Source organism: Loxodonta africana, chromosome 2 (assembly GCF_030014295.1).
Source record: "Loxodonta africana isolate mLoxAfr1 chromosome 2, mLoxAfr1.hap2, whole genome shotgun sequence".
Classification (NCBI taxonomy): domain Eukaryota; kingdom Metazoa; phylum Chordata; class Mammalia; order Proboscidea; family Elephantidae; genus Loxodonta; species Loxodonta africana.
Genome location: NC_087343.1, coordinates 12,096,272 through 12,238,580, shown reverse-complemented (window position 1 = coordinate 12,238,580; position 142,309 = coordinate 12,096,272). Strand labels below are relative to the sequence as shown.

Sequence of the window (142,309 nt, the reverse complement as noted above, 5' to 3'; positions counted from 1 at the left end):
ACGCATTGGAAAACGATTTTCCCAGATGCGCGGGCCTGGTGTGCTCTGAAAGCCGCAGGCGGTCGATCCGTGGCTCTGATCTACATGGACCCAGAGTCTCCTTCTCAAAAATGTTCCCAGGCAAGATTTGACACTCAGTACTTGGGGGACTGGAGCCCTGGGTCCATTAAGGGAGGTCCAGGAGCCCAGGTGCAGAGAAGGCACGTTGGTGAGCAGCCCCGACCTGGCTGTGCACATCCTGTCCAGGATAACCCAAACCCCTGCACCAGCCTTGCTCCAGATGGTCTCTTTGCTGGGCACACTATACAGGCATACCTCGTTTCATTGCACTTTGAAGATAATGTGCTTTTTACAAATTGAAGGTTTGTGGCAACCTTGTGTTAAGCAAGTCTATCAGTGCCATTTTCCAACAGCGTGTGCTCACTTCACATCTCTGTCACGTTTTGGTAGTTTGTGAAGTATTTCAAAAATTTCATTATTATTATATCTGTTATGGTGATCTTTGATCAGTCATCTTTGATGTTACTATTGTCATTGTTTTGGGGTACCACAAACTGCACCCATATAAGACAGCAAACTTAATGGATAAGTGTTGTGTGTTTCTGACTACTCCACTGATTGGCTGTTCCCCACCTCTCCCCCTCTCCTCGGGCCTCCCTACTCCCTGAGACATGACAATATTGAAATTAGGCCAATTAATAACCCTACAGTGGCCTCTAAGTGTGCAAGTGAAGGGAAGAATTGCATGTCTACCACTTAAAACCAAAAGCTAAAAATGATTATGCTTGGTGAGGAAGGGATGTTGAAAGTTGAGACAGGCCAAAAGCTAGGCCTCTTGCACCAGTTAAGCATGTCGGGAAAGCAAAGGAAAAGTTCTTGAAGGAAATTAAAAGTGCCACTCCAGTGGACACACGAATGATAAGAAAGCAAAACAGCCTTATTGCTGATATGGAGAAAGTTTTAGGTCTGGATAGAAGATGGGACCAGCCACAACATTCCCTTAAACCAAAGCCTAATCCAGGGCAAGGCCCTAACTCTCCTCAATCTATGAAGGCTGAGAGAGGTGAGGTAGCTGCAGAAGAAAACTCTGAGGCTAGCAGAGGTTGGTTCATGAGGTTTAAGGAAAGAAGCTGCCTCTATAACATGGAAGTACACAGTGAAGCAGCAGATGCTGATGTAGGAGCTGCAGCAAGTTATTCAGAAGAGCCAGCTGAGATGATCGGTGAGGTGGCTACACTGAACCACAGACTTCAAGGCAGGCGAAACAGCCTTATACTGGAGGGAAACGCCATCCTGGACTTCCAGAGCTGCAGAGGAGTCCATGCCTGGCTTCAGAGCTTCAAGGGACAGGCTGACTCTCTAGTTAGGGACTAATGTAGAAGCCAATGCTCGATTACTGTTCTGAAAATCCTAGGGCCCTTAAGAATTACACTAAATCTATTCCGCTTGTGCTCCATAAATGGAACAACAAAACCTTGAAGACAGCACATCTGTTTACAACATGGCTTACTGAATATTTTAAGCCCACTGTTGAGATCAACTGCTCAGAAAAAAAAAAAAAAAAGATTCCTTTCAAATATTAATGCTCATTGAAAATGCACCTGGTCACCCAAGAGCTTTGATGGAGATGTGTAAGAAGATTAATGTTGTTTTCATCACTGCTAACACATCTGTTCCACAGCCCACGGATGAAGCAGTAATTTTGACTTTCAAGTCTTATTATTTAGGAACTACATTTCCTAAGGCTATTGCTGCTATAGATAGTGATTCCTCTGATGGATCTGGGCAAAGTAAATTGAAAACCTTCTGGAAAGGATTTACCATTTGTCTTAGTCATCTAGTGCTGCTATAACAGAAATACTACAGGTGGATGGCTTTAACAAAGAGAAGTTTATTTTGACACAGCCTAGTAGGCTACGAGTCCAAATTCAGGGCACCAGCTCCAGGAGAAAGCTTTCTCTCTCTTTTGGCTCCAGAGGAAGGTCCCTGTGATGCATCAGTCTTCCCTTGGTCTGGGAGCATCTCAGCGCAGGAACTTCAGGTCCAAAGGATGTGGCTCTGCTCCTGGCACTGCTTTCTTGGTGGTATGAGGTTTCCCTGTCTCTCTGCTTGCTTCTCTCCTTTATATCTCAAAAGAGATTGCCTTAAGACACTGCCTAATCTCATAGATCTCATCAATATAACTGCCACTAATCCATCCCGTTACATCGTAGGGTAAGATTTACAACACTTAGGGAAATTTCATCAAATGACAAAATAGTAGACAATCAATCATACAGTACTGGGAATCATGACCTAGCCAAGTTGACAGATATTTTTGGGGGACACAATTCAATCCATGATACCACTCTAAATGCCATTAAGAACATGCGTGATTCATGGGAGGAGGTCAAAATATGAACATTAACAGGAGTTTGGAAGAAGTTGATTCCAACCTTCATGGATGGCTTTGAGGGGTTCAAGACTTCCATGAAGGAAATAACTGCAGGTGTGGTGGAAATAGCAAGAAAACTGGAATTAGAAGTAGAGCCTGAAGGTGTGACTGAATTGCTGCAAACTCATAATAAAACTTTAATGGATCAAGAGTTCCTTCTTGTGGATAGGAAACCCTAGTGGTGTAGTGGTTAAGAGCTACAGCTGCTACCAAAAGGTCAGTAGTTCGAATCAATCAGGCAACTCTATGGGGCAGTTCTTCTCTGTCCTGTAGGGTCACTATGAGTTGGAATTGACTCGACAACAATGGGCTTCTTATGGATAAGCAAAGAAAATGGCTTCTTGGGATGGAATCTAGTCATGGTGAAGATGATGTGAACATCGTTGAAACAACAACAAAGGGTTTAGGATATTAAACACACTTAGTTGTAAAGCAACGGTGGGATTTGAGAGGATTGACTTCAATTTTGAGAGAAGTTCTACTGTGGGTAAAATGCTATCGAACAGCATCACATGCTACAGAGAAATCTTTCATGAAACGAAGAGTCAATTGATGCAGCAAACGTTGTTGTCTAATTTTAAGAAATTGTCATAGCCACCCCAACCTTCAGCAACCACCACCCTGATCAGTCAGCAGCCATCAACATTGAGGCAAGATCCTCCACCAGCAAAAAGATTATGACTTGCTGAAGGCTCAGATGATGGTTAGTATTTTTTAGCAAGAAAGTGTTTTTTAATTAAGGTATGTGTGTTGTTTTTTTAGACACGATACTATTGCACACTTAATAGACTGTAGTATAAACAAAACTTTTATATACCCTGAGAAACCAAAAAAAAAAAAAAAATTGTATGACTTGCTTTATTGCAATACTCACTTTATTGCACTGGTCTGGAACCAAATCCACGATCTCTCTGAGATATGCCTGTAATGGGGTGCCCACCCGAGTCCTAGGCTCACTATGCCTGTCTTGGCCACACATGCCCCTGCTCAGCAGTGTTCCCTCCCCTTGGTACACAGGACCTCAGAGCCCTGGCTCCCCACATACCCATTTCCTCCACTGTGGGGCCCCTCCGGCTCGGACCTAGAGGCTAATCTCCTCATTCTGCCCATCCCCACCGCTCCTGAGGACTGGACTGGTACAAAGCGAAGTCTGAGAAACCACTGAGAAAGCTCTCAGGAACAGTTCTTCTAAGCTTCATTAGAATCAGGGGAGAGGAATGGTGACCAGGAAAGTGATGGGGACCTCAGGGAGCCCCCTAGGATCTGATGTGCCAAGCACCATCACACAAGGCCTTTTTTTCCAAACATGTCTCAACAAAGCAGATTTCAAAAAAAAAAAAAAAAGTAACTAGATGATGCAGCCCTTATTAACAGACTCGGAAAACCAATGACTATCCAATGAAAGGATTCCACAAGTAAGTAAGGGGAGGGGCCATTTAAATAAATGAGTGCAGTCTGGAAGGATGAGTTCAGGTATATACATGTACACACATATATATGTAAATATTTCAAGATCTATCCTAAAGTACAATGCTGTCAGTGATAGGGTAATATCCATACACCTACAAGAAAGACCAGTTAATATCACTGTTATTCAAATTTACACACCAACCACTAATGCCAAAGACAAAGAAATGGAAGATTTTGACTAACTGAAGAGCGGATGGTGAGACTTCGTCCCCCGTACTTTGGACATGTTATCGGGAGGGACCAGTCCCTGAAGAGGGACATCATGTTTGATAAAATAGAGGCTCAGCAAAAAAGAGGAAGATCCCAACGAGATGAATTGACACAGTGGCTGCGACAGTGACATAGCAATGATTGTGAAGATGGTGCAGGATCAGGCAGTGTTTCGCTCTGTTGTCCACAGGGTCGCTATGAGTGGGAACAGATTGACAGCACCTATAGTTGTTGTTAGTTGCTGTCCCGTTGGCTCCAACTAATGGTGACCCCATGTACAATGAATGAAATATAGTGCATGGTCCTGTACCATCTTCACAATTGTTGGCTTGTTGGGTCCATTGTTGTGGCCACTGTGTATTTTGAGTGGCTTCCAGCCTAGGGGGCACATCTTCCAGCAATATGTTGGACAATCTTCTGTTGTGATCCATAAGGTTTTCATCGACTGATTTCTGGAAGTAGGTTGCCAGGCCTTTCTTCCTAGTTTGTCTTATTCTGGAAGCTCTGCTGAAACCTGTTCACCATGGGTGACCCAGCTGGTACTTAAATACTAGTGGCATAGCTTCCAGCACTATAGCAACATGTAAGCCACCACAGCTCAACAAACTGACAAACTGGTGGTGGAGCTACATATATCCTTGTCACCGTCAAGTCGATTCTGACTTATAGGGACCCTATGGGGTGGAGCAGAACTGTACCACAGGGTTTCCAAGGCTGTAATCTTTATGGGAGCAGGTCTCCTGAGGAGAGGCTGGTGAGTTCAAACCACTGACCCTTTGGTTACCAGCCAAGTGCTTAAGCATGGTGCCAGAAGGCTCCATATATACATAAGGAGCCCTGGGGCACAGTGGTTAAGAGCTATGGCTGCTAACCAAAAGGTCAGCAGTTCGAATCCACCAGCTGCTCCTTGGAAACCTGTAGGGCAGTTCTACTCTGTACTCTAGAGTTGCTATGAGTCAGAATCGACTTGACAGCAGCACAATGAGCAAAAAAACATCTGGGAAAAGATGGAAATCTTGTAGGGCTGCAGAACAGTGACAGGAGCCTAACAGAGTATAAGGAAGGAATGAGCAGTGACTAAAAAACACACACACACGGTGGAAGGGGACAAGCTCTTTTACTGAAGCATCACACACACACACTCAGAGGTACACAAATCATTAGTGCGCAGGCGAAAGAATCACCACAAAGCGATCACCCTCATGTAACCAGCACACGCAGGTCAAAAAAGAGAGTATTCTAGCTCCCAGGAGCATCCTGCCAGTCTCCACCCCCGCCTTGGTGGATGAGGAGAAAGGAACTTTGGAGAGATTTTCAGGGCAGAATCGCCACGGGGAAGCTGGGCCCTTGGCTGGGCTCTCAGATGACGGAGAAAGCAAAGAGCCTCGGCTCCTGCATGCTTCCTTCTTCCTGGCAGAGGGAATGCTCTCTGGACTCGCACAGGTAGCGCCAGTGCCGTTAGGAGCTGATTAAATCTGATTAAACAGCTGACCTTTGCATGCTTGGAACTTTGCCCTAAATGCCAAGTTAACTTCATCATGTTTGCTGCTAGGGCTGCTACTGTTGGCTCACAGACTTGGGGACCTTGGTGGAGCCACGGAGCATACATCACTTCCTGCTGACAGCCAGTGCCATCCCCCCGGCCTGCTGTGGACCAGCCAAAGCTGCACAGCCCAAGGGAAAGCCAGCGGCCCGGCTGCTGATTCCTGCCTCCCAAGCAACCAACCTGCCCTGCGGGTTGATGCCCTCTGGAAGGCCCTCAGCGCTGGATGCTGCTGGCGCCTATGGCAGCAGCACGCCCCATCCCTGATGTGGAAGGCCGTACGGATGCTTCTTCCTGCTGCCCAATCTGTGGAGGGCAGAGACAGTGCACTGGGGGTAAGGGCTGTGGTTGCAGGATTCCTTCCAGGCTGACACAGTAGTTGGATAAACACAGAATTCTGTCTGAGCACCGGAAAGCCACCTCAGGGTTAGCGTTGCATAGAGAGAGGGGAGCAAGCAGATCCTAATTTAAGAGTTGTTGTTAGCTACCATCGAGTCGGTTCCCAACCTTGGTGACCGCACATACAAGGAACAAAACACTGCCTGGTTCTGTGCCATCCTCCCGGTCGGTTGCAGTTTGGGCTGTTGTGATCCATATGGTTTCTATTGGCTAATTTTCAGAGGTAGACTGCCAGGCCTTTCTTCCTAGTCTGTCTTAGTCTGGAAGCGCCACTGAAACCTGTTCAGCATGCAAGCCTCCACCGACAGATGGGTGGTGGCTGTGCCCGAGATACATTGGTGGGGAATCAACCCTGGATCTCCAGCGTGGAAGTCGAGAATTCTGCCACTGAACCACCAATCCTCCCTAAAATAACAATAGTTCAAGGGGAACAAACAAAAATTTGGAGGTTTCAGTTCATTACAAGATCAATGTCAGCCAACAGGGCACTGTGGCTACAGAGAGGCACGTTCTGTAGCTCTGTGAAGAAAAGACCTTGAACTTTTGCATGTCTAACCATGCGGGGTGATGGGACCTTAACAAATCACTGCAGAGGAGGGCAGCTTGGAGCAAGGCGGAGCCTTAGAACCACACCCCAGGAGACAGCGTCATGGCAGCTCAGGGTGTTTAATCTGTGAAATAAGAATCTGCATGTATTAAGTTATGTAAAGACTTGGAAGGGGGAACAGAGAAGGGTGTGGGGTAGCTGACTCCAGGTATGGGATGGCTTTCAAGGGGAAAAGAGGTCCCTGAAGGACGTGTTCATGGGGGACAAGGAGAGTGCTGTGTGCAAGGGGGTGAGGGGGACCGAAGCCCAGTTCCATTGCTACCATTGACATGCCCTGGAGTGGCCATCTTTAGATGTAGGGGTCAATCGAATGAAAGGAGCCCTACATTCTTGGCTCCATCTTTGGGGTGAGGCAGTAGTGGCGATCACCCCTCCTTTGTAGGCATACTCCCAGCCATGTTGGTTGTGTTTCTTCTTGGCCCTTTGCTGGCCATCTTGGCTTCAATTGTCACCCATGGGAGCAAACGCCCTGTGGAAATGGCAGGGCTCCCAGGGTGTCAGGGTGGCAAGTGGCTGGACAAGGTCACTGTCACGCAACATTCACGAATTGTTCCGGCCACCAAATCGATTCTCTGCCCTCCCCCTTTATCTTGCCCACCACTCTGTACTGTGCTAATAGGGCTAAAAGAATCATCACCAACTGGTGCACCCAAGGGGCAGTGAACTGTCAGGGGCAGGATGTGGTTATTTAACTGGGCCATCTGTGTTTAAATCCCAGCACCCCTGCTGACCAGCTGAAGGCCCTTGGGTGAGCCCCGTGACCTCCGCCTGGCTCCTCGTCATCAGGGCATAGAAGGCTTTCTGGAAAGGTGGGTGTGCAGGTGAAATTTAAGTCCTGAGCAGGAGCTCCGAAAATGGGTGATTCCTAAGAATCGCACTCTCTCAGACGAATAGCAGCAAAATAGTGTCCTCTGCCTCCTGCCACCTGCAGCTTCATGCACTGAGGGCCTGTCTACCTTGTACCTGCAGAGCAGGCAATGCTGAGGGCAATCACTCAGACTGCCAGACACTGACTAGAAGGGCATCCGCGGGGCGGAGGGTGTAAGGTGGCCTTGCCTTGCCCCTTGTTGTCCCCTGGTCTCTGTTTACAGGAGTGTAGATTCGAGGGTCCTTTTGTCTGGCGTACAGGGAGTGTCGGGGGGGACAGACACAGGTCCATGTAGTCAGAGCCCAGACAGGGCGGTCAGGGATTCTGAGAATGAGAGTGGAGCTGGCTGTTTTGCTCCCGTTGTGTCCCTTGTATGGGGGCGGGCTCTGGGCGGTGCAAATGGTTAAGCGTTTAACTACTAACCAAAAGGTTGACAGTTCAAACCCACTCAGAGGCACCTCAGAAGAAAAGGCTGGTGATTTGCTTCCAAAAGGTCACAGCCTTGAAAACCCTATAGAGCACAGCTCTACCCTGCACTCATGGGGCCGCCCTGAGTTGGAATCGGTTTTCGGTATCCCCCTTGTCCCAACAGGAGGCGCTCATTCTATGCCCCTCAGTGTTGGAAATGGTGAGGAGGCGGGCTCCTCTGAGCAGCTGTTCTTTGGGGGTGGCTCCTCGGCTTGCAGCCTCCCCTCCATCCTGGCTGATTGACCGCCCCCACCCCTGCCCACTGAGTTATCACTGTGGGCTTTACGGGTCCTTGTCGATAAGAAACAGGAAGGCAGAGCTTGTCCACACCGCCAAGACCAAGGTCCCCAGGAGGATGAGCAAGCAGCTGAATTTCCCCTCTGCAGCTTCCTAATAGGCTCCCTGGAGAGGGTGCAGCTCCTATCTCTGGGATCCTGGGCAACATGTTTGGGTCCATCCTGCATCCATCCCAGGACATAAGGAACTGTGTTTACACCGTGTCCCCTGATGCCACGCTGACAGTGCAGAATCCCAACAGACATTTGCTGACAATACAAGTTAGGGGGCATAAGTTTCTTTACCGTCAGGTCATCTGGATCTTCCCAGGGGCACACCCTGCTCAGCGAGTAGACGAAAGTCTTAGGCCCCCTTAGCTGTGTAGGGCTGAAGAAAACAGCAGGGCCGGTTCTGAGGACTCAGGCGCGCCTGACCCAAGCCATGGTATTTTCAATCACCTCATATGCATGTGAAACCTGGACAATGAATAAGGAAGATGGAAGAAGAACTGATGCCTTTGAATTATGGTGTCAGCAGAGAATGCTGACCATATCATGGACTGCCAGAAGAATGAACAAATATGTCTTGGAAGAAGCACAGCCAGAACGCTCATTAGAAGCAAAGATGGCAAAGCTTTGTCTTACATACATTGGACATGCTATCAGGTGGGATCAGTCCCTGGAGAAGGACATGATGCTTGGTCAAGTAGAGGGTCAGTGAAAAAGAGGAAGAACCTCAACAAGACGGATTGACACAGTGGCTGCAACAATGGGCTCAAGCATAACAATGATTGTGAGCATGGTGCAGGACTGGGCAGTGTTTTGTTCTGTGTTACTCCTGGTCACTATGAGTCAGAACTGATTCGATGGCACCTAATAAACAATGACAGAGCTGAACTGCAGGTCATGTGTCAGCAAAACACAGACGCCCATGATGTTTAAGGAACAAAAGCAGCGAATGACCACTGAGGGACATCTGAAATATAGAAAAGCACAGAGCAGGAAATGATGATTGAAGACAATCACCCTACTAGATGGGGGGGTAGTATGGGGTGGTGGTGTTTCGGTGGTAGACTTCTCACCTTCTCTGCGGGAGACCCAGGTTCAATTCCTGGTCAATGCATCTCATTCAAAGCCACCACTTATCTGTCAGGGGAGGCTTTCATGTTGCTATGATGCTGAACAGGTTTCAGTGGAGCTTCCAGACTAAGATGGACCAGGAAGAAAAGCCCGGCAATCTAATTCTGAAAACCAGCCAATGAAAACCCCATGGATCAACCCCATAGTGCATGGGTCCCCATGAGTTGGGGGACAGTCAACAGCTGTCAACAACAACAACAACCCTACTGGAGAAGGCCATAATGTATTTCGTTCTAATGTTGTTCTCCACGAACATGATTGTGTTTTTAAATGGAGCTGCTTCTTAGCTGTCTTTGCCACAAGGTAGTAAACAATAGTCCTACACAACCCCACTTTTGATGGCCACAGAGTACTTGGTCTCCTGTGCAGACAGCCAGCTGATTTAACCAGGTCTCTGCTGGTGGATAGAGGAGTCCTGTTGGTGCAGTGCTCAAAGTGCATGGATGCTAACCGAAAGGTTGGTGGTTTGAATCCACCAGCCTCTGAGGGAGGAAGGTGGGCAGCCTGCGGCCATAAAGCTTACAGCTTTGGAAACCCAACGGGACAGTTCTACTCTGTCCTATAGGGTTGTTACGTATTGGAATCGATTCAGTGGCAACGGGGTCACTGCTGTTAGATACCAAGGCTATCCCCAATGATCAATCTGGTAGAGAAGCCGGTGTTTTGTTACTGTGATGGTTTCCTAGAAATGGAACTCCCAGGTCAACGTCAACATATTTTTAAATCTTCACTTTTACTCTTATCGAGATAAATGCCTATTGTTTAACAAGGCATGTTTCCACAAGGTTTATAATAAAGACCAGCAGCCTTTGCCCCACCTCTCCCTTAACCGTTTCCTGGTGGCAGCCACTTCCAATCCAGTTAGCTTTCCTTGCCCTAGTATTTACCTTCATGTTTTAAAGACAAGCAAGCGAACCTATGCTGCTATTTCCTGATGCTCCCTTTGTTAGCTCTTTTCTGGTATGGAAAGTAGGAACTCAGCTCTCTTGCACCCCCTTCTGCCTTCTTTCCCAATTCCCTTCTCCTGACCCTCCCAAAAGAGTTACAATGCAATTTTTTGATAAATCTGTTGTATTGTAAAACAAAATAAAAAAAAAAAAAAAAAGGGAAGAAAGAAGGGAGGAAGGAAGAAAGGAAGGAAACTAAATAAAAATGAAACACAAGCCTGGGCTAAAATTCCTTGGACCATGAGCCCTAAAATCACCCCAAACCCCAGACATGCCAGAGGGCAGGAGGCCAGGAATCCGTGTAGCCCCAGATGTGGCGGTGCAAAGGGAAATGAAGGCAGAGCCCCCTGGGGTGAGGTGGGGCAGAGATCACACAGAACACTGCAAGGACGCTCCTCTAGGGAGCTGGGCAGGGGCTCCCTACCCCGTCTCCTCTCCACCTCATTTCCTGACAGGGTAGCCTCACTGTGGGACCCTGTTTCTGCTTTGTTGTTGTGTGGTGGGCTGTGTGTGCTGGCTCACCCACCATTGGTGGCCCTGATAGGGAGGGTCAGTTTACCCAGAGGTCCTGGACTCAGGGTGGGGGAAGCCCCTGGAGGGACTTGGATGGGGGCTTGCAGAAAGGAGGACCGTCCCATCTTTGGTGCCTATTGGAGATGGATGACTGTGCACCAATATCTTGCTTGTCTTTCCATGACTTAAGAGTCCCCGGGTGGTGCAGTTAAGTGCTTAGCTGCTAACCTAAAGATTGGAGAGTCTAATCCACCCAGGGGAGCCTCAGAAGAAAGATCTCCCAATCTACTTCCAAAAACTCGGCCATTGAAAAATCTGTGGCGCACAGTTCTACTTGACACAGTGGGGTCACCATGAGTTGGAGTTGACTCAGTGGCAACTGGTTTGGTTTTTGTCTTTCATAACTTAGAAGTGTCTCTGGGAAACCGCACATCCTGAGGTGCCCACAGGCCTCATTCTCTGGAATCAACAGCATTGCTTCCAAGCCAAGACTTTAAAAAGCTCCCCCCATCCCACTGATGAAGATGTTCAAGGCCCTAGAAGTCAGGAAGGGGCATGATCTAGTGTACTTCCATCCCTGAGTCTCTGTGCAAAGAAACACCACCAACCAACCAGGAACAATCACTTGTGTTGTTCTGTGAGAAGTCAACTGTTGTCTTCGAGCCAAATTTGAAGTGTTCAGGTTGATTTGTGGCCTCTGAAAAATATGTTCAAGTTCTAAACCCAGGTACCTGTGGACGTGAACTTATTCGGAAATAAGTTCTTTGTAGGTGTGATCTGTTAAGATGAGGTCATACTGGAGCACAGGGCCTAATTCAACAGGAATGGTGTCCTTGTAAAAGGAGAAGACAGACACACAGACGCTGAGGGATGACGACCACGTGAAGACGGAGGCAGAGATAGGAGTGATGCTGCCACAAGCCAAAGAACACCTGGTGTGACCAGAAGCTGGAAAGTAGGTACCAGAGAGAGCACAGCCCTGCCGACACTGTAATTCTGGCCTCCAGACCTGCGAGGGCCTATTTCTGCTGTTTTAAGCCATCCAGTGTGGGACTTCATTACTGCAGCCCTAGGAAGCAGCTCAGAGTCCATTTGTTCCTGAAGTCGTATGTGGTCCTAAATACAATATCTCTCCTTTGTCTCACATCTTTATCCCTGGGCCAGATTGACTGTAGGCATCTACAGGCCCTCACGCCACCCCAGCACAGAGGCAAGGAGCCTGGAAACACACTTACCAGATGCAAAGATGTCACACTTGAGGACTAAGGTGCACCTGACTCCAGCCATTGGTGTTTTCAACTGCCTCACATGCTTGTGAAAGCTGGGCAATGAATAAGGAAGACCTAAGAAGAGTTGATCCCTTTGAATTTAGATCTTGGTGAAGAATATTGAATATACCACAGACTGCCAGAAGAAGGAACAAATCTGTCTTGGAAGAAATACAGCCAAAATGCTCATTAGAAGCAATGACGGGAAGTCTTCATCTCACATACTTTGGACATGTTATCAGGAGGGATCAGTCCCTGGAGAAGGAGCATGCTTGGTAAGGTAAGCAAAAAAGAGAAAGACCCTCTACGAGATGGGTTGGCACAGTGGCTGCAACAATGGGCTCAAGCATAACAACGATTGTGAGGATGGTGCAGGATTGGGCAGTGTTTCGTTCTGTTGCACACAGAGTGGCTATGAGTTGGAACCAACACGACGGCACCTGACAACAACAGATGCCCTTGCCAGCAGGGCTCAGGATCAGGTTGTACAATGGGAAGCACCTGCCTGAGATGGAAGGAGGAAGGAGGCAGAAGTTTATGTTCTGGCTGGGGTAGCAGTGTTTGGGGGAGGTGAGGGCCAGCACCTGTAGTGGCAGCACGAGGTGAGGAATCAGGAGCCTCCTGTAGGGTGGAGCAGCTTCCCGAACTTCCTCAACTCTGGGTCACACCTCGACACACAATTTTGTTCCTCCAAACATTTTTACCCTAATTCTCTGTATTAAATCCTTCTCTGTTTGCAATCTGTACAGTGGCTTCTGTTTTCTAGACTGAGATGTTTATATCATTAAAAAAAAATTTTTTTTTTTTAGTGCCCTGGTTGGGTATTGGCAAGTTTTACAGCCGCTAACCAAAATGTTGGCAGTTCAAATCCACCAGCTGCTCCTTGGAAACTCTACGGGGCAGTTCTACCCTGCGCTATAGGGTCACTATGAGTTAGAGTCACCTCAATGGCAATGGGATTTTTTTTTTATGTAGTGCTCTAGGATTTCATTTTCTTTCTTAGAATTTTTTTTCTTTTTTGCTTTCACTTGAGTTAGTAATTGCCTATTTTTTCATTGGTTAATTTTCCATACTCCTTTCATTAATTTGGAGGCCTGGTGGCACAGTGGTTAAGAGCTTGGCAGAAGGTTGGCACTCCTTGGAAACCCCATGGGGCAGTCCTACTCTTTCCTATAAGGTCGCTATGAGTCGGAATCAACTCAATGGCAACATTTTTTTTTGTTGTTTATCATTAATTCATCACCAAACTCTCCAACAGAAGTGTAAATCTCCTCTAGAACCCGTACCAGTTGCTGTCAGATCGGCTCTGACTCATGGTGACTCCATGTGTGTGAGTAGAACTGCGATCCATAGAGTTTTCAAGGTGTGACCTTCTGGAAGAAGAACACAAGGCCTTTCTTCCAAGGCACCTCTGGGTGGGTTTGAACTGCCAACCTTTCTGTTAGTAGTTGCGTGCTTAACTGTTTATACCATTCAGGACCCATAAATCTCCTCTAGGTCTATTAGGTAGGTTAGGTCTAATTAAACCACAGGAGGCAACATGTCAGTATTTTGTTGTTGTCATTATTATTATTATCATGTAGGTCCTCCTCCAGGAGCCTTCTGCTTCCTTGCTCCAACATGAACAGCTTATTCTCTAGGCCCCTGCTCAGCTCTGGTCACCGCATTTCCCATCATGACAATTATGAGCACTCTTTTAAGCACTCTCCTCTGATGTAGCCCCAGTTCCTAGGATCCCACACGCTGGATGATATTTTATCATTGCTTATCACCACCACCCACTCTTCGGGTTGCCCCTGCATCACAAAGGAGAAGCCAGGAATTTCATTTCCCAGGGTCCCTTTCCCTTTATGTTTCTAGGCTACAGTGTGCCAATGAGATCAGGGAGTTAAAGGACGAGTAGAAGCTATTCTTCTCAAGATGTGTTGCAGTTAGAGTGTTGGAAGACTTAGCGGCTTCTTGGTGAGCTTCTTAGAACAACCTGCTCTGCTTCTACAGCCTGAGATGGTTGGAGACACTCAGAAATTCTTGAGAATTTGGCTTCTCATCAAATTACTTATATTAAAACTATTCACACCTGGAATGCATACAGTGGCTTCTGTCTTGCTCAGGGCTTCAAACCGGTTTGTTCTGATATGAACCCCTGCTGAGAATTCACATTTCCATCCCAGATATACTGAAACAGAATCTACATTTTAACAAGACCCCCAGGTGGTTCTTACGCAAAATAAATTTTGAGAACCACTGCTCTACTAGTGGAAACCCTGGTGGCATAGTGGTTAAGTGCTATGGCTGCTAACCAAAAGGTTGGCAGTTCGAACCCACCAGGCACTACCTGGAAACTCTATGGGGCAGGTCTACTCTGTCCTATAGCGTTGCTATAGGCTGGCTATGAGTCGGAATTGACTTGACGGCAATGGGTGGGCTTTACTGGTAGTTCTCAGAATTGGTCCCTAACCAGCAGCATTAGCATGGCCTGGGAACTTGTCAGAGAAACAAATTGCCAGCAGGGGTTTGAACCTGAACGAATGGGTTCAAGCCCTGGTTTTGCTGACTGAACCCTGACTGATACAGTTCAGATACTAGGAGGGAGCTGGGGCTTCTGACTACACTGGAGGACTTAAAGAAAGAAAATGACAAGCTCAAAGCTTTGAATTCCCATATCAAGGCAGGGATAGACAACCAGAGAGCTTCTATGTCTGCCCTGAAAGAAACCATTATTTGATTTGTAACCAAAGGGCCAAGATTTCAAAAAGTCAAAACAAAAGACTGTTTTCAGAGGTGGTAGAATTGCAGTGTGTGTTGAAGTCACAGCTTTGCCAGGTCTCTTATGTAAAATGTAGGGCACTAGTCAGGAAAAAGTAGGATCCTGAGAATTGAAATGGGTACATTTGGGCAATTTCTAATAAATATGGGTACCATAAACCTCCTAATCCCACCAAGTATCTCTTGACAGTGGAAGCAACTTCTATTCCCCTTTTGTAGAAGACTAGCTTCTCCTTATGGTGTTGGCGAAGAATATTGAATATACCATGGTTTGCCAGAAGAACAAACGAATATGTCTTGGAAGAAGTACAGCCAGAATGCTCATGAGAAGCAAGGATGGTGAGACTTAGTCTCACATAGTTTAGACATGTTATCAGGAGGAATTAGTCCCTGGAGAAGGACATCATGTTTGGTAAATTAGACGGTCAGTGAAAAAGAGGAAGACCCTCAATGAGATGGGTTGGCACAGTGACTGAAGCAATGGGCTCAAGCGTAACAATGATTATGAGGATGGTGCAGGACTGGGAAGTGTGTTGCTCCGTTGTACATAGGGTCGCTATGAGTCAGAACCAAATCAACGGGACCTAACAACAACAAGAACAGATTCACCTTGTCTGGAGACTTTGCCATGGCCTCACCCAAGCCAGTTGTCTTACAGTGGGTTGCTGATTTTCTTCACGACCTACCCTTACTATGCTTCATTGCTTTCAGATCCATAACTAGCCTCAAATCCAGGCAGAACCCAGGGGGATAAGTAAAAACTCTGACCTGGAAAGAGGTGTCATACATACGAAATTATTATAAGAGTTTTCAATTTATATTGACATAAATTTGGGGAATATTCATAGGAATAGATTCTAAGGGTGCTGGACCAGGAAGAAAGGAATATTATGGTAGAAGAGCCCAAATTTGATTTGGACATAATTCTGGATTCAATTTTGTTAACCCCAATAGTTTTGCTTGGGTGACTGACTAAAATTTGGAATTTACAGGGCCCCACATTAAATGAGGAAACCCTGGTGGCATAGTGGTTAAGAGTTTGGCTGCTAACCAAAATGTTGACAGTTCAAATCCACCAGGCACTCCTTGGAAACCCCGTGGGGCATTCTACTTTGTCCCATAGAATCGCTATGAGTTGGAATCGACTCGACAGCAATGTTTTTTTTTCTTTACATTAAATGAAGTTGATATGCCAGACTTCCTTAGTTTACCAGAGAAAAAGGGATGTGAAGGCTCAGGGAAAATAGGAGTGCTGGAGTATATTTATTATGGCAACCATCTTGCCAATTACCTACCTATGGTTCTAGGAATGTCCAGAGAACACTGTCTTCTCTCAGGCACTGAGAAGAAAGTTGGGAAGGGGAGTGCAGGCCTTCTTGAAAAGCTATACAGAAGCTGTTTTGTGCAGGTCAAGGAAAACTGAGATGATGCCATTGAATTCAAGGTGAATGGTGGGATCTCAAAAGGGCAGAGGCTTGTGGTGTCACTTACGTGTCAGAGACAGGTGGGCAAAGTTACGATACTGAGCAGCAGGACCAGATGGATAATTATAGTGATTTTACCTACAGAGATCTTTGTTGGTGGCTCTTTAATCATGGCAACCCTACATCCCTACTTGAGCTATATGAATGAACAGATCTGGAGAACCCCTATTTTAAGTCAGCAGTAGAAACATGGTCCCTCCCCAGCCCACAGGCATGAGCCAGTTCATAATCCCAGAGCCCCAGGAAGGGTGGCTGTCATTGGGGAAGGAGGCTATCACATGGACAAAAATGTTTTATGGTAAATCTCTCCTCTCATTCCCCAAAGGGAACTAGTTTTTCACCAGGGTGACTATATTGGAGAAAGAGAAAAACCCAGGATTTGCAGAGAGCAGCAGACTTTGAAATGTGATTCGTAGCAATCCAACATGCTGTTTTGGTTCTTCCAAAGTAGGGGCTTATTTAATAAAGTGACAAATACGGTTTTGGTGCAGGTCCATTTTTCAGTGGGTCCTACAGGCCCCCAAATTTACTCATAGTTGTTCCTTAGTTCTGGGAAGCACAGTTGAACTAGACATACTAAAACAAACAAAAAAAACCCAAAAACCAATTGCCATTGAGTGCGTTCCAACTCACAGTGACCCTATAGGACAGAGTAGAACTGCCCCATAGGGTTTCCAAGGCTGTAGTCTTTACAGAGGCAGAGTGCTACATTTCTCTCTGGTAGAGTGGCTGGTGGGTTTGGACCACCGACCTTTCTGTTAGCCACTGAATGCTCAACCATTGCACCACCAGGGGTCCTTAGACATACTCAGTATTTGGCAAAATCCCCATATTTATTTCCTGATCCGTGATGGTAGGAAGAGCAAAGCAAAAACCATTAGTACTGGTTTTCCTGATCAAAACGTTCAACCGAAAGCATTGCTTCACCTCTATGTATTTGCCAAGATTGGTGCTGCCGTCAAAGGCTTGAAAAATACAGAGGTTGTGATTTCTAGCCCATCCCCATTCAACTTGGCTATTTGGTCCCAGCTCTTGGAGAATGGCAGAAGATTATCATAAACCTCATCAGATGGAGACTTCAGTTTTAGCTGTTTTTTTCAGGTTGGTCTCCTTACTGGAGTAAATTGGCACAAACCCTGGTCTACGCAGCTACTGATGTGGTGAATGCCACCGCTCCCCCACACTTGTTAGGACAGACTATAAGAAACTGTTTTCTTTTACTTGGCAGGGACAGCATTATTCCTTCACTGTGTTATCTTAGAGCTGTGTCCACTAACCAGCTTGCCAGCGTTTCTAGTACCTAGAGATGTTTATTAACTTGCCATTCCACAGGATATCACATTAGTCCACTACACTGATGACATCATACTGAATCAACTTGGTAAGCAAGAAATTAAAAAAAAAAAAAATACCAAGACTTGGTAAGACACATGCTTGCTAAAGATTGTTGTTGTTAGGTGCCATTGAGTCAGTTCTGACTCACAGCAACCTTATATATGACAGGATGAAACTCTGCCTGGTCCTGCACCATCCTCACAATCGTTATTGTGCTTGAGCCCATTGTTGCAGCCACTGTGTCAATTCATCTCGTTGAGGGTCTTCCTCTTTTTGCTGACTCTCTACTTTACCAAGCATGATGTCCTTCTCCAGGGACTCGTTCCTCCTGATAACTTGTCCAAAGCAGGTGAGACAAAATCTTGTCATCCTTGCGTCTAAGGACCATTCTGGTTGTACTTCTTCCAAGACAGATTTTTGTTCGTTCTTTTGGCAGTCCATGGTATAGTCAATATTCTTTGCCAACACCATAATTCAAAGGAGTCAATTCTTCTTATGTCTTCCTTATTCGTTGCCCAGCTTTCACATGCATATGAGGCAACTGAAAAATATTATGGCTTGGGTCAGGCACACCTTAGTCCTTAAAGTGACATCTTTGCTTTCTAACACATTGAAGAGGTCTTTTGCAGCAGATTTGCCCAGTGCTATGGGTTGTTTGATTTCTTGACTGCTGCTTCCATGGGCGTTGATTGTGGATCCAAGTAAAATGAAAATAAAATGCTAAAGATTAGAGAAAAGTAAATATAAAAGTTTCAAAGCTTGACACCTTGGCGAATTTCTATGGCCCATTGGTCTGGGAGATGTCAAGAGACATATCCATGCAGAAACATAACTTGCTGCATCTTGCAATCCTGACACTAAGAAACAAGTCCAGCACCTGGCAAGCCTCTTTGGATTTTGAGGCAATATTCTACACACTGAGGAGTGCCTCTCTGACCCATTTACGCAGTTAAAGCTTTCAATTTTGAGTAGGGCCAGAGAGAGAAAGACTTGCCAACAGTTCGGGATTCTTGAGCAATCAATCTCTTTTCCCAAGGGGGTGGTATAATCTAGTGCATTAGTTCTTCAACTTTAGAATGCATCAAAATCACCTAAACAAACTCCGGTGTGCATTAAAAACAGATTTCCGGGCCCCACACTCAGAGATTCTGATTCAGTAGGTCTGGAATTGTACCTGAGAACTTGCATTTCTAACAAGTCCCCAGATGAAGCTAATGCTGCTGGTTTAGGGACCCCACTTTGAGAACCTCTGATCCTGCAGAACTAACAGGGCTTGAGAGATTTTTGGTGATAGAGGTGTTGTATGAAGCCTTTGGCAATGCCCTATAGGTGATTCACAGTGCAGACACTTCAGAGTTTTGGATAATAGCAAAATGTACTTCTGAAGATAATTATTCTCCTTTTGCATAATATGCTGAGCCATACCCCAAAACCCACTGCTGTTGAATTGATTCCGACTTATAGTGACCCTATGGGACAGAGTAGAACTGCTCCATTGGGTGTCCAAGGAGAAGCTGGTGGATTTGAACTGTTGACCTTTCGGTTAGCAGCTGAATGGTTAACCACTGTGCCACCAGGGCTCCACTGAGCCACAGTAGAGACTCAATTTTTAACTGTGGAATGCCAAGCTGAGAAGCTTATTGTAAACTATTATCTGACCTGTACATCCATGAAGTTTGGTATAGACAGCAACTGGTCATCATCCAATGAAAGTAATGGGTAAGACATCGGGCTTGAGCAGGATCTGAAGACACAAATAAGTTGCATGAAGAAGTACACACTCTTGTGGCATTGATATTACTACCTTAACCCATACCTGTGGCTTCATGGGGAGTGTCTTATGACTTTTTGAGAAGTGAAAACAAAAATCAAGCCTGGCTTTTATATGGTTGTGCACAGTATACTGACCCCACCAGAAAGTGGAAGGCTGAAGCATTACCACACTCAAAGGGCATGAGGAAAGGGACTCTTCCCAATGGGCAGATATTCAAGCAGTGCATCAGGCTGTTCAGTTATCCAGGAAGGAGCGATGGCCAGAAGTACGAGTCTAAACTGATTCATGGGCATTGGCTAATGGTTTGGCTAGATAGGAAGAGACTTCAAAGAACATGGAAAAATTGATAACGATATCTTTATTGGCAGATTACACGATCATTTACGCATAAAATGTTAATAAATCTACAGAATAACTACTAGAACTAATAAGTAAATTTAGAAAGGTTATAGGACATAACAAAAATCTTTGTATTTCTGTATAATAGGAGCAAACAATAAGGTTTAATTTTATTTTATTCACAGTAGCATCCAAAACAAAATGCTTAGGCATAAAATATGTGAAAGACATGTATACTGAAAAACTCGATGACAATGCCGAGAGAAACTTTAAAGAGGCCTAAATAAGAGAAATACCATGCTTACATTGAAACGTTCAGTATTATTAAGACGTCCCCAAATTGATAAAGACATTCAACTCAGTCCCAACCAAAATCCTTTTTTTTTTTTTTTTTGGCAGAAATTGACAAGTTGATTCTAAATTATACATGAAATGCAAAGGATCTAGAGTAGCCAAAACAATCTTGATAACGATGAAAGAAATTGGAGGACAGAGAAAATATGTCATAGTCCCATCATGCTAACAGAAACCCTGGTGGAGTAGTGGTTAAGTGCTATGGCTGCTCACCAAGAGGTTGGCAGTTGAAATCCACCAGGTGCTCCTTGGAAACTCTATGGGGCAGTTCTACGCTGTCCTATAGGGTCGCTATGAGTCGGAATTGACTCAACGGCAGTGGGTTTTTTGGCAATTACCTTGTAATTCCTGCCCTCTTTTGAAAAACAGCATTCTTGAGGTATAACCGACATACAATAAACTGTTGTTGTTGTTAGGTGCCGTCAAGTTGGTTCTGACCCATAGTGACCCTGTGCACAACGGAACGAAACACTGCCTGGTCCTGAACCATCCTTACAATTGTTGTTATGCTTGAGCTCATTGTTGCAGCCACTGTGTCAATCCACCTCGTTGAGGGTCTTCCTCTTTTCCGCTGACCCTGTACTCTGCCAAGCATGACATCCTTCTCCAGGGACTGATCCCTCCTGACAATATGTCCAAAGTATGTAAGACACAGTCTCGCCATCCTTGCTTCTAAGGAGCATTCTGGTTGTACTTCATCCAAGACAGATTTGTAAATGAACAAATACAATAAACTGCACATACTTAAAGTGTACAGTTTCATAAATTATGACATGTATGTAGCCGTGGAAACATAACCACAATCTAGATAACAAACATCCTTCCAAAACTTCCCTCATGCCACTTGGTAACACTTCCCTACTCCCACCCCTGATCCTCAGGCAACCACTTCTTTGCTTTCTATGACCATAAATGAGTTTCCATTTCCTAGGATTTTATATAAAGGGAATCATACAGTACTGTTGATTGGTCTGTTTTCTTTCAGCAATTTGAAATTACCCCATTTTCATGGCATGTATCAATAGTTAATTCCTTTTCATTGCTGACTAATATTCCATTCTCAAAACCTTGGTGGCTTAGTGGTTAAGTGTTACAGCTGCTTAACCAAAAGCTTGGAAGTTTGAATCCTCCAGGCGCTCCTTGGAAACTCTATGGGGCAGTTCTACTATGTCCTACAGGGTCGCCATGAGTTGGAACAGACTCAATGGTAACGTGTAACATTCCATTCTACGGACATGCCATAATTTTTTCACTCACCTATTGGTGGACATTTGGCTACTGCAAATAAAGCTGCTATGAACATTTGTGTACAAGTCTGTACACGGACATGGGCTTTCATGAACACTTGTGTTGTTATGCTTTCTTGGTGAGCCTTCAGACCTGGTAACAGTCTCCACTGTGTAACTGACATTGCCTGATATTAAAACGGCCACTCCAGTTTTATTTTGATTAGTGTTAGCCTACTGTATCTTTTTCTAACCTTTTCGTGTCTTTATGTTTAAAGTTCCTTGTAGGAAGCATGTAGTTGGGTCTTGCTTTTATATCCAATCTGATAATTTCTGCTGTTTAATTGGAGTGTTTAGGCCATTTACATTTAATGAAAATATGGATACCAAAACCCACTGCTGTCGAGTTGATACCAACTTATAGCGACCTTATGGGACAGAGTAGAACTGCCCCATAGAGTTTCCAAGGAGCCCCTGGAGGATTTGAACTGCCGACCTCTTGGTTAGCAACTGTAGCACCTAACCACTATGCCACTAGGGTTTCCAATATGGATACGGGTGGGTTTAAATCTACCATCTTGCTGTTTGTTTTCTATTTTTTTAGTGTGTTACCTGTTCACTTTTTCCTCCTTTTCTGCTTTCTGTCGAGTATTTTTTATTCCATTTTTTTCTCCTCTGCTGGATTTTTAGCTTCAGCTGCTTGTTTTGTTGCTTTGATGGACGGTTTAGTGTTTATAGAATTCATCTTTAATTTACCTCAGTCTACCTTCTGGTGAGCTATACCACTTCACACATGGTGCAAAAAGTTTAGGACAGTATATGTTTTTACCGTCTTCCCTCCTCCAGATTTTGAGCTATAGTTCTCGTACATTTTACTGCTACAGATGTTATGGACTCCAGGATGCCTTGTCAATTTTGCTTTAAATAGTCAATTATCTTTGACAGAGATATAAATAATGAGAAGAAAAGGTGTTTATGTTTACACGTGTATTTAGCACTTCCAGGGCTCCACATTTCGATTTCCAAACGGTGTCATTTCCTTCTGCTTGAAGGAATTCTTTTAACATTTCTTGTAATGTGGGTCTGCTGGTGATGAATTCTTTTAGCTTTTCTGTTTCTGAAAAGTCTTTATATCTCTGTTTAAAAGATATGGGTAAAGAATGCTAGGCTAATGGTTTTTTTTTTTTTTCTTTCAGTGCCTGTTTACATAAATGCTGCTCCACTGTCTTCTAACTTGTATTATTACTAATGAGAAATCTGTTGTCATTCATATCTTTGTCCCTCTGTATGAAAAAAAAATCAACAATTAGCACCCATGGGAACAGCAGTCAAGAAATCAAACGATGTATTGTATTGGGGAAATCTGCTGCAAAAGACCTCTTTGGAGTGTTAAAAAGCAAAGATGTCACTTTGAGGACTAAAGTATGGCTGACCCAAGCCATGGTATTTTTAATTGCCTCATATGCATGTGGAAACCAGACAATGAACAAGGATGACTGAAGAGTTGATGCATTTGAATCATGATGGTGAAGAATATTGAATTATACCACGGACTGCCAGAAGAACGAACAAATATGGCGTGGAAGAAATACAGCCAGAAAGCCACTTAGGAGAAAAGACGGTGAGACTTAGTCTCATGTACTTTGGACATGGTACCAGGAGGGACCAGTCCCTTGAGAAGAACATCATGGTTGGTAAAGCAAAGGGTCAGTGAAAAAGAGGAAGACCTTCAACGAGATGGATTCACAGTGGCTGCAACAGTGGGCTCAAACATACCTACCATTGTGAGCATGGCACAGGACTGGGCAACATTTGGTTGTTATACAGTGGGGCGCTATGGATCAGAACCAATCAACAGAGCCTAACAACTGTATGAAATGTGTCTCTCTTGTTGCTTTTAAGGTTTTTTCTCTTTATCATTAGTTCTAAGCATTTGATTATGATGTGCCTTTTTTTTTTGGTGGAGCTTCCTTCATGGCTCTTATAGCTTGGGGGTTGTTGAGCTCCTTGGATCTCTGGATTTATAGTTAACATCAAATTTGGAAAATTTTCAGACATCATTTCTTCAAATTTTTTTTCTTTTTCCCCTTCTCCTTTGGGGACTCCAATGGCATGCATATCAGGCTGCTGTGTTTATTTTTTAGTCTTTTTTCTCTGTTTCATTTTGAATAATTTACACTGCCATCTTCAAGTTCAGTTACCTTTTCTTCTGCAATGTCAAATATACCCTTAATCCCAACTAGTATGCTTTTCATCTCACACATTGTAGTTTTTGTCTATAGAAGTTAGATTTATGTTCTTTTAAAAAAAATCTTTCATATCTCTATTAAACATGTTCAATCTTACCTCTAACTAAAAAAAAAAGAAAAAAAAACTAGCTTCCTGAAAACCACAATGTAATTATAAGAAGTGTCCCTATTGACTAATTTTATCATCTGTGGCATTTCTGGGTGTTTCTATTGATTATGGGTCATATCTGTCTACTTTTTTGCATCATGGTAATTTCTGATTGGGTGCCGGTCACTATAAATTTTACCCTGTTAGGTGCTAGATTATTTTATATCCCATGAGTATCCTAGAACATGATTTTGAGCATATAGTCTATTTTTATCAACTGCTTCATGTGCACTTGAAATGTCAATTAAGTAAACTTGGTAAAAACTAAAAAACCAAACCCATTGCTGTTGATTCCAAAGGGGAGGCTGGTGGATTAGAACTGCCGACCTTTTGTTTAGTAGCAAGCTCTTAACCTCTGTGCCACCAGGGCTCCAATTTGGTAAACAGGATTGTATAAATTTTCTACATAATTACATTTTTTCCCTGATGGCCCTTTTCACTGGGAGAAATGTGTTAAAATCTCAGGGCTCTGAACTGTTTTTTTTTTTTTTCTGGTTTGAACCCCTGCTGAGAACTTGCATTTCTAACAAGTTCCCAGGCAATGCTAACACTGCTGGTTAGAGACCAGTTCTGAGAACCACTAGCAGAGCAGTGGTTCTCAAAATTTATATACAGAAGAATCACCTGGGGATCTTGTTAAAATGGAGATTCTGATTCAGTGTATTTGGGATGGCAATGCAAATTCTCAGCAGGGGGTCAAACTGGAACTAACCAGTTCGAATCCCCGTAAAATCTCCGAATGTTTATTGATTTGCTTATTTCTTCTTTTAACTCTGTGAATGTTTGCTTCATATATTTTAAACTATGCCATTAGGTATGCAGAGCCCTGGTGGTGCAGTCAGTGCTTAAGAGCTTGGCAGCTAACCAAAATGTGGGCACTTCAGATCCACCAGCCACTGCCTGGAAACTCTCTGGGGCAATTCTACTCTATGAGTCACTATGAGTTGGACTGGATGGCAATGGTTTTTTGGGGGGAGAGCGTGTATCAGGTATGCAGAGCTTTAGAATTATTGTGTTTTCCAGTTGAACTGAACCCTTCTTCATTCTGAAATGTCCCTCTAACTCTGGTAATCCTCCTTGTCTTCAAGAATCACTTAGTTGATGTTAATATTGCCATTTCAACTTTCTTATGCTTATGTTTGCGTGTTATATATCTTCCCATTCTTTTACTTTTAACAGTGTTTAAACAACATAGAGTTGGGTTTTTGTTTTTTTTTAATTCAGCCTAGCAACCCTGTTGTTTAGGATTTTTAGTCTGTATTTAATGTAATTACTGGTACAGTTGTATATGTTAGTTATTATGTGCCATCGAGTCAGTTCTGACTCATAGCAACCCTCTGTAGGACAGAATGAAATGCTGCCTGGTCCTGGGCCATCCTCACAGCCATTGTTATGCTTAATCCCATTGTTATAGCCACTGTGTCAGTCCATCTCATGGAGGGTCTTTGTCTTTCACTGACCCTCTACTTTACCAGGCATGATGTCTTTCTCCAGGGACTGGTCCTTCCTGACAATATGTCCAAAGTATGTGAGACAATTCTCACCACCCTCGATTCCAAGCAACATTCTGGTCACACTTCTTCCAAGACAGATTTGTTCATTCTTTTGGCAGTCTATAGTATATTCAATATTCTTCTCCAGCACAATTCAAAGGCATCAATTCTTTTTTTTTTTTCTTTATCATCATCCAGCTTTCACATGCATATGAGGCATCTGGTCGGATATAGGTTTGTCATTTTAACTGTTTGTTTTCTATCTGTATCACTCATTCTTTGTTCTTTTCTAATTTCCAGTTTATTTTGGATTAATATTTTAAAAATATCCCATTTCATCTCCACTATTGGATTATTAGATTATTAGCTATACTTCTGTTTTTTGGATTTGTTTTCTTTGGGGAGACTTACAATATACATATTTAATTATCATAGTCTACCTTCAAATATTTATCCTTTATGTAGAAATCAAATTTCCATATGGAATCTTTTTCTTTTTGCCCAAAGAACTTCCGTTAACATGAATTTATAATGCTGGTATGCTGAAATGAATTATCTTTTCTGTTTATTAAAATATTTTGCTTTGGTTTTTGAAAATTTTTTTTTTCTGGTATAAAATTCTAAGTTGACCATTTCGGTGTTTTATCTTCAAAGGTGTCACCACGCAGTTTCTGGATTGCATAATTTCTCCTGGTAAGTCTGCTGTCATTCTTTGTTTCTTGAGTGTTCTTTCTTTTTGGCTACTTTCATGATTTTTTATTCATCAGTCATTTTCAGCAATTTGCTATAATAAACCTTATTGTATTTTTTGTTCTATTTATTGCTTGAGGTTATTGAGCTTCCTGGATGTCTGGGTTTATAGTTTTCAGGCTATTATTTCTTTGAATAATTTTTTGTCCCAACCCTCCTTTCCTGGGACTCAAATTACATGTGTTAGATCACTGGATAGTGTCCCACAGGCCAGTGACATACACACGTGGGTTTCCCTAATTTTACAAAGCTCCATCTCCTAGAAGTGGCTGGCCTGACAGAATGACTTACTGAAGCTTCAGTTAAGATGCAAGTGGGAGACTGCACCCTAGCCTTGCAGAGTGTTAACAGATGTAACTTGTGCTTGTCCCATGGACCGATATGTGGTACTGTTTCAGTCAGAAGACACATCTGTGATGCAAAGGGGTGGGAGTAGGAATGCCTGTGATGCCTAGTAACCACCGTAGGGTAGACTGTCAATGCTCCTTCTTCGGTGGCCTTCTGTGCAGGATTACATACCTGTTGAGTTCAGTTGTGCCCATGTGATTCACTCTTGCCAGTGAAATAAGAGTGGAAGTGATATATTTTACTTCTAAATAGGAAATTCAGTCTGCTGCATGGTTTTCCCTCTCTCCCTGCCCTGCACCATTTGACTGAAAAAATCCCAGGAGGTGGGCTCCTCTGTCAGGCTTGGGCAGGATGGAGATGCCACTGAGCAGAGCTGCAACTGCCCCCCCAGAAATGTAATGAGTGAAAACGCAAATCTATTTTGCTGACTCCTAAATCTTAGTGCCTTGTTGAAAACAAGTAGATACCTATCCAAATATCTCACAAATACAAAACTCAATACATTCATTTTCTAAACCTCCTAATACCTTCCAATAACAAGCATGCACCCCAAGCCACACCAATGATCCCGCCATGCACACTATTTCCACTGCTCACATGGCCTGTCACTATTCTCATACCCAGGCCCAGGCTCTGGACTCAGGGTTTACTTAGCCGTTAGTCTTGCTCTGACTGTTACCAACTCCTTTTGATTCTTAGTAATAGTTTCCCAGTCTAGATTTAAATGTAAAATGTCTTTTATCCCTTTTCTTTACTAAAAAATTGAAACATATTTAACCAATTTCCAGAAGCCCTGGTGGAGCAGTGGTTAAACACTCAGCTGCTAACCAAAAGGTTGGTGGTTTGAACCCACCAGCTGCTCCATGGGACAAAGATGTGGCAGTCTGCTTCTGTAAAGATTATAGCCTTGGAAACCCTATGGGGCAGCTCTACCCTGGTCCATGGGGTTACTAGGAGTCGGAATTGACTCAATGGCAGTTTTTTTGTTCGTTTTTTGAAACCAATTTCAAAGGCTATACTCACTTATTAAACAGACTTGCTGTTTGTCTGCTTCTCTGACTTATTTTGGTGAACGATATCACTGTCACTTGATCTTTGAAGGTGGTAGCTACAGAACCTTGATTTTTCATATAAAAAATTTGGTGGGAGCTCTGTTTCTTCTACTTCTAAATCCCTTATTGACTCAATAGGACGATGGAATGCATGCCTATTTTTCTCTTTTCCTTAACTAAACGTATCTAAAATGTGTGTGCTTAATGCAGAGGAATTATGTAAACACAACTCACCAGGTAGGCAAACAGCCATCGCATTTGAATTCTGTAAAACGTTTGCTACTGTCCACATAATATCGAGACACTGCAGAGCTTCCCTTTGCTGTCAGCAAAGCTTTCTCCACAGAATTTCAACAACTGTGTTCTCGGAACATGCTAGAAAAGCACTGAGAGAAGGCTTTGTGTTGATGGTATCTCAGCTCACAGTCTAAGAGGTGTCTGGTAGGGCCTTTCTAATAAAAATCAACACGTAACAAAATACATCTTCAAGTATATAAGATCGTACATCTTATTTATTCCATTGAGAACCAAATCCATAAGTCTTCCCATGCCAACCACCCCACGGACCCTGGCCCTAGCCAGGCTGCTGCAGAGCCTGGCCCCTAGACCATCCTCTGTGGGTCCCCATCTCACAAACAGAGGGATTTTGACCAGGAGGCTATGTACATTCACAGTTCTGAACGCCACTGACGCTAAGTTACAAGGTAAGAGAAAAGGGAATCAGGAGGAACAAACATCCATTACAAGTCTGCTTATCAGAGGTTTTTTTTTTTTTTCCTGAAAATACCAGAGGCATATCATTAAAAAAAAAAAAAAACCCTTCATGCACAGACCCAAGGGAACTGAGGCCACTGCCTGGCGCCCCTCCCCCAGAATATCTTCATTTATTAACCTCCTTCATGGATCGTTTGCAGGCTTTTCTCTTAGGAATGACTCTTTATGCACTCCGTGATGGTAAAATCAACGACGGCAGCCGCCAAGGCTGTAACCAGGTTCCTTCCATGTCCGACCCCTCAAGAGCCCTGGCGTTCCTGCGGCCGGTCCCACTCACAGCGGGCGCCATCTGCTGGTCGGCAGTGTGCACGCCAGCGACAGGTCGGAGAGGACCCAGCAGAACTGAAGGTAAAGGTTGGGCTGTTTTTTTCACTTTCAATCTTTATTCGTGAGAAGAGCACACAGAACAATCTCTCAGGAGGTCAGTAAACATTTTTGTTCACAGACTTACTGGCTCCGGTTGCCACTTCCTACGTAGATGCCCCAAATATAAAATCCGATTCATCTTAGGAATGCTGATATTCCCCCTCCCCAAGCCAACCCGGAGGCTTTGCTTTAGGGAAACGGCTACAGTCTATAGCTATGATTGTGCTTTAAGAATCCGTTTCTAATAACTCCAGAAATTGTGAACCAGACCGACATCACCAAGACGACAGGCGATGCCGCACCGCCCCGTGTTCCCAGTGATCCCAGGGAGCGGTGCTCTCTCCGTCTCTGACTCCAGCACCACAGGAGACCCCACACACAGGAGACGGTCTCCGTGCCCTGCGCAGAGGCCATGCTCATTCCCTGACCGTGGTGACCAGGGAGGCAGCGCCACTGACGAGCAGAGGGCTTCCGGGTGTGTGCCCCGTGCCGGACCCCCGCCCTACCCCCCCCCCCCCCCCCCGCCACGCCGCTGACCCCGCTCAGCCCTCTGTGGGAAGGGATTCAGAGAAGCGGCTAATGGGGGGGGGGGACCAAACCAGCTGTCATCAAGCTGATTCCAACTCCTGGTGATCCCATGTGTGTCAGAGTAGAGCTGTGCTCCTTAGGGTTTTCAACAGCTGATTTTTGGGAAACAGATTGCCAGGATTTTCTTCTGAGGCACCTCGATGTGGATTCAAACCTCCAACCTTTTGGTTAGCAGTCGAGTGTGTTAACCGTTTGCGCCACCCAGGAATTCCAAGTCACCATAGAAGTTGGAGCTAAGAGGAAGGAAAGGTCTTTTTCCCCGGGACTTGACCTGTCAGTGATGGAGGAACTGCTCAGTCTACCCCCAGAGCGTCACAGTCTGCCCCCAGCATAGAAAGTCACAACCACTCACAACATAAGTGGATAACGCCTAGCTCTTTCCTACCCTGAGGCCTAATCTATTTCACCCACTCTCAGCACTTCGCCTGGAGCTTAAGCCACAATGAAGCAGACCACGTTATCCTGAAGCAGACCCACCAAATGGTTAACGTTTATAAAACAAAGGGGCAGGGGACTCAGCAAGAATGGGGGAGAGCAGATACAGGGTTTTGGGGCCAGGTCCTCTTGGCCAAGCCTCCCTGGGGGTCCCCACCAACTGGGAGGAGAGAAATTTACCTGGTAGAGAGAGGCCTGGGAGAAATTTAAGTCAAAGCCCCAAAGAGCTTCAGAGCCTATCAAAAACGGGCCTGTGAATAAATATCCTCTGACCCTAAAAGGAAAAATGAAGTAGAAAAAACATTCTCTCTTTTTTAAAAAACGCTGAATGTTTCCTGAAGTACTGAAATGAAGTTTATAAAATACACATGGGTTTCCACACAAATATAGAAATATTTAAAAAATCAGACAATGCCACTGCAGCACTGGGAACCCATGAGGTGGCGGGTAGTTTGTGCTGGAATGAAAACATGGTGACACATTCCGGGTTTCAGGTGTGTGTGGTAGGTGTACAGAGGGCCCCTGCCTTCTCTGCATGCCACCGCCAACAGGCAAAACAGGCCATTAGGAAAGACAGTAAGGAAAACTGAAAACCAGGCTACTTTAGGTAAAGACACAGCAACACCTGGTGTCCACTGGGCCCTGCAAAGTAACTGTGCGGCCAGCAACCCCCTTGCAGAGGCATCCCACGGGCAGAAGACCAGACGGTGGGTATAAACACATGTGTGGCTTCCTGTCAGATACACACAGGGCACAGGATATACCCTGAAGCTGGGGTCTTAAACTGAAACTCTCCACAATGAAACAATGAAGACAAACCCCACCAAAAACCCAACCCATTGCTGTCGAGGCGATTCTGACTCATAGCAACCCTACAGGACAGAGCAGAACTGCCCTATAGGGTTTCCAAGGCTGTAATCCTTACGGAAGCAGACTGCCACATCTTTCTCCCGTGGAGCTGCTGGTGGATTTGAACCGCTGACCTGCCGGTTAGCAGCTGAGTGCTTTCCCATTGTACCACCAGGGCTCCTTACACACCCCAGGTCTTCTAGAACCTGGGTCTGGAGACAATAAACATAGAGCATGTGGGGAGAGAACATCAGATGTCCTCACGCGCGAATGGGGAGCCACAGCCCTGTGGAGGGCATGGCGACAGAGCTGGGAAGCTCTCATCTCTCTGGAACCTTCCGTCCTAGTCCAGTTTCCTATGGAGGGGCTGCCCCCCGGGGTCAGTGCTTTCAGGGCTGAAGTCAGTACAGAGGCCGTTTGGGGTTGGTGCTGATGGAGTCTGCGTGCAGCTTTCAAACCGTGTCTGGTCAGGATACAGGTATTCTTCTGCAAAGTTGGGGTACATGTCTGCAAACCTGGTGAAGTCGGCTGGGAAAGACAAAGGCAGTGTGGTTATGGGGATGTGGGAGGCACCACCGCCTAGCACCTGGGGTCCTTCTCCTGAGCCCCAGTGGGTGTCCACCTCCCCTGACTCCCACACACCCTCGGGGAGGGTAGAGTGACGAGCAGACACTTTTGCAGGTGACGAGAACTTGAGCCTCAGGTTTTCTTTGCTGGCACTAAGTCACTGTTAAAACAAAAGGGCAGCTTACCTGTCTCTTTACTGTTCCCGCTTTGGGGAAAAGCTAAAGAAAGCTTATGACTTTTTGATTCAATGGATATACTCTGGTTGTTTAACACAAGCAGCCCAGCTTATTGCCATCAGGTTGATTCCGACTCACAGCGATCCTGTGGGACAGAGGAGGACTGCCCCAAAGGGTTTCCAAGGCTGAAATCTTTACAGAGGAGGGTTGGTGGTGCAGTGGTTAAGTGCTCTGCTGCTAACCAAAGGGTCATGGTTCAAACCCACCAGCTGCTCCATAGGAGAAAGATGTGGCAGCCTGCCTCCATAAAGATTACAGACTTGGAAACCCTATGGGACAATTCTACTCTGTCCTGTAGGGTCGCTGTAAGTCAGAATCGACTCGATGGCAATGGGTAATCGTTACAGAAGTAGGCTGCCACATCTTTCTCCCTCGAAGTGGCTGCTGGGTTTGAACCCCCCACCTTTCAGTTAGCAACTGAGTCCTTTAACCACTGTGTCACCAGGGCTCCTAGTACATGCAAAGTACTGTTAATTGGAGAAAATGGTCTGAAGAAAATGTGTTCAGGTCATAATCTGACACTCTGGGAGGTAGAGACTATTGATCACTGTCATGGTTAATGTGTCGACTTGGCTAGGCCATGGTTCTCAGCGGTCTGGCAGATACGATGTAATCATCCTTCATTTTGTGATCTGATGCGAGCAGTCAATCAGTTGGAAGGGGAGTTTCCTTGGGGGTGTGGCCTGCATCAAACACACATGGATATTCCAGCAAAATTCGTTTGCTCTTGACCCTGCATCCAACGCGTCATCCTCTGACCTCTAGTTCTTGGGGTGTGAGCCAGCAGCTTGCTATCCGAGCTGCTGATTTTGGGTCTGTCAGCCCCTGCCACCACATGGGTCAGGCAAGGCCTCCAGCCTGAAGCGGGACCTGTGGATTTGAGACTTGGCGGCCTCCACACCTGCACAAGCCACCTCCGTGAAACCAACCTCTGTGTCTGTATGTGTATCCTCTGTATACATATTCACTGGCTCTGCCTCTCTAGAGAACGCAGCCTAAGGCGGTCACACGTGGAGGAACCAGGCGCGGCGCGGGCTACCACCCGAGCTTCTCTGTGTTTGGGTCTGTGCCTGTCCCGGTCGCCAAGTGCCACCGTGTCTGAATGGGGCTGGGTTTCCGCACACACCAGCACCGTGGGGGGTTCTGCTGAGCACAAGGGGCTGGGCGTATCAGATCACAGCCTTCAAGTGGCTCTGAAGGCACTGAAGACGCTGAAAGCCAGCGACACCTTGTGGGAAACCCCACAACAGTCCTTACTGGAAAGAGTCTACAACTGGTCAGCATCCATTAAAGAAATCCCCAACAACCACACGAAAACCAACCACGCCAAGCAGCATTATCCACTGTTAATGATGACAAAAACAAACACACAAACACATATAACGCACACTACACACACACCACAAACATACATACCACACAGACACACCTACACACAGACACACACACACACCCACGGACACAGACACACCTTAGACACACATACACACATCCCACATAGACACATATACATACACCACGCATAACTCAGACACACCCTGCACACTCAGATACACATACCACAGACACACATACACATACTACACACACACACACACACACCACACACACACCCCCACGGACACAGACACACCTTAGACACACATACACACATCCCACATAGACGCATATACATACGCCACGCATAACTGCAGACACACCCTGCACACTCAGATACACATACCACAGACACACACATACACATACTACACACACACACACCACACAGAAACACACACCACACCACAAAAAACACATACACACACCACACATAACTGCACACACACCCCACACACTCATAGATACACACACCAGACACATCACCCATACATACTACAGACACACACATACACACCACATAGAAACACACATGACACACACACACGCATACACCACACAGACTCACACATACACATACCACACCACACATATGCACACATACTAGACACACATACCCCTCCCCCCCACAAACACACACAGGTACCCAGGCACACACACACACGTCACATGGGCACACGTACCACATGCACACACACACACCACAAACACACAGACCACACATGCACACAGCACACTACACATACGCCCCCCCCACAACACACCATGCAGACACACAGACCATGCAACACACCATACAGACACACACATACACACACATTCTGTGTCTGACAACTGGACACAATTTTAAGAACACATCTTAACAAGACATGAACGACGGCCATTCCAGAGATTTCCTTGGTCAAAAAGAACAGATGCTGGCGTGTGTCACAGTGATGATACACACTGATTCTGAAATGGGTGTGGTGGCATGCGTCCCGCCAGGCTGCCTTGGTGTTTCTGCACAGGGTTCCAGGGCCCCATTCCTGGGCATCTTTACTGGCTCACTTGGCTTGGGGACACTCTTTAGAGAAGTTTCCTGAGAATCTGCCTTCTTAGAATTACAGCCTCATTTTGCCTCCATGGCCCCAGATCCCATGCCCATCTTCTGACCTTGCTAGGGAGCGCTCGGTGCTTTCATGGAAGTTTTTCTCACTTACTGAAGACAGTCATCCAAGGCTGGGTCACTGCACCCACCGTGAGACATGGGATGGGGTGCAGAGAGGCTCACCACGTGGACTTGGCGGGTGGGCGAGGAACGGGAGGGGTTGAAAGTCCCGCTGCATCACCCAATCCTTGCACCGGTACCCATCCACTCAAATGGGAGGGAGTCACACATGGGATGGCTTTCCTCACTGTCTACAGCGATATAAAAACCATGCCGCTTCTTGCCCTCAACCCTGGTCTCTGCCATCAACTGCCGTGCTCCAGAAACGCAATCACTGTCCTAGTGACCCAACGACACACCCCCAAGAGGCCAGTTCACCGACAGGAAGAGTGTCTGCACTGGTCCTGGGGCACCCTCCCTGCGGATGGCCCTACGGAGGTGCAGTGGTATGGATGCATGCCTGTGGTGTGACAACACTAGAACTGCTCAGGGTGGAAGGACACCCTCCGAGCAGCCTTGGACTCACCCCTCCTGCACCCAGGACCCTGGTCACGGACCCTGGGAGTTGCCACCCCTGGATGGAAACAGCCTCTCTAATGGGCTGAGCTTCAGCACATGCTCGGAATTGGGTTATGTGAACCGATTGAAGAAGCGAGATTTGCAAGTTCCCTACCCATCCCTGCCAGCTTCCTGGCAGAACCTTCCTTTGAGAAAGGAATTTCCGTGTTGCTGAGGAAATGGGGAGCCTGGTGAAGAGGGTGGGGTCCTGGACTCCATGTACCCCACCGGCCCAACCAGGACACCTTAACTTTTCCCCACCCCTGCCCGGGACCCTCGGGGCATAACCTCACTGTGCAGCCACTCACCAAAGGAGATTCTTCCCTTCCTGTCTTCATCGATAGCACTGAAGAGGTCGGTCACAGGGAGCTCTGCCACACCCAAGGCCGTCTTCAGAATGCAGGACAGGTCCTCCTCACTTATGCAGCCATCGTCCGGTGACGCATACATCTACAAACAAAGGGGACATCGGTGCTCAGCTACCCCTGCCACGCCCACCCAGCCAGCCTTTCCAGGGCTGGGTCTGATTCTCCCCAGGGTTGGTTCCAGCTCTCCAGCAGGTCTGGTCCTGCCCTCCCAGGATCTCCAGGACAGCATTTATCAGCCCACCCAAGGGCACGCGAGCACCTAGGACAGGAGCCTGCAGGTCACAGGGCAGACAGGGGCTGCCAGGGCAGAGCCATGTTGTAAACTCTCTTGGACGTGGGCCTGCAGCACACTCCTGACACCTCATGGACACTCAGCAAGTAATTCCAGACCCACAGACGTAGACTCTGCTGACCCCACCTGCATACTAACTTACTAAGGAACCAGTAGGACAATGAGATCACCAGTACTGTTGTTGTTGTTAAGTTGGTTCCGACTCATAGCCACCCTATGCACAACAGAACAAAACACTGCCCGGTCCTGAGCATCCTCACAATCGTTGTTATGCTTGAGCTCATTGTTGCAGCCACTGTGTCAGTCCACCTCGTTGAGGGTCTTCCTCTTTTCCGCTGACCCTGTACTCTGCCAAGCATGATGTCCTTCTCCAGGGACTGATCCCTCCTGACAACACGTCCAAAGTATGGAAGACGCAGTCTCACCATCGTGCTTCTAAGGGGCATTCTTGTTGTACTTCTTCCAATACAGATTTGTTCGTTCTTTTGGCAGTCCATGGTATATTCAATATTCTTCGCTAACACGACCATTCAAAGCCATCAATTCTTCTTCGGTCTTCCTTATTCATTGCCCAGCTTTCACATGCATATAATGTGATTGAAAATACCAAGGCTTGGGTCAGGCACACCTTAGTCTTCAAGGTGACACCTTTGCTCTTCAACACTTTAAAGAGGTCGTTTGCAGCAGATTTACCCAATGCAATGTGTCTTTTGATTTCTTGACTGCTGCTTCCATGGCTGTTGATTGTGGATCCAAGTAAAATGAAATCCCTGACAACTTCAATCTTTTCTCCATTTATCATGATGTTGCCCATTGGTCCAGTTGTGAGGATTTTTGTTTTCTTTATGTTGAGGTGTAATCCATACTGAAGGCTGTGGTCTTTGATCTTCATCAGTAAGTGCTTCAAGTCCTCTTCACTTTCAGCAAACAAGGTTGTGTTATTTGCATAACACAGGTTGTTAATGAGTCTTCCTCCAATCCTGATGCCCCGTTCTTCTTCATATAGTCCAGCTTCTCGGATTATTTGTTCAGCATACAGATTGAATAGGTACTAAATCAACTGGCTCATGGCAACCCCTTGTGTGTCAAAGTAGAACTGTGCTCTGTAGGGTCTTCAATAGCTAATGCTCCTAGGAAAATCTCCAGGTCTTTTTTCAGAGGTGCCACGCGGAGGACTCCAACATACAACGTTTTGGTTAGCAGTCGAGTGTGTTAACCATTTGTACCTCCCAGGTACTCACAATGAGGTGATCGTCGTTGTTAGTTGGCGTTAAGTCAATTCCAACTCACAGTGACCCCACATGTTACAGAGTAGAACTGCCTCGTGGAGTTTCCTAGGCTGTGATCCTTACAGAAGCAGTTCGCCAGGACATTCTCCTGCAAAGCTGCTGGGTGGGTCCAAACCACCAACCTTTAGGTTAGCAATCCAGCACTTAACCGTCATGCCACCAGTGCTCTCACGATGAGATTAACTGAAAAAATTCACTGCCATCAAGTTAATTCTGACTCATAGTGACCCTACAGGATAGAACAGAACTGCCCCATAGGATTTCCAAGGCTCTAATCTTTACAGAAGCAGGCTGCCACATCTTTCTCCCGAGGAGTAGCTGGTGGGTTTGAACCACCAACCTTTTGGTTCGCAGCTGAGTGCTTTAACCACTGTGCCACCAAGGCCCCTTACAATGAGATTAGAAGGTGAATATTTAGCTGGGTTAGGAGGCTGTGCCTCAGAGATAGAAGTGATTCCCATTTGCAAAATGATGGGCAGGCCACAAGGAAAGTCCCCGGTGTCCTGCCCTGCTTGCAGAGTTCCATGGGTACTTGCCTTTCGGGATTCATGCTACAGGGAACATGTCCACAGCATTAACAGAAAGAAACAGGTGGGGACGAGAGAGATGTAAGGACACCAAGCAGAAATGGGGACACAGGGAGGAGGTGAGTGGGAGGTGCTGAGGGTGCTGGGGGCTCTGTGGGTCAGGGTGGGCACTGGGGAGCAGTGGGTGCCTAGACTCCCGCCCATCTCTAGCCCTCCTCCTGCTGCTGGGCCCAGGAGACAACACCCCAGTTCTGGATAGGGAGGCTCCTCTGCTCTGCCTTCTCTGCCTAGACCAGGGGCTTAGAAAGGTTGAGACCATCACCTGTGGACAGGTGCCTCAGAACACCTGTGCTCAGCCCCTGCTCAGCCAGGTCTGCAGCACCCCCCACCAGCTCCAGACCCTCACCTCTGTACATTCCGCTGACCCTTGCCTGGCTTTGCAGCCCATCTCCCCACCTCTGCTTCATAAGGCCTCTATGATGGCCCCCCCCCCCCCCCACTCATCCACTCAGAGCCCACCTCTCAGGAAGGTCCTACAGGTAGGCTCCTTGTGTGAGGCAGAACCAGAACAGCCTCCAGGCCCTGGGCTTGCATCCCCCTGGGTCCTGGAGCCCATGCCCATCCCATATGCCCTGGGTCATGGAACCCCCCCCCGCCCAACACATCCTGGGTCATGGAGCCCGCATTCCCCTGCCCATCGAGGCTGGCTCTGCAGTTAATTCCTCCTTTCCTGTTTTGTGGTCCCTGTTCTCAGTGACTTCTCCCTCTTGGGACATGAACACATGTCCCTCTGGACCCTGGGCCTTCTGGATCCTGGTCTCCCTCCTTTCACTCCCAATCTTTCTTCAGCCAGAGTCATTCTGAAGGGGCCTTGTTGAGATCACTAGGTCACAGTGCCCAAGTGGTCAGTCCTTGGTCTGGTCCTGTCCCTTCTGCTTGTGGCTCATTTGCTCTCAAACCTGCTAGCTTTGGGATGCATGCCCCTCCGGGCGGCCATGCCCTCCCAGAGCTGGCCACGCCCCATCAGAGGCCACACCCTCCCAGAGGCCACTCCGCCACCCTTCTCTTCCTTCCCGTGCACTGAGCTCCAGCATACCCACATCCTGTGTGGTACTTTCTAGTTTACACTCTGCCACCTCCTCCCATCCACGGGGTGGCTCCCCAGGGCAGGACGTCCATTTGTCCCTTCAGCACTGGTCCAGATGCCTTGAGAACTGCAGACGCCACATGGGCAGTCATGGATGTTTGCTGGGTGGAGTGAATAAGCCAGTCTTCCCTGACCTGTCTGTGTGCTATCTGACCTGGCTGACAAGGCCCTCTTTGGACTTCTGCCACACATTCCATCCTGACCATGGGGTGTTCCCTGTCCCCGATGGGCACCGGTGTGTCTGAGGGCATGCTGTCTGGTGGCCCTACTTCCTCCCCCCGTGACCTCCTGGGTACACCTGGGCACACCTGGCTTCAAACCACAGCCTTTACCTGCTGGCGACTCTGTAATCTGCATCTTGGACCCCAAGTTTTCTCCTACCTTTAGACTTGTTGAAACAAATATCTGCATACTAAGTCCATCTGGGTGCTACTGGAAGCTCACGATTAACCTGGCAGAAACCCAAGGCACCTTTATCTGCCTCTCGCTCACCTGCCTCCACTCACTATACCCCCACCTCCCAGGCCAGAACAACCTGGGCCTCTTACCCCACCTAGTGGTCACACGGCTGATTCACCGGGGACGCAATATCCTGACTGAGCATGAATACTCTGCAGCTAGCTTTGCAGTTTCAGCTCTGAAAAAAGAGAGTGCTCTTCAGACAGGGATTGGACTGGACTATACGACAGAAAATGATGCTGGTGAGAAGTGAGCTTCTTGGCTCAAGTAGACACATGAGATGATGTAGGCAGCTCTTGTCTGGAGGGGAGATGAGAAGGCAAAGGGGGACAGGAGCTGGCTGAATGGACACGGGGAACACAGAGTAGAGAGAGGGGGTGTGCTGTCTCGTTACGGGGAGAGCAGCTAGGGTTACATAGCAAGGTGTGTACAGCTTTTTGTATGAGAGACTGACTTGATTTGTAAACTTTCACTTAAGCACAATAAAAAAAAAGAGTGCTATAGACGGGTAATCCCCAATTTACAGCATATTTGAGTTACAATGTATCACACTTAAAACCATCCTTTTTTGGTACATCTTATCATTAAGAATCCGTGTTATATACGATGTTGCAGCATGTAGTCTGCTGATGTTATCATTCTCACGCCAACCCCCCACAAAGACAAAGACTAGATTTATAAAGACGCTGATAATAAAATAAAATTATGAAAACTAAAAAGCAAGCAAACAAAAAAAGGCATTTGACTTACATCAGAACCAGCTTATGATGGAGCTGTTAGAACGGAGTCCGGTTGTAAGTCAGGGACTACCTGTATAGTAAACCCTGCGAAAGCCAGAACCTCTGTAAGGTGGAAACCTGTCAGAGAGGGGAAACTCAAATATTTTCCACTAACGGTGACAAAAAAGTGGTGACTGCACCCTGTCAAAGGTGGAAAACTTACGAGACCCGGAAAAACAAGGCAGTCCAAATGAGTTCCAGCTCTCACAGGCTTCACTGTATATATATTTCTGTTTTCAGAAATTTTAGAAGAACGTGTAAGAAACTGCTGAGAAGAAGAACGGGGTCACAACAGTGCACAGAGAGCCCTCTGGGTTTTCATTTCCTACCTTTCCGAGCTGTCACGATTTCTACCATGACCACGGCTTTCGGTTTTATATAATAAGGTTTTATATATATGGTGCTACTGGATGCTCACATCATGCAGTTAATTCTGCGTAATCCCCCTGAAGACCGCAGCTGAATTTGCCAGGGCGGCCATGGAGTGGATACGCTGGGGTTGGAGTGAGCGGGGTTTCCCAAGCAGTGAGAAACAGACAGCTTGACTCACACATATGGCTTGTGTGAGTTTGGCTAGTGTGAGCCACTCCTTTGAGAAGCACCCACTGTGTTGCCCCGATAGGCAAAGCCAGACTTGGCTCCAACCCAGGTCTGGGTAAGGCAGGCGATTCTGTACGTAGGTCAGGACTCTATCACTCCAGAATCCCTGCACTCTGCCATCCGATGGAGGATGGCTCGGCCTTGGATTGACCCCAGGATCTGAGCTGAGCCGGTGCAGCTCCTTAGCTCTGCTTCCTGCCATGGCCAATGGGCTGATGCAGGAGCCACGCTGTTGAGAGGCAATGAGGGGTGGGGGTCCTGCAACAGGAGGGACAGGGGCACACAGCAGCTCCACCCAGGCACCTGCCACTCAAGCAGCCCCTGCTCCAAGCCCTTGTTATGACTGTGCACCGTTAATCCCAGAAGGAAATAGATTCTTGGAGGTTTACTGGCAATTTAAAAAGAAGGGCTAACACAAGCTTATGTGAAAATAAAAGGTAGGCAAGTAGTAAATTTACCAAATATGTCATAAAGAATCTGGCCATCTGGGGAGATAACCTCTCAATCTTTGCAATCTCCTGAGTGGTAGGAGAGTCTGTTATTCACAGTGGGCCTTTGAACCCCACCTGACAGCTTATGCTAAGGAAGTGACACAGTGACACAGTGGGGGGCACATGATATCAGCCTGACCTCCAGGGAGGGGAGGGGGCTGGAGACTGAACTCAGCCACCTGGCCAATGATTTAATCAACCATGACTAGGTAATGAAACCCCAGTAAAAACTGGAGGCTGAAGCTGGGTGAGCTTCTCTGGCTGGCAATCTTCTGTGTTTTGTTAGACATCAATGCACCAGGAGGGGTCGTGTCCCTGGGGACAGAGAGGCTTCACGTTTGGGACCCTCTCAGACCTGGCCCTGTGCCCATCTCCCTTTGGCTGGTTCTGACTTGTGCGTTTTTTGCTGTAACAAAACTGTAAATGTAAGTATAGCTCTTTTCTGAGCTCTGTGGGTCATTCTAGTGAGTTACAGAAACTGAGGGGTCATGGGAACCCCCAAATTTGTAGTCATCTGGACAAAAGTCAGGGTGGGGCCCTGGCACCCCCAAACTTGCAGCTGGTGTCTGAAGTGAGGGCAGCCTTGTGGGGGCTGTGCCCTTACCCTGTGAATTTGCCCCCCTCCAAGTCCCAGCGTAGTAAGATTGCTTACACAGGCTTGACACAACCCACGTCTCATCTTCCCACAGTGAAATGACACTCACCTTGAATGCCAGCTGGATGGTGTCCAGAGTCTTGGACGGTCTGCAGACGACAGACAAGGCGACCACATATTCCCGCAGGTCCATCTTGCCACTGCCGCTCTGTGGAAAAAAGACACCGTCAGGTTATTGTCCAGCTGTCTTCTTCAGAACGGAGTAAAAGCCAGTGTTGAAAAACCTGGTAACAATTCAATGGTTAATTAAAGTCTTGCTTCATCATATCGGCCTAAAGGAAAACAACCTTCAGAAAAATATCCATAGCCCGCTAATTTCTCAACTGTACCCACATACATTTTTTGGGACGATTACAATTAATTTTCAGCCTATTAGAACCACTCAGGAGTCTCCAGGTGGCAAACAGTAAAGTACTCGACTACTAGCCAAAAGGTGGACAGTTTAAACCTACCCACGTGCACCATGGAAGACAAGCCTGGCCCTCTGCTTCTGGAAGGTCACAGCTTTGAAAAATCCTATCGAGCAGTTCTACTCTGTACACGAGTTCGCCATGAGTGGCAATCGACTCGATGGCAACTAACAAGAACAACAACAACATCAGAAACACCACATAAAGCTTCTCAACAGTCAACCAAAAACCAAAACCGCTGCCGTTGAGTCGATGGCAGCCCTGTGTGTGTAAATACAAAAAATGGCTGCCACCTTCTAAGGCTTCCGCTGTAGAAGATTAGCCCAGCAAACATCAGGGCTCCTAGCTGGGCTCTGAGAACGTGGTCTGTTTATGGCAAAATATCGAGCATCAGGAAAAGCAGGTTCCAGCAGCCGAACGTGGTACTGAGCACCCAGTGCTGTCGGCTGTGACACCCAGTCTGCTCAGTGCTAACTGTCCTCAGTGATGTGCTAGAGGTCCCTGTGTGGAAGGTGCTGCTCTTAAAGAGCAGGGAAGCCGGGGATGTGGAGTGTGTGTTTCTGACAAATACGAGGACATTCTAGACGGGGCCGGTAGACACAGCCAGGGCACAGGATCACTGTGGGAGGGTCACGCTGTACAGAGGTTGCTTCCCCCACAGCTTGAGGGAAATGTCCCCACGTCACCCTGGGAGCCATATTTTTACAGGAACAGGGGAAAATACATGGGAAAGGGGCCTCATGGACTAATTCTAGCACGCTGTCTCTAACTGATCCAAAAAACAAACCTCATTGCTGCCAAGTCGTTTTCAACTGAATAGTGACCCTACAGGAGGGTAGAACTGCCCCACAGGGTTTCCAAAGAGTGGCTGGTGGATTCGAACTGTCAACTTTCTGGTCAGAAGCCAAGGTCTTTAACGACTGTACCACCAGGGCCCCAACTAATCAAGAGTGACCCTCATTCATCAAAAAAGATTACATTTTACTCAAAGACTGCATATAGCCCTGCAATATCAATTCCTATCACAGAGGCAAACGCTTCAATCGAAGCCTTTAGGTGCCCGGAACATGGCATTCTGAAAGCAAACTAAGGGAAATACATCTCCGGAAACACAGACCTACCACCCCACCACCCACAGACGACCAGGAAATATTAAATAACAAGAGAGAGAGAAGGAGAAGAGGGGGAGGCAGTGGGATACAAGAAAAGAGGAAGTGAGGGAGAACAGGGAAGGACAGACAGAGGATCAGCTAAGCACTCTGGAAGGTCAGACATGGCCAACCGGAACTTCAGGAAGAAGGAACAGAGGAGGTATGGTGGGAGGGAACACCCTAGGTGTGAGTCTTGCTCAGTGTCCAGCACCATGGATATAAAGTTTCCAACAATGCCGATTCAGGTCCCAAGAACAAGGAAAAGACTGAGAGCCCCCAGAGTAGCCACGAGGCACCAGGTACCTGGGATCACTGGGGTCACCTGTCCACAGCAACCTGGAAAATCCAAGCTCTCAGGGGAAATCATCTTCAACCCTATGTCCAGGCAGGCAATTAGTTCAGCAGGAGAGGGGGGACCTGTCCACGCATGAGCAACCACGAGGGTGGAGAAGCAGAAAGAGAGGGCCTCCTTGACCCCAGGATGACAGCTGCAGAGCCGGGGGGCAGGCCCAGGTCGGGAAGGGGATGGGGGGATGACAGGGCAAGACCATGGGGGAGAAAACAACAGTGGATTTTCCTTTGGTGGGCTTGGAAAACAGCATCAATGGGCATTCAACAGATTGGAAGGAAAAGGCAGGAAAACTGCGGCTAGGTACCTGGAAAACAAGCGGCTTTTTTAAAAGGACGCAGTTACTGACTCCAAGAAAATAAAAATGCCGTAAGGATAGAAACAACCACAGGGTGTCGCGGGGTGGGTAACATGAGAATTGACTTCTCATTTAAGCAGGACTAAAGACTCAGTTGGAAACCCTGGTGGTGTAGTGGTTAAGTGCTGCAGCTGCTAACCAAAAGGTCGGCAGTTCAAATCCACGAGGTGCTCCTTGGAAACTCTATGGGGCAGTTCTCCTCTGTCCTATAGGGTCGCTGTGAGTCGGAATCGACTCGAAGGCAATGGGTTTAGAGACTCAGTTACGATGTGCGGGTGGTGGAGTGAGAGAGAGGTGATTGTGTGCGAGGTTCTCCTGAGCCAACCACAAAGCCATAGAGGACTGCTAAACTGAGAATTGGAGAAAGAAGCCCATTATCTGCAAAGCCAGGGGGACGAGGAGGTCCTGTGGGTGGGGTGAGCGGTAGGCCGGGAGAAGGGGACCATGGGGAGACCCTTCTGGGTGGGAAGTGCTGTTTGATATTAATAGGCCTTTTAGTAATTGGATTAAAACACAAAAACAAACAACAACAACAAAACTACTGACATTTTTATCAGGAAAGGTTAATTTAAAACTCAAACTTCTACCTGCATTTAAAAGGATGAAAGGAAACATAAGAAAATGATAAGCATGAGTTACTAGTGTTCGCCAGAGAAGGGGGGTTTTCCGCTCTCTAGTCTCCAAATTGCCTAAAATGTGCTTATCTTACAGTGAAAACAGCCCCCACCTCGTCAAACAGTGAGAACATGCCCTCCAGCGTGTCCGAAACGGGGACCTCCAGGTACGCGGCGAACTCCAACAGGTCTATCTTCTCGCCCTTCTTCAGCTTAGTGTTTTCTGCATATTTATCCAGATCTTTTTCAAGTTTTTCTGGCTTTAACCTAAAGGAAAGAGGGAAAGATTTCTTTCTTTTCAATAAAATTGCAGAATGCTAAAAAACAGATTTAATGTTATATATTTTAAAAATGAACAAAATATTAAAATTATTTATCTAATGATCAGTGAGTTTGTCTTCAGGAAATGTCACTCTAGCCAAATGAAGGTGCTGCGTGTATTTTTTCTAAGCATCTAAGCAGGTGTTTGTACCCCTCTCCAACCTGTGGAGCCCATAACCACCCAGCACCGTGGATTTGGGCATGGATGCCTCATGTGATGTTGGCCAGCAGGGGCCGCTGTACGCACTCTGTGGTGGCTACTCTTCGTTACCAGCAGCTCCTGGGGATGGGTGCCTTGGGGGCCCAGGTGGGACCAGGGCTGGGGCTGCAGAGGGCTGGGTGGCGGAAGGGGAGGCTGCCGTGGCCTCCACATCCAGAAAGGCACCTATACCACTGGTCTTCCAGTATGTCCATGCAGACTGCCCCTTAAGTGGTGGCCCTTGAGCCACATGCGGTGGCTTTAAAGAGGACAGCAGTTACCGGGCATCTGCTGTTAGCCTCAGGGATGGCCTGGTCTGGGGCCAATGCTCTGAGCATGGGGGCACCCACCTGGTCTGGCCAACTGGAAGCTACTGAAGCAGAGACCCCAGCGATCTTTACAAAAGTCCAGGTCTTCAGGACCGAGGCTGGGGGGTCTGGTTCAGTGGAACTGGTCTTTTGTTTGTTATCAAGTGTGTCAGAGTAGAACTGTGCTCCATAAGGTTTTCAATGGCTGATTTTTCGGAAATAGATAGCTAAGCCTTTCTTCTGAGGCACCTCTGGGTGGACTCAGCCCTCCAAACTTTCAGTTAGCAGCCAAGCATGTAAACCATCTGCACCACCCGGGAACTCCACCCTGGTCAGGAAATTGGTATTTCCTTCACGTTCCCTGTGACCTTCTGCTTAGAGAGTCTCTAGCTGAAAGCCCTGGTCAAGCCGGGCTTTGGGCCTCGGGAAATGAAGTTGGGGAGAGACAAAGGCTGGGCCTGACAGAGCCTAGACTCTTGAAGCATCTGTGGGGCCACTTTTCACTAACAGCTCATGAACAAGAATGAGCCGGGAGCTCACCCGAGGCCTCTCACAAGCCTGGCAAATTCCAGAAGGCAAGTATCCGAGGGGAGACGGAGCTGTCCTTCTGCCAGGGCCAGCTGGCAGTCCTCGAACGTGTAATCCGTGATGGAGACGCCCAGGGCCCTGTGGGAGAGAAGAGCGACACTCTGAACCTACCTGCTGTAGAGCTGCTTGTCCCACACCTGCCCCTTGGGGACACCCGAGGTCACAGCACAGGGAAGGCCCAGGGCTGGGGCATCTGAAGGCACAGAAGGTCAAGTCCACCCTAGCTGTTTGCACCCTGGGAGTGACGCAGCAGAAACGGAGCAAGGGCCGAGAGCGAGGGCCAAGGCATGGGACGGTAGGAGGTAAGGCCATGCCAACTAGAGGAAGTCAGGGCTGGCGAGGAGCCAACCTCATTAAAAACAATAGCACCGGCCATCTAAGATACTCCACTGGTCCCACCCCATCTGGAGCAAGGGAGAATGAAGAAAACCAAAGACACAAGGAAAAGATTAGTCCAAAGAACTAATGGACCACAGCTACCACTGCCTCTACCAGACTGAGTCCAACACAACTAGATGGTGCCCGGCTACCACCACTGACTGCTCTGACAGGGATCACAATAGAGCGTCCTGGGTCAGAGCTGGAGGAAAATGTAGAACGAAATTCTAACTCACGCTTACACACACACACACAAAAGACCAGGGTTACTGGTCTGACAGTCTGGAGACACTCTGAGAGTATGGCCCCGGACACCCTTACAGCTCAGTACTGAAGTCACTCCTGAGGTTCACCCTTCAGCCAGAGATTGGACAAGCCCATAAAAAACAAGACTAACGTGGCACACCAGCCCAGGGGCAAGGATGATAAGGCAGAAGGGCACAGGAAAGCTGGTAATGGGGAATCCAAGGTCAAGAAGGGAAGAGTGTTGACGTGTTGTGGGGTTGGCAACCAATGTCACAAAATATTACATGTGCTAATTGTTTAATGAGAAACTAATTTGCTCTGTAATCCATCTAAAGTACAACAAAAATGACAATGACAACGGGACCCACTGCGTGGGGCTCCGGTCACCACAGAGGTATCTCCTGAGCCAGTGTGAATACCACGGAGCCACACAGCAGTGCAGGGTGGTGTCTACTGATGCCTCGCCTCAGGCCCACTCTGAGACCATCCACACGGCGGGTATGTGTCCATGAGACAGCAAGAGTTTTCTAAAGGCACTTCCTCTCCCCGTGGGATCTAAGAAGTAGCTCTGTCTGCATGGTAAACGATGCCTTTCTGAGGTTTCAGTGTCCTTGCTTTGCAGTCTGCACAAAATATATTTTTTTAAAGTGTTAAACAAGGAAAGTAGTATGAATACAGATGGGAGCTGTTACAGACTGAATTGTGTCCCCCAAAAATCTGTGTTGGAAGCCTAACCCCTAGACCTGTGGATGTAATCCTGTCTGGAAATAAGGCTTTCTTTCTTATGTTAATGAGACCCCTATCAGCGCAGGGTGGGTCCCAAGTCTAATCATTTCTGAGATACAAAAAGAGTAGATTAGACACACAAGTCGGCAAAAATGGAAGGGGGAAGATAGAAGTCACGCCAAGGAACCCAGGAGCGCCTGGCTACAGAAGCTGAGGCAAGGGTCTTTCTCCAGAGCCAACAGAAAGAGCCTTCCCTTATCTCTGGTGCCCTGAATTTAGACTTCCAGTCTCTTAAATTGTGGGAAAACAGATTTCTGTCAGTTAAACACACCCATTGTGGTATTTCTGTTACAGTAACACTAGGCAAATGAGACGGAGGCCAAGACAAAAGTGAAAGCCATGAACAGATTTTCCCAGAAGCAGGAACTGTTAGCTCTGTACTGAAAACCCCCTCGGTGTTCCCCCAGCGTGACTCAAGTCCTGGCCTCCCAGTGCTTCCAGAAACCACTTGAGGAAGCAAAACAAATCACCCATGTGTGAGAAGAGCCAACGTGAAGACCTTTAAAAAGTTCTCCAAAGCACAAAGACACACTGGACTTGGCAGGCGGATCCTTAACTCAAGTCTTCATCTCGTTGAGGGTCTTCCTCTTCTTCACTGACCCTGTACTTTACCGAGCATGACGTCCTTCTCCAGGGACTGTTCCCTGCTGATAACATGTCCAAAGAATGTCAGAAAAGTCTCATCGTCCTCGCTGCCAAGGAGCACTCTGGCTGTACTTCTTCCAGGACAGATCTCTTCGTTCTTCGGGCAGTCCAGGGTACATTTGATATTCGTCAACACCACAATTCAAAGGAACATAAATTTCCTTTTTGGGGACCACAGCAGACCCTCCAGCTTCCCCAGGGCAAAAGAACATGGTGTGTGGAGAATCAGAGTAGGATTTAAGCAGAATTTTGAATTACTAAAAAGGAAAGTGAATAACATTCTGCATTAACTCTGAAGAAATTCTGCAAGTTCCTCCAAATCTGTTTTAGACAGAAGGATCTAGAATAACCACTGAGGCCCGTTAGCACTCTCTCATCCTTGAGTTTTGTAAAATCTGCTCTTCCTCCCACGTCCCCAGAGAAATTTGAGTCGCAGAGGGGCCTGGGGTGTAGGAGGCCAGGCTCACACACGTGGCTGGTGTCCCCTGGTTTAAGGTTCCCTCCAACTCAATGTCTGTGATTGTTAAGAGGTGCAGGCTGGTGAGACCCTGGGGCACAGAGACTCCATGACTTGCCTTCTACCCTCTGAATGGATGGGCTGGTCATAAAAGGACAAAAACGACCAGGCTGCACTCGCCACATGCCAGGTAAGTATGGATGACATGATTCAGACGTCAGAGACGGGGATCACCAGTGCCATCTGAAGATGCCAGGCAGAGCAGTGGGTCTCAAAGCTAGACTGACAGCATTAGCAGCATTGGGGCTTTCAAGATGTGCAAGATCCTCAGCTCCGGCCTGGCGGTGTCAGGAACCCCAGGGCTGGCCCAGCACCTGAGTGCAGACAGCCCTCCTGGAGACTGACACAGCCGGCTGGCCGACACTCCAAGGCAGAGGTCACTTTTCAGCTGACCCTCGTCACTGGTACCTGATCAGAGCCCTGGAGGAAGAGACGGCACAGGCCCAGAGCGGAGGCGCTTGGTCAGGCAGGGGTGGGTGGAGAGGGTCATGGTTCCGGCTGGAGGCAAGGGCAGGAAGTGAATGTAGGGGACCTGTTTCAAGGAGGGGGCTTTGGGGTTCAGAAATGATAGTGCTTGAGTGAGTGAGCATGGGGAAGCACCATAGGCAGGGCCGCTGGACCAGCAGGAGGGTCACAGGAGGTGAGGGCCCCACGACCCACCCTACCCATACCTCCATGCACCTGGTCAGCAGTGCGACCTGGGGACACACAGCTGGGGTGGGGTGGGGAATGTAGTCAGACATGGCAGCGGGTGGCTGGCTGCACAGGTAGGTCCCCACCAGGTGAGGTATCCAGGCATACTTCCTGTGACCACAGCCACAGGCTCTAGCGGCCGCCCAGTGGTGCCCAGACAAGGAGCTAGGCAGGGCATATACTGCTTTGGGGCAAACCAGGGAACCCCAGTTCACATCCCTCATCTGTGACTGGAGGAAGCTGCACTGAGATCCTAGGTCAGGTTTGGGGCAGTCTCGGGCTGTTGAGGCCAGGGGTCTGCGGGTACACTAACTGCCCTTTCCTGCTGACCACAGAAGCACTTCTCCTTCCATCAGTGTGGACAGCATTTGACACCGTAAGTTTCTTTGGGAGACAATTTTTAAAATAGTAATAATAGCTCAGGTACAGCAAAGTCCACTGTAGCACTGTTCGCAATAGCCAAAACCACCCTAGATGTCCATCATGAGATAAATGGATAAACACAGCGTGCTACATACTCAGGATGGATTATTACTCAGCCATAAAGAGAGATAAAGTTCCAATGCAAGCTACAACATGGAGGAACCCTGAAAACATGCTGAGTGAAAAAAGTCAGTCACAAAAGGACAAATACTATATGATCCCACTTACGTGAAATATCTAGAATAAGCAAATGCATAAAAAACCAAAAAAACCCGTTGCCGTCCAGTCAATTCCGACTCATAGCGACCCTATAGGACAGAGTAGAGCTGCCAGTTTATTAGCGGTTATCAGGGGTGACAGGGAGGGAGAAAGGAGAACTTACTGTTTCGGAAGCACTGAGTGCTCATGGTGATGGAAAACTTGACAACTGACACCGGGGAAAACTGCACCAATGATTAATGTAATTGGTGTCGCTAAAAAGTATACGTAAAAAATACTGACTTGGTGCATGTTGTGTCATACATACTCTTAGCACAATAAAGTTTTTTTAAAAAATAATTAGACCCCCTAAATGAATCGTTCTGCCACTTGTCTGTCAGTTGGTTGTGCTGAGCTGGCTTGCATGTTGCTGTGATGCTAGAAGCTATGCCACTGGTATTTGTAATGCCAGCAGGGTCACCCATGGAGGACAGGTTTCAGAGGAACTTCCAGTATTACAATGAAACGTGCAAAGACCTGGATGGAGGTAGAGAGCCAAAAGGGAAGCACAGCCTCAGCATTTTTCAAGCTGAAAGAACTGAAGAAAAACATCAAGCCTCGAGTTGCAATGTTGAAGGATTCTATGGGCAAAATGTTGAAGGATGCAAGAAGCATCAAAAGAAGATGGAAGGAATACACAGAGTCACTGTACCAAAAAGAACCGGTCGACGTTCAACCATTTCAGGAGGTAGCGTACGATCAAGAACCAAGGGTACTGAAGGAAGAAGCTCAAGCTGCACTGAAGACATTAGTGAAAAACAAGTCCCCGCGAACTGAAGGAATACCAACTGAGATGTTTCAAAAAATGGATGCAATGCTGGAAGCACTCACTCATCTCTCCCAAAAAATTTGGAATAGAACTACCTGGCCAACTAATGCTATCTGTGCCTATTCTAGAGGAAGATGATCCAAGAGAATGTGGAAATTATCAAACAATATCACTAATATCACACACAAGTAAAACTCTGCTGAAGATCATTCAAAAGCAGTTGCAGCAGTACATCGACGGGGAACTGCCAGAAAATCAAACCGAATTCAGAAGAGGATGCAGAACGAGGGATATCACTGCTGCTGTCAGATGGATCTTGGCTTAAAACACAGAATACGAGAAAGATGTTTACGTGTGTTTTATTGACTAGGCAAAGGCATTCGACTATGGGGATCATAACATATTATGGATAACATTGCAAAGAGTGGGAATTCTAGAACACTTAATTGTGCTCGAGGGGAACCTGCACATAGATCAAGAGGCAGTTATTTGAACAGAACAAGGGGACACTGTGTGGTTTAAAGTCAGGAAAGGCGTGTGTCAGGGTTGCATCCTTTCATCATATTTATTCAGTCTGTATGCTGAGAAAATAATCTGAGAAGCTGGACTATATGAAGAACAGGGCATCAGGATTGGAGGAAGACTCATTAACAATCTATGATATGCAGATGACACAACCTTGCATGCTGAAAGTGAAGACGGCTTGAAGCACTAACTGAAGAAGATCAAAGACTACAGCCTTTAGTATGGATTACACGTCAACATAAAGAAAACAAAAATACATCTAGATCATTAAGCAACATCATGATAAATGGAGACAATAGTGAAGTTGTGAAGGATTTCATTTTATTTGGATCCCAATAGATGCCCACGGATGCCAACAGTTAAGAAATCATATGGTGTAGGGCAAATCTGCTACAAAAGACCTCTTTCAAGTGTTAAAATGCAAAGATGTCACTTTGAAGACTAAGGTGCACCTAACCCAAGCCATGGTATTTTTTTTCATATACATGCGAAAGCTGCACAATGAATAAAGGAGACTGAAGGAGAACTGATGCTTTTGAATTATGGTGTTGCCAGAGAATATTGAACATACCATGGACTGCCAGAAGAATAAACAAATTTGTCCTGGAAAAAGTATAGCCAGAACACTCCTTAGAAACAAGGATGGTGAGGCTTTGCCTCACGTACTTTAGACACGTTATCAGGAGGCCGATCCCTGGAGAAGGACATCATGCTTGGAAAAGCAGAGCATCAGCAAAAAAAGGAGGAAGATCCTCAATGAGATGGATTGACACAGTGGCTGCAACATAGCAGCAAAACTCAAACACAGCCACGATCGTGAGGATGGCGCAGGACTGGGCAGTGTCTCATTCTGTTGTAGATAGGGAGTTGGAACCGACAGCACCTAACAGCAACAACACGAACTAGTAGTTAAGGAGCCCTGGTGGTGTAATAGTTAAGCACTCACTCAGCTGCTAACCAAAAGGCTGGTAGTTCAAACCTGCCCGGTGGCTCCACGGGAGAAAGGGCCAGAGATCTGCTCCCGCACAGATTACAGCCAAGACGTTTTGGAGCAGTTCAAGTCTGTCACATGGAGTCACTGAGTGGAAGTTGACTCAGTGGCACCTAACAACATCAAATCAATAACTTATTTGAATATGTACTGAAAAAAATCACTTGGCATGTCAAGCCTGTGATTCCATGGGCATTCTTTCTTTATGAAGGTTGAACAAAGGATGCCACGGACCGCTACAGCTACCTAAAAGTCGAGGGTTGGGTGTGCCCTTCTCACTGGCTGCTCCCCACATCTTCCTGTGAGCGATTCGGTGAGGGGGAAGGAAACAGAGCTCTGGAGGGTGAGGGTGCCCCAAGGAGACAAGGAAAGGGCTTAGGGGACCTCTGTCCCTCAGGTCTAACCTTCCAAGGAGTGTGCGGACATATAGCAGACAGAGTTGTAGTTAGTGTATGTTGAGGTGAAAAATTGTTTTATTCTACAGGGTCTCATAGAGTGTATTAGAACAGGGGCATGCCAAGTATAGTGAGAAGAAAGAACGTATTCTGGAAACCCAAAGTTGTATCACTTGAGCAACAGCACCCCCTGGCGCCCACACTGCACCCCTTGGCACGCTGGCCTGCCCGCTCTGTCCCCCTGCTGCTTGCATGGTCAGGGCACTCACTGTTCTGGCTGCTGCGCTGCTACCATTGAGGCACCTTGTGGGCTGAACTCAGAGGGAGCCCCTCCTGCCCAGGAATAGAAGGGAAGTGGAGAAAATAGGAGGAAGGGGGAGTATGGGACACGGAGGGAGGAAAAGAGGTTAGAGAGCAGAGCAGAGAGGTCATGAGCTGATGCCACCATGGTCGGTAATAACCGAGGAGTGTATGGATAAAGGAAGCGAGATTCTCCATATCCCTACGCACATGCATACTCGTCTGGGAACTAGCACAAGTTATCTCACAAGGAAGCCCCTCAGAGAAGCTACAAGTAGCACCGTCAATGCAGTAAGGTGGGGCGAGAACGTCAGGAAGGTGGGGCGAGAACGTCAGTAAGCACCAATGTGGGCAGATGAAGAAAGGCCAGCTGAGCAGACACTCCGACGAGACTCAAAGGTCTGCCCAGGACCCGTCCTCTTGCTGGGTCACTGCCGCTGCCATCCTAAACGGGCCCCGTGCGGAACACACCACCTGGCTGCCGGTGACTGTCAGCACTTTGCAAATTTGTAAAATTAAACGACAACTAAACACGTCCTGAGCAACCTGAAAAGTTGTTAGACAAAACCCCGACACGTGAAGTGTACAGCCAAGGCCACTACCATCAGCAAGCTAAGTCAACGCGTGCACACTCACTTTTGCGGGAACCCATTTTCCTAATGCTATTGGCCACTTGCTCTCATAGCAACGCTACAAAGAGGGGTACAGCAGTGAGGAAGAATGCAGAGTAACAGCGAGCTCATGGGGGTCATAAAAAGCCCCTCGTTGTTTAAAGAGGCATCTCCACACAAGGTGATGGAGGAAGGACGGGTGCTTACTTACTCCGCCATGACGCGCCTCACGTTGCTAGCATACAGTGCTGGGTTCCTCTTCTCCTCCTCTGAAGGGTGGTACACTGGGAGAAACTGCAAACAGGACTCCATTATTTCCACAGAGAGCACACACACCTGCCTTATAAAACCCACCACAAGTGACCATTGTGATTCTGATGAATGTAAGATCTGTCAAAGCACTTTGAATGAGAACCATCTGCAAAGTTCTCCCTCTCTCTCTCACACACAAACACACACAGGCATCCCATTCTTTACCAGTCGCTCCTGCTCCCGTCTGTGTTTGGAGCTCACGGGATCATCCGTGCACTGTATTTCTCATTTCACACCGGGTTTAGTCTTTAATGCAATAAATGACATCCATGTTTCCATTTCTAAAGGTCTCTGTTCTGTGTCAGGGATAGCACGACACATTACTTGTACATGAGAATAACTATCGTTAATTAACTTTTTGCCATCCACTCTATTTTGAAATGAAAATAAACTGTCAAGGAATGTGTGTCTTCGCGTGAGTGACTGGTGTCTGTACATTGTTTAAATGATGAGGTCTCATACTCTGTGTGAGAAGGCAAGAGACCATCAATGAATCCCCCTTTCTTTAATGTGGATATTTAAGAATACAGGAAATCCTATTAACCCTCATGTTACAACTCTAGTCTCACTCGCCACTACACTTTACAAAATTCTGCAAGTGCCAAGCTTCTCATGTGAGCAGGCCCCAGGCTCTCTCTGGTAGGAGGGACGTGAGCAAAAACATTCACCAGTGAGGTTGCAAAACCATACAGTTACCTTTCACCTCGAAAATATAGGTATTCAAGACAAAGCAAAACAAAGAACCTTGGGAAAGCCCCCACGCTGCCTAGGCCTGTGTCCCTGTACTCTGGCAGCAGACTGGCCCCATGTCTTCATCTGAGCCAAAGCCATGACAGGCTCTCCTTCTGAACATAACATGTCCTAAGTAACAGGGTCTGTCACACTCAGACTTGGGCCGGGCCCTTTCTGCTCAGTCCTTTGTAATTACAGTGGCTTAGATTTTACTAATGTGAACTACCTGATTGAAAACCACAGTAGTTTATAAATTCGGTATTACTCAGTAGTTTTTGGAAGATAGCAAATTCTTTCAATAAATACTTCAGTTGCATATGGCACCTCTAGTTTTCAGATGCAGGAGTAGCATATTACTTCCCTTTTTAAGCAAAGAAACTCTTTTTGTCATCCACTCAGATAAAATTTACAGGCTGCATGAATGTGACAGCATATAATTTAGCCCAGAGAATGGAGATCTTGACTTCAGAGACAGCCAACGGGCTGAAAACCAGGAGACAGGTTAGAGTATCTGACAAGGTATTAGCAGAGGAGGGTAATAAGATAAAATCAACAGCATGCATTTATATTAAATACAAACAAAACAAAAAAAATAATTCACTTGGAACACTGTATCTACATGACATGCAAGAATATATAGATGGTGCGTAACGCTGTATCTAGGTGATGTATAACACTGCAAATGACAGGCAACGTTACACACAACATTGTATTCACACGGCATGTAACACTGTACCTAGATGATGTACAACATTGTATTGGCACAAACCTCAATCTCCACCTGATTGTGAAACTGACACAGTGTGAGCCACAGGATTTCCAACCTAAAACAACACATGGAATGGATTTATGACACTGGTTAAAAAGTTAAGGGTCTCCATTCTTTTCTGTTAAAATACTTCACATTCCGTGGGAAAATTTTTGGACTTGTTTCCCCTCTAGAGGGCACTACTGGGTAGTTGATTCTCCTCAGTCTAAATCCAAAGGTTAAAACACGTGATGGAGCGATAAGGCAGGCAGGCATCAGGACAAGCTTAAACCTAACCTGTTGCCGTCCAGTTGATTTTGACCCATAGTGACCCCACAGGTCAGAGTGGAACTGCCTCATAGGGTTTCCAAGGCTGTAAATCTTTATAGAAGCCGACTGCCACCATCTTTCTCCTGCAGAGTGGCTGGTGGATTCGAACCTCTGACCTTTCAGTTAGGAGCTAAGCGCTTTAACAACTGTGCCACCAGGGCTCCCCGAGGACAAGCCTACTGCTTACTAAATAGTGGTCTTCACTGCTCTATTTATACCCACGCCTGCGCCTTTAGGTGTCCCGCACTCCACCATCTCCCACGGTGTGCCCTCTAGCTCAGGAAACCTTATCTGCCCTGTACCTGGGCCCCTGCAGGTGACAGCTCTCCTTACCGCCCTACCAGCACGGCACACTGGGCAAGCCCAGTCACACCACCCTGCACCACACCTCGTTCCTGGGGTTCCTGACCTCAGTAACTGACATCCACCCCCTCCTGTTCGTGTGCATCAGAAATGGAAGTCATCCAGAGTCCCCCTCCTTGGACCCCACGCCTAATCCCCCAGTGGACAGTCAACCTCCTAGCCCTGTCCCCACCTCCCTGTTTCCGCATCATCATCTGCATTGGCACTGCCAGCCCCGAGCCCTGGTGCGGATTTGTCCATTTAGTTTCACGTGGGCTGAGCCTGTGACTGTCAAACAGCAGAGGGTCACTTGTTTCAAGTGTCTGCATCTGCAAAGGTAACTAGCACACTGGTGATCCATGCCAGCAGCCTCTGAGGTCCCCATGTGACATGACAGACGGGGTGACGTGGTGTGTGACTTACGCTCTGGGTCCTTGCCACGTCCACGTGATCGTGTCCTAGGGGAAATAAACAGGCAGAATTAGTCATGATTGGAAGTCAGCATTCTAAGTACTCCACGAGTGCCAGTGATCGGCCCTTCCTATGGCCAGGAAGCCTGTCGCCTGCCCCAGCCACATTCCGGTGCACCTGTGACCCCAGAGGCACGTAACCTCTCCCTCTCTCCCAAGTTTGCTCTCAGGCAGAGCAGGAGAGGGGTGTACTGTCTCCATATCCTGAGCCCCCCAGGGGCCAGAGCCTTCCCTCCTGCAGACGCATCTGGGCCTTCTCATAGTCCCACAGCTGTCAGTTTAAACCGAGAGCCAACCCCGGCTCTTTTTCTGCCTTCCCCCAGCTCAATATCCCTGGTAACTGTAATGTCTAATCTGAGGAGTCTCTTCCTCGTCCATTTGCTCTCTCAAGCTTGCTCAAGCCGCCTCTGCATGCAGGGCAGTCACCTGCCCTGCTCTGGCCACTCAGCCACTTGATGACATTGGAAAGCTCCATGGCAACTCCTCTCCAGCCAGTGCACTCCCCACATGGCCATGCATTGGTCAGCCCCCAGCCTCCGGAGCGGGCAGAGCAAACCTCTGCCACCCTGTGTGTGCCCAGGGCCGTCCCTCCCAGGGACATTTCCTATGCTCTCCACCCTTGACACATATACTTAGCCTCAGCAGCCACGCCGGCCACCTGACTGAGCGGCCTAGTAAGGACAGGTGACAAACACCCTGATCTCCCTCTTGACATTGGCCACCCATCTGTGACTTCCTTCTTCCCAGTCTCCTTAACACTAACTCCCACCTGCACCCCTCTTCTGGCTCCTGAATGTACCTCTGCGCAGGGTCTGCTCTCTACCCCGCCACTCGGCCCTCCTCTGCAGTGTCTGTGCCTAAACCTGCTCACACCAGTTACTGCAATTACAACAGGACGTGGAAAACAGTACACAGGGTGGCAGATGGGAACACACGGCAGAAATTCTGCTTCTCTGACAACTAAGAGGACCGCTTCTAGAAGACCCAGGAAAGGTACACTGCCTAAGAACAGCTGATGAAAATGTTTAAAGAAAAATCTAGGATTCTGCACAGATGACTTTATAGGTTCTTCTATTCTTGGGTTTATTCTTTTCACAGGAGATACATTTAGGGTGTAGCTCATGCAGACCAGATGGCCTCCAGCAGCAAATTGGCTAACAAGTGGATCTTGTCACAGTGCCAGTAAGACAGAATGGACCCCACCCATCAGCGTGTAGCTACCAGCTCTCTGACCAACCACTGCACTCACTCTCAGCTGACGGGACAGCCTCCCTGGCAACCATGTGCACTCCTCACTCCTCCCAGTAGAGTGGGATCTGCAGGTGACAAGGACCAGGTGTGTGCATCTTTGCATCCTCCAGGCCTGGCCTGACACCCCCGGCTCACAGTGCCGCGTGAGTCCGTAGCATCTGTATCAACAACTAGACCCTGCTGTGCCAGGAGCTGCACATGTTTCCTTTTAATAAACTTGCCTTTGACATCATAAAGGTGAACTACCATAAACAGAGAAGTGATGCCAGTAAAAAAACCTGCCCCAAGGCTAGTTTATCAGACAGACTGCAGTACACACAGTGCTGCGTCAGGCCCCAGGGGGACAAGTCCTGAGAGCAGTCCCTCGGCTGCCAGCACCCGCAGCCCATAGAGGCGAGAGGACGCTGGTCCCAGAGGGAGCTGCAGCTGAAGGTGACATGCAGGTGGCCCTGAGTGGGTGCCCAAAGGGAGTAGCTCCGTGCCACCCTCGGCTCTGGGGCCCAAGGAAGGAAGGGCTGACTGTCCCTGCCAGGTATGGAGCCTCCACCCAGCACCTGGAGGAGGTACTGCAACTCCTAAGGGGTGGATGTAGACACAGAGGCCGGGGCAGGAGGAACTTGCCCCGAAGTCTTGTCCAGGCTGTTACCACCCAGCTTGGCTATGTCAGTTACATCCCAGGAGCTCTCAGCCCCAGCTACCCTCTCCTTTATTTTGCTCTCAGAATAAACAAAAATCCCCACCTCAACCGGAGGTATGAGAAAAGCAAAATAACTACTTTTTTTTTTTCCCCAACTGTGATCAAACTAGTCCAGCTCATGTGTGTCAGAGTAGAACGGTGCCCCACAGGGCTTTCAAGGGCTGAGTTTTCAGAAGTCGATCTCCAGGCCTTTCTTCTAAGGTGCCTCTGGGTGGACAAAACCCTCCAACCTCTCAGCTAGCAGCTGAGCACATTAACTGTTTGCACCACTCAGGGACTCATAGCACTTGTGTGAACTCAGGCTTCAAACGTGTGTGACGACTGGCTTGTTAGGTGCTTTCAGCGAAGACTTTCCCTCTCTGTACCCCACGTTTACCCAGAGTCGAGGCAGATGGGCACAGATCTCACCATCAGCCTCGTTCCTTTCCCACTGGCTGCCTCCGGCCTTCTAGAAATTAACTGCCCAGAGTGTGGCCTGGGCAGGCAGAGCTGGGAGCAAATGGGAAAGTCCCCACATCATGTCAGGGACACCCACAATGGGAAAGGACCGCTGTTTCCATGACCCATGAAGGAGGGACTTTGTGTATGGATCTCGGGAAGTGTCTGGGATACTGAGGTTTGTCAGACACGGATCTGTAGGTGAGGTCCGTCCTGACTCCAGGGCTGAGCGCGAGGAACTCAGCCCCGCACCCTGGAGAGTTTCCGCACTCTGTTCACGACGGTTGGGTTATGAAATGGATGCATTAAAATGCCACAGGAGTCTCATTCTCAGGCAATTCACCTGGATGTTCAAACCAAAAACCAAACCCATTGTTCCTGAGTTAATTTCGACTCCAAGCGACGCTACAGGGCAGGGCAGAACTGCCCCATGGGGTTTCCAAGGAACACCTGGTAGATTCGAACTGCTGACCTCTTGGTTAGGAGCTGTAGCACTTAACTACTATACCAGCCAGGTTAACCCACAGGAAAACAAAACTTACCAGCTTATTTGGGTATCGTAAAACCACAGGCTGGACAGGAACTCCGGGGATAAACGCACCTGAAAAGAAAGGCACAGCCTGTTTTATTTCCGTGGGAGCAAGTAGCCCAGCGAAGGCAGGTTCCCGCCCAGGCTTCGCACGCTGCTGGTGAAGTAAGGTGAGGTTTCCTCCCCTTCCATCCCTGTCAGCAAAGCCATTCCAATCGGGAAGATCTCCTCAGTACCTGTACTAACTGTAAAGGTTTAGCTGAAACTATAGTATTATAACATGAACTTGGCAAGAGACAAAAACCGTGTTTCCAGACTGAGGTGCATTTTGTAAAAGCCATTTGCTGTTGAGTTGACTCTGACCCACGACAACCCATGTGTGTCAGAGTAAAACTGTGCTCCATTGGGTTTTCTATGTCTAATTTTTTGGAAGTGGCTTGCCAGGCTTTTCTTCCAAGGTCCCTCTGGATAGTCTTGAGCCTTCAACCTTTTGGTTATCAGCTGAGTGCATTAACTGTGAGCACCACCCAAGGCCCCCACTCTTTGTAACACATGTGCAAACTGAAGGACTTGTGGGAAGGGAGCATGTTCCCTGCCTGTCTGCACCACAGAGGTGCTAGTCATCCAGCCTGTGTTCATCTACCACTTCGGGGTCTGCTTCCGACCAGCACACACACATACACACGCATGTACTCACAGGAGCACACATGTCAGCTGCAGGTCTCCATCACTGTCCCTCAGCCAGCCACCAGCACACACACACATGCACACGAGTGAGCACACACACACATCAGCCACAGGTCTCCACCACTGTCCCTCAGCCTGCCACCAGCACACACGCACCTGCACACGAGTGAGCACACACACACGTCAGCTGCAGGTCTCCACCACTGTCCCTCAGCCTGCCACCAGCACACACACACATGCACACGAGTGAGCACACACACACATCAGCCACAGGTCTCCACCACTGTCCCTCAGCCTGCCAGCACACACACATGCACATGAGTGAGCACACACACATGCACATGAGCGAGCACACACACATGCACATGAGCGAGCACACACACATGCACATGAGCGAGCACACACACATGCACATGAGTGAGCACACACACATGCACATGAGTGAGCACACACACATGCACATGAGTGAGCACACACACACGTCAGCCGCAGGTCTCCACCACTGTCCCTCAGCCTGCCACCAGCACACACACACATGCACACGAGTGAGCACACACACACATCAGCCGCAGGTCTCCAGCACTGTCCCTCAGCCTGCCACTAGCACACACACACATGCACACAAGTGAGCACACACACACCAGTCACAGGTCTCCACCGTTTTTCAGCCTGCCACTGGCACATGCACACGTACACAAGTGAGCACACACATACCAGCCACAGGTCTTTTCCACTGTCCCTCAGCCTGCCACCAGCACACACACACATGCACAAGAGCGAGCACATACACACCAGCCATAGGTCTCCACCACTGTCCCTCAGCCTGCCACCAGCACACACACACAGACACACAGACACACACACACCAGTCACAGGTCTCCACCACTGTCCCTCAGCCTGCCATGGGACAGGTCCAGCATGGAAGACTGACAGACACACTTGCCCTGGGGTTGGACTGCCCAAACCTGGGCCTTCCCTCCTCTGAGCAGCTGCCAGCCCCAGGAACACACAAGATGTAGTGAGTTAGAACTATCAACAGCACTGTTGCCCAAGGGACCTCAGAACCTTCTAGCCCTCTCTTGACACAACAGACACTACCCACCTGTTAGACTCCATTGGATGCATCTGCTTTCTACACAGCAGGCTGCCAACAAAACCAAAAAACCAAACAAACCCATTGCCGTCAGGTTGATTCTCATAGCAACCCTATAAGACAGAGTAAAACTGCCTCATAGGGTTTCCAAGGAGCAGCTGGTAGATTCGAACTGCCGGCCTTTTGGTTAGCAGCCTAGCTCATAACCGCTGCACCACCAGGGCCCCAGTGAGGCAACAAGGCTCCACAAATTGTCACCAAGCAGACCACTCAGTTCCCTGTTAAGACAGCTTTTAACTGGGAGCCACCGGTGCTGGAGCACCAGTTTAAACTAACAAGCAGACATAACGAGGCACACACTGTTGGCTGGGATGGGGGCACGGAGCCACTGGGCAGTGTGTGGGCCCTGGCTCCTGTCACGTGGCCCGGCCGTGGGGTGACCGTGTGGGGTTGGGCCTGTCCCGGGGGACAGAGGGATCCATCTCCGGGCAGGTTTCTGGTTTCCTCTATGGGGCATCCTGTTCACCAGTCCCAGGAATTCTGGGCTGGTTTTTGGTGTGGGGTTTCTGCACAGCTCTGGGAGAATGAAGCCCACGTTTGCTCACAGGCTGCTGGAAACATCTTGTTCTCTGGCCAGTTTTCCTTCCATGGCGGCTGGAGGCGTCAGGGTCACCGTGACTGAGATTGTGGGTGGACACCCACCCAGATTTTGCCTTTTGCAGATCGCCCAGCTCCAGGCCCACCATCCAGCATTTAAACTCCAGGGGCTCCTGCAGCTCCAGGCCTCGTGGAGGCAGGCACTCTCGCTCCGTGCCAACTTCCTGCTGATATTTCACCATGAATCAGCTGGAAAGATGCTTGAGGGGACCCTGTTTCATTCAAAAGTCCCTCCTCTGAAGTCAAAGTCCCCTAAAGGGCATATAAAACGAATAACTAAAAAGCTTCAAAGACAACAAAGGAGAAAAAAATGTTTGTATACAAAGGACTCTGTTAACTACCCTTCCCTGTTTATTTCTAGGACTCCACAGATGGGAAAATGCAACAATGTTACTTCTACCCCTAGAAGGGGCCCAGCTTATCACTATGCTTCTTCTCTGCCCATTTCTCTTCCTCCTAGTATCCAGCGCATTAGGGTTACTGGAAATAGCTGCCTCCATACTGTAAAGCAGCCAGGGTAAGAACCGACTCACGTTTGTTATGTTCCACTGATTGAAATGGCTTCTCCCAGTAGGTTTGCTTTGCCTGCATGTGCCCACGTACTCTTTTCATCACCTGGGCACCCTGAGATGCTGCACCAATGTTCGCTTTCTTGGGCCATGCTGGGGTGGGACTTCAGTAATTACACTGCCAGGTGTTTTGCTGCCTGATATGTCAGTATTTGCCCATGAAAAACACCAGTATGTTTCTTTTGGGGGCAGTGTTAATGGTTAGAGAAGGTTATAAGCCAGGCTTCTAGTATACAAAATATTATATTCTTATTAACAAAATAACAAATTCTCCCTGCAAAGACCAGGGCATCCATCCCTCCCAACACCTGGGCAAAAAGTATTTACAAAGTCCTTCCACTCAAATTTCCTGGTTGCGACCGTTAGTTTTATGTGTCAACTTGGTGAGACCCTTATGCCCAATTGTTTGGTCTCACACTAGTCTAGGTAGGCTCTGTTATGATTAAATCAGCTAGGCTCAAGGAAAACAGATTACCCTCTATAACGTGGTGGGCCTCTTCTAATCAGTTAAAGGCCTCAGGAGGAAACAGGGACTTTCTCCGGGGTGTGTTCTGCCTCTAAACTATAAACAGGCCATTTTGACAAAGCTCTTTCACTCTTCTTCTCACCTGATCTATGGATCTTGGGACGCAAGACTGCAGGAATCCCCAGCCTAAAGCCTAACCTACGGATTTTGGACTTTCCAGCACCCCCTACAATCGTGTGCACCAATTCCTTACAATAAATCCCTCTCTTGACACACACACACACACACACACGCATCTATATATCTCTCACTGGTTCTGTTTGTCTAGACAACCCTCACTGAGACTAAGATGCTGGTCAGCAAATTGCCACGTGCCAGACACCCCTGCTGCCATGGTCCTGGGGGCAGAGGGAGAATTTGAACTTGGGATTTCCCAGCCAGTGAGGAAGCGTGTGCTTGTCCACTACCTTGAACTGAACCCTCGCTGAGTTAGACGATGGGATGATACCACCAACAAAACCTTGGACCCTGGACTGGACCGTCACCAAGAAAATATGACTGGATACATTGTATCACACGCTCCTGCCTTTATTAATTTGTGAGTGACTCCCCCTGCCTGGAGGCCTCTTGATGGCAGGGACGGGGCCTTTTCTGTCTCTGAATTTCAGTGTCCGGCAGGGGCCTGATGCTGAGCAATGGTCCCTAAATGCGTGTCTGATGAACGACTAAAAAAAATCATTTATCGCTGTTCAAAAGCTAAAGGAAAAGAAGGCTATCTTCACCCTCGTTAAACACCTACCGACAGCGGTTATGGAAGCAAATACTCAGATAAAGGACTGGTGCTGAACTTGAACTATCCAAAGTAGCATGTTCTGATCACATAACTTGAAAGCCAGATGAAAACCAATGGTAACACCGCATGGAACAGACTGCTGTCATGCTAACACATCTAACTGGGGAGCAGCGTGTGGGGGACAAGGTGAAGTTACCTGGTGTGGCTTGGAGAGAGCTGGCAGGAGGGTGGACCAGCCCAAATAGCAGGTCATGGGGTAAAGGGAGAACGGGGTACACCTGAGGAGAGTTTTCCTGACTGTGGCACTGCCCTTGCTGTGAGATGTGGCGCTAGTGTGGGCAGGGGGCGCCAGACCACAGTGGGTGGTGGTGGGCTGGGGGAGTGGTGGGTGGCAGGGGTGGTGGGGAGTGGTGGTAGGCCGTGGGAGTGGTGGGTGGCAGGGGTGGTGGGGGGTGGTGGTGGGCCGTGGGAGTGGTGGGTGGCACGGGTGGTGGTAGCCTGAAGGGGGGGTGGTGGGCCATGGGGGTAGTGGCAAGTCTTAGGGGTGGTGGTGGACCACGGGGATGGTAGTGGGCCTCAGGGGTGGTGGTGGGCCATGGGAGAGGTAGTGGCCTGTGGGAGTGGTGGCTGGCAGGGGTGGTGGGGGGTGGTGGTGGGCCGTGGGAGTGGTGGGTGGCAGGGGTGGTGGCGGGCCATGGGGGTGGTAGTGGGCCTCAGGGGTGGTGGTAGGCTATGGGGCTGGTGGCAGGCAGCAGGAGTGGCGGCCAGCAGGGTGGTGGGCCTCAGGGGTAGTGGTGCACCCATCCAGGTCAGGCGCAGGGACAGGCCTGCTGCTGTGACGTGATGATGTGGGAGTGTCCTGCAAAAGTCCAGGTAAGCGCTGAGGGGCATGAGTGAGGATGGTGCAGACCACCCCGAAGAAAGAGGGAGAGCATGAGCCTGAGTGAGCTGGGCCCCTTGGAATAGTAGCAGCCACCTCCAGAGCAGCCCTGAGCCTTCCCTCTCCTTCTTATTCCCAAGTCCCTGGTCGACTGGGAGTCCTGGTTCTTGGTGACTGGCCCAGCCCATGGATGAGCTCTTGGTCCACATCTCACAGCACCCAGTGAAGATCAAAGGGGTGCAGGGGGATGGCCCTCCTGCTCCTCCAGCCAGCAGGTGCACGGATGCTCACGGAGGGTGGAAAACCAGGCCTGGACCAAGCAGCTTGTGACACCACTGAGAATCAACCTAAAAGCCAAAGAAGTGCTGGTGTGCTGCTCACACTTTCCAGAAAGAGCAAACACTGCCATATTGTGGATATTTTCTACAGAAAACATTCTAATTTCAGCTGAATGAAGTACCATCTTGGAACTCAAACATAATTTCTACGATACCAATTCCAAGAGCAACCAAACACTGCTTTTGGGTCCTGAAGGGATTCCAAGTGTGAAGATGAAAGATAAAGTCCCCAGTGTGCCCCGTGTCAGTCCCAGAGTAACACCTGTAAATCCCAGCACTGGGCTGAGAGACAAGCACCGTCCATGGGTTTCATCAAAAAGCAACTTGTGAAGCCGCCAGCCCTCACCCCCAGGGCGATGCCTCATCCTCACTGCGAGAGAAGGCGAGGGACGGCTTGGCACGTGGTCTCACAGGTGCCGTGAGCTCTCATCACACCTTGCTGCATCTGCCAAGCTGTGGAAATGGGGGAGTGGGATCCAGAGAGAGCCTGGGGCTCAGTCAGGTGTGTCAGATCCACACCTACCCCCTGTGCTCTACCTGTGAGCACGTCTGTGAGCTCTGGGTGTGCCTGAAGGCTAAGTGCCTGTATCTATAAAAGCAGGAGGAACAGAAGCTGGCAGGTGATGGCTGGGGTCTGCACACCTGGCATAGGGCAGAGGGAAGGCTGAAGGAGCTGTCTGAGTGACAGGGCGCCAGGTGTGACTGATGCAAAAACAAGGCGAAGCCAGACTCACCACCAGCAATAGCCATTAAGCCCTCCCATGGCTTAACTCTGCCCTTGAGAAGCCTCCAGTCTGGCATGAGACCGAGACTTGGGAGGGTCTTTGGGGCTGGACATACTCCGTAGGTGGAAGAGTCAGCAAAGGTGTCTGGATGGGGGTGGCTACAAAGATGTGACCCTGACACTGGAGGCCACATGGATGGGGAAATGGAGGAGAGGGAGACAGGTCAGGCAGATGGAGGTGTGTAAAACACTATTCAGAGAGAGTTGGGAGCTGGAGTGGCTGTGACTGGGTAATGGGAGACACAGGTGAGCCTCAGGTGTGGAGCTTGGTGACAACACAGGAACAGAACAAGGTTCAGATATACTTCAGGTGGGAAGCTGGGAGACCACATGAGGGACAGGACAGGGCACAGGTTTATCTCATGTGTGATGCCTGGAGACAGTACGGGGATGGGACAGGGCACATGTGTGCCTCAGGTGTGAAGCTTGGAGACAGTACAGGGCACAGGTGTACCTCAGGTATGAAGCTTGGAACAGAACAGGGCACAGGTGTGCCTCAGGTCTGAGGTTTGGAGACCACACAGATAATGGGACAAGGCATGGGTGTGTCTCAGGTGTGAATTTCAAAATACCTCACAGGGGCAGGATGGGAACATCCCATGTGCTGCCTGGCTTTGATCCATACATCATAAAAGGATCAACTCACTTTAACTTTCCAACCTGAGGTCTGAAGCCTGATTAAAAAGCAGCCCAGGAAGAAGCAGAGTGCCTTGCAGATGCTGAAATGTGACTTGAGACACGTACAGGACCTCCCAGCATGGAAACCTGGCTCTCTGCAGCCCATGGCTCTCATGCTGAGGGTGACTCAGCCTGCTGCTCACGGCTCTGCTTGCTGAAAATAGAGCTTCAGCCACGGATGCCGCCCCAACCTTCCCCACTGGATCCTGCATCCACAGCTATTTAGGGAACAGAGCCGTGTTTCCACTGAACGCAACATGAGTCCTCCCCTGGACACCTGCTATGTGGGGTACTCACTGCACATCATTTGCTCTCAGTTTTACCTGAGATGGTTTTGCTGAGGGTAAGCTATATGCTTTTTTCATTTCTATACTCCTTGCTCAGCACCTGAGGAGAAGCCACCTCAGAAACGAGTACAACAGGTGCTCCCCAGAAACTCTTCTCTCCTCAAAGGAAGGGGCTGTTGATGGTCCTGTGTAAGGAGACCTTCACATCCCTTAGTAGGTGTCCTCTGATGCTGAGCAAATGGCCAATATTTACAATGACTGACACTGTTCTAGGTGATGGCCCTCAGTCTTGCCTCACAGCCTCTGCAGGGTGGACCCAGCAGGTATGGACATGGGAGGGAGGCGGGGGGACACAATAGACTCTCGCCCATCACCGGACCACGGTCCACCCTCACAATCCCCCAGAGAGTGGTGGTGGCAGGCAGCCGGGGGTCACACCAGGTGTTTGCCCGGCTCTATCACTGCATCTGAGTAGTCATAGTTCAGAACAACACACTGGGAACATGATGAAATCTTCTGAAATGAAGCACTTTCCATCTGTGCACTTCAGTCTCTGTCTGCGGAACCTGCTGTCCACCCACTCAGAGGCAGAGGGGGGCAGCCATGCAAGTCCCTGCAGGAAGGGCCATGGGCATGCACACAGGTGGGAGAAACGGCTGCCTGGATGGATGCCCCCTCCAGCTCAGCTTGGTGACCAGAGGCTCCCCTCCAGCTCAGCTCAGGGTCCAGAGGTCCCCCTCCAGCTCAGCTCAGCGCCCAGAGAGAGGTCCCCCTCCAGCTCAGCTCAGTGCCCAGAGGCTCCCCTCCAGCTCAGCTCAGGGTCCAGAGGTCCCCCTCCAGCTCAGCTCAGTGCCCAGAGAGAGGTCCCCCTCCAGCTCAGCTCAGTGCCCAGAGAGAGGCCCCCCTCCAGCCCAGCAGGGTGCCCAGAGAGAGGCCCCCCTCCAGCTCAGCAGGGTGCCCAGAGAGAGGCTTGAGGCACGGGCCCCTCCCCATGCACTGGTGTCACGCAACTCCCTGAGGCACTGCACTGCACATGGCCCCCGACTCCATGCCACAGGAAGCTGTCTACACACGCCAGGCTAAACACAGTTTACCAGGATGCGGACCACACCAGGGCAGCACCAATCTCCCAGAAGTACACCAAGAGATATGACATCACATCCTTTCATTCACTCTAACAAATGCCAAAGCCAAACTCACCCCGCCCACTCCCATGCCTTCACAGCTGGGGGCTCAGTGTCCTGCACAAGAACCTGGGACCCACAGGGGAGAAACCCGATCCACATGCATTTACCACCTGGTCCTGGTCCAGCAGGCAGAAGCTCTGACCACCTGGGTCTGCCACCTGCTCACAGACCTCTGTGTTTGGGATTTCCAGGGCTCTCTGAGCAGTCAGTTTCAGACCAAGAAGCCACCAGGTAGAGCTCCCAGAATCTGCCTGATTCTGCCTCGCTTTGAACCATTCCCAAAGGTGAAGGGGCCTATCTCAAATCCAGGACACCCACCAACCTGCACCTCAAAACAAAGCAAACACGTCCATTTCATTATAAACATTTTGAAACCGTGTCATCTTCATCCTCTTGCAAACACTATAATCCTTGGGCCAAATTCTAAAATTATTTTGTGATTTTGTTTATGGATGTTTTTAGGAACCGCCACATACGAGAGAAAAACAAATTTTTTGTTATTAACATACGATATTATTCTAAAAAATTATTTTAATATTTTCCCTTTCTCAAGGAGAAAAATAATTAAGAAAAACTACATACCAGGTTTGAAGGTAATCAGGCAGGTCCTGTTGGTACAAGTGCCTTCTGGAAAAATCATTATCTTGAAATGAAAAACAAAAAAAAAAAGCCAACATTAAGGGTTACGTAACTCAGAGTTCACAGGCGTCCATCTGCACGGTATTATTTTCTCTGCTACTGAAATAACTCTGAGACTTTAATCGGATTCAGCTGAAACTCAGATTAAGTGCACACAGCTTCCTGTAGACAGCTGTATAGGTGGCTTCTGCTCTCCCCACGCATCATAAGCCATGGTACAATAACTATCTTGCTCGTGGAATATTGCACAGCTGTTAACAAAGACCAGCTAGCTCTCTGGAAGCCAGCAGGACTAGATCACTAAGTCCTGGTAGGCAGCGGCAGGTCACAGGATGACGTGAAATGCACAGTGTTTCTGAGAAACAAAGTGAATGACGGGCGACCTGCAAGATGCCTTCTGGGGACACACGGGTACATCTGTAAATGTGTTCGCGGAGGTCTGGAAGAACATGTGCGTGGTTATCCTGGTGAGAGACAAGGCTGTGGTGACTGGCTGGGTGTCCTTCTCAAAGGGACTGCAACCTTCTGTGATGTTTTAATTTTAACTTCGCACAAAGAAAAAAATGCATTTCTCTCTCTCACACACACATTTATATAAATCATGTAATTATTTATTTACATGTATAATTAAAAACTAAAAACCTGAGTTACTGCATGTACGCTTACTGTTGGCAGTTGTGCCACAAATCAAGGTGGACACCTCAATATCAGTGCCAGTCCAGCACCAGGCGAGGCTGCTGCCACTGCTCGGGACTCTGGAGCTTGCTCTCTGCTGTCTGCCACCTACCCAGCCACACTTGGTCCCATCCTGACCCCAGCCCTGCCCTCCACCCCAGCCTAGTCCCCTCCCCCAGGCCCTCCACCCCTTCTCCTCACCTCCTCAGGCACTGAGCGGCCCTGGCTTCCCAGGCTCCACCCAAGCCTGGCATAGCACATCCCTCTGACTTGGCTTTCAGGATGTGAAACTCAGACACAGAATGTCTGAGAGCCAGAACTTAAACCGAAATAGCACCAGAGCTTAACTAAGTTAGAAAAGAAGGAAATGACAGTCCATCCCTCTGGCATCTCAGTGGAGACAGAGGCTACTTAGTGCAGACTTCTTTCTACACTGTGAGAGAGGCTAAGTGATAGAGTCTCACACTCCTGCCGCCAGAGCCCACTGTGGGCCCATACTCACACCACCAACAGAGGTGTCCTTTCATTCACTCTACTCACACCACCGACAGAGGTCCTCCTTTCACTCACCCTACTCACACACCGACAGAGGTCCTCCTTTCACTCACCCTACTCACACACCGACAGAGGTCCTCCTTTCATTCACTCTACTCACACCACTGACAGAGGTCCTCCTTTCACTCACTCTACTCACACCACCGACAGAGGTCCTCCTTTCACTCACTCTACTCACACCACCGACAGAGGTCCTCCTTTCACTCACTCTACTCACACCACCGACACAGGTCCTCCTTTCATTCACTCTACTCACACACCGACAGAGGTCCTCCTTTCACTCACTCTACTCACACCACCGACAGAGGTCCTCCTTTCATTCACTCTACTCACACACCGACAGAGGTCCTCCTTTCACTCACCCTACTCACACACCGACAGAGGTCCTCCTTTCACTCACCCTACTCACACACCAACAGAGGTCCTCCTTTCACTCACCCTACTCACACACTGACAGAGGTCCTCCTTTCACTCACCCTACTCACACCACCGACAGAGGTCCTCCTTTCATTCACTCTACTCACACACCGACAGAGGTCCTCCTTTCACTCACCCTACTCACACACCGACAGAGGTCCTCCTTTCACTCACCCTACTCACACACCGACAGAGGTCCTCCTTTCATTCACTCTACTCACACACCGACAGAGGTCCTCCTTTCATTCACTCTACTCACACACCGACAGAGGTCCTCCTTTCACTCACCCTACTCACACACCAACAGAGGTCCTCCTTTCACTCACTCTACTCACACACCGACAGAGGTCCTCCTTTCACTCACTCTACTCACACCATCAACAGAGGTCCTCCTTTCACTCACCTTACTCACACACCAATAGAGGTCCTCCTTTCACTCACCCTACTCACACACCGACAGAGGTCCTCCTTTCACTCACTCTACTCACACCACCAACAGAGGTCCTCCTTTCATTCACTATACTCACACAACAGAGGTCCTCCTTTCACTCACTCTACTCACACCACTGACAGAGGTCCTCCTTTCACTCACTCTACTCACACACCGACAGAGGTCCTCCTTTCACTCACTCTACTCACACCACCAACAGAGGTCCTGCTTTCATTCACTATACTCACACAACAGAGGTCCTCCTTTCACTCACTATACTCACACCATCAACAGAGGTCCTTCTTTCACTCACCCTACTCACACACCAACAGAGGTCCTCCTTTCATTCACCCTACTCACACACTGACAGAGGTTCTCCTTTCACTCACTCTACTCACACACCGACAGAGGTCCTCTTTTCATTCACTATACACACATGTCGACAGAGGTCCTCCTTTCATTCACTCTACTCAAACCACCGACAGAGGTCCTCCTTTCACTCACTCTACTCACACACCGACAGATGTCCTCCTTTCACTCACTCTACTCACACACCAACAGATGTCCTCCTTTCATTCACTATACTCGCACCACCAACAGAGGTCCTCCTTTCACTCACTATATTTACACACCGACAGAGGTCCTCCTTTCATTCACTATGCTCACACCACCGATAGAAGTCCTCCTTTCACTCACTACTCACACACCGACAGAGGTCCTCCTTTCACTCACTCTACTCACACCATCGACAGAGGTCCTCCTTTCACTCACTCTACTCACACACTGACAGAGGTCCTCTTTTCATTCACTATACTCACACGTCGACAGAGGTCCTCCTTTCATTCACTCTACTCAAACCACCGACAGAGGTCCTCCTTTCACTCACCCTACTCACACACCGACAGAGGTCCTCCTTTCACTCACTCTACTCAAACCACCGACAGAGGTCCTCGTTTCACTCACTCTACTCACACACTGACAGAGGTCCTCCTTTCATTCACTATACTCGCACCACCAACAGAGGTCCTCCTTTCACTCACTATATTTACACACCGACAGAGATCCTCCTTTCATTCACTATGCTCACACCACCGACAGAGGTTCTCCTTTCACTCACTATATTTACACACCGACAGAGATCCTCCTTTCATTCACTATGCTCACACCACCGACAGAGGTCCTCCTTTCACTCACTATACTCACACATCGACAGAGGTCCTCCTTTCACTCACTATACTCACGCCACTGACAGAGGCCCTCCTTTCACTCACTATACTCACACGTCGACAGAGGTCCTCCTTTCACTCACTCTACTCACACCACTGACAGAGGTCTTCTTTTCATTCAACGCTATACACACACACCGACAGAGGTCCTCCTTTCATTCACTCTACTCACACCGCTGACAGAGGTCCTCCTTTCATTCACTCTACTCACACCGCTGACAGAGGTCCTCCTTTCATTCACTCTACTCACACCGCTGACAGAGGTCCTCCTTTCATTCACTCTACTCACACCGCTGACAGAGGTCCTCCTTTCATTCACTCTACTCACACCGCTGACAGAGGTCCTCCTTTCATTCACTCTACTCACACCGCTGACAGAGGTCCTCCTTTCATTCACTCTACTCACACCGCTGACAGAGGTCCTCCTTTCATTCACTCTACTCACACCGCTGACAGAGGTCCTCCTTTCATTCACTCTACTCACACCGCTGACAGAGGTCCTCCTTTCATTCACTCTACTCACACCGCTGACAGAGGTCCTCCTTTCATTCACTCTACTCACACACCAACAGAGGTCCTCCTTTCATTCACTATGCTCACACACCGACAGAGGTCCTCCTTTCACTCACTATACTCACACCACCGACAGAGGTCCTTCTTTCATTCACTCTACTCACACCTTCCACAGAAGTACTCCTTTCATTCACTAAACTAACACCACAAACAAAGGTACTCCTTTCACACTGGTGCTTTCAGTTACCCTGACTCACACTGGATTCCCAATAAACTAAAATTACCCCCACTGTTGGGAAATACCGCCTATGCAGTTGCTTTCCATTCTGGACAAGGAAGGAAGGCGATCTGTAGACAGCATGAAGCCAGTGTTACTCCAACCCCAGCACATCTGAGGGTTAGGCTGGTCAGCCAAACGGAGAAGCAGGGAGCAGTGGCGGGCAGCCTGGAGGTCAAAGACCTCTCAAAGGGCTGACCCTCGGCCAGCACCCAGCTCCCAAGGCTGACTTTGGGAGCCCATGCCTGTAAGCCAGACCCTCCAATTTCTCCAGTGCAGCTAGAACCCAGATAGTCACGTGGCACTTCCAGGTTTTAAGTACTGGTCAACTGAAAGGAAAAACAAAAACAAAAACCCAACGTGGGCCACATAAACCTGTCTACAGAAAAACTGGGAAGCTGCCACTTCCCAGCTGGAGTCAGGCCCTCTGTGGCCGGCCTAGCTGATGTCGCCGCAGGAACCCCCACACATGCTGCCACGTTCAGTCCGGGAATTTTAGCACAGGTGATATGCCTTATACATAACACGTAACGCAGCAACACAGAGATTAGCCTGTGCTGACCACGGGGGGCAGGGTTCCAGCTCTCTCTGAGTCAGACCTCACAGAGCAATTAATTTTCAATCAAGATGACTCAGGAACTTGAGCTGCATTTGAGAATGCATCTTTCCTTATTTATTTGAATTTTAAAATTTAAGGCACCAAAAGCAAAGTATCAGTACCAGTGGCTGTCGAGTTGATTCTGACTTACGGCGACCCCACGTGCATTAGCGTAGAACTGCGCTCTACAGGGTTCTCAACGGCTGCTTTTTGGAAGGAGGTCACCAGGTCTTTCTCCTGAGGTGCCTCTGGGTGGACTTGAACCTCCAAACTTTTGGTTAGTAGCCAAGTGCGTAACCATTTGTGCCACCCAAGGCCTCCTAAAACCAAAGTATCTACTATTTAACACCTTCCTGGATTCTCTCCCTCTCTGTCGGGCGCGCGCGCACACACACACACACACACACACACTTTCAAACACACGAAAGGAAATGAAACTCAGCCTCCAGAGAAGATCGTTTCATTTCTTCTTTTTCCTCTCAACCTCAAAGTTCACATTCTTTGAAATGGACCCATTCACAACGCTAGTGAGGCTGCGTACCTGTGGCCACTTCCCGTTCGACTGTGCCCGTCTCTTTATCTCTTCCACGGTTTTCCTGCGCGAGTCCTGGTCTGATCGGGACACAAACACTGGCCGGATGTACTTGATCAGAGCTAGAAACAGAGAAGGCGAGGCTGTAATGCTACAGTGCACAGCTCCTGTCAATGTCAGAGGGGCAGGGCAGGTCCGTGGTGCACCGGCTGACGGCAGGGGTGCTGCCCCAGGGCCCCGTGAGACGTGAGACCCTGGAGATGCCCAGTGGGCAAGACTAACAAGTCAGGGCTGCATTGTGGCAGGCTGCACATCGGCCACCAGCCTTTGAGCAACGTGTGTAACAGTACCCGGCCGACAGCCCACAAGGCCAAAAGTGACACAAACTGCCTGTTCACAGGCCAGTACATCCGGATAAAGTGTACAGAGTGGAAGCCTGGTCTGTCTCTGGTTACCCATGATAACAGAGGAGGTGGTAGGTGAGGGAGACCCAAGGGTCTGGAGTCAAAGAGAACCAGATCGTACAGCCGAGCCCCCACCAACCCTCCTGTTGAACTGTGTCCCCAAAACCATATGGTTAAGTCCTAACCCCGAGTACGTGTGAATGTGGTCTGATTTGGAAATAGTGTCTTTGCAGACGTAGTTAGTTAAATTAGCACGAGGTCATACTGGGGTAGGGTGGGCCCTCATCCAGTATGATGAGTGTCTTTACAAAAAGAGAAGAAACACAGAGACAGACACGGAGAAGAAGGCCACGTGAAGACAGAAGCCAAGGAACACGTGGAGCCACCGGAAGCTGGAAGAGGCAAGGAAGGGTCCCTGTAGCCTCCAGAGGGAGAAGACCCTGCCGACACCTTGATTCTAGACTTCTGGCCTCCACGGGCAGGAAGAATTAAATTTCTGTTGTTTTCATTCACCAGTCTGTGGCAGTTGGTTACAGTAGGCACAGAAACTGATACACCCCTCCATTCCAGCCCCTGCACCATAAGGCCTCTCCTAGGTGTGGGGCTAGGGTCACAAGTCACACACACTGCTGTGAAGGACGCTGCTCACCCAGCCTAAAGTGGCAGCAACAACCAAAACATCAGCCCTCTCTCCCAGGGGGACTTTAAAAGTGGAGAGATTTCTCCTTACTAAACTCCAAACAGACTATGGAATAAAATTATCCCCCTTCGTTAAACAGCTTCCTCCTTTGAGAGACTATGATAAGTTGGATGCTTCGGCAGACACGCCAACCCGCCGACCCTCCTGGTGCCTGTTGAGGGAGGCGTCATCACTGTCTACCTTGAGCTGGTGAGGCTACGTGGGTCAATCTTCCCTGGGTCCCACGTCTAGATTTTGAGTTTCTTTCCTGAGCGTTTTTACTATTTCTAAGGAATACTACTTCATGACTTTCATCCTTTCTTGGAGGTCTTCCAAACAGTAAAGAGAAAATTTATTTTAAGAAAAGAGTAAAATTCCTTCTATTTTGCAACTATCAGATGGGTCCATGGGACCCTTTTAAAAAATTTAAGATATATGGTAGATCGCAAGGATCTTATTTTTCCTGTCTTGAAACATTTGTCTATTCCACCATTCTAGGAATGATTTCATCCTTATTTACTGAATATTCCTAACTCTGCTAAAAATGACTAAATGAGCAGAAAAGGGGAGGACGACGGAACTGTCTAGAAGGACAATGGTGTGGTTAGATGCCGTGGAGTTGGTTCCAACACACAGCGGCCCCATGTGTAACAGAAGGAGACGCTGCCTGATCCTGCACCATTTCCATGACCGTTGTTATGTTGGAGTCCACCGTTGTGGTTACTGTGTCGGTCCATCTCATTGAGGGTTTCCCTCATTTTCCTTGACCCCTCTACTTTACCAGACAGGATGTTCTTTCCTAGTGATTGTTATATGTAGGGTTTTCATGGGCTAATTTTCAGAAGCAGATTGCCAGGCTTTTCTTTTCTTCCTAGTCTGTCTTAGCCTAGAAGCTGCACTGAAACCTGTCCACCATGGGCGACCCCGCTGGTATTTGAAATACTGGTGGCACAGCTTCAAGTGTCACAGCAACAGGCAAGTCACCACAGTACGACAGACGGACAGAGAGGTGGTGGAGAAGGACAGTGCAACAGAGAAACAAACGATCCCTACTGCACCATCTTTTAGTTTCCTTATCCTTGTGCCCAAAGTGCTGCACCTTTCTCAACAGGGCCTAAGAGCAGTCTGCAGACACCATCTTTGTAGTCTGGCTGGTTGGTTTGTTTCACGGAACAGTGCTGAGATCTCGGAAGTTCTCGTTTTCTGTCCATAATGGCAAAGAAGAGAAAATTGACAGAGGGAGGCACTTCATGATTCTCAGACGGTTCAGGAGATAAATGGGGCGGGAGAGAACAGCTCTCTAGACTCTTAAGGATGATGGGTGAAAATGACTGAACAAAGTCTCAACTGTGCGTCTTCCGATGGTGACTCTTGAGGTAAATTTTCTCAAACCCAAGAATCGGAAGTGATCGGTGTGTTTCTGGGACGAACAGCAAATACGGCTGGCTTCTCATCCTGTTAGCCCTTCAACAGGAAGGAATTCACCCCACACTGCTTGGCAACAAGAACTTGGACTGTTCTAATGTTCTTTTAAAAAAAAAAAGTGTGGCTGCATTCTTTCACCTTTTTTTGACATTTATGCATCAACATTTACTTGATAAGGTTTGTAAATAGACAAACGCCAAAGGCAGTGTGTATATAAAGGTGACTGAAAGGAAACAAGAGCCCTGGTGACACGGTGGTTAAGAGCCTGGCTGCTAACCAAGCTGGAAGTTCAAATCTACCAGGCATTCCTTGGAAACCCTATGGGGCAGTTCTACTCTGTCCTACACGGTTGCTATGAGACAGAATTGGCAACGCGCTTAGTTTGTTTTTGTTTTTGTTTTTTTTAAAGGAAAAAAAGATGAAAAAAATCATTGGATCGATCATTCTAATTGGTATTTATAAATCTAAAAATGAAAATAATTTTGTAATTACGGAGCAGAACAGGTAACTGCCCTCTCTTCAACAAAACTGTGAACTGTCAAAGAGCCGAAAAGTACTGTGCGTCATGAAACAAGTACAAGAAGAAGAGCCAGAAGTAAGGACCAGCTGGGGCCCACTAGAGATGGAGCTGAACTCCAGAGTCTGTATTCACACAAAGGATGTGTTCCAGGCTAATGCTGGACAGGGGATGAGCAGAGAGCCACTTTCCTAGAGCCGTGTCCCTCTCAGACACACATACTGTCAAAATCAGGAAAAGATGAAATAAAATTTTATGTGTGTTGTATTTAAATTCTTATTAAAATTTCTGATAAAAGTTGTCACTATCCCTTTACTCTTGCTTCTACAAATTATTCATAAAATGACTTAAAATAGGAAACTATATACAGAGGACCCACTGGACACAGAGAGAACATGGTGGTGACTGTTTTCCCTGATACCCTGAGGGTTAAGGTCAGTAGTGGGCTGGGCCAGGAACCCAGCTCTGATCTCAAAGCCTGTTGTTAGTTACCGTCTAGTTGGCTCTGACTCAGGGAGATCCCACGTACAACAGAACAAAATGTTGCCCGGTCCTGAACCGTCTTCACGATCACTGGCACGCTCAAGTCCGTTGTTGTGGCCACTGTGTATTCTGAGTGTCTTCCAACCTCAGGGGCTTGTCTTCAAGTACTGTATCAGACAATGTTCTGTTGTGGTCTGTCTTAGCCACCTAGCGCTGCTATAACAGAAATACCACAAGCAGATGGCTTTAACGAAGAGAAGTTTATTCTCTCATAGTTCAGTAGGCTACAAGTCTGAATCCAGGGTGCGGGCTCCGGGGAGGCTTTCCTCTCTCTGTTAGCTCTGGAGGAGGGTCCTTGTCATCAGCCTGTTCTTGGTCTGGGAGCATCTCGGAGCAGGAACTTCAGCACTGCTTTCTTGGTGGCATGAGGCTCCCATGTCTCTCTGCTCACTTCTGTCTTTTATATCTCAGAAGAGATTGGCTTAAGGCACTACCTAATCTTACAGACCTCATTAGTATAACTGCTAATCCATCGTACTACATCGCAGTCACAGTATTTACAACACATAGGAAAATCACACAAAATGGTGGACAATCACACAATACTGAGAATCATGGCCCAGCCAAGTTGACATGTATTTTTGGGGATACAATTCAATCTATGACATGATCCGTAAGGTTTTCACTGGCTAATTTTCAGAAGTAGATCACCACACCATTCTTCCTAATCTTAGTCTGGAAGCTCTGCTGAAACCTGTCCACCGTATGTGACCCTGCTGGGGTTGGAAATACCGGTGGCATGGCTTCCAGCATCACTGGCACACACACGTCCCCACAGTATGACAAACTGACAAGATGGTGGTGGTCTCAAAGCCTAGCTCCCAGCAGGTCAACTAACAAAGTCAGCTTCTGATGCCCTGAACTCAAGAACACAGACGAGTAAACCCGATTACGACCTGCACTGATTCTAACTGCTGCCTCGAGACTTAACCAAAGCCAACGTTTTAGAAGGATTTTGCAGAGCTGAATGACAGTGAGATGACATCATTCCCCAATGCCAGAACTTCTGAAATGCTGAGTCCACAGCCTCAAGCCTAAAAACTGCAAAGAAGCAAACAGAATAAGCTCCTTTTCCGGAAAACCCCAAACATTTTTCCAGTTCTTTTACCAGCGACTGTGCTCCTTTACACCTAGAGATCTGCAGTGACCTCTCAGAGTTACTAAAGTCAACTGTAAATCTTATGATGATCTCTGCCCAGCTTTCGGAAAATTCCTAGAAATTAACTTGATTTTCCAGGCACTTGTTACATAAGCCTTTCTTTGGAAAAGCTGGTTCTCCATGGCCTAATTGCCCCATGACAGGAGTCCACTGGCATTTGTAAACCTTCTCTCTAGGAATCTCGGTCAATTTAGAGGTGGGGCTCCCCACCCTGCTTTTTCTGGGCCACGCATCTGTGAGGTGCATGCCTTCTCTGCATTTTTTTCTTTTTATTTAACATCACTGAAAACTGATAACTCCCATAGTGCAATCTGCTACGCTGTTTGTGGTGACAAGATCACAAATCATCCAAGTGTCTGCCTCCTAGCTGGTCTCCCAGCCAGGCTGAAGCCAAACTGAGCTTGACAAAGACCACAGTGATTCTTTGATTTCATGATCCCAACAAAGCCACAAAGCCACAGCCCAGCCCAGCCGCTGACCCATGGAATCAGTGTTAACTGTTTCATGGCCAAGGAAGCAAACTCCCACTGCAGATGGACAGGCGCCCGGGTGAGAAATAGAGGTAGAATTCACACTTGGATCCACCCAGCCTCCAACGACCTCACTTTCACCACTCTCCCAAAATGCTTCCCAAGTCCACTGCACGAGGAGGGGTGTGCATTTCCCATGAAAATGACCCACTGGGTTGGGATCCTTCCAGGGGGTGTGGGCACAGGGAGGGAACGTCGATGCTGCAGAAACTGTCTGCAGCAGGACCTGGCTGAGAAGTGGGATCTGGTGGTAGTTCGTTTCAGCAGGCACTTAGTGATTGGTTCATGCGCCTAGTCAGGGTCATTAAGTTGTTCTCAAAGACCTCTAGAACTTACTATCTGATAAAGGCAATTAAAAAAAATTGCTCTCTAGTCCATTCTGACTCATGACTCCATGTGTGTCAGAGTAGAACTGCACTCTATAGGGTTTTCAACAGATGATTTTTCAAAGTAGATAGCCAGGCCTTTCCTCGAGGTGCCTCTGGGTGGACTCAAACCTCCAACTTCTCCATTAGCAATTGAGTGTGTTAACCATTATTCCACCCAGGGACTCCTGATAAAAGTAATACATACTTGTTAAGTATAACTTGAATAAGCACTTCAATGTTAGGATATTTGAAGGCACTTGGGTGAGAATAAAAATAAAAATCACAACAATGCTTTCAACGAGGAAAGCCACAGCACAGAGAAGACAAGGGGATGAAGGTGAGCCCTGCTTGGTGTGGGCACGGCTCCTGGTCAGAGCTGCCTGGGAGGGTGGGTGAGTGGGCACACTTACTTCCCCATATCGGGATGTCCCTGCTCTCTGCCTTCATCACAATGGACGACATTGTCATGGTCACAGGGATGGCATCAAAGTACGAGGAGTGTGGTGCCAGGGTCAGGATGGTCGCCTCAGTCGGCAGGGCCTGTCGCCCCTTCACGGCCACCCGGTGGAAGCCGCCGGCAAACCACATGGTCCGCATGATGGCCTTGAGCAGCAAGTCCACGACCCTGCAAGAGAAGGCGCTGCCGTGAGACCTGAAGCCAAGAGGTGGTACAGGCAAGACTCCAGTGCTGGGAATCAAACCATCCAAAAATGTCACTACTGCAGGTTGTAATTAACTCTAATCCCAAAGATGCTGGCGTGAGGACCTAAGCTTGGGGATCTGTGCAAGTAACTATCCCGGGTGTAGGTTCAGACCAACCAGTATTTGCAAGAGCTGTTACCGAGATGTCCACCTGAGGGAAGAAAATTGGTACTGCGCTTTCTCTTCCCTCTGACTTTCGATGCTCAGTTATATGTCTTCTTCATTCATTTATTCAAAGACACTAAATGCATCAATACAACACAGGGCTTTAGAATGATAACAGAACACGGCACAGAAGCCAAAGCTAAAGCAGCGAAGACCTTAAATGTTAAACAGTTATCTACTTGCATTCTAAGCATGTATTTTTATATTGAGATCTGCCAGGTAGAACTCCCCAAGGTTCCAAGAACACCCGAGGTTCCTGGAATCAGATGTTAGTAAAAGGAGCCATTTCTGGATGAAATCAGATGACCATAAATTTGGAAAATAAAGGTCAGCCTAGATTTGCTGAATCTGTTCCTGATTTACTTCTCTTTAAAATACATGTGCATTTAAGCATCTAAATCTGGGCATTTCTGTTCACAGTAATCTCTCTGACAAGCTACAAATCAGATCATCACTCAGCTCGTCACATAACTGCTCTGTGGGCGAAGGGCCCTTGATGTGTGAGTAACCATGAGCTCCACAAACCTTAGTCCCCGGAGAGAAGAATTCATCTTTACAAAGAGCCAAATCTCATTTAGTCACTGGGCTAAGTGGGTGATCAAATTGCACAAAATCACTACACACAGCAAAATGAGACACTGAAAACGTACCAGATTGATTTTCCTAAGTGGCTGAAAAACACTGTCTCAAGAGAATGCCAAAAGGTGAGTCCCAACCCACCTGAGTAGCGGCCCATCCCTGGAAGGGCACAGGGCCTCTCCTGGTGCCACCTAGAAAAGGCTATTATTATCTGGATGATAAACAACTACTGGGTGGTCACACACTGAGGCACGGGGGACCAAGCTTTAGTTTTTTATTGCTATTATTTAAAAAAAAAAAAAATTTGTGTTATTGTACTTTAGATAAAGGTTTACAGAGCAAATTAGTATCTCATTAAACAATTAATAGATGTATTGTTGTGTGACATTGGCTGCTAACCCCACGATGTGTCAACACTCTCCCTTCTTGACCTCGGGGTCCCCATTACCAGCTTTCCTGTTCCCTCCTGCCTTCTCATCCTTGCCCTGGGCTGTTGTGCCCCTTTGGTCTCATTTTCTTTTATGGGCCTGTCTAATCTTTGGCTGAAGGGTGAGTCTCAGGAGTGACTTCAGTACTGAGCTAAAAGGGTGTTCAGAGGTCATACTCTTAGGGTTTCTCCAGTCTCCGTCAGGCCAGTAAGTATGGACTCTTTTTGTGAGTTAGAATTTTGTTCAATGTTTTTCTCCAGCTCTGTCCAGGACCCTCTATTGTGATCCCTGTCAGAGCAGCCAGTGGTGGTAGCCAGGCACCATCTAGTTGTGCTGGACTCAGTCTGGTGGACGCTGTGGTAGTTGTGGTCCACCAGCCCTTTGGGCTAATCTTTCCCCTGCGTCTTCGGTTTTCTTCACTCTCCCTTGCTCCAGATGGGGTGAGACCAGTGGAGTATCTTAGATGGCCACTCACAAGCTTTTAAGACCTCAGACACTACTCACCCAAGTAGGAAGTAGAACATTTTCTTAATAAACTATGTTACGTCAAATGAGCTAGATGTCTCCCCAGACTATGCTTTAGTTTTTAAAACTAATTTGGATCTTTCATTAATCAGTCCAAGCAACCAACAGGATTTGGGAGGAGAAGTTATTTAAGGAAAAGTGTTTATGATTTAAGATAGCAGATGTTGTTGTCATTAGATGCCATTGAGTCAGCAACTGACTCATGGCAACCCCATGCATGATGGGATTAAATGCTGCCTGGTGCCGCACCATCCCCACGATCAGTTGCTGATCAGACCCTTGTGAGCCATAGGGTTTCCACTGGCTGATTTCCAGAAAAAGATCACCGGACCTTTCTTTCTGGTCTGTGTTAGTCCGGAAGCTCCGCTGAAACCTGTTCGGCATCATAGCGGCATACAAGCCTCCGCTGATGGATGGGTGGTGGCTGTGCCTGTCGTGCACTAGCCAGGAATCAAACCTGGGTCTCCTGTATGGAAGGCGAGAATTCTACCACTGAAGCACCAACGCCCTCATGATAGCAGATGTGTCTCAGGGTTTGCCTCCTTCTCTTGAAGACCCCAAATCAAACGTTAATACAGCAGACACCGCCCCGAACAGCAGGGAGCACCGTTTGGCAGGTGAGAAACTCACCGCCGGACCACATCTTTGGACGAAAGAAGGCAGATGGGGAATTTTCTCAAATATCCTCTGTATGTTTCTAATAATGATCTCAAATCCCACAGGGCATAAGTCACTGCTGCACGTTCAAAGTGCACTCGTATCAACACATAATATAAACCTAAAAGCAGAAATATGTCTACCTTCGTGAGACTCTAACGCTAACTGCAAGTCACTGGAAACTATAAGCCATGAGAAAGTTATTCAGAAAATTTCTGAACTTTGACACAGAAACACAGAAGCATGAGAAGTATGTAAAGAATGTAAACAGCCTCTAAGTTCACTCTGACTTGGCATGCTGTGACACAGGACAACATAACATAAACCCCAAACGATCTTCCTAACCTTGAAGAAAAGATACGCCATTGGGTTACTCTCTAACCCTGGAGAAAAGACATAATATAGTCTTTGATGTCATGCTGGCCCCTGCGATTTGGAACCAAGGTGACGAATTCACATATAAACCCTAAATTTCTGCTCACTCACTGAGAGAAGGCAGAGATGGAACTGAGATTCTGTTTGCTGCCGCCGACCTCAGACCCTCGCTACGAGGGACCTCCACCGAGGTCAAGCCACGGTTAAGCCTTCCTCCCTAGACCTCTCGTTAAAGGTCAAAGCCTGAACCTGAAAGATTTAGACCCTAGCCATTGGACTACCATTGTAACTGTAATTGTTACTTCTGCCTCTCTGGCTCTAAATGAATGCTGTAAGGTCCTGCGTGCCCTGCCAAAACTACCTTGCAGTAAACTGAACAAGTTGATGCATGTCAAACCTGAGTATCTATTAACTTTCTGAGATAAAATCTTACACAACACCAAATTAGATTCAGCAAAGAATCTCCTTTTAACTAACATCAATCTATTCAAAACCGTGCATCACATAAAACAGCTGGAATTCCCTATGCTGCTACGCAACTGCTCTTTAGCCACAGTGTTGGACACTCGGAGTTCAGCTATTTCTAAAAGTGTCTCTTCCTAATCCCCGCTGCTCATATCCAGGCACTTTTACTTTTACTGCGGTGATTTTCTCGGAGGGGTTTGCTGTGAATGTTTGTTCTTCCTTCTTTTTCCCCTCAAGTACCGAGCCCAGGGTGGGGCACCGAGTGAGCTTTTTAATAAATGCTGCTGAGGAGAAACGCTGAGGGTTGTTTGTGGACAGGGACACAACGAGGTACAGCACATGCATGGAATGATATGTGTTTGTGGCACATGTGCTGTGTGCACATGGAATGACACGCGGTGTGGCACATGTAGAGGACACACGTGGAATGACACATGGTGCGGCACACGTACAGGACACATAAGGAATGACACACGTGTTGCACACATACAGGGCACACGTGGAATGACACACGGTACGACACATGTACAGGGCACACGGGGAATGACACACGGTTAATCCCCACTCACACTGACACTGAGTGAGTGACACATGAAATCTCAATGCTTAACTCTCATGGAACACTTCACAGACTCCCGTGACATAGGTATTAAAGAAGCTTTGAGGTACTGGAACCTAGAGTCTGTTGTGGACTGTTTATCAGATAATCTGATAAAGCCAAGTAAATTATTCACAGGCCAGAAAAGCAGCACCAGGGTGAGTACGTGGGGAAAGGAAAACCACCAGAGCAACTGATCTTAGAAAGACAGAAATCACAGCTGTGTCAGGATCCCAGTCACGGGAGAGGAGAACAGAGTGTGTGGCGGAGGGGGCCAGTGCAGGAAGAGAGATGGAGAAACAGAAAATTAAGACAAAAAGTGCTGGGAACGGTTCCTTAAACTACCATCGCTCAAAACCAAAACTTAATCAAGTCGCCAAGAATTTGTCAAAAATGACAAAATCTCCCTTTCTAGTTACAGTTTCTCAACCGAGCCAAACTGAAATTCTAATTCTGACTTGGTCTAGGTTTTGTTTGATTATATATTTGACACCAAATTTATATTTTATGATTAAAGCAACCTTTAAAAAATGAACCTCAAGGTAAAGCGTGCTCTTCAAAGGGAATTTAGGAAACAACAGCAGTGGGTAAAGTGGAAAAAAGGATGAAACCAAAACCCAGCAATGGTCCCAGCACCCCTAAGTAACCACATTTCACATCGCCCAGACAGTCAGCACGACGTTTGTTGTCAGTCAGTCAGGCAGCCAGTCAGCTAGTTGGTCAGTCACTCTCGGGAAATTCTTCCCCAGCAGCCCCAAGGCCCAGGTGCTGTGGCAGGTACAGGTGGTGAAGACAGCCACCCAGGGAGGAAGAAACACCGCAGTCCACTAGAGACATCTGTGGAGAGCTGTCCGAGAATGGGAAATGCCACGAGAAGGCTGCATGAAGACCCAGTGTAAGGGTGTTGCTAAGGCGCTCAGACTGCCACACAGCACAGCAGTGACATGCCTGGATGCAGCCTTCACTGGGTCAAATGGGGGTGCCGCCTTCCCATGCACACAAGGGTATCAGCAAGAACCAGTGTCAGAGACACAAGCTGCTTCTATGCCTCATGTCAATATCGCCACATACAAAGCCCAAACATCAGATTATGCTAGAGAAAGGTGTACTGGGCAAATCCATTACACTACAGGGCTAGGTGGTGAATATTTTAGAGTTTGTGGGTCATTCTGTCTCTGTCACAACTGCTCAGCTCTGCCACTGCATAGCAAAAGCAGCCACAGATAGTATGCAGATCAATGTGCATGGATGTGTTCCAATAAAACTTTATTTACACAAACAGGCAGTGGATGGACTTGGCCCTCGTGTTGTAGATTGCCAAGTCCTGAACTCGATTACTGATATTTCTGTTTCTGAATAAACTGTTCAAGGACCCCTCATGATTGATTAGAGGTGTCAGCATAGAGAAGGGTTGTCAGCCCTTTGGTTTTATGACATGAATTACAGCTTTTAAGACACTGAAAATACTTGTATCTCAACTACTTATTTATTAATGGCATATATCTTCAGCTAAATGAACAGCTCTAGGAATTTAAATGTAACAAGAAAAAAAACTGTGATTTTATTTCCTTTTTTAATTATATTTTGGCCTTCATTTGATCTTTAATTAGGATATGTTCACAGCATGCCTGTCGACAGACGGAGGGGTTTACTTATACTTCATGGTTAGGGAGACCACAGTTTAGATGCCTGAAACAAGGGGAAAGGGGGCACTAACCCTGCAGAGCCCACAGCAGGAGGCAGGCGAGTGGTGGGCGCGGGGCCTCAGGACGGGAAGAAGGATGAGTGTGGGTGGGGGGACGAGGACACTGGGGTGGAGTAGGGTTTGTTCTGGCTGCGCTGCCCTGTGCACATGGCATGCTGGGGGGCCCACAATCGCCACCAATCGACTTACTTCCGCCACAAGGCCAGGGGCTGTTCCGGTTCTTTCCCATCAGATCCCAGTGAAGCCACAAACGCGAAGGGCCAGGCGAGCAGCATCATGAAGGCGGCGAACAGGAGCCGGATGGGGAAGAGGGTCAGTGTCATGATGGCGATCTGGGGGACAGAGAGGGTGTTACTCAGAAGCACTGCCACCCACACCGTTTAGTAAAGCAACCCAGGGGGACAGCGCTCAGGACACAGGCCCCCTGCGAACCCAGGGCTCTGTCTTTGTGCTCGGTGGCACAGGCCGCCCTGTGGAGCATGCTGCATGGGACACATACCTACCAAGCACCCTGTCCCTGCGTTCTAACCCCACCCTTTCCTTACTAGCCTCCCACCAATGGGGACTTAGGAATGAGATGGGGCGTTTTCTCCTGCAAGGTCATGGAGGCTCCGGTCCAACTCACACAGGCACCCCCAGGGGCCCTGCATCGGGAGCTGGGGCCTCACTTGTTGTCATCTGCACAGAAGAAATGCTACCCCCATCTTAGCTTCCCCTGGAAAACGATCACCACGATCGGAAAACGCTCACATGACGATAGGCAGGGACTGTGAAAAGGCCAGCCAGTCCGTATGGAACAGATTAACATGAGGCCCAAGGTGCAGCTTTCCAGCTCGAGGAAGACCTGGAGCACAGGGAATGGGCTGGGGGAAGGGCAGGAGCCCAGGAACTCAGAGGCTGCAGCTCAGCGCAGGTTCAGTGGAAGACCCCTCCCCTTCCTCACAGAGACTCGGGCTCAATTTCCGGCCAATGCGCCTCATGCGCAGGCAACACCCGTCTGTCCTGGTGGCCTGCATGTTGCTAGGATACTGAACAGGTGTCAGTGGAGCTTCCAGACTAAGATGGACTAGAAAGAAAGGCCTGGCGACCTACTTCTGAAAATCAGCCAAGGAAAACCCTAGGGATCACAATGGTCCAACCTGCAACTGATCACAGGGATGGCGCAGGACTGGGCAGCATTTCCTTCTACTGTGCTTGAGGCCTCCGTGAGCAGGGGGCTGACTCAACAGCAGCTAACAACATCGAAGCTTAGGGCAAATGAATGAAGACCCTGGTTTTAGGTCGAGAAGACACCACGAAAGGCTGCATAGGGATCCACAAAGAGGGGAACTGGGCCCTGGAGGTAAAGGCGGAGGAGCAGCGAGGACAGGGTGGGAGCCAGGGCATGGAGACAACCTCCTGTGTCCGCACCAAGAAGATAACAGAGGGGCAAGGATGGACACGGGTCCACGGGAACACGAGAGTCGAGGCTAACAGGAGACATAACCACTGTGAAGGAACTGCTGCACAACTCTATGTTCTAAACATACTATCAAGCACTTTGAGTGGGATGCAGACCTCAAATTATAGTAAAAAGACAAGACTTAATGGTCTGACTGAGACTGGAGGGACCCCAGGGGTCACGGCCCCCAGATGCTCTGTTAGCCCAAAACTGGAGAGGAGTGAGCTTCTTAGCTCAAATAGACACATGAGACTATGTAGGCAGCTCCTGTCTGGAGGCGAGATGAGAAGGCAGAGGGGGACAGGAGCTAGTTGAATGGACGAAGGAAATACACGGTGGAGAGGATGAGTGCGCTGTCACATTGTAGGGAGAACAACTAGGGCCACATAACAATGTGTGTATAAGTATCTGTATGAGAAACTGACTTGAACCGTCAACTTTCACTTAAAGCACATTAAAAAAAGAAAAGAAGATTGGCCTATGGCAATCATCACCATCTCACTCCCCACGCTAGTGCTGGTTCACATGGGCCGGTGACATAATTCCGCCCGATGAGACAGAGGGAAGATCTGCTGAAGTCTTCCAGAACAGGTTTCCTCACTCATAAAAAGACACGGAGTAGACAACACCTCTACTTCTGCTCTGGGTAGCAGGAACCTGGAGTGGCTGCAGCCACCTTGTGGTCATGAGGAACGTGGCTTACAAGCTGCAGAGAGGAAGCAGAAAAGATGGAAGAGACCCAGATCTGCAGTTATGTATGTCTCTGGGCTTTGCAGTTACCTAAGCCTAAGCTCCCCCATGTGTCTGTCAGTTTGTGGTACTGTGGGGGCTTGCGTGTTGCTGTGATGCTGGAAGCTATGCCACTGGTATTCAGATACCAGCAGGGTCAACCATGGAGGACAGGTTTCAGCTGAGCTTCCAGATTAAGACAGACTAGGAAGAAGGACCTGGCAGTCTACTTCTGAAAAGTATTAGCCAGTGAAAACCTTATGAATAGCAGAGGAACATTGTGCTGGAAGATGAGCCCCCCAGGTTGGAAGGCACTCAAAAGATGACGGGGGAAGAGCTGCCTCCTCAAAATAGAGTCAACCTTAACGACATGGATGGAGTAAAGCTTTCCGGACCTTCATTTACTGATGCGGCATGACTCAACATGAGAAGAAACAGCTGCAAACATCCATTAATAATCAGAGCCTGGAACGTATGAAGTATGAATCTAGGAAAATTAGAAATCGTCAAAAATGAAATGGAACACATAAACATCGATATCCTAGGCATTAGTGAGCTGAAATGGACTGGTATTGGCCGTTTTGAATAGGACAATCATACAGTCTACTATGCTGGGAATGACAACTTGAAGAGGAATGGTGTTGCATTCATCATCAAAAAGAACATTTCAAGTTCCATCCTGAAGTACAATGCTGCCAGTGACAGGATACTATCCATACGCCTACAAGGAAGACCAGTTAATACGACTATTATTCAAATTTACGCACCAACCACTAGGGCCAAAGGTGAAGAAATAGAAGATTTTTATCAGCTGCTGCAGTCTGAAATTGATCGAACATGCAATCAAGATGCATGGATAATTACTGGTGATTTTAATGCAAAAGCTGGAACAAAGAAGAAGGATCAGTAGTTAGAAAATATGGCCTTGGTGACAGAAACGATGCAGGAGACCGAATGATAGAATTTTGCAAGGCCAATGACTTCTTCATTACAAATACCTTCTTTCATCAACATAAACAACAACTATAGGCATAGACCTTACCAGATGGAACACACAGAATTCAAATTGAACACATCTGTGGAAGGAGAGGATGGAAAACCTCAATATCATCAGTCAGAACAAGGCCAGGGGGCGACTGTGGAACAGACCACCAATTGCTCATATGCAAGTTCAAGCTGAAACTGAAGAAAATCAGAGCAAGTCCACGAGAGCCAAACTATGACCTTGAGTATATCCCACCTGAATTTAGAGACCATCTGAAGAACAGATTTGACACACTGAACACTAGTGACCGAAGACCAGACAAGTTGTGGAATGACATCAAGGACATCGTCCATTAGGAAAGCAAGAGGTCACTGAAAACACAGGAAAGAAAGAAAAGACCAAGATGGATGTCGGAGGAGACTCTGAAACTTGCTCTCGAATGTCGAGCAGCTAAAGCAAAAGAATTGATGAAGTAAAAGAACTGAAGATTTCAAAGGGTGGCTCAAGAAGACAAAGTATTATAATGACATGTGCAAAGAGCTGGAAATGGAAAACCAAAAGGGAAGAACACACTCGGTATTTCTCAAGCTGAAAGAGCTGAAGAAAAAATTCAAGCCTCGAGTTGCAATAGTGAAGGATTCCATGGGGAAAATATTAAACAAAGCAGGAAGCATCAAAAGAAGATGGAAGGAATACACAGAGTCATTATACCAAAACAAAAAGAATTAGTCGATGTTCAACCATTTCAAGAGGTGGCATATGATCAGGAACCAATGCTGCTGAAGGAAGAAGTTCAAGCTGCTCTGAAGGCATTGGCGAAAAACAAGGCTGCAGGAATTGATGGAATATCAATTGAGATGTTTCAACAAACAGATGCAGCACTGGAGGTGCCCACTCGTCTATGCCAAGAAATATGGAAGACAGCTTCCTGGCCAACTGACTGGAAGAGATCCATATTTATGCCTATTCCCAAGAAAGGTGATCCAACTGAATGTGGAAATTGTAGAACAATATCATTAATATCACACGCAAGCAAAATTCTTATGAAGATCATTCAAAAATGACTGCAGCAGTATATCAACAGGGAAGTGCCAGAAATTCAGGCCGGTTTCAGAAGAGGACATGGAACCAGGGATATCACTGCCGATGTCAGATGGATCCTGGCTGAAAGCAGAGAATACCAGAAGGATGTTTACCTGTGTTTTATCGACTATGCAAAGGCATTCGACTGTGTGGATCATAACAAACTATGAATAACATTGCGAAGAATGGGAATTCCAGAACACTTAATTGTGCTCATGAGGAACCTTTACATAGATCAAGAGGCAGTTGTTTGGACAGAACAAGGGGATACTGATTGGTTTAAAGTCAGGAAAGTTGTGTGTCAGGGTTGTAGTCTTTCACCATACCTATTCAATCTGTATGCCGAGCAAATAATCTGAGAAGCTGGACTTAATGAAGAACAGGGCATCAGGATTGGAGGAAGACTCATTGACAACCTGCGTTATACAGATGACACAACCTTGCTTGCTGAAAGTGAAGAGGACTTGAAGCACTTACTAATGAAGATCAAAGACCACAGCCTTCAGTATGGATTGCACCTCAACATAAAGAAAACCAAAATCCTCACAACTGGACCAATGAGCAACATCATGATAAATGGAGAAAAGATTGAAGTTGTCAAGGATTTCATTTTACTTGGATCCACAATCAACAGCCATGGAAGCAGCAGTCAAGAAATCAAAAGACACATTGCATGGGGTAAATCCGCTGCAAAGGACCTCTTTAAAGTGTGAAAGAGCAAAGATGTCAGCCTGAAGACTAAGGTGCGCCCGACCCAAGCTATGGTATTTTCAATTGCATCATGTGCATGTGAAAGCTGGACAATGAATAAGGAAGACCGAAGAAGAATTGATGGCTTTGAATTGTGGCGTTGGCGAAGAATACTGAATGTACTATGGACTGCCAAAAGAACGAACAAATCTGTCTTAGAAGTACAACCAGAATGCTCCTTAGAAGCAAGGATGGCGAGACTGCATCTTACATACTTTGGACATGTTGTCAGGAGGGATCAGTCTCTGGAGAAGGACATCATGCTTGGCAAAGTACAGGGTCAGCGGAAAAGAGGAAGACCCTCAACGAGGTGGATTGACACAGTGGCTGCAACAATGGGCTCAAGCATAACAACAATTGTAAGGATGGCACAGGACTGGGCAGTGTTTCGTTCTGTTGTGCATGGGGTTGCTATGGGTTGGAACCGACTTGACGGCACCTAACAACAACTACAAGCCTAAGATGTCCCACCCCCCAAGTCACCTTCCTGGCTTTTCTGTTCCTTGCAACTGAGATCACTTGGACATTGTTCCCATGGTTTCTCTCTGTGTTCTTTTGGGTTTTCTATCAAGACCAGCACTGCCCAAAAGAAATAGTATGTCAGCCACCTATACAGTTAAAAATTTTCTAGTGGCCACATTTAAAAAAGAAAAAGGAGGTAAAATCATTATTATAGTTTATTTTACCCAAAATATCTGAAATAAGGAGTCCTGGTAGTACAATGATTAAACACTTGGCTGCTCATCTAGCAGCTCCGAGGGAGAAGGACTTGGCGACCTACTTCCATAAAGATTACAGCCTAGAAAACCCTATGGGCAGTTTGACTCTGCCATATGGGGTCGCCATGAATCTAAGTTGATTCAATATCACCTACCAATAACAGCATCTCTGAAATAATATTTCAACATGCACTCAGTATAAAAATTATTAATGAGATAATTTACATTTCTGTCACTGGAAGTCCAGGGTGGATCTTATACTTACAAAAAAAAACCAAAAAAACAAACCCATTGCCATCGAGCCTATTCCAACTTCAGATTTGCCACGTTTCAAGCGCTCAATAGCCACATATGGCTCATGCATACTGGACACCACCGAGCTAGACAATCGTATGGTTTCAAATGATGAAAACTGTTAACCCCTTTCTCCTTGTGGGGGGCTAGTTACTGACCTGGCTGGAACCTCTGGGGTCAGTTTCAGGTTGACTGCAAGCAGTTTGAAAACAGAGCTGTTGTCTTGGTGTCGACGTTTGCCAGAATATTTCAGCATGAAACAGGAAACCTGCTATATAGGTTGCCAGTAAACACTCTAGGAACGAACGTACCTTTCTGTCTCTAGTTTTCTAGAGTTTTGTTTATTTAAAAACATGAATGGGTGCTGAATTTTATCAGACGTCTCTTCTGCATCTATTGGGATAATTACGTGCCGGTTCTCACTTAATCTGCTAAAGCAATACATTATATTAACAGTGTTTCTAGAATTAAAAGCCTGCTTACAGTGCTGTGAAGGATGGATTTTTAAAGAATTGCTGGGTTTGTCTGCTAACACGTTTGGGGCTGGCTCTTTACCAAGCTGTATGCAAGACTGACGCCTTGCTTCTCCCCTTGTACGGTGTTCCTGGGTTGTGACATCACTGCGGCAACAATGTTACACCACCACCGAGCTACTTCTTTCCTCTAGGATTTCTGTGTAGATTTCTGGCTGCAGTTTCAGGGTTTCTAAGACTGTTCTCTAGATTTCAGATTTTTCTTTCTGTCAATTTCAATAGCCTCCCCAAGCTGCCCATCTTGTGTGTATGTGTTCAAGTTCACTGGCAGGACGTTGTTCCTTGTATCCTCCCATGAATTTAAACCAACGCTGATATGTGGTTTCTTTTCTAATAGTACTTGTGCCTCTTCAACTTTTTAGCCCATATCGCCAGATACTCACCTATTTTATTAATCTGGTCAAAAAGCCAGTTTTGGTTGTCCAATCGTCACCTATCCAGTAACACTGACTTTGCCTCTCTCAAGACCACCTTCTTTCTACTTTGAGTGTACGCCAATGTCCTCTTTAACCTTTTGAAGTGAAAACGTTGACTCGTTATTTTCAGGAACTTTTTCTTTTCCAAAGATTCATATTTAAGGACATACAGCTTCCTTTAAGAGCCTCTTTAGCTTCACCTCAAACCTACCTGAACCCACTGCCAATGAGTCGATTCTGACCCCTGGCAACCCTACAGGACAGAGCAGAACCGCCCCTCAGTGTTTTCAAGGCTGTAAATCTTTACGGAAGCAGACTGCGACATCTTTCTCCCAAGGAGTGGCTAGTGGATTCCAACCACTGATCTTCTGGCTGACAGGCAAGCGCTTCAACCACTGTGCCACCAGCGCTCCTGGCTTTATCTTACATGTTTTAAAATGTAGCCTGTTCTTCATGTTTAAAATTGAGCTTTAAACATTTTTCTATTTTTTTCACCCTTTCCAATTATCATATAATTCTGTTGCAGAGTGACAAGAGAACGCAGACTGCAGACAACGACTGTTTGCTATTTGTAAGCCTTCTGCCAACCTCGTGTCTACATCCCTGTTTTCAGTCCCTGGGCCATCTCAGGGCGTCCTCTGCTGCCCAGGGCTCTTAGCCACAGGGCTCAGGCTCAATGTGGGGAGGTCTGTTCTAGGAGCTTCAGATACCTGCTCTGCTATTAAAACTAACTGCTAGCAGTCTTTCCTATTCACAGAGAAACTAGGTTACTGGACAGAAGTAGATTTATTTGCTTCCATAAATTGTTCTTAAAAGTTGGTGCTCCTAGCATTTGCCTGCGCAAGGCAGACACGATGAACAGGAAGGCAAAAATATGAACAGAAAGTCTCAAAGTTTACTGTACTCAGGCTGCTCTTCTGTGATGAGCTGGCTCACAAATGCACTTTTTTTATCAGGCACCTACTGTATTAGTCATTTTCGCTGCCAAGGCGGTTTTTACTACAAATAATGGAATAAAATAGCAGTAGTTCATGGCGTGCTGGGGAGCCCACAGGTAAGTTGGGCTGGGACTACAAACGTAAGATGAGTTGTCCGGGCTCCTGCCTAGGTGAGGGAGTAGCAACAACCTGCCCCCGTGGAAGTGCTTGGCCTCATCAATAACAGGATGGTGGGCAAAGCTTTCCTGCCACAGGGAAGCCACTGAAGCCGTCTGGAAGAGGGGAGAGTGCAGTTTTACTTGATTCTGTTAGCATTTTGTTGTTGTAGCTGTTTTTGTTAGTTGCCATCAAGTTGATTCTGACTCACGGCGACCCCATGGATGCAGAGTGGAACTGCTCCATGGGGTTTTCAAGGTTGTGACCTTTTGGAAGCAGACTGCCAGGCCTTTCTTCCAAGGTGTCTCTGTGTGGCTTTGAACTGCCAACTTAACCGTTTTTTACTCAACCATTTGTGCCATCCAGTGACTTTCCCTTTTTTTTTGCTTTGCAAGGACATCTGCCTTAAGAAGCCCAGATGGTACCAGGAGGTGCCCGGCTCTCCTGGGTTAGGAGCCCACGTGTTTTCACAGGCTGCTCTGCTAGGTCTCCATGGTTTGCCTTCAGTCTAAGACTAGGAAATCAGCTCATTCTGTGAAGCTGCTCAGTAAAAGGGGGAAAGAACCAGATTTTCACGCTACCTTTCCCATGAAAACTCTCCCTCGGGGGTGCCAAGAAGTGCATGAGGGGAAGCGTCTCCCCAAAGAAGTGTGATCGATGGGATGAATGAGATGGTATGAAGCCTGGGGTTTGCTTCAAAATAACCTCGGGGTGGGAGATAGCGTTGCTGTTGCTGTTAGGTGCAGTCAAGTCAGCTCCGACTCATCGTGACCCCAGGCACAACAGAGAGAAAAGCTGCCAGGTCCTGTGCCACCCTCACATTGCTGTGTTTGAGCCCACTGCTACAGCCACTGTGTCGATCCATCTCATTGAGGGTCTTCCCCTCTTTCGCTGACCGTCTATTTACCAAGCGTGATGTCCTTCTCCAAGGGTTGGTCCTTGCTGATGACACATTCAAAGGACATGAGATGAAGTCTTGCCATCCTTGCTCCTGAGGAACATTCTGGCTGTACTTCTGCCAAGACAGATCTGTTCATCCTTCTGGCAGTCCATGATATATTCAATATTCTTCTCCAACGCTGTAATTCAAAGGTATCAACTCTTCTTCGGTCTTCCTTATTCACCGTCCAGCTTTCACAGGCACATGAGGCGATTGAAAACACCATGGCTTGGGTCAGGCACATCTTAGCCCTCAAAGTGACGTCTTTGCTTTCGAACACTTTAAAGATGCCTTTTGCAGCAGATTTGCCCAATGCAACACATCCTTTGATTTCTTGGCTGCTGCTTCCATGGGCATTGACTGTGGATCCCAGTAAAATGAAATCCTTAAAAACTTCAGTCTTTTCTCCGTTTATCATGGTAGTAAGGACAGTGGTAGGAATCCATGGGCATTGACTGTGGATCCCAGTAAAATGAAATCCTTAAAAACTTCAGTCTTTTCTCTGTTTATCATGGTAGTAAGGACAGTGGCAGGAATAGTAAGCTGCATAAATGAAACAAGATGGGCTATAAATTGGTTACTTCTGAGGCTGGGTGACGGGTACATGGGGGTTCATTACATTTTTCTCTACTTTTCTATAGGGCTGAAATTTCCCACGATAAGAAGGTGAAAAAGTGCTGACTCTTTTTAAGTGTAAAACAGTGACTTCCTAATTCACCAGCTAAGAATCTTCTGAAGAGAAGTTACCTGAAGTTACAATGCCCCAGCTTAGACCCTCCACTGTGTTAAACCAAAAAACCAGTTGCTGTTGGGCTGACTCCAACTCATGGCAACCCTGTGCATGTCAGAGTAGAATTATGCCCTACAGGGTTTTCAAAGGGTGAGTTTTGGGAAGTAGATCACCAGGCTTTTCTTTCGAGGCAGCTCTGAGGGAACTCGAACCTCCAACCTTTTGGTTAGCAGCCGAGCGCATTAATCACTTGCACTACACTACACTTGCTTTTTGTTGAAAAGTAGAGATGTCACCTTGAAGACTAAGGTGCGCCTGACCCAAGCCATGGTATTTTCAATCACATCATACGCATGTGAAAGCTGGACAATGAATAAGGAAGACCAAAGAAGAGCTGACGCCTTTGAATTGTGGTGTTGGCGAAGAATACTGAATATACCATGGACTGCCAAAAGAATGAACAAATCTGTCTTAGAAGTACAACCAGAATGCTCCTTAGAAGCAAGGATGGCGAGACTACATCTCACATACTTTGGACATGTTGTCAGGAGGGATCAGTCCCTGGAGAAGGACATCGTGCTTGGCAAAGTATAGGGTCAGCGGAAAAGAGGAAGACCCTCAATGAGGTGGACTGACACAGTGGCTGGAACAATGGGCTCAAGCATAACAACGATTGTGAGGATGGCACAGTGTTTCACTCTGTTGTGTATAGGGTCGCTATGAGTCAGAACCGACTTGATGGCACCTAACACCACCACCACCACCATGCAGGGACTCTCTACTGTGTTAAGCAGTCAAGTAATTACCCCCTCTCTGCAGGGGTCACAAGGCTGTAAGTAACTCCAGACCCTTGGCACTACCTATGTGCAAGACTGGTCCAAGGGCCTGGGTGTCAGAACAAATGCTGAACTGCCAATTTGTTACTTAAGAGGCAAAGATCTCTGTAAGCACATGTGGCCCTCTTGTTTCTACCCACACTGTCCTCTGCCAGGCGGGATGCTAGCATGAAACACAGCCTCACCAGAGTAGACCAGCATGGCTACCTTCACCCAGGAAGGGGCCCGGGCCAGTGGGGGTGTTGCAACGCTGCGTCCCCTTGAGCATGTGGTTCTGCAATGTTCTGACAACTCCACACCAGCCAGGATGTGAGCCTCTACTCTAACACCTGAGTCAGGTATGATGATTCAGACAGGTCAGGGTGCCCCACTCAAAGTCTAGAAGAGCATAATGTACCATGACATCATTGACAAGAGGGCCTTTCAAAACACCTGGTAAGATGCTGATGAGTTCCCATCCTGAGTCAGCCTAACAGGTAATTTATAGGGAAACCTTTCTCATGAAGGTACATTCCAACACCAAGTGTGTTCTCATTGTAGGGGAAGAAATAAATACATAAAAATTATCACCATTCGAAAGGATATGTGAAAATGTTTTCACAAGTACATTAAAGAGAAATTTACTCCCTCATATAATTAAAGAAAATATAAGATGACAACAGCAGAAAACAGCTGATCAAAAAAAAAAAAAAATTCTGCAGCCAGATTGTCTTAGTCACCTAGTGCTGCTATATGAAAAATGCCACAAGTAGCTGGCTTCAACCAACAGAAATTTATCTTCTCACAGTTTAGGAGGCCAGAAGTCCAAATTCAGAGTGCCGACTCTAGGAGAAGGCCTGCTCTGTCGGCTCTGGAGGAAGGTCCCTGTCTCTTCAGATTCTGCTTTCTGGTTCCTTGGAGATCTCCATGTGTCTTGGCATCTGTCTTACCCCATCTCTCTTCCCCTCTCTGCTTGCTCGCTTGTCCTAATCTGTTCTTTTTATATCTTATAAGAGAGTGACTCAAAACACACCCTATACTAATCCTACCTCATTAACATGACAAAGGCAACCCATTCCCAAATGGGATGATAACCACAGACACAGAGGTTAGGATTTACAACACATATTTCTGAACAAGTACGGGCTAGCTGTGCAGTGGGTGGGCTGCCTGCAGAGGGGGAGCTGGTCTCCAAAACCTTCTCTCACTCCTTGTGCTGGTGCCTGAACGCCCACAGTGGGTAATGGGACCAGACAGGTGGGTGGACCCTTCCCTGGATACTGAAGAAGCTTGCATGGTAGAAGAGCTAGGAGGGTGCGCCAGGGCACTGGGTCCAGAACAGGAGGCTTGAGACACAGCCATCACCTTGGGGGACCTAAGGACTACCCTTTGAAACAAAGCATACCCTGGGGTCCAGAAACTGGGGTAGAGCTGGGCTGGGTCTTCTGTGTTCCTCAAACACTGCCCTGGCTCAGCATGGCATGTGAGTGGGGGGAGGGGGGCCTGGCTAGCTGGCAGCCCCTCCCAGGGACAGATTAGAGATGAGACCTGTGAACTCTGCAGAAAGACCCTCAGGGCAATGTGAGACACAGAATAACTGTGCCCTGGGAGCAGATCTTTTCATTGCTGTGACTTACAAATACATTCGAAGCAAGCTATTTTTGAGACTCCTGAGTTAGATTAGATAGAATATCCTAAAACTAGGAATCTAACAACTAAGGCTCTGGACCCACAGAGGGCTCACGTGGAGGCCTAGAGTGAACTTTCCAGTCCAGCCACTCCTCCCTACTAGGGCTAATTGATCCTGCCACATGCAAGACCAAAGAGATGCATTTAATTTTGTTACTTTTTCTTTTTAATGAAAGAACAATTTTTGAAAAGCCTGGTAATTCTCACAGGAGTCCCATCAGCTGGTGTGATCAAAAGCCCTTTCATTAGAAAACGCCAGCAGCCACAGAATCTTTGCATCTGTAGCTGCTCACAGCTTCAAAAGCCACCACGTCTACATCCCACGTTTCACAGATACAATTCTGAGTAAATTCACCTCAAAAAACGTATTCCTTTTCTGTTTTCTCCCAAATCCCCCAAAACATAAAATTCCTTCTGGTCCAAATTATATGCAGCATTTAAATAAACATTTAGTCTTCAAAATTAACTCTTAATTAATTTTAACACTTAAAATGCTGAAAGCAATAGTGAAACAGAACAAGCTGGCACTTTAAACTCTGCTGCTGTTGGAGTTCGCGTTTCTCACACACACACACACACGCACACACACGCACACGCACACAGCTGCTCAAATCTTGAACCTTCTGAACCTAACCCCTTTATGACGAGACAAAACACAGTGTGGCCCACTCTGTACACTGGGAACCCATAGCCGACTGCCAGGGTCCATGGAGAGGTGGGTGACAAGGAGGGTGACAGCAGGAGGGTGGGGTGCACAAGCCATATCTGTGAGGGCAGCTGGGGTGGGGGAGGGCAGAACAAAGGTGTTCAGAGGCCGGTAGGAAAGGAACCTTCCATACATATCGCTGAGTCAAAGAACCCAGTCTGAAAAGGTTCATAATGTATGATTCCAACTATTAGACACTCTAGAAGAAGCAAAACTAGAAAGATAGTGAAACGATTAGCAGTTGACAGGGGCTCAAGGGGAGAAGGGAGAGATGAATAGGTGGGACACGGCATTTTTAGCACAGTGACACTACTCTGCACGAAACTGTAATGGTGGACACATGACACTGTGCATTTTTCAAAACCCATAACCCATTGCCCTTGAGTCAATTCCGACCCTCAGCGACCCTATCGACAGAGAAGAACTGCCCCACAGAGTTTCCAAGAAGCACCTGGTAGATTCAAACTGCTGACCTTTTGGTTAGCAGCAGTAGCTCTTAACCACTATACCACCAGATGGCCCATAGGACAATGCGAAACAAAGAGTAAACCCTAATGTAAACTCTGGACTTTAGTTAACAACACTGTATCAATATTGGTGAGGGAATTCTAATGTAAACTATGGAGTTTAGTTAGTAACACTACCAATATTGGTGAGGAAATCCTAATGTAAACCATAGATTTTAGTTAGTAACTCTGTATCAGTATCTGTGAGGAAATCCTAATGTAAACCATGGACTTTAGTTAATAACCCTGTATCAATATTGGCCCATCAATTACAACAAATGTACCACAGGAACCGAGATGTTAATAACAGGGCACACAGTGTGCAGCGAGAAAGGGGACATGGGGAGGGGACACAGTGTGCAGGGAGAGAGGGGACGTGGGGAGAATACAAGGAGTGCAGGGAGACAGCAGACATGGGAAGGGGACACGGCGTGCAGGGGAGAGAGGGGGACATGCGAAGGGGACACAGTGTTCAGGGAAAGAGGGGACATGGGAAGGGGACACGGTGTGCAAGGAGAGAGGGGACATGGAAACTTGCTCTTTCTGCACAAGTTTTCTGAAAACTTAAATAATTAATAAAGTCTGTTAATTAAAACATCAACAACAAAAAGGAGGTTAAGGAGGGAATGGATGTTGAAGTTGAGGCAGCTCCCCTGCAGTGATGTCAGCACTGAAGGCCAGGGTCCCTGAGCCCAGAGGCAGAAGACCCAGACACAGGGGGTCACTGGGAGCTGTGAACAAGACCTGGAGTCACTTGACCCCATGGCCCGTGATGGACAGCCCCCTGCCGTCTGTACGTGCTCACCCACACGAACCCATATCCAGGCTCCTTCAGTCTCATGTTGATGCCTGTCTGTCTGCCCAGAAGGCTTCTGTACAAGCTGCTCCTCAAATGTAGTGTCGTCTCTACTTCACTAGTCGTGATTATGCTCTCCTCATCCTTAGCTCTCTCCTTGACCCTCTTCTCGCCTCCCTGGCTGGGTCTAACCTCTTGGCACCACACACCTCTCCCCGTGGTGTTACCCATTGCCACTGTCCTGTCCACACGGCTGGGTGACAGGCTGGTGGCTCGCTGTGGGCAGGGCTGCACTGAATGCTCCGTCCCCACAGCGGGCACACAGCACACCCTGGGCTAACACGGACATATGCAAGAGTTTGTGGGTGAATGAATGAGTGAATGAATGAATGAACAAAGAAGGCAGGCTCTATTCCTTGCTCCGCCCTCAAAGCCCATGGATATCAGGGAGAGTTTCAAAGCGGAAACCCTGGTGGCGTAGTGGTTAAGAGCTTGGCTACCATCCAAGAGGTCGGCAGTTCGAATCCGCCAGGTGCTCCTTGGAAACTCTATGGGGCAGTTCTACTCTGTCCTACAGGGTCGCTATGAGTTGGAATCGACTCCACGGCAGTGGGTTTTTGGTTTTCATTCAAAGTATCAACAAAGCATTTACAACCAGGGTAGGATTCTGCCTCAAACAAGCCTCCCCACCGTTCACAGCCAGTGGTTGGGGAGAGGAACATGGAAGGTAGTGTGTTCTCTTTTGCTCTTAGGGGACTCTTGGTATAGAAGCCCTCTGTCATTCTCAAGCTTTCCAGGTGCTTGGTTGACCAGCTCACACACCACCCCCCGACCCTGAGCCCCTGGTTCAAACTCCCCCCCACCCCAACAGAGCCCCGTTAGGAGGGATGGCCCAGCGAGAGCTTAACAAGACCTCCAGGTCCAAACAACAGGGCCTCCACTGGCCCTGTGAGCCAAGATTCCAGCGAGCTCTGCTCAGCCCTGCAAGGCTGTGTGGGGTGGACCCCGTATGGCCTCTCCCTGCGGTGACCAACAGACAGGGACCACACCCTCTCCACAGTGCCAGTGCCCAGGCTGCCTGGACCAGCCAGTCCGACCACTGTCCATCTGTCCTAGAGCATGTCAGACCTCCTAGTTCCAAAGCAGTGGTTCTCAGTCGGGGGTGATTCTGGTGATGAAAAGGAGACATTTTTGGTTGTCACAAATGCACTGGGCGCTACTGGCTTCTAGTGAATAGAGGCCAAGGATGCTGTTAAACATCCTACAATACACGGGACGGCTCCGGCCACAGATGGCAACCGCAGGGAGGTTGAGAAACCGGTTCTAAAAAAGAGCCCCCTCCCCCACAGCACCTCACCCTCTGGCCAAACTGCCCCCATGAACCAGGAAGTGGGGGCTGAGTCTGTCCCACGCGGACAGAGCTCTGGGCTTAGGGTCCCATATGGATGTAGGTTCTGCAGAACTAAGCTTGGTCTGTGCTCCCCAGTACATTATGCAGAAGATCACTCCTACGGGTTTGAGGGCTGTGGCTCAAGAAAGGAGTCCCACATGCGGAAGGGGTTGTGAAATGCTGGGATCAAGAATGTTCTTGAAGGCTTCTCAGAGTCTGGAGGAAACTGACATGTGTTTGTGCCTCTCAAACTCGTGGACAGAGAGCCCTGGGTACCCGGGCATCTCTCCCCACCCTCACAGGTGTGGCTTTAAAAAAACCAAACCCACTGCTGCCGAGTCAGTTCTGGTTCCGACCCATAGCAAACTGTGGCTTTACAACAGCTCATTCTCCAATCTGCACTATACGTACGTGCACCTTTCTTGCCCTATCAGTGGAGTTTACTCCCCTCCCCTCCCCTTGAGCCCGGCCAAATGATCTGTCCTGCCTAACTGGACAGGGAAGAAGGCTTGCACTAAACTCTGAGTTCTTTGAGGCCTGGCAGCCTCTGCCTCCTCCCCGTGAAGACTGACCCCATGAGGAGGCCCCGAGGCCCTGCAGGAGAGGGTACCTTGGAAAGGCAAAATGCTTGGCCACCCCTACTTGTCCCTGCCAGGCCCCAGGAGCCAGCCAGGTGAGTGAAGACCCCACCTGGGACCTCCCACCCACAGACACCTCAGGAAGCCGAGCCGGCCCCTGCTGAGCCCAGCCCACCCTGAGAAGAATGAGAAAAACCATACATGACTGCTGTTCTAAGCCAGTGAGTTTTGGGGTGGCGTATTATGCCGCAATATATTCCTGAGGGAAACCCTGGTGGTGTAGTGGTTAAGTGCTATGGCTGCTAACCAAAGGGTTGGCAGTTCAAATCCACCAGGCACTCCTTGGAAACCCTATGGGGCAGTTCTACCCTGTCCTATAGGATCGCTGAGTCGGAATCGACTTGACGGCACGGGGGTTTGGTTTTTCTGGGTTTATATTTTCTGACACACCATAAAAACATACTATTAAATAGTGTTATTAGAATTAAGAAAATGGCCTTATAATATCTACGACGTTAGGCAACTTGTTTACAGTAACAGTATTCAAGACGTAGTTGACGCACGTCTGAGTCACTGATGTTCAAGGCGACAGGAATGCCATCCCAGAATATATCATGTTCTATACACCATACCTAATGAGGGACACAGGATGCTTCTAATTTTTCATTATTATTAATACTGCTATGAATATTCTTTTTTATGTCCACTGAGGCACATGAACGAGGATTTCTCTAAGGTCTATTGTGGGGTCTGAAAGTATCTGCATCTTCAGATTTGCTTGTTGTTACTCAGACTCACGGCGACCCCACGTACAAGAGAACAAAACACTGACCAGTCCTGTGCCATCTTCACGATCGCTGGTGTGCTCGCGTCCGCTGGCTGTTGCAGCCACTGTGTACTTTCAGCACCTTCCAACCTAAGGAGCTCATTTTTCAGCCCTATATCAGACAATATTCTGTTGTGCTCCACAGGGTTTTCATTGGCTAATTTTCGGAAGTAGATCGCCAGGCCTTTCTTCCTTGTAAATTTGAATAATAAATAGTTGTATTAACTGGTCTTCCTTGTAGGCATGTGGCTATTACCCTATCACTGACAGCACTGTACTTCAGGACAGGACTTGAAATATTCTTTTTGATGAATAACATGGCACTGTTTCATAACAGACCACAGGAGTACCTGATTCAAAATGGCCAATACCAGTCCATTTCAGCTCACTAAGGAAATCCTCACTAGAATATCTATCTTCAAGCATTCCATTTCATTTTTGATAACTTCTAATTTTCCTAGATTTGTACTTCGTACATTCCACATTCCCATTATTAACGGATGTTTGCAGCTGTTTATTCTCATTTTGAGTCTCGCCACATCAGCAAATGAAGGTCCCAAAAACTTGACTCCATCCACATCATTAAGGTTGACTCACTTTGAGGAGGCAGCTCTTCCCCAGCCATCTTTGGAGTGCCTTCCAACCTGGGGGGCTCATCTTCCAGCACTATATCAGACTTTGTTCCTCTGCTATTCATAAGGTTTCCACTGGCTAATGCTCTTCAGAAGTAGACTGCCGGGTCCTTCTTCCTAGTCTGGAAGCTCAGCTGACACCTGTCCTCCATGGGTGACCCTGCTCGTATCTGAATACTGGTGGCATAGCTTCCAGCATCACAGCAACACACAAGACGCCAAAGTACAAAAAACTGAGACAGGTGGTGGTCAAATTTGCTACGTACTGCCAAATTACTCTCCCTACTAAAAGAGTATTATCCTTATTGAAGGGTAGTATCTGGGCAGACAAGCACACAGAATTGCTGGCTCACTGTGAGCAGCCATCTAGGATACTCCACTGGTCTCACCCGTTCAGGAGCAAGGAAGAATGAAGAAAACCAAAGATACAAGGGAAAGATTAGTCCAAAGGACTAATGGACCACATTTACCATGGCCTCCATGAGACTGAGTCCAGTACAACGAGATGGGACCTGGCTACCACCACTGACTGCTTTGACAAGAATCACAATAGAGGGTCGTGGACAGAGCTGGAGGAAAATGCAGAACAAAATCCTAACTTGAAAAGAAAGACCAGGCTTGCTGGCCTGACAGAGACTGGAGAAACCCTGACAGTATGGCCCCTGGACACCCTTTCATCTCAGTAATGAAGTCACTCCTTCAGCCAAAGATTGAAGAGGCCCATAAAACAAAATGAGACTAAAGGGGCACACCAGCCCAGGGGCAAGGACTAGAAGGCAGGAGGGGACAGGAAATCTGGTAAGAGGGAGCCCAGGGTTGAGAAGGCAGAGTGTTGACATGTCATGGGGTTGGCAACCAAAGTCATAAAACAATATGTGTACCGTGTAATGAGAAACTAGTTTGTTCTGTAAACCTTCATCTAAAGCACAACTGAAAAAAAAAAAAAAAAAAGAATCGTTGGCTCAGGTAATTTTGACCAGCTCAACTTCCCTGTGCTGTCAGCAGTCAGACTCAGAAGCCACATATCACCGCCTGCACCTTCAGTCCCTGAGTGTTCCATTTCTCCACGTGCTGCACAATGCTCGGGCTGGCAAAGTCTTTAGATGTTTATCTATCTGATGGACATAGAGATTATGACTATATATTATATATGAATAATCATTTTAATTTGCAGTTATAAATGTGAAATGGAAAGCATTTTATGTTTATTGGCTGTTTGCGCTTCTTTTTCCGGGACTTGCCATTGATATCAATCCTTTGTCCGAATTTATAGTGAGCTGTCTTTTTCTCAAAATGTGTGAACGTTGACTGCCTCCAACCTTACCAGGTGCTGCTGAGTTAATCCAACTCATGGCGAGCCCACGTGTGTCAGCGTAAAACTGTGTTTCATAAGGTTTTCAATGGCTAATTTTTCAGCAGTAGACTGCCAGACCTTTCTTCTGAGTGCCTCTGGGTGGACCCAAACGTCCAACCTTTTGGTTAGCAGCTGAGCGTGTGAACCGTTTATACCATCCGGGGACTCCTTTAGATCTTGGGTTTCAACTATATCATCTTCTTAAGCTTTGTATCCACCTCGATGAGTATCAGGATGATCTATGTCCCAACTCCGGAATTACTTTCTTTCTAAAGCCTGTGCCTACTGCTATATATAAGCTATTTCTTTTTAGCTCTCCCACTCAAATCTAAAATTAAATATAGCTTTTCTAAAACTGAGCTTATTTTTCTTTTCCAATATCCTCAACCAGCCCCAACTTCCCCACCATCGCTGTCATCTCTACTCAAGAGCTCCCACAGAAGTCTTAGCATTCGCCACCCAATCTGGATGCTCCTGGCCTGCGAAGTGGAAGCATCTTCTAGGAACTTGCTCTGAGCTCACCAATCCGTCCCTGCGTGCTGTGCAGAGCATTCTCCTAGACAGCTCTGCTCACCACTGTCAGCATGCTCAGGGGAGAGGCCCATCCCCAGGTGTTTTACCAGGAAGCAATGAACATGCAGAAGGAACTTGTATGCAGCCCTTCACTGGGCCAGAATCACTCTGGCGTAAGGCAGCTGTCATGGATTGAATTATGTCCCCCCAAAAATATGTGTCAACTTGGTTAGGCCATGATTCCCAGTATTGTGTGGTTGTCCTCCATTTTGTGATTGTAATTTTATGTTGAGAGGATTAGATGGGATTGTAACACCCTTACTAAGGTCACCTCCCTGATCCAAGGTAAAGGGAGTTTCCCTGGGGTGTGGCCTGTACCACCTTTTATCTCTCAAGAGATAAAAGGAAAGGGAAGCAAGCAGAGAGTTGGGGACCTCATAGCACCAAGAAAGCAGCACCAGAAGCAGAGCGCATCCTTTGGACCCAGGGTCCCTGCACCCGAGAAGCTCCTTGACCAGGGGAAGATTGAGGAGAAAGACCTTCCTCTAGAGCCGACAGAGAGACAGAGAGAGAAAGCCTTCCCCTGGAGCTGACACCCTGAATTCGGACTTTTAGCCTACTAGGCTGTGAGGAAATAAATTTGTCTTTGTTAAGCCATCCACTTGTATTTCTGTTATGGCAGCACTAGATGACTAAGACCAAACCAAAACCAAACCCGCTGCTGTCGAGTCGATTCCAATTCATAGCAACCCTATAGGACAGAATAGAACTGCCCCATAGAGTTTCCAAGGAGCGCCTGGTGGATTTGAACTGCCAACCTCTTGGTTAGTAGCCATAGCACTTAATCACTACGCCACCAGGGTTTCCATGACTAAGACAGCAGCTCTAAATCACGATGTCCTGCCACTATGGGAACCCTAAGAGGGAAATCACCAACACCAAACCAGGCCGTCTTTCTTTGCCTCCCCCTTTCAGCCAACTTCCAGAAGGTTCCAGCAGAGTGGCCCTAGAGGCCCTCCATGTCAGCCCATCCCCTCACAGTACAGAGGAAGCATTGGGGACAAGCAGAAGGTTTGCCCAAGACGAAAAGCACTGATGGCTGGGCTGGCTTGGGGCCCCATGTCCTTGCTCTCCCATCCACACAGCCTCAAGCAGCACAGAGCAATGCACCCAATATGCCACAAAATAACTCAGAATAAAAAATATACAAACACACAGCCAGGCTTTTGTAGGAAATTGGTATGAATGCCAGTAACACAGAGAAATGCTCACGGGCCTTGAAAACTGGAAGCCACGCTCACAAGTAAATGTGGAAATTGCAATCAGGGAACTTCCAGCTGCGTGTCCCGAGGACAGGAAAACACAAACCAGCGTGCTCTGTCACTGTGTGAACCACCCCCAGGAAATGACCCCTCACAGGCATCAACACACAGCACCCCAACCTCCTGCTGTAGGAGGACAGTACCCCAACCACTGAGCCTGGACCCCCAACCTTCACAGCCTCCAACCATACGCTTCCTCAGGCTTCCTCAGAAGTGGCTGAAGGTTTAGAAGGCATAGATGCTCAGAGAGGTGCACAGAGCAGCACGTGGCATCGGGGGAGTCTGTATCTGTGTGACACAAATGAAAAATGAGTGAGGGGCACTGTCGGTTTGGAGGCGCTCAGGAAAGGGCAGAGCCGGGGGCCCTGCATCTCGCTTGGCTCTGCCATGGGGCCATTAACCAGGCTTCCTGTCTCGCCCACCGAAGCTAGCTTCCGGCAGACGGGGTCAGAGAGCGCAGGGGAGCTTCCCAAGTAGGGTCACACCACGGCAGTCTGGGTGGCAGAGATGGACTCCCTATAGAAGGGGGCATGTGCCTGGTGGGAGGGTGACCATCAGCCCCTGACCCAAGCCTCTCCTCACCTGGACAACAAAGCCTGCTCTTCCTCCTCTGTTCCCAGGTAGTCAAGCCCTCACACCTGCCTCTTGGCAAACAAACCAAACCAAAAGAACCAAACTAGCTGCCGCCGAGTTGATTCTGACTCATGGTGATCCCATGTGTATCAGAGTAGAACTGTGTTCCAAAGGGTTTTGAATGGATGGCTTTTTGGAAGTAGATTGCCAAGACTTTCTTCCAAGGTACCGCCGCATAGACTGAAACCTCCAACCTTTCAGCCGAGAGTGTTAACCGTTTGCACTACCCAGGGCCTGCCTTGGCAAACAAAGGCCTCATGACACAGATGTATCAGTCAGGGCAGACTGTGCTGTGCTGCTATAACAAGCAGCCCAGGTCTCCGTGGTAGGAGTACAGCGTTGTCTCCTGTTCTCATTACGCGTCCATCACAGCCGGCTGGGCCCTACACTGCCCCAGGCTGAGGCTGAGGCAGCTCTACACTGCTGCTGAAATTTCTGCCCATTTCACGCAAAGTGCATTCCACGGCCCCCTGACACGCGTTGGCAGGGTAGTGTCCTTGCTAATGCCACCAGGGGCGGGGACGGAGGACAACTTCAGGGGTGCCCCCTGCTCACCTGAATGGTCTGCACAGGCAGCCCAGGGCAGGACAGGGCAGGAAGACACCCAGCTGCCACTGCAACACCGCGGCCAGGTGGCGTGCTGCGCCCGCGTCCCGACTCGCCTTTATCTTCAAACTCACAGTGCCCCATCACAGACCTGTCATCGACCCCTTACAGAGCTTGGAGGGGCCATACGGCTCATCAGCCTGAGGGCACACAGCCAAGGAGGGGCTAGAGAGGACCTTCCACACAGAAAGACACCTTTCTTATTTCCTATCACCTGAATACACAGTCTCAACACCTCAGGGTAACGAGCCCTGGAACCCACCCACTCCTGCATTCTAGGTCAGGAGCTCCTGCAGGCGGCTTAGGACAGACACAGTTTGCTGAAGTCTTCATGGAGGTCAATGTGGATTCCCAGACACCCCCAGACTTGGCAACATGCCTGTCCCCTGGGCACCCCTCAATTGCACTGGTCCCTCCTCCTTGCAGCCTGCTGAGTTAACCCTAGTGTGCCCCTGCCCCTACTCCCACATTAATTGGTGACTGTTGTCTCGACACAGGTCTCCCCATTAGACTGTGGGGCCCCTGAGGCCAGGCCAGACTCATTCACATCTGTTACTCCAGCACAGAGCATGGTGGCTGCAAACAGCCCAGTGCTCAAACGTTGGTGCGGTGTTTAAATAACTGAAGGAAAGCTTTTTTTAATTGAAAATACTGCTGTTTAAAAAGATGACTGCTTCTTAGAAAAGGACTTCCTGTTTGGTAGAGGGTCAGCACAACCACAACAACAATCATGAAGACGGCACAGGACTGGACAACGTTCCCCTTATATACAAGGTTGCCATGAGTCAGAGTCGGCTGGACAGCAACTAATAAAAAAATAGAATATAAGTTTTTATGCACTCGGCCAATGTTTACCGAGCACCTGTGAGGTATAGGCACTGTTCCAGGTGCAGGGTGACAGCCAGGACCTGCATGCCAACTGCTGGTGCACCTGTGGAGGAGCAGGTATGCAGATAAGCAGAGAGCTGACCAGGTGTGGTGAGTATGGGGTGACAGTCAGGACCTGCATGCCCACTGCTGGTGCACCTGTGGAGGAGCAGGTATGCAGATGAGCAGAGAGCTGACCAGGTGTGGTGAGTATGGGGTGACAGTCAGGGCCTGTGCCCCACAGCTGGTGCACCTGTGGTGCAGGTATGCAGATGAGTAGATGGTGGGCCAGTTATGGTGAGTGCAGGGGTGGGTGGTAGGGGGACACCTTTCTCCAGGAGAGTCCAGAAAAGCCTCTACAGTGACTGGTGGTACTTAAGCAAAGAAGGAAGTTCAAGGCTGAGGATGGGAGGGTGTAAGTGAGGGACTTCCACACACAGAACGAACAGCAAGTGCAAAGGCCCTGAGACAGGAGGGGTTGCACTTAAGGAGCAGAAAGTCAACACGGCTTTCGGTTAGAGCCCCCTCCCCAACACCCTGCCCCCCACCCCAGCTGTGGGAGTCACCCCTCAACATCCTGACTCTGAAAATAGAACACTGATGCTCTGATCCCTGCTTTGGGGTGGCCAATCGTTGGCAGGCTGGTGCATCTGGAGTTGCCTCTCTGGGTCCCCTGGTTGGTCCCAGCTGCCATCTCACAAGCTCCCCTGGCTTCCCTTACTCCTCCGCCTTAACTGCCAAGCCCCCTCCCATGGGAAGGGATGGAGCAGCGCTTTGGCTCCCTGGGGCTGTCAGGGTCCTCCAGCCTCTGACCACAACTCTGTCCCTGGGCTCCCTGCAGCCCCCAGATGTGAAATTGACATCACATCAGACACAGACCCAAGGCCCTTGTATGGCTGCCCCACATGCTGCTGGGCGCTCAGCCCCTACCAGGCCCGGCTCGTGGCAGGTGCTCAAGGAGAGAACGGAGCGTGGAGAGAGGCAGCGAACAGACGCTGAGAGTGCAAGCTGTCAGGGCTGGACAAATTCCACCCTGTGAACCAGGCTCCACTCCAAGGCAGAGATGGCCTCAATACCCTTAGCTAAAGGCTTCCAGGAACTCGCTTACACTTGACCCATTTCCGGAACCCACGCACCTGTGGAGCCATGACAACCTGTAATTACATTTCTGTGCCGGAAGGGAGCTTTTGAAGATCTGAGGTCTCATCTGCAGGGAAGGACTCTGGAGGCCTCGTGCCCACAAGCAGATGGAGACACACAGGTGGGGCCGTAGCCTGACGGGAGTGCAGGGCCCACCCCAAATCAGCCTGGTGGCATGAGGGCCATCCCAAGAGGCACCGTGTTCATCCTTGGGAACGTTCCAGCCTGAGGGGGTGAGGAAGCCAGGTGGAGGCCCCAGAGGGGTACCCGCTTCTGTTTCACTGCTATACACAGGCCTGGCAAGAAGTGGTCCTCACCCACACCGGCCGGCCAAGGGACATCAAAAGACAGCACAGGATCAAAATACTGACAGTGCCACCGAGGCCCCTCAGGGACGTCTACATGAGAGGGCGTCATATGCTTCATGAAGAGGAGCTATTGTGGGCACCAGCTGGCAGAAAAGGTACTGACTAGTTTGTTCATGTAGCAGATGGTTCCTGAGCTCCGGGCTCTGTGCCAGGCAAGGGGCACAGGGCAGAGTGGGGCTCCCCGCCCTTGAGGGCTCTCATTCCAGAGGGGCCAGAGATGACAAAGCAAGTCAAAGAGCATGTGTCACTGACCCTAGTGGGCACACTTGTTCACGTCTTAACTCTGTGGGTACCACCAATGGCGAGACAAGGTATAATGGGTGACATGGTGGCTCGTTGGTGTCACATAAAGCAATGGCGTGCCTTACACTGGGGGGGGCACAGAGTCCAGGAATTACACCTGGCAGGTGCTGAGCACATGGTGCTAAGGGGCTCCAAAGGCAAGAAAGCTGGGAAGGAAGATGGGGGCGTGGGTGCATTACAATGAGGTGGACCAGGTAGTGGCCTCACGGAGATGCCAACAGTGATTCTGAAAGCAGAACACTGATGATTCCAGCAATAAAGACCCACCTGTGCACACGAACAGGCCTGAGAGGCAAGGGTCCTACCCCTCGGCCCCTGACTGCCTGCCACCCCCAACTGCAGCTGCCCCACCCACGTCAGGAACCCCATCTCCCCACAGGCTGCCCCCCGTCCTAGCTCAGAGCACAGGGGCAGAAGACAGACCCACCCTGCTCCCTGTCACAAGGAAGCTCCTTATCTTAGGACATTACTATATGATCTGAGAAAAAGAATCCTGAAATTTGAGATCTGTGGCACTCCCAACAGCTTTCGTTTGCTTAGGGAATATCTGGGAAAGTCAACACGGCCCTGGGTTAGAACACACCCTGCACCCCGAGCTGTAGGAGTTCCCTCAGACACCATGCCCTCCCCAGCTGTGGGAGTCTCCCCCCATCAATATCCTGTACCTCCCAGCTATGGGGAGTCCCCCAGGCACATCCTGATGACACCCCAAAGAAGCCCCTGGCCCACCAGCAGCATTTGTGGGACAAGGCCCAGGGCAACGGCTGGTCTGGCCCCCAGACCTGGTGCAGATCCTCAGGGCGGGCCTGGAATGGAGAGGAGGCAGAGGCCTGAGGTAGTGTGACTCCTAGTGAGTGTGGCCACTCCTGAGAGCAGTGAGGATGTGTGGGGACCAACGGACAAGTGATGGCACAGGTGCAGCTGGAGACAAAGTAGGATGATGAGATGGAGCAGAGGGCAGCTAGAAGGCCCCTTCACGTGGGCAGGAGCCATCTAGGAGACCCCTTTACCTGGGCAGAAGCCACCTACGAGACCCCTTCACCTGGGCAGGGACCAGCAAGAAGACCCCTTCACCTGAACAGGGGCCAGCTAGGAAACCCCTTCGCCTGGGCAGGGACCAGCTAGGAGACCCCTGCACATGGGCAGGAGCTACCTACGAGACCTCTTCACCTGGGCAGGGACCAGCAAGAAGTCCCCTTCACCTGAACAGGGGCCAGCTAGGAAATCCCTTCACCTGGGTAGTGACCAGCTAGGAGACCACCTGACCTGGGCAGGGACCAGCTAGGAGACCCCTTCGCCTGGGCAGGGACCAGCAAGGAGACCCCTTCACCTGGGCAGGGACCAGCAACGAGACCCCTTCACCTAGGCAGGTGGGAAGCTGGGGGATCCCCTCACCTGGGCAGAGGCTGATGGGGAGGGGGGGAATGGGCAGGAGGCAAAAGTGACCCTGATCATGGTAGGGTGGGGAAGAAGAGGGCTTCCTCCTTTCCACATAGACTTATCCACTCTCCGTGGGCGCTGGGTGGTGGGTGGGGCGACTGACCAGCAGAATGAGCAGAGCAGGTGTGGAGGGGAAGGGAGACAAGGGGTCCAGTGTAGGATGCACCCAGCCTGAGGAACCCGTGGGATCTTGCAAGGACACCATGATAAAGACTCACAGGGTAAGTTCTTCCTATGGCTGATAGAAGACCTACTGCAATAAAAGGCAGGGTTCCACAGTTTGCTCTGTATGGGGGTACATCACCCCTCCTTGGAGGCAGCTTGGGAAAACAAATGGATTCCTAGATAAAAACTCCACCCATCCAGGGGTGTGACACTCAGTGCCTGATTCAAAACATGCCCCACCCGCCGTCAGGAGACACTGAGGTCACTTCTGAGGGTGCTCGGGGCCTGTGCAGTGGCAAGGTGGGGTCCTCTCCTGGGCCTCAATGACACAGCAGAGCCCAGCTCCATGTCCTCATCTAAGGGTCTGAAATATTATAAACTGTGAAGGATGTTGTTTTGGTTTTTTTTAAAAAAGTGCTCATGTGGCAAATAACTTTTTAGGAAAAAAAAAAAAATCATTCTTCTGGCTCTCCAGTGGGAATATAACTTTCAAGAGTAAAATCCTTCTGGGAAAAGGCCACGCCCGCAGGCAGCAGCCTCCCACCACCCTGCATGTCCCTCCACACTCACACAGCTGCAAGACGGTGGTGGGACCAGCAGCTCCACTGAGACACTGCTATCTGTCATGGTACCACTGGAGGGTCCCCAGTGCCAGCAGCAGAGGAAACACTCTGAGCATGACAGGAAGCTGGGGGAGCCTGGCTCCCAGGTTCAAGTTTAATAGCAGCATTCCACAACTTTGAAAACACGCAAGCTCACGATTCCGGAACGTGGTTTAAACGGCCAAGGAACGCTCTAATCATTTATAATGCAGCAGAAAGTAGCATCTGAAGTTGCAATGTAAGTTTTCCTTTGCTTTAGAAGGACAAATGCTGGGATCGCATTTAAAATGTAATGGTATTTCCAAACCCACATCAAGCATTAGGCTTTTTCCTCTGGCTCCTTTACAAAGTAATTCACAAATCTACATGGTGCAACTAGACTAAAGGCTTAAGGAAAACTTGAAATGTCAGAAACACTAGCTTGGGAATGGCGAGGGCACCTAGCAGACCCTTGAGGACTCGGTGTGGAGTGGCTGTTGCATCTGGCCACTCTGGGAAGGGTGGCACTTTTGTCCTGGATGGACAGGACAGAAAAAATGATGGGGCAAAGCCATTGGGAAGGCTCCTCCTGGGATTCTAGTCGAGGTGGCGCCGGGGACGTGGCTTTGTGAAATACAGATGGTTTTGGGGCAACCAAGCTGCTGGTGAACCCAGGGCACCTCCTCGGATACAAACCATGAAAGGGACCTGCCAGTGGCCTTCTTCACCCCTGTGGTCTCCATGCCCAGACCAGCTCCAGGGGAGTCCCCCACGTACTGACGGGAGAGCGGGCAGGGACCAGTGGCCCAGCAAGTGGAGGAGGGCAATTCCAGTGCCTGCCCCACTGAGGGGCTTTTTATGTGGCTAACCGTTTCAGGGACAAAACCTCTGATTTTTTAAAATGAGAAATAGATAACTCAGTTGCAGAAACTACAGTTATGTCCATGGGAGGCAGAAAATATTTAAATGAAAAGGAGCCAAGAAAATGAAAACTGGCACTGAGTTGACGTTTTCTAGACTACAGTCCATACAGGGACAGGGACAGCAGGGGAGAGTTGGCAACCAGCAAGTATTCTGAAAACAGGTCCTCAGGCCATTTCTCACCAAAGAAAATGGAAGTCAGGGTGGAAATGAGTTTACCATGCTCAGGAGTTTTCCGATGCTCAAGAAGAGTTCAAAAGTTCAGTGTGACCCAGGTGGCCACGGGCGTGCCTCAGGCCTGGCTATGAAGTCAGAGGGTCAGCAGCAACTCAGGGCTCGTGATGAACCAACCATGGCGGGCCCACAGTGTCAGTGGGAGGCGCGGGGGCTCAGCACGCGGCTCTGCAGCTTGTTGCAAGCCCACTCACATTCGTTCGTGTGTCAGCACAGCACTGGTCACCTCTGCCCTTCACGGGCAGGATGCAGGTGCAGGCTGACCAACTCACCAGACGCCCTGTAGCGAGAAAATGTGACTCACGGTTTAAACCAAGGGGCCTAAAAAGGGAACTTTGGTAAAAAATACCGCTGCAAAAAAAGGGGGTGGGGAAGAAGGCTGGATTTCAAGTCCACCCAGAGGTACCTAGGAAGGCAGGCCTGGGGATCTATTTGTGAACCATCAGCCATTGAGAACCCTACGGAACGCAGGTCTACTCTGACATACACGGGGTTGCTGCGAGTAGGAGCTGACCCCGCGGCAACTGGTAAGGTAAAAGGGGGAAATACAAGAGACCACCTGACCGCTCTTCCCTTGGACGTAGTAACACCGAGTCCTCCGAGCACTGAAAACGGGCCTGCTGCTCCCGGCAGCGAGTTCTGCCGCCTGGAAACTGGGCAGGGACCAGCCGCAGGCCAGGGGCCAACGCGGTCCCAGGTCCACAGGAGAGAGAGGCAAGTCCTGCCAACCTCTGAGCAGTGTGGAGGCCAACCCAGGCAAGGGTCCGGGACAGGTGTTAAGTCTGTAAACATACGTGCTCCCCTAGCGTTCTGCACCCTGTGATGTGACAAGTGACGTCAGCTCTTGAAGTTTAGTGTTCTGTCGTCTATAAAATGGAAATGTGTGGTAGGGGGCAGGGAGGAGACACGTGCACAGCACGGAGCTCGGTCACATGTGTGACGGAAGCCCATGACCTTCACTAAGACTGGTGACGGGGTGCTGGGTAAGCCTCAGACCTCACAACTGAGGCTTTAACAATCAATGCAAGATCACTGTTGACAATATAACGGAAAACCACTCTTTCTAATTTCTTAGAAGAAACACAACCAGATTCCTCCTTAGAAGCTAGGATAACAAGGCTTCCATTTGCTTACTTTGGACATATCCTCAGGAAACACCAATCATTAGAAAAGGACATACTGTTTGGTAAAGTAGAGGGTCAGCGAAAACAAGGGAAACCCTCACTGAGATGGACTGACACACGAGCCACAACGATGGACTCAAACGTATCGACGATGACGAAGATGGCGCAGGACCAGGCGGCCACTCATTCTGTTACACGGAAGGTCACCGTGAACTAGAGCCGGCTCAACGGCAACCAGCACCAGCTCCAAAGATAGAACGTTAACCGTGGTGTAAGGATGGTTAGCATTTTTAAGAAGGTAATTCCTAGGAGTCAGTGTCAGCTGAAGACATGTTTTCTACCACAATTGTAGGCGGCTCACTAGGACTGACTGTGCTTTGCCCAGTACTATGAAACTTAAAAAGCTGTAAAACAAAACTACACACCAAACCAAAAAAACCCGCTGCTGTCATGTCGATTTCGACTCCTAGTGACAGAGTAGAACTGCCCCGTTGTGTTTCCAAGGAGCGCCTGGTGGATTTGAACTGCTCACCTTTTCGTTAGCAGCTGTAGCTCTTAACTACTACACCATCAGGGTTTCCAAACTATATACACACTCATGTTAAAAACTCAAATTTTAGGACAGAAGAGTATAAAAATTAGTTAAAGTCTTCTTCAACCTTGAGTCTCCCGCTTCCCATTCTTTAACGTCAGTCACAATGAAGTTTTACACGTTCACCCAAAAATTAGCGTAGTATTACAGGAAAGCTGTCTTGAAGGTTCAGAAGAGAAAGCCCAGTTTCCCGAGGGCCCTGGTGCCCTGAGACGCCGAGTAGGATGTCCACACTGAGCCAGCCCCACCTGCCCTGGAGGACCCGGAGTCCAGCATCATGTCTGGGCCTCAGTCTCCTTATCTTTGACCTGGGGAACATGACACCTGGCTCCTGCTGGCCCACCCCCCAGGGTTGAGGCTGAGTAGGGCCAGATGGTAAGACATTGGGGAAATACCCATGAATCTGCACTATGCCATCCATGCAGCCCACGGAGACGGCGCCAGCTGGCTGGCAAGTCAACTGCGTGGGGGCTCTCTCCCAGGCATCTTGTGGAGGGGGGATGGGGCACTGGCTCCTGCCTGAAGCCCTCTGGCCAGGGTGTGCAGGGAGGGGCTGGACTCTGCTGCAGTCCCAGCCTTCTCCACCTTCCCTGTGGGACACATGGTCTCCCTGCCAGGTTCCACTGGAGGGCTCCTGCCCCCAGTGCTGCAGCTGTATCTTCATTACCGACGGCCTCCCAGAACACCAGCATCAGGGGTCAGGACCCTCGTCCCCCATATTTCTAGCCCCCATCCCGGGCAGAGCACTTGGGTCACAGAAGGGGCTGGATAAAGAGCTGTTCATCATTAAGTCTGTACAGCCTTTCCCAAGCTGCCCCAATGGGGCAGCAGGAGTAGGCAAGGGTGGCAGGGTGGGGAGGAACAGAATCCGGGAATTGTGGCAGGGCCCTGGTAGGCCTGGGAAGAATGAGGAAAACCACCGTCCCTGTGTTCTGGGGAGAGGGGGGGAGGCGGTAATGGGGGCCTTGAGGGCAGTGGAGAGTTTACTACCCATCCATGCATGTGGCTGGGGGAAGCGCAAGGCACTCTGGTGGTTTGCAGGAGGTGGAATTCCCTGTTCAGAAACGGCCATGTCTATCGCAAGATTAGGAGGCAGTGGTGGTTCAATGGTAAAATTATTTGCCTTCCACGCAGGAGACTCAGGTTCAATTCCCTGTCAATTCCCTGCCAGTGCACAGCCACCACCCGTCTGTCAGTGGAGGCATGAGTGTTGCTATGATGCTGAACAGGTTTCAGGTGGAGGGCTTCTAGGCTAAGGTGGACTAGAAAGGAAGGCTTGGAGATCTACTTCTGCAACTCAGCCAATGAAAACCAAATGGATCGCAACGGCCCAATCCACAACCAATCACCGGGATGGTGCAGGACTCGGCAACATTTTGTTGCCTTGTGCATGGGGTCACCATGATTTGGGGGCTGACTCAACAGCTGCAAACAACTCAGGATCAAGGCTGAGACCAGATACGTCCTGCTGCTTCTCTGTCATCATAACCCTGGCATTAGGAATAAGAATTTGGGAAGACGAGGCTGTCTACTTTTGAGTCATTAGATCCCATACAGGGCCACTGCACAGATATGAAGGGAGGGCAGTGTCTCCTTCCCAGCTTAGGGTGGACTCTGACTCCGGGTTCGGCCCTCATCAGTAATCCTCTCTGTGGATTAGGCTGAGGGTCTGGTGGAGGAGACCAGGACAACAGTGGGCTCAGCACCCTCCTCCACCTGGACCCCTGAATCCACGCCACTGCTCCGAGGACCAGCGCCAAGGCATACAGGAAGCAATGCTGCTTTCCAGGAAGTAAATCTGAATGGACTGGCTCAGAGCAGCAGAGATTCAGAAACGGGAAATGTGGTGGCTCAGTGGGAATTCAGAGCTAAAAGTCAGGATGCGTTCACATCCATCAACTTCAACGTGAAGTACTTTTTAAAACCCTGAGTGATACAAAATCACTTCCCATCTACAACAGCAACACACTAACATGTGACTAGAAAAACCTTTACCAGAAGGCACCAGGATCCAATATTGTACTAGTCAAGCTTACGTTCTTAAATGTGTATTCTTTCTTCAGTCGGGGGCGGGGGGGGGCGGTAAAATAGTACATTTTAGAGACCCCCACACCCACGGCTTCAAGAGCTCTTTTCACCTCTTAATCTGTTGTTTTCCTGTCCACTGAGAGTCATAAGCTCCTTACTGAATCTGTAGTTAAATAACAGATGGGCTGGCTGGAAGAGGTAGGTGACACCTCGTTAATCCTCGGACACAGTCCATCCACCCCAAACAGTAGCCCCCCCCGCCCCCCCCAGAAGCAAACCTGAACAAGTCAGTGCAGGCAACCCACCTGCTCATTACAGCTCAGTGCTTAGGCCGAGTTTCTGGACAGCACCATCCCGGTGATTGGTTGTGGATTGGGCCGTTGCGATCCATGAGGTTTTCACTGGCTGAGTTGCAGAAGTAGATCTCCAAGCCTTCCTTTCCAGTCCATTTTAGCCTAGAAGCCCTCCCACCTGAAACCTGTTCAGCATCATAGCAACACTCATGCCTCCACTGGCAGACAGGTGGCGGCTGTGCACTCGCAGGGAATTGCTGGATTCATTTATTTATTTGGGGGTCAGGTTTTTTTCGCTTGAAATACAGGCTACTTCACTCCATGGAGTCTTTAGGATGATACATAGTATAAAGGTAAAAGGTTCGCAAAGCACTGTTTCGCGGTAAGCAAAATGCTTACTGCAGGGCTGAACTCTGAGAGTTGACAAGTGACATGACCTGCCTCAGACTGGGGCCACCTGGGCAGTAACTACTAAGTTACAATTACTTACAGGATTACTCAGATATGGGCCAACAGGGAACACTGCAACAATGCACACACAAAGTATCTCCCTCTCTCTAGGAGGCTCAAATAGCTCAGCACACCAGTTCTTTTTCTGAATGCCAACTAAGGTATATGGGGGAGAAACAACACCAATCACCATGGAGTTCATTCTGACTCATGACAATGTAGTGTAGAACTGTGCTCCATAGGGTTTTCATGGCTGTGACCTTTTGGAAGCAGATCACAAAGCCTTACTTTTTACGAGCCTCTGGGTGGGTTCAAACCACCAATCTCTCAGTTAGTGGCCCTCTACCTAACTGTCTGTGCCACCCAGGAACTCCTATACAGGGGAGGGGAACATGTAAAACCAGGATATGGGCCTTGTAGCCAGGCTCACTGACAAACAGCTGGTGGGAGAGAAGCTTCATTTATCTCCAATTTTGAGAACCTTCCACTTTCAGTAGCATGGCAGAATCTCTCAGGGACCCCCTGCCAGAGAGGACGTGGGAATAGCTTCCATCCAGAGCTTACAGGGGCAGAAAGCTGGCCGGAGTTGGGGATTTCTGAGGCTGCTCTGAGAGCCAGCCTCCCGGGTTCATTTGCTCACTCAGCAACCCTGAGCTGAATCTCTGCCAAGGGCTCCGCCAGGCAGCAGGCCACACATGTAGGCAGGACAGCCTGGGCTGCTGTGCACCCACACTACCATGCTACCTGGACCTCCAGGGAGGGAGGCTCTTCTTCCAGGACGGAGCAGCAGAGGTGGCGAAGGGCAGATGGCAGGAGGGTGGATGAGCATCCACGGAATGTCTGACAGAGGATGGCCCTTGGGCAGCAGGAGCTAGGGGCAAGGGTGTGGGTGACAGGGCAAGGAAGGGCCTCAGAAACCATGAGAAAGGGTACCCTGGGGCGGGGGTGGGGGGTTAAGCAGCAGCACAGCGGAAGGAAGGAGAGAGGCTTATGGGGCCACAGGAGAGAAGCTGGTGGCTGGACCAGGGCTTCCAACTCTCGCTGAGAATGTGCATTTCCACCACAGACATACTGAATCAGAATCTACATGTTAACAAATCCCCAAGTGATTCTAACGTATAATCAATTTTGAGAACCACTGCCCTACTGGGGCTTCTCAGAATTAGTCCCTAACCAGCAATATCAGCATCTCTTGGGAACTTGTTGGAGCCCCGGTGGCACAGTGGTTAAGAGCCACGACTGCTAACCAAATGGTTGGCAGTTCGAGTCCACAAGCCACTCCTTGGAAACCCTATGGGGCAGTTCTTCTCTGTCCTATAGGGTCACTACAACTCAGGCTGGACTGCCTGGGCTAGGGGAGGCGGGGTATGAGGGGTGAAGAGGAGTGGGCAGGTTCAGGAGCACTGAGGAAGTGATGGTCTTAACCCCTCCTGCACCAGGCACAGCACCTGGCAGGTAACACACAGTGAATGAATGAATGCAGCAGCCAGAGGAGAAAAGAGGCAGAGGTGCCGGGGGCAGGAAGGGGTAATACTACCAGCTACTCTGGTGTCTGGCTCCAGACACACAGAGACATGGAGGGCATGGCCCTGAAGGCTACCCGGGACAAGCTGGCCCTTCTGTGTCCAAAGACCACCAGGAGGGGTGCTGCCCTCTCCATTCTCTCTTCTGTCTGCCATGTCCCTTCCCTCAGATGATGGCCACCACCCAGAAGGAAAACCAGGTGTCTGGGAGACTGACCAGCTTAACTGGATTTCAAGAGCTTTTCATTATACCATTATTTTAGATTAATTACACATCTAAAAAAACCCCAATCTCCTCAAAAGAAGTGTTCTTACAGTTGGAAATATACTCCCCACGAACTGGGAAGGTCCAGAAGGGGGCTTGCTCCTAAGTGTTATTTTGGAATCAAAAGAAAGACCCCTTTGTGGGCAACCTCTCAGAAATGCAAACACAAGCAGCAACTAGATACTACAGGAATGTCAGCTCTGAAACTCAACACACTTAAAAAATATATATATTCCACAGGCTGGAAACACGTGGGAGAAAGAGGGACAGATGTCAGGCGATGCTGCTTCCTCTGACTGGCTCCCTTGACATGGCACATTGGCCTCTCTCAGAACCACTCACAAATAAAACATCTAAGCAAAGCGCACTGTTCAGTGTCATGTTAGCGCCCAGAGCTCAGGAAAACGATCTGGTGACACACAAATCCCCAGGGACGCTGGCGTTAGAGCCAGGATGGGGCACACAACCCAGAAACCGATCTGCAAACGTGAATGTGGGAAGGAAGCCTCACCGCTCGGTTGGCTCAGGGGACCCTACGCAGCCTTGACGACCCGCTGTGCCGGTACCGACTCAAAGCACCATGCAGATTCTCCCACGCCAGCCTCCCTAGTGACGCTGCCCGCCGCAAAGGGGAAGCCCGCTCGGGCCACCCCAGGGAGCGCGCGAGGCCTGCACTGGCAGAGCGGATGATGGACCCCAGGTGCAGACGGCGGGGACTCCGGGTGCGGGGACCCGGAAGCAGGATGAGAGCGGCAGGGATCCGGGGTGCAGGGACCTGGGGACCAGAATGAGAGCAGCGGGGACCCAGGATGCAGGCGGCGGAGGGCGGGGTGCGGGGTCGGACTCCGGGTGCGGGCGGCGGGGACTCGGGGCGTGGGGGACCCGGGGACCAGGATGAGAGCAGCGGGGGCTCCCAGCGCGGGGACCCGGCGTGCGGGCAGCGGGATCTCGGGGTGCGCGGGACCCAAGGACCAGAATGAGAGGGGCGGGGCCCCGGGATGTGGTAACGGAGGGCGGGCTGAAGTGGCCTGGGCCCGTGAGGTGGGCGGCCGTGGAGAGGGCCGCGGGGTCCGGGCCGGGTTGGGCCCCGCGCGCCGCCGGGCCCCCCGCCCGGACCCGCAGCCCTTGCTCTTCTCCGCGGCAGCCCCGGCGCCGGCCGAGGACCGCGGCACCCACCTGGGCCTTCTGCAGGGCGCTGAAGCGCAGCTCGTGCACGAAGGGGTTCCGCCCCGGGGGCGCCAGCCGCCGCGCGTCGCCGGTCCCCGCGCTGGAGGAGGCGGCCGCGGCCGAGGAGGGGGCGGCCTGCGGGCCGGGTCTCCGCAGCCGCATGGCCGCCGCCGCGAGGGGAGCCGGAGCGGGCCGAGGCGGGCTGGCGGGCTGGCGGGCTGGCGGGCGGACGCAGAGGGGGCGCAGGCGGCGCGGGCAGGGGATGCGCCAGCGGCGGGAGCTGGGCCGGCGGCGGGCCGCGCAGGCGCGCGAGGGAGACGTGACGTGGGCGGGACGGGGCGGGGCGGGGCGGGGGCGCCGGCGGGGGGCGAGGCGCCGGCGGGGGCGGGGCGCCGGTGGGGGCGGGGCGCCGGCGAGTCCCGCCTCCCGCTGGCCGGTGAAGCACCCCCACCCGCCTTCTCGCGCGCACCCACGGCAGTTGGGGCTCGGGCACTTCCTGGGGTCTAGTGTGGGGAGGCGGTGGGGGGCCGGGCGCCTCTCCTCCCCGTCGCCGGGCCCCGGTGGCTCCGTCGGCCCCAGAGCACGAGGACCTGCCGCCTGGCCTGTTCCCTGGAGGAGAGGCCTGGTCTTCGTCACCGTGAAGCCGGCGACGTCGTCCCTCTCCGCCGCCCCGGCCCGCCAGCACACGGGTCTGGGAGAGCGCGGCCTCGGAGCCCTGACGCACGGACTGCTGCCTGGGGACGGATATTGTGGGACTGAGGCTGTGGCCGGGCGAGCAGGCATCCACACGCGCTGCACCCGTGCCCATGGCCACTCCAACGACCTGGCCCCGGAAGGCGCGTCGGACCTGCCGGGTCTCGATGAGAGCCAGCTTGGACTCCACCGAGTCCCCGCTAGGACCTGCCCCAGACTCATCTTCCAGCTGCTTTCCTGACTTCTCACCTCTCCTCGTGCCTGTTGTCGCTTCAGGTCCTGCTACTCGGGAAACCCTGCCTTGTGGATGAAGAAAGTTCTTTCAGCGCAGGCCACCTGATTTCACCTCTGATTACACTCGAGCACAAGCGGCTACCTGCTGCTCCAGTCTCTGTCAGTCCTGTGGGCTGACCAGGACTCCTGAGGGCAAGCCCGAGCCCAGATGGATGGAGCCCACTCAGGTCACCGAGTCTACTCACAAGGCAAGGTCCACTCAGGCCACTGAACCCGTTCAGAAGACAGAGTCCACTCAGGCCACGGAGTCCACTCAGACCACAGGGTCCACTCAGACAACAGGGTCCACTCAGGCCACAGAGCCCACTCAGATCACAGAGTCTTCTCAGACCACAGGGTTCACTTAGGCCACAGGGTCCACTCAGGCCACAGAGTCCCTCAGACCACAGGGTTCACTCAGGCCACAGAGTCCACTCAGACCGCAGGATCCACTCTGATCACAGGGCCCACTCAGGCCACAGAGTCCCCCAGACCACAGGGTCCACTTAGGCCACAGGGTCCCCTCAGAGCACAGGGTCCACTCAGGCCACAGAGTCCACTCAGGCCACAGAGTCCACTCAGAGCACAGGGTCCACTCAGACTGCAGGGTCCACTCAGGCCATGGAGTCCACTCAGACCGCAGGGTCCACTCAGGCCACAGGGTCCACTCAGGCCATAGAGTTCCTCAGACCACAGGGTTCACTCAGGCCACAGAGTCCCCCAGACCTCAGGGTCCACTCAGGCCACAGGGTCCACTCAGTCCATAGGGTCCACTCAGACCATAGGGTCCACTCACAGCACAGGGTTCACTCAGGCCACAGAGTCTACTCAGACCGCAGGGCCCACTCAGGCTACAGAGTCCACTCAGACCACAGGGACCTCTCAGGCCACAGGGTCCACTCAGGCCATGGAGTCCACTCAGACCGCAGGGTCCACTCAGGCCACAGGGTCCACTCAGGCCAAGGAGTCCACTCAGACCGCAGGGTCCACTCAGACCACAGGGTCCACTCAGACCCAGGTCCACTAAGACTGCAGAGTCTACTCATTCTGCAGGGTCCACTCAGACCACAGAGTCCAGTCAGACTGCAGGGTCCACTAAGACCACATTGTCCAGTCAGGCCAAGAAGTCCACTCAGACCGCAGGGTCCACTCAGGCCAAGGAGCCCACTCAGACTGCAGGGTCCTGTCAGGCCACAGAACCCACTAAGACTGTAAGGTCCACTCAGACCACAGGGTCCACTAGGCCATGGAGTATTCTCAGACTGCAGGGTCTGCTCAGGCCATGGAGTCCACTCAGACCGCTGAGTCCACTCAGATCTCAGAGTCCACTCAGACCTCAGAGTGCACTCAGACTGCAGGGACCTTGATGGAGAGAGAAAAGTGGAGGGGACAAAAGCCACGGCCAGCGATTTTGCTGCTTGTCTACAGCAGCCTACAGAGCGGTGTTGATAAAGACAGAGCTCATGGGATGGGTTTCAAACCCACTTTAGAGCCTCGTGTTTGACCTAGGCGAACCTCAATTACCCCATCTGTAAAATGCAACTAATATTTGTGCCTTTCTTCTGTGAGTGAAGTGTACGAAAGCACTGGGGAACTTGGTGAGCCTTATTTGCTGGTAGACATTGGGGGGATCTGTTTCAGTGCCTCTGGTCTGGCCATCAGCATTCTGCTGACCCCCCTAGGCTGGTAGCTGCCAAGGGCGCTGATCTCAGACACAGGAACCCCAGCATCCGAGGCCTTTCTAGGATCCTCATCTGAACCTGCGGGTCAAGAAAGCCCCAGGGCACAGGAACCTCTCAGTTGTGCAGCACCACCTCCAACCCAGATGAGACGGCTGGGCCCAAATGCTGCTTGCAGTGGTGGACGGCGTGGCTGCCCAAGAGTGTCCTGGTCATGGGGGCTGTACAGTCTCAGAACAGGGTTCTCAGAGGTTTGTGAGAAGTAAGTGCAGTTGTGTTAGTTGTGATCTTCCCAGAAGCGGGTGCCAAGACAGAATTGCCCTGACCAGGCCTTATATAAGAGGACGACATGCCATGTGAGAGAAATGAAGAGGAAGCCAGATTAGCAGAATGCAGTTCTCACGAAGAATATTGACTATACCATGGACTACTAAAAGAATGAACAAATCTGTCTTCGAAGAAGTACAGCCAGAATGCTCCTTAGAAGCAAGGAAGGCGAGACATCGTCTCAAATACTTTGGACATGTTATCAGGAGGGATCAGTCCCTAGCGAAGGACGTCATGCTTGGTAAAGTAGAGGGTCATCAAAAAAGAGGAAGACCCTCAAGGAGATGGATTGACACAGTGGCTGCAACAGCGGGCTCAAGCATAACAATGATTATGTGGATGGTGCAGGACCGGGCAGTGTTTCGTTCTGTTGTGCGTTAGGATCACTATTAGTCGGAACCGACTCAACGACAACTGTTCAGACCCCAAGCAAAGAAGAGACAGAGGGAAAGTTGAGCCCACATGGTTTCTACTGCCATGCAGCCTAAGCTAGGTCAACAGGCCATTCAGGGAGTCCTACAGCCAGCACTGGCCTTCAGAGGATCCTGTGCCTCCCAGGAAAGTGCCCGCCCCAGTATTCCCACAGTTCTCAGCTGTTGGCCAGGAGCGGCCATGGGAAGCGTAGCCTCAGTGCAGAGCACCATGGGTCAGACAGAGCATGGCAGGTAGGGGCCTTCAATCACTTATGTGCCTATTGGTGAAGGTCTAGAGGCACATGCTCATGGCCCCCACAGCTGGTGCCTTGAGGAAAAGGCAGGTAGACCAGGTCCGGGTGCAGTGTGGCCTGGTGCCCGGCAGCAACTGAGGGTTTCGGTAGTAACGGATTGGCTGACCCCACCCCACCCTTCTGCTACAGACCTCTCTTTTCTGCCTGGATGCTTTCCGGTGACCAGTACCATGGTGGTCCTAGGAGCTAGCCTCACCAATGAGAGTTAAGTGGAAGTTGCAGGGTAGAGGGGCTTCTGATAAGTCATTCACTGAAGCGATGAGTAAGCTCGGCCAATGTGTTCTTTGGTCCTTTGCCCTCCTCCTTCTTCCTGGCTAAAATGTGCACATGGCCTCTGGAAGTAAAGTGGACATCTTGTGACCATGAATTGGCAAGTAGGGTGAAGAAGTCAACATTCTAAGGATGGAGGATCAACAGACTCTTGGGCCATTGGGCTACCACCAGCAATTGTCCCCTTCCCGCCTCCAGGCCTCTTGTTACATGAAAAAAAAATAAACACAATGGGTCTAAACCACTCTAGTCAGGTTTTGTTGCTTGAGGTGAATGCTTTCCAATCTGATAAAGAGCATAAAAATGCTGTCCTTGTGAATCATAGAGTGCTTTCCAAATAGAAGCTTCGATCCAGGGAGAATGAAATACTTTCTGAGAAATTCAAATCTGAGAAGGGTTGTGAAAAGAAAACCTAAGCTTGGCTAAGTGAATCGTTTCTGGAATGGGGGTGTAGAAAGCAAGTGCCCTCTGAAAGCAAGCAGAGCAAGCAGGGAATGAGAAGGTTTGCCCTTCAGCTTCCTGGGAAGTTCCCTGTATGATGGGCTCGGGGGAGCCCAGGTTTGGCAGGCCTGGGCACAGGGTGGCAGGAGGAGGGCAGGGACTGGGGCTGTCTCCGGGCTCCCAGCTGCAAGCCCCTTCTTATGCTGTTGTGTTTATGGGGTACCCCTCTCTCCTGGCAACTGCAGGTCCCTCACGGATAGAACTGAGTCCTAACATTGCCCCCTACCCCCAGCAGGGCAGTCCACTGCCTGAATTCTGTGGTCGGACGCCAAGCTTGGATCCAGCCTCGGCACTTAGTGCTTAATCGTTGCCACAGTGTGGACGCTGGCTTCTGAGGGGGGCAAGAGTGGGGCAGGGCCCATTTCAGAGGCAGTTGCAGCTGTCCCAGGGAGAAACAATGACAATCTGAACTCATGCCCTGATCCTGGGGAGGGTGAGTCTGACAGACGCAGCAAAGCCAGCAGGTGCTGAAGAAAGTTTTGATGTGGAGATGAGAGAGAGCAGTCAGAGATGTCTCCTTGTTTGTGGTCAGGGAGCTAGGTGCTTGGCGAGAGGTCTGAGGAGAGCCAGGGAGCACGGGCGGAAGGGTGGTGTGCAGGGGGCTGGGCGTGGGGGCTTGGAATTCCAGGTCAGCAGTCAGGTACCAGGGCTTCGGAAGGATGAGTGGCTGGAGGCCCAACCCTGGTGGCACAGCAGAGAGAGCTGGCGGGATTATGTGGGGCTGAGCAGAGCGAGGGGGAGAGCTGTGTATGAGAGGAGAACCCAGGGCTCTGCTCTGTCATGAGGGGGCTGAGGAGAACCCATGAAGGTCACTGGGTATGAGTGGTCTGGGAGGTGGAAGGGAACCAAGAGAGCATGGTCAGGAAGTGGAGTAGCCCCAGAAGGGCTGAGTCTGTGGGGTTGACCATCTGAGGGAACCAGCAAGGAAAGCACTGAGGCCAGTCAGTGGTAGTAACCACTGGTGGAGACCACCCTTCAGTGAGCTTCAGAGTGGATAGGGGTGGGAGATCCAAGAGCCAAGATGCCTCCTTCCCTGTAGCTTGACTGAGAAAAGAAGGGAAGGAGAAAAGATGGAGGCTTGAGGGACAGACTTATGACCCAGGGCAACTTTTTTTAAGAAGGGTAGTCAGGCCAAAGATAAAGAGCCAGCCCAACAGGAGAAGTTGTGATAGACCTGTCTCAGTCCTAAAAGGTCCATAACTCAGGGGAAGGGTTTGGCTAGGACCAGGAGTGAGACCCCTTCTCTGCTACAGCTAGAAAGAAAGAGAGATGGTTAACAGACAAAGGTCACCTGTTGGGGAAATGGATGGCAAGCTGAGATGCTTCCTGTGTGAGGAAGTTGGTTTTCTCTTGGGGGCTACGAGTGAGGGGCCATGGAGAAAATGATTCCTGCTGGGAAGAACTGCTGGGAAAGTCACTGGCTCACTCTGGTCATCCACACTTAGGCTGCCATTTTAATACAGTAATGACACTCCAGAAGACCCACAGAGCTCAGAAACCTTGATTAAGAGAAGTTGGTCTTAGGTGAGAAGTTATAGGCAGTTTTCTGTCAGTGGAGGGGAAAACACTTCAATTCATCATTGGGGTGGGCTGTTTCTTAGTTTTGGAAAAACCACCAGGTGGGTCTGTGACTACTAAAGCAAGTACCTACCCTGGTTCTCCAGGAACCTTCTCAGATGAAGTTCTTCAGAGTACATGGGCAGTTGGCAACGTTCTGTGTGAGTGAACTGTTTCCCAAGTCTTCTTGCTTTTGTTTGGTTTCTGTTTCAAGAGGGTGGATTTAGAAAGAATTGTTTCCTGTACTCCAAGTGACCCCAGAGCAGCTTGTTTCTGTGGACCTGGCTATTTTTGGTTTATTTTCGGAATTGTAGTTATTTACAAAAGAGGAAGAGATATTTTCCTGTCATTTTTTTTTTGTCTTGACTTTTATGGATGATTTTTAACCCAGCTGAAGGTTTTACTTTACATGTTGCTGTTGTTAGGTGCCACTGAGTCAGTTCCAACTGACGGTACAACAGAACGAAACACTGCCCGGTCCTGTGCCATCCTTGCAGTAGTCGGTATGTGTGAGCCTATACTTGTTGCTGCTGTGTCAATCCATCTTGTTGAGGGTCTTCCTCTTTTTCTGTGACCCTCTAACTTTACCAAGCATCATGTCCTTCTCCAGGGACCGATTCATACAGATAACATGTCCAAAGTAAATGAGACGAAGTCTCTCCATCTTCGCTTCTGAGGAGCATTCTGGCTGTACTTTTCCGCAGACAGGCTTGTTCATTCTTTTGGCAGTCCAGGGTATATTTACTATTCTTCACCAACATCGTAATTCAAAGGCATCAGTCCTTTGGTCTTCCTTATGCATTGTCCAGTTTTCGCACGCGTGCAAGGCAATTGAAAATACCATGCCTTGAGTCAGGCTCACCTTAGTCTTCAAAGTGACATCTTTGTTTTTCAACACTTTAAAGAGGTCTTTTACAGCAGATTTGCCCCGTGCAGTACAACGTCTGATTTCTTGACTGCTGCCTCCATGGGTATTGATTGTGAATCCAAGTGTAGTGAGATCCTTGACAACTTCAATATTTTCTTACCTGTACGGTTTTCATAGATGCCCTTAGTAAGTTTGAGGAAGTTCCCTTCTATTGATACATTAATGTTTTGCTGAGAGTTTTTATCATTTTGACAAATACATTTCCTGTGCCTGCTGTGACTGCTACAGAGTTTTTGTCTTTAGTCCTGTTAATATGATAAGTTAAATTAGTTGATTTTCCATGTTAAACTAATCTCAGTTTTCTGAAGAAACCCCACTTGATCATAATGCATTATCATTTTATATATTGCTGGATTTAATTTGCTAACTTTATATTAAGAATGATTGTGTCTATGTTAATGAGAAATTTTGGCTTGTAGTTTTCTTTTCTCGTGATGTCTTTGTCTGCTTTCCATATTAGGATAATACTGTTGTTATCGTTAGGTGCCGTCGTGTCACTTCCCGCTCATAGCGGCCCAGTGTATGACAGAAGGAAGCACTGCCCATTCCTACGCCATCCTCACAATCGTTGTGTTGCTTTAGACCACTGTTGTAGCCACTGTGTCAGTCCATCTTCTGGGGCGTCTTCCTCTTTTTCCTGGCCCTCTACTCTACCAAGCATGATGTCCTTCTCCAGGGACAGGATAAAGCTAGCTTCATCAAATAAGTTAGGAAGTGTGTCCACCCTCATTTCTTTAACAGAGAGTAAAAACGGTTGGTAGTGTATCTTTTAAAATATTTGATAAAACACGTCGGTGAAGCTATCTGGACCTGTGGTTTGTTTTGTAGGAAAGTTTTTAATTATGAATTTGAATACTTCAATAGATGTATGCTTCATTCAGTTTTAGCTCTTGAGATATTTCCTGGAATTTTCCATTTCATCTAAGTTGTTGAATTTATTGGTATAAAGTTCTTTATCATAATCTCTTATTATTCTTTTAGTATCTGTAGGATCTGGAGTGACGTCTTGGCTTACCTTCCTAACACTAATAATTTGTGTCTTCTCTCTCCTTTTTTTGATCACGTTGTCTAGAACCAAATAAACCAAACCTGTTGCTGTCAAGTCGATTCCGACTCATAGCAACCCTATAGGATGGAGTAGAACAGTCCCATACGCTTTCCAAGGAGTGGCTGGTGGATTCAAACTGCCGACTTTTTGGTTAGCAGCCATAGCTCTTAACTACTGTGTCACCAGGGCTCCATGTTGGTTAGAGGTTTATCAATTTTATTGATTTTTCCAAAGAACTACTTTTTGACTTCATTGATTTTTATTGTTTTTCTATGTTCAGTTTTGTTGATTTCTACTCTTTTTTCCTTTATTCTCTACTCTTTTATCCTTTATTCTCCTTTCTTAGAGTTTAATTCGCTCTTCTTTTACTACTTTCTTAAGGTGGATCATTAATTTTAAACCTTGCTTCGTTTGAAATTAATGTTATAAATTTTCCATAAAAAAAAAGAACAGCCGAATCACTTGCCGCTGAGTTGATTCCGAGCCCCGGCAACCTCATGTGTTTCAGGCCAGAACTGCACTCCACAGAGTTGTCAAAGGCTGTGGCCTTTGAAAGTAAGTTGCCAGGCCTTCCTGCTGAGGCACCTCTAGGTGGATTCAAACTGCCGACTTTCTGGTTAGAAGCCAAGCACATTAACTGTTTCTGTCATCCAGGGAGCACCTAAACCGGTTGCCACTGAGTTGATTTTGACTCATGGTGACCACGTGTGACTGAGCAGAGCTGTGCTCCTTATGGTTTTCAATGTCTGATTTTTTTAAAGTAGCTCACCACTCCTTTCTTCGGAGGCACCTCTGGGTGGACTCAAACAGCTACCCTTTTGGTTAGCAGCCAAGCACTTAAACCATTTGCGCCACCCAGGAACTCCTAAAATACTGCCTTATCTGTATTTCACAAATGTCGATATGCTCATTGTGATCGTTAAGGTTGTGTGTCAACTTGGCTGGGCCATGATTCTCAGTGGTTTGGCAGTTATGATGTAGTTCAGCAGACATATGACGATGTGATCACTTCCATGGTGAGTTTTGATATCACCTGATCACCTCCAAGATGGGATCTGCTGTGAGTAGCCAGTCGGTTAAAAGGGAGTTTTCTTGGAGGCATGACCTGCATTGAATGTAAGTGGAACTTCTGGCAAGGCTAGTGGGCTTTTCCTCACTCTGGATTCTGCAACTGGCAGCCGTTCATCTGACCTCCGGTTCTTGGGACTTGAGCTAGCAGCTTCTTTGCCGCCTTCTTGCCTGCTGATCTTGGGATTTGTTGATTTTCGCAGCCTCTCCGCAAGAGCCCTGCTGTCTGATCTGCCAGTCTTGGGTTTGCCAGCCCCTGTGGCTGTGTGAATCAGGAGAAGCCTCTATGTTGACTCAAGGGCTTGGGACATTCCAGCCTCTACAGTCATGTGAGCCATTCTCTTGCTGTAAATCTCTCTACACATTTATATGCTTTACTGGTTTTGCTTTTCTTGAGGACCCAGCCTAAGATACTGATTTTTCACTTTTTGGTTGTGTTAACTTTCAAATATTTGGAGAATTTCCAGATACATTTCTTTTATTAATTTTTGATATAATTCTTTTGTGATCAGAGCATGTTCTCTGTATGATTCCAACCCTTTTGAGGCCTATAATGACGAGTGTTCACGTGCATATGATAAGAATACCCACTCTCCCTCTTCTTCTCCCCCGCCCCCCTTTTTTTTAGTAGGTGGCAAAACATGTATAACAAAACAGTCTATGCTCCAGGCTTTGAAAATAGTGGAAGGGACCATGAGCCAAGGAAAAAGACAAGGAATGCAGTTCTAAACCAAAAAAAACAAACCCGTTACCATCGAACTGATTCTGACTCACAGCAACCCTCTAGGACAGAGTAGAATTGCCCCATAGGTTTTCCAAGACTGGAAATCTTTATGGAAGCAGACTGCCACATCTTTCTCCTGTGGAGCGGCTGGTGGGTTCAAACCGCCGACCTTGGCGTGAGCAGCCAAGTGCTTAAGCACTGTGCCACCAAGGCTGGAAAAGGTAAGGCAATGCATTCTCAACTAGAGCCTCTGGACAGAGTGTGGCACTGCCCACACCTTGGTTTTAGCCCAATGAAACTGATTTCAGGTTTCCAGTCTCCAGAAGTGTAAGAGAATAAATTTGTTGCTTTTTAAAAAAATTTTTTTTAAAGAATGTGTATTCTGTTGTCATTGGGTGGAATGTTCTGTAATTGCAAATAGGGTTGATAGCTTTATCCAAGCTTTCTATATCTTTACTGCTTTTTTGTCAACTTGTTCTATTAATAACTGAGAGAGGAGTGTTGAAATCTCCAACTGTAGCTGTGAATTTGTTGATATCACTTTTCAATGCTGTTACTTTTCACTTCCATGTATTTTGAAGGTACGTCATTGGGTGCATATATATTTAGAGTTGTTATACTTTTTGGTGATTTGGCCTTTTTATCATTATGTAATGTTCCTCTATAATTTCCACATTCGTCTGGATCATCTTTCTTGGGAATAGGCATAAATATGGATCTCTTCCAGTCAGTTGGCCAGGAAGCTGCCTTCCATATTTCTTGGCATAGACGAGTGAGCACCTCCAGCGATGCATCTGTTTGTTGAAACATCTCAGTTGATATTCCATCAGTTCCTGGAGCCTTTTTTTCACCAACACCTTCAGAGCAGCTTGGGCTTCTTCCTTCAGTACCACCGGTTCCTGATCATATGCCACCACTTGAAATGGTTGAACATCGACTAATTCTTTTTAGTATAATGACTCTGTGTATTCCTTCCATCTTCTTTTGATGCTTCCTGCGTCATTTAATATTTTTCCCATAGAATCCTTCACTATTGCAACTCGAGGCTTGAGTTTTTTCTTCCGTTCTTTCAGCTTGAGAAACGCCGAGCGTATTATTCCCTTTTGGTTTTCCATCTCCAGCTCTTTGCACATGCCATTATACTACTTTACTTTGTCTTCTCGAGCCGCCCTTTGAAATCTTCTGTTCAGTTCTTTTACTTCATCAATTCTTCCTTTTGCTTTAGCTGCTCGACGCTCAAGAGCAAGTTTCAGAGTCTCCTCTGACATCCATCTTGGTCTTTTCTTTCTCTCCTGTCTTTTCAATGACCTCTTGCTTTCTTCATGGATGATGTCCTTGATATCATTCCACAAATTGTCCGGTCTTCAGTTACTAGTGTTCAATGCATCAAATCTGTTCTTCAAATGGTCTTTAAATTCAGGTGGGATATACTCAAGGTCATATTTTGGCTCTCATGGACTTGCTCAGATTTTCTTCAGTTTCAGTTTGAACTTGTATATGAGCAATTGATGGTCTGTTCCACAGTCAGCCCTTGGTCTTGTTTTGACTGATGATATTGAGCTTTTCCATCTTCTTTTTCCACAGATGTAGTCAATTTGATTTCTGTGTATTCCTTCTGGTGAGGTCCACGTGTATAATCACCGTTTATGTTGGTGAAAGGTGATATTTGTAATGAAGAAGTCGTTGGTCTTGCAAAATTCTATCATTCAATCTCCGGCATTGTTCCTATCACCAAGGCCATATTTTCCAATGACTGATCCTTCTTTGTTCCCAACTTTCGCATTCCAATCACCAGTAATTATCAATGCACTTGATTGCATGTTCGATCAATTTCAGACTGCAGCAGCTGATAAAAATCTTGTATTTCTTCATCTTTGGCCTTAGTGGTTGGTGCATAAATTTGAATAATAGTCGTATTAACTGGTCTTCCTTGTAGGTGTGTGGATATTATCCTATCTCTGACAGTGTCGTACTCAGGATAGATCTAGAAATGTTCTTTTTGACGATGAATGCAACTCCATTCATCTTCAAGGTGACATTCCCAGCATAGTAGACTATATGATTGTCCTACTCAAAATGGCCAATACCAGTCCATTTCAGTTCACTAATGCCTAGGATATTGATGTTTATGCATTCAATTTCATTTTTGATGATTTCCAATTTTCCTAGATTCATACTTCATACATTCCAGGTTCTAATTATTAATGGATGTTTGCAGCTGTTTCCTCTCATTTTGAGTCATGCCACATCAGCAAATGAAGGTCCTGAAAGCTTTACTCCATCCACGTCATTAAGGTCGACCCTACTTTGAGGAGGCAGCTCTTCCCCCGTCATCTTCTGAGTGCTTTCCAACCTGGGGGGCTCATCTTCCAGCACTATATCAGACAATGTTCTGCTGCTATTCATAAGGTTTTCACTGGCTAATGCTTTTCAGAAATAGACTGCCGGTCCTTCTTCCTAGTCTGTCTTAGTCTGGAAGCTCAGCTGAAACCTGTCCTCCATGGGTGACCCTGCTGGTATCTGAATACCGGTGGCATAGCTTCCAGCATCACAGCAACATGCAAGCCCCCACAGTATGATAAACTGATAGAACAATATCATTAATATCACACGAAAGTAAAATTTTGCTGAAGATCATTCAAAAATGACTGCAGCAGTATATCGACAGAGGACTGCCGGAAATTCAGCCTGGTTTCCGAAGAGGACGTGGAACCAGGGATGTCACTGCTGATGTCGGATGGATCCTGGCTGAAAGCAGAGAATACCAGAAGGATGTTTATCTGTGTTTTATTGACTATGCAAAGGCATTCGACTGTGTGGATCATAACAAACTATGGATAATATTGCGAAGAATGGGAATTCCAGAACACTTAATTGTGCTCATGAGGAACCTGTACACAGATGGAGAGGCAGTTGTTCGGACAGAACAAGGGGGTATTGATTGGTTTAAAGTCAGGAAAGGTGTGTGTCAGGGTTGTATTCTTTCATCATACCTATTCAATCTGTATGCTGAGCAAATAATCTGAGAAGCTGAACTATATGAAGAAGAACGGGGCATCAGGATTGGAGGAAGACTCATTAACAACCTGCATTATGCAGATGACACAACCTTGCTTGCTGAAACTGAAGAGGACTTGAAGCACTTACTAATGACGATCAAAGACCACAGCCTTCAGTATGGATTACGCCTCAACATAAAGAAAACAAAAATTCTCCCAACTGGACCAATGAGCAACATCATGATAAACGGAGAAAGGATTGAAGTTGTCAAGGATTTCATTTTACTTGGATCCGCAATCAACAGCCACGGAAGCAGCAGTCAAGAAATCAAAAGACACATTGCATTGGGTAAATCTGCTGCAAAGGACCTCTTTAAAGTGTTGAAGAGCAAAGATGTCACCTTGAAGACTAAGTGCACCTGACCCAAGGCATGGTATTTTCAATCACATTCTATGCATGTGAAAGCTGGGCAATGAATAAGGAAGACCGAAGAAGAATTGATGGCTTTGAATTGTGGTGTTAGCGAAGACTATTGAATGTTCCATGGACTGCCAAAAGAATGAACAAATCTGTCTTGGAAGAAGTACAGCCAGAATGCTCCTTAGAGGCAAGGATGGCGAGACTGCATCTTACATACTTTGGACATGTTGTCAGGAGGGATCAGTCCCTGGAGAAAGACATCATGCTTGGCAGAGTACAGGGTCAGCAGAAAAGAGGAAGACTCTCAACGAGGTGGGTTGACACAGTGGCTGCAATAATGAGCTCAAGCATAACAACAATTGTAAGGATGGCTCAGGACCAGGCAGTGTTTCGTTCTGTTGTGCTTAGGATTGCTACGGATTGGAACCGACTCAGCGGCACGTAACAACAACAACAATGTTCCTCTTTTACATTGGTTACACTTCTTGTTCTGAAGTCTGCTTTGTCTGATATTAGGATAACCATTCCAGCTTTCTGACATTTAGTGTGTATACAGGACATAATTTCTTCCCATCCTTTTATTTTTTGCCTCTCTGTGGCTTTATATTGAAAGGGAGTTTCTTGCAGACAGCATCAAGTTGGATCTTCCCTTATTATACAACCTGAAAATCTCTTTTAATAGGAGTGTTTAGATCATCTGTATTTGCTGTATAAGGTCCAGGGGGTGCAATGGTTAATCACTTGGCTGCTAACCAAAAGGTTGACGGTTCGAACCCACTCAATTGCTCTATGGGAGAAAGACGTGTTGGTCTGCTTCTATAAAGATTACAGCTTAGAAAACCCTAATTTGCAGTTCTCCTCTGTCAGTGGTATTTTTTGGGGGGTCCTCTGTCACACTGGGTCAGTATGACCCGAAATCAATTGGATGACACCCAACAATTGACTTAAGAACAGTAACCCATTTGCTTTAAGTACCAATATACACAAAAGTTACTTTTAAATATACATCCTTGCTATTTATTTTCTATTTGTCTTATTTGGTCTTTGTTTATGTTTTTCTCATTTAAATTCTTTTGGAGTTTTTTTTTTTTTTTCATTTTATCTCCACTATTGGTTTATCAGCTATACTTCTTTTTTTTTTTTAATTGTGCTTTAAGTGAAAGTTTACAAATCAAGTCAGTCTCTCATACACAAACTTATACCCACCTTGCTATGTACTACTAGCTGTTCTCCCCTTAATGGGACAACACAGTCTTCCTCTCCACCTTGTATTCACCGTGTCCATTCATATACTTCTTTGTCTTAATGTTCAAGTAGTTGGTTTCAGGTTTACAATATAAGGACTCTATGAAAGCATTTCAAATAATGTTGGTGTTGTTGTTAGGTGGCCTTGACTCATTTCCAACTCATAGTGACTCCTTGTACAATAGAAAGAAACACTGTCTGGTTGTGTGCCATCCTCACAATCTTGGTTATGCCTGAGCCCATTGTTGTAGCCGCTGTGTCAATCCATCTCGTTGAGGGTCGTCCTCTTTTTCATTGACCCTCTGCTTGACCAAGCATGATGTCCTTCTCCAGGAATTGATCCCTCCTGATAACATGTCCAAAGTACATTGGACAAATTCTTGCAATCCTTGCTTCTAAGGAGCATTCTGGTTGTACTTCTTCCAAGACAGATTTGTTCGTTCTTCTGGCAGTCTGTAGTATATTCAGTACGTTTTGCCAAACTATAATTCCAGGGTACCAATTCTTCTTCCATCTTCCTCATTCATTGTCCAGCTTTCACATGCATATGAGGCAATTGAAAATACCTTGGCTTGGGCCAGGAGCACCTTAGTCCTCAAAGTGACATCTTTGCTTCTTCTTCATATGAAATTGAAGACCTTTAATTATAATACTTCCATTTTCCCCATCTATCCTTTGTGCTACTCTTTCCACTTATTTTAACTCTACATGGGCTACAAGCCCCACAATACATTGTTAATATTTTTCCTTTGAACAGCCAATTATCTTTTCAAGAAACTATATATTTTTTAAAAGGCTATTGTATCTATCCATGTATTTGCAATTTCAGGCATGTTCATTGCTCTGTTTAGACCTAAGTTTTCTTCTGCTTTCATTTCCCTTCCTCTTGAAGAAATTTCATTAATAATTTTTGAAGTGCAGGACTGCTTGAAACTAAATCTGTCAGATTTTGTTTGTCCTAAAAAGTTTTTATTTCACTTTCATTTTTGTAGGATTTTTTCCACCTCTGGGTATAGAATTCTACGTCAACAATTTTTGTTGTTTGTTTTTGGACACATCATCAGGAAGGGCCAATTACTAGAAAAGAGCATCGTGGTGGATATATTCTTGTGACTATCTGTAGCGGGAGCCCTGGTGCTATAGTGATTAAGAGATTGGTTGCTAATCAAAAGATTGGCAGTTCGAATTTACCAGGAGCTCCTTGGAAACCCTATGGGGGCAGTTCTACTCTGTCCTATAGAGTCGTTATGGGTCAGAATCAACTCAACGGCAATGGGTTAGTCGGTGCGGTGGAAAATTTTTGATATTGTCCCATAGGTTCCTCAGGTTCTGTTCATTTTTTTTTTTTTTTTTAGTATTTTCTTTTCTTTTCCACATTGAACAGTTTCTAACCATCTGTCTTCAGTTTCACTGACTCCTTCCTCTGTTATCTCCCTTCTGCTGTTAAGCCCACCTGATAAAATTTTAACCTTAGACATTGTATTTTTCATTTTTAGAATTTTCAGTGGTTTCTTTTTAATAGTTTTAACATTTCCCATATTTTTGTTCGTTATAAACATATTTTCCTTTGCTTTTACATATAGTTCATATATGCAGAGTGAAGGAAAATATATTCACAAAATATGTTAACCATCAACGCCCATGGAAGCAGCAGTCAAGAAATCAAACTGTGGATTGCATTGGGCAAATCTGCTGCAAAAAAACCTCTTTAAAGTGTTAAAAAACAAAGACGTCACTTTGAGGATGAAAGTGAGCCTGACCCAAGCCATGATGTTTTCAATCACCTCATATGCATGTGAACGCTGGACAATGAATAAGGAAGACCAAAGAAGAATTGACTCCTTTGAATTGTGGTGTTGGTGAAGAATAGTGAATACACCATGGACCGCCAAAAGAATGAACAAATCTGTCCTGGAAGATGTGCAGCCAGAATGTTCCTCAGAAGCAAGGCTGGTGAGACTTTGTCTCACATACTTTGGACGTGGTATCAGGAGAAACCAGTCCCTGGAGAAGGACATCATGCTTAGTAAAGTACAGGATCAGTGAAAAAGAGGAAGACCCTCAATGAGATGGATTGACACAGTGGCTGCAACAATGGGCTTAACCATCATAAGGGTGGTACAGGACTGGGCTGTGTTTTATTCTGCTGTGCATAGGGCTGCTCTGAGTTAGAATCAATTTGGCTGCAGCTAAAAAAAAAAAAAAAAAGAACAACAACAAGTACGTATAGCTAGAAGAGCTGCTATAAAATCCTTGTCTGCCTATTTCCACGCCTGGGTGGTAGACATTGGCAAGTACTGGGCTTAGTCTCAGCTGACTGTCCTTTTCCTGGAGCTTAGATCACATTCCCTTTTCTTCATATGTGGAGTAAGAGACTCTGGATTTTGTTATATTCTACCTAAAAGTGTTGATATTTTCTGTTTAACAGGTATTTAGCTTGTGTCTTTGTTTCTTGGTGCTTCTGTGACAGAAATACTACAAGTAGGTGGTTTCAATAAACAAATTTATTTTCTCATATTTTAATGCTGCTGTAGGGGAAAAAATCACAAAGTTTAGTAAAGCAAAAAGAAAGTTTCATTCAGTTATATTCAAAAAGACAAAAGCAGGAAGCAGACAAGCATGCTGCCATAGCCATGTCTGTCCAAGTCCAAGGAAATATTACAGAATAAGCAAGAATGGGAAAATGGACAAGCATGCTGCCACAGCCATGTCTGCCCGAGTCCAGAGGATATTACAGAATAGGCAAGAATGAGAAAACGAACAAGCATGCTGCCACAGCCATGTCTGTCCAAGTCCAGAGAAGGTTACAGAGTCATTAGTATATATTAACACTACAAAATGGGCAAAACCATTGAAAGCTTCACCTTTTCACAGATTAGTTAGAAATTGTGATCCTACAATTTGAATCATCTTTCTTAACAATCATTGGTGCAGGTTTCAGTAATGAACGAGTCAGGGGGGTCTTCAACGGTCTGACAAATTTCTACTCACTAAATGCTAATAGGAAGGGGTAAGAGTGGAAGGTCTTTTGTGTTCCAGCTTAAGTGAAAGTTTCCCTAACAGGTATTTTCCAAGATTGTCCAATCTATTGTCTTTATCTCAGGACTCAGTCGATGTGTTCTTGTTAGTCCTTGTGAGCCCTTGTGAGCCCAGCTCCAGCTGGGCCACATTCTCTATGTTCAAGGACAGCGAATAATGACTCCAATATTATTTCCTAAATCAACCTGTTGCTATCAAAGCGACCCTTTAATGCAGAGTAGAACAGCCCCACACAGTTTCAAAGGCTATAAATTTGTACAGAAACAGAGCGACACATCTTTCTCCCATGAAGTGGTGGCTTTGAACTGCTGACCTTTCACTTAGTAGCCAGCACTTAACCAGTGCACCACCAGGGCTCCTTTCTCACAGTTTCAGAAGATAGAAGTCCGAATTCAGGGTGCTGACTCTAGGGAAGGCTTTCTTTCTCTGTGGGCTTTGCTGGAAGGCCCTTGTCCCTTTGCAACTTCTGTTCCTGTGTTCTTGGTGATCTTCATGTGGCCTGTAGCTTTTCCTCCCTTTGTGTTTACTTCCATGTGCCTGATTTTCTCTTTATATATTTCAAGGGCTTAAGACACACCCTACACAGGTATGGCCTCATTAGGGTATCAAAGAAAGTTCTATCCCCAAATGGAATTACATCTGCAAGTGTACTAAAAAAACAAACCCATTGCAATCTAGTCAAATTAGATTCATAGCAACCCTACAGAACTGAGTAAAACTCCCCTATAGGGTTTCCAAGGCGCATCTGATGGATTCAAACTGCTAACATTTTGGTTAGCAGCTGAACTTTTAACCACTATACCACCAGAGTTTCTAAAAAATAATAATAAAAAAAAAAACCCAAAACCAAACCCATTACTGTTGAGTCGATTCCAACTCATAATGACCCTATAGGACAGAGAAGAACTGCCCCATAGGGTTTCCAAGGAGAGCCTGATGAATTCAAACTGCCGACCTTTTGGTTAGCAACCAAACTCTTAACCGATACACCACCAATTTCCTCTACAAGTATAGGCATTAGGATTTACAACAAATATTTCTGAGGGGCACAGTTCAATCCACAACAGCTTGATTTACTCAAGTATAAGCTCTATATCTTGGATCGCAGCACATATTTTGGCTCAGCTGCTTTGAGTCACCCCATATGTGAGTGGCTCACTCCAGGAAAACCAGCTAGAGGAAATCTAGCTCTGTGAACGAAAACTTAGCAAAAATCAATGTTCCTCAGGAGACCTTTGTAAAACCTTCTGTTTTAGGTTTGCTTGGCCCCACTCGGAGCCCTGGTGGTGCAGTGATAAGAGCTTGGCTGCTAACCAAAAAGTTGGCAGTTCGACTCCATCAACTGCTCCTTGGAAACTGTGTGGGACAGTTCTACTCTGTCCTGTAAGATCACTATGAGTCAGAATCAACTCAATGGCAATGGGCTTGGTTTTTTTAGGCCCCACTTACTGCCAAAAACACTGGGCCTGAGACCAGGATGGAAGGACAGGGATACTCATGAAGGAACATGACAAGCCTTGAGCAAACAGCAGAACACCACACCGTGGAAAAGAACCTGTTATCAGCAGTATTAATCAGGGCTTGCTTAGGTCACTTAACTGCACGGCTGTTTTTCTTAAGCAACCAGGTGCAGAACATGCCCCAAGAAGAAGGAGATGATTGTATATGACCTTTCACCAGAGACAGGAGTGAGCAAAAGTCCCTCACAGGGAATCGAACTACAATCTTAGCAAAAGGACCTCATCTGGGCATGTGCAAGTGACGTGGCAAGTGCTATGTTGAACAAGAGTGACTCCATCTTGAAAGAAATATGTGCACACACCTCATTATAATAAACTGGACCCCTTCCTAGAAGACCACGCCTATTCTCAGAAAATCCATGAATAAAGATGACACGATTATCCTACCCTAAACTATGAGAGCTGTGACCTCCGTGACTCTAGCGAGTCAGTCTTTTGGAGAGGTTTAGTCCCCTTCTGACTCCTTTTACTTGTCACAAGTAAAATAAACTTGCCAAAGTTACAACCAACTCTGTCTGCCTTGTGTATTCTTACTCGGGGAAAGACAAGGACCCTTTGTGTCAAATGTATATTGGTAGCAGGCCTACATCTTAGTATATATTCTCCATTACTCTTGTTACTTTTGTTCGATCATCTTTTTATGAAAATTTTCTATACATGGATTTTCTGCCTGGTCCTGCACCATCCTCATGATTGATTGTGGATCAGACAGTTGTGACTCACAGGGTTTTCATTCACTGATTTTTGGAAGTAGCTTGCTAGGCCTTTCTTCATAGGCCATCTTAGTCTAGAAGCTTTGTTGAGACCCTCAGCATCATAGCAACATGCAAGCCCCACTGATGAATGCATGGTGGCTGCTCAGGGAGTGCACTGGCTGGGAATTGAACCCCAGTCTCCTGCATGTTGTTGTTGTTGTTGTTGTTAGGTGCCGTTGAGTCAGTTCCAACTCATAATGACCCTATGCACAGCAGAACGAAACACTGCCTGGTCCTGAGCCATCCTTACAATTGTTGTTATGCTTGAGCTCATTGTTGCAGCCACTGTGTCAACCCACCTCGTTGAGAGTCTTCCTCTTTTCCGCTGACCCTATACTCTGTCAAGCATGATGTCTTTCTCCAGGGACTGATCCCTCCTGACAACATGTCCAAAGTATGTAAGATGCAGTCTCGCCATCCTTGCCTCTAAGGAGCATTCTGGCTGTACTTCTTCCAAGACAGATTTGTTCATTCTTTTGGCAGTCCATGGTATATTCAATAGTCTTTGACAACACCACAATTCAAAGCCATCAATTCTTCTTTGGTCTTCCTTATTCATTGTCCAGCTTTCACATGCATATGATGTGATTGAAAATACCATGCCTTGGGTCAGGTGCACTTAGTCTTCAAGGTGACATCTTTGCTCTTCAACACTTTAAAGAGGTCCTTTGCAGCAGATTTACCCAATGCAATGTGTCTTTTGATTTCTTGACTGCTGCTTCCATGGCTGTTGATTGCGGATCCAAGTAAAATGAAATCCTTGACAACTTCAATCCTTTCTCCGTTTATCATGATGTTGCTCATTGGTCCAGTTGGGAGGATTTTTGTTTTCTTTATGTTGAGGTGCAATCCATACTGAAGGCTGTGGTCTTTGATCGTCATTAGTAAGTGCTTCAAGTCCTCTTCACTTTCAGCAAGCAAGGTTGTGTCATCTGCATAACGCAGGTTGTTAATGAGTCTTCCTCCAATCCTGATGCCCCATTCTTCTTCATATAGTCCAGCTTCTTGGGTTATTTGCTCAGCATACAGATTGAATAGGTATGGTGAAAGAAAACAACCCTGACGCACACCTTTCCTGACTTTAAACCAATCAATATCCCCTTGTTCTGTCCGAACAACTGGTTCTTGATCTATGTAAAGGTTCCTCATGAGCACAATTAAGTGTTCTGGAATTCCCATTCTTCGAAATGTTATCCATAGTTTGTTATGATCCACACAGTTGAATGCCTTTTTTGGTTTCCTGCATTAAAAAAAAAAAAAAAAAAATTTTAATGCCCCCATACCTGCACTTTACCTGATGTTTAATTTATTTGGTAAAGAATAGTTTCCAAGATACCTTACATGAGCCAAGTAAACCCGTTTTATGGATAGGAAAATTGAGGCACAAGAGACTGTGACTGAGATCATGGCAAGAAACAGTGAGGATCCAGCCTCCAGGCTCATCACACTTGTCCAGAGTTCTTTCTTTCTGGTCGTGTGTCAAGACTCTTTGGCTCCTAGAGCCAACATTTGGATGGATGCATTGTGGTCATCTGTTTTTTACATGGCTTCTGGAGAGAGACCCTATTTTTACAATGCTTGATTTCTAGTTAAAGCTGTTTTCCTCAAATACTCATTTGACATTAAATAAATATCTAAATACTTGACATTGTTTTTGTATTTTATTTGGAAATTTCAACTAACACTGAATATTCAAATAGGCATTTAAAATATATGTGGTAGTAATATTCACAACAAAGCAAGCCATCTGATGCCCCTTTCATGGAAATATAGATTTAAAGGGGTCCTCAAGATTAGAAACGAAAAGCTCATGTAAACAACACGGTATCTCCCTTAGCAGCAATGTCCGTTTCATCTTGCTTGACATTAAGTAAACAATGCTCAAGAGAGAGTGGAAAAGATGATCTCTTCAGTGGATTTTTATGCAAACTAAAAAGATTTTTGAAATCCCGAGGGATGGAAACATGTTTTCAGTATTTGGACTCATCTTTCTTCACACGTTGGGTTTGCAGAACAAATGTTTGCGTGTCATTTTGCTTCCTAAAATGTCAAAAAAAAGCAAACAGATATAAAGACAATTTATTTTCAAAGGAGTTATCTCTTTTATGAAAAGACTGCTTACAGTAACTCTTTCTAGTTGGCTTTGAAAGACACTGTGTCAAATTATTTACATACATTTCAGAGTAATGCGTGTGACCGTGATTCCCCTGCCTCGTTAACAGAAGCGTTTAACGTAGGTGG

At 48.1% G+C, this 142,309-nt stretch overlaps 1 protein-coding gene across 1 annotated transcript; it reads right to left on the bottom strand.

Moving 5' to 3' along the window:
* Positions 1 to 29,125: 29,125 nt before the first annotated feature.
* Positions 29,126 to 120,456, bottom strand: LPCAT1 (lysophosphatidylcholine acyltransferase 1). The gene is made up of 14 exons (XM_064270555.1): positions 120,304 to 120,456; positions 84,943 to 85,085; positions 78,965 to 79,179; positions 72,939 to 73,051; positions 67,650 to 67,710; positions 58,662 to 58,720; positions 55,687 to 55,721; positions 54,613 to 54,667; positions 53,011 to 53,093; positions 45,215 to 45,340; positions 43,960 to 44,113; positions 41,014 to 41,112; positions 34,666 to 34,807; positions 29,126 to 31,000 (listed from the first exon to the last, which is right to left on the bottom strand). Exons 1-14 carry the CDS (start codon positions 120,454 to 120,456, stop codon positions 30,816 to 30,818), a joined length of 1,623 nt encoding a protein of 540 aa, XP_064126625.1. The 3' UTR covers positions 29,126 to 30,815.
* Positions 120,457 to 142,309: the final 21,853 nt, after the last annotated feature.

Bases quoted from the DNA above. Each gene is read 5' to 3' on its own strand.
- LPCAT1 (XM_064270555.1), bottom strand. From the start codon at position 120,456: ATGCGGCTGCGGAGACCCGGCCCGCAGGCCGCCCCCTCCTCGGCCGCG. The intron at 67,711-72,938 runs GTACGCAGCCTC...TTTCATTTCAAG, and splicing joins CGAACGGGAAGTGGCCACAG to ATAATGATTTTTCCAGAAGG. The intron at 34,808-41,013 runs GTGAGTGTCATT...CTTTGTTTGTAG, and splicing joins CCATCCAGCTGGCATTCAAG to ATGTATGCGTCACCGGACGA.